The sequence below is a fragment of the Streptopelia decaocto genome (assembly GCF_964273445.1).
Source record: "Streptopelia decaocto genome assembly, chromosome: 14".
In the NCBI taxonomy this organism is placed as follows: domain Eukaryota; kingdom Metazoa; phylum Chordata; class Aves; order Columbiformes; family Columbidae; genus Streptopelia; species Streptopelia decaocto.
In genome coordinates this window covers 1-117500 of record NC_138669.1, presented here as the reverse complement: position 1 = coordinate 117500, position 117500 = coordinate 1, and the positions used below count along the sequence as shown (strand labels likewise).

The 117500-nt window shown below is 47.6% G+C and overlaps 3 protein-coding genes and 1 long non-coding RNA gene across 7 annotated transcripts; 2 read left to right on the top strand and 2 right to left on the bottom strand.

Annotated features, from left to right (window-relative positions):
* Positions 1 to 48866: 48866 nt before the first annotated feature.
* On the bottom strand, positions 48867 to 63901 carry SLC2A10 (solute carrier family 2 member 10). 4 transcript variants are annotated; one of them, XM_082065425.1, is made up of 5 exons: positions 63166 to 63901; positions 60172 to 61548; positions 59040 to 59162; positions 58312 to 58447; positions 48867 to 49587 (listed from the first exon to the last, which is right to left on the bottom strand). In XM_082065425.1, exons 1-5 carry the CDS (start codon positions 63671 to 63673, stop codon positions 49572 to 49574), a joined length of 2160 nt encoding a protein of 719 aa, XP_081921551.1. In that variant the 5' UTR covers positions 63674 to 63901; the 3' UTR covers positions 48867 to 49571. The 4 variants fall into 4 exon arrangements, with proteins under 4 accessions (XP_081921551.1, XP_081921550.1, XP_081921548.1 ...); XM_082065424.1 differs by lacking the exon at positions 48867 to 49587 and adding an exon at positions 56664 to 57164; XM_082065422.1 differs by lacking the exon at positions 48867 to 49587 and adding an exon at positions 57312 to 57696.
* A 4773-nt stretch (positions 63902 to 68674) lies between these two features.
* TP53RK (TP53 regulating kinase) lies at positions 68675 to 70312 on the top strand. Its single transcript, XM_082065482.1, has 2 exons — positions 68675 to 69172; positions 69679 to 70312. The coding sequence occupies exons 1-2, from the start codon at positions 68713 to 68715 to the stop codon at positions 70155 to 70157; spliced, it is 939 nt and encodes a 312-aa protein (XP_081921608.1). The 5' UTR covers positions 68675 to 68712; the 3' UTR covers positions 70158 to 70312.
* A 6717-nt stretch (positions 70313 to 77029) lies between these two features.
* Positions 77030 to 103854, top strand: SLC13A3 (solute carrier family 13 member 3; the record flags this gene model as incomplete). Its single annotated transcript, XM_082065539.1, has 13 exons — positions 77030 to 77140; positions 86573 to 86838; positions 87204 to 87367; positions 93365 to 93431; positions 94139 to 94324; positions 95215 to 95340; positions 97677 to 97772; positions 99568 to 99672; positions 100634 to 100731; positions 101973 to 102085; positions 102444 to 102605; positions 102941 to 103078; positions 103669 to 103854. The coding sequence occupies 13 exons, from the start codon at positions 77030 to 77032 to the stop codon at positions 103852 to 103854; spliced, it is 1818 nt and encodes a 605-aa protein (XP_081921665.1).
* Positions 103855 to 114735: 10881 nt separating this feature from the next.
* LOC309446054 lies at positions 114736 to 117500 on the bottom strand. The gene is made up of 3 exons (XR_014185405.1): positions 117363 to 117500; positions 117020 to 117153; positions 114736 to 115130 (listed from the first exon to the last, which is right to left on the bottom strand). It is a non-coding gene; the product is annotated as an uncharacterized lncRNA (long non-coding RNA).

Sequence of the window (117500 nt, the reverse complement as noted above, 5' to 3'; positions counted from 1 at the left end):
CGGACGGCTGCCCAGCTGCTGTGCCTGCACAAGGAGGTTTTCAAGATGGAACAGACAAGGTCAGGTGCATCCAAACTGATAAATAAAACAACAAGAACTTGCAAAATGACAAGCATAGCAGAAGCAGAAAATCCTCATTTCCAAGCAGCTACATTCAGTATCTGTTTTACTTCAGAAAGATGCATGCAGCTGTCTAACATTTGCTCAAGCCTTCAAGTTTGGGCCCCATTTCAATTCCTTCAGGCTTTCCTAGAACCAGGGTATATCTACGAAGCAGGCTAAATTAAGACTGAAGTTTTGCAAAAACTGTGAGGCTACAGCAAAACCAGCTTATTTTATTAATGTTTTCTTACACGATACAGAGCAAAAGAACACATGGAAATTGTCTTTGACTGAAGGAACCTGTTCACCTCCCAGGGAGGGCACGGAGGGCAAGGGCCGCCGAGCGCGGGCGATGGAGGCGCGCGGGGGGTTAGCGGGGGCGATGGAGGCGCGGGGGGGGTTAGCGGGAGCGCAGGCGGCGGGCGGGAGAGGCGCGGGCTCCCGCGGCTCCGGCTCCCGCGGCTCCCGGCCCGGGTGCGGACGCACCGCAGGAGCCCCGCGGACCGGAGCCAGCGGTGGGCGGGAGCTGTGAAAGGCTAATGAGGTTCTTAATTGCTTCTCGTTGCCAGGCTCTTCATAGGTATTGCAACAGGTGATTTTATTCCTCTGAGGATACTTCTGGCTATCAGATTGCAATAAAACACTCAGTGAGATGTCATTCATATGTGTACAGTAAGTAGTAAAAATACCTCTGTCTTTTATCACAAGAGGAGAGTTCTTTATAAACATAAAGTTGTACTTAACTGAGTCGTTTGCCAGCAGATTACCCACAGGTCCTCCCTATAAATACTGATCTTTTGGAGGTGCTTGTTTCCTAGGTGTGACAAAACCCAGGAAATGGCTGGGATTTTATGCTGGAAGGCAGCCCTGGGTAAGCTGGTTAGAAATTTGGGGAGTCCTCCAGAAATGCCAGCTTTTCTACTATTGTTCAGAAAAGAAGAGAGGCAAGAAAAAAGCGTGTCAGACAAAGGAGGAATCTAACAACATCTGCCTCTTTAAAATCACCTGTAATTGCCTGAGAGAAAGGAAAACCATTCAGAAAGCACTTGTGTGTGTTGCGAGAAGAGATTATTCTGTCTGAGACCGACTATGTCAGTTTTGTTCCGAGTCTCATTACCTCCTGGCACAAAGCTGTAAATATGCAGGAAAGAAAAGATCTTTCCTAAGTCTTTTTCTTCAGAGAAAGCCAGAACTGGGCTGTTTCAACTAGGAAAAACGCAAGAGGTGATAGAAAGTCTGAGTGTGGGCTGTTCGCTGAGCCTCCGGGTTGCAGGGGAAGCTGCTGCGGGGATGGGGCGGCGCCGGCAGACCCGGGCGGTCGGAAGGGCCTGGGATGTAAAAGAAGTTCTGCAGTCAGACCTGGGCCTGTCTCACTGTTCAAAACGAAGGAACCTTCTCTGGTGAGTCCCTTTAACTGGTGATCTGCAGAATAGAGCTGGGATGTTTAATTTCAACAGATAAGCAAGTAGAAAACAATTAAAGAAAAAGACAGTGGAACAGATAGAGCAGAGCACGAAAGCAACAGCAATTAACGTATCCTGAGTTGTACTCCTGAACTGTCCTGCAGCAGCTTGACACGTGCGTCTTGTCTGAGTTCGCTGTGTTTAGTACTGGTGGTTGGCACATGAACAGTCTCCCTGGTCTCTGAAGAGCTCAATCTTCATCAACGTATTTTCTTTTCAAGATCTCCCTGAATAAATACAAAGTTCCCTTTCTGCAAATATTCTTTGACAGATCTTAGTGTGTGGAGACGCCTCTTCCCCTTCCCTCATAAAGACTTTTGGAGTATTTCTTGCTGCTGCGCACAGGTCTGTGGTGAGTATGCAGATAGGTGCCGCGGTCACATCTTCCTCCCTCTGGCTGATGATGAGCATCAGCTGTTTCATCTCAGGAAGGCGGCACGTGCTCCGATTGCTATTGCTGTGAGAGGATTGCTGTTCTGATTACTCCTACTTACTCCCAAGGAGAACTTTGGAAAGAAGACAGTCAACGAAGCTGAAGAAATCTGTTTTAATAATTCAAATAAATATTTTGTATGACTGCCCGAATGCAATGCTTGCTCTGTTCTAAGAATTCAGTAACCGAGTTATGAAGAACTCCTGAAATCTCCAAGTTTTATGCTGTGAATGTTGAGCTGCCAAAGATTCAGAAGCTTGCCTTGGTGTGCACAGATGCTCGGAAGGTGATGCTCTCTTCGGTCTGCAGAGGGAGGGTATAATTTTGTAAGGAAAACTGTTTCTGAGGAGAGTTTCAGGAAAATTTGAAATCATATGTGGATTGCCTGTCATCTGATGTATCAGGTTTTTCCTTTGAGGTGAGGAAAAAAACCTATGGAACGGGTAAAGGGGGAAGGAGGTGAGCAGAAATGCTTCCCATGTGCCACTCGGGTTTTGCATACACTCACTTTTGGCCGTGCACACACAGTTTATCCCAGACTAAGCCTGCAGTGACTCTAGTAGTGTCCACAGGTGCCTTCTCGCCTCCAAACAAGCCTCTCCTCCCGTTTTTGACCTTGTCCTCAGCCACTGCGAGGCTTTGCACTGCAGCTCAGTCAGATCTTCAGCTGCCGCCTGTGCAGCTCCTGGGTACCAGAGCCAAGGTTCACCCCGGCAGCCCTTCCTGGGCTCGTCGCCGCTCTGCTGCTGGCACTGCAGCTGCAGACCGGGCTTTTCCTGGCCATGCCGATAAGGGGTTAGTGCGGCTGGGCCGGCGTGGCACAAGGCAGCTGAGCTGCCGGAGCTCTGCGGCGGACACGCCGGTCCTGGCGAGGGGGTGTCGCAGCTTCCAGGTCCATTACTCCCTGCTGCCCTGCCACTGAAGTGGGACTTGCACAAAGAAGGTTATTTGGGAACCCTGTTCCTTGATGACACTTATTTCAGATATGTGTCCTTCTCTGCCTTCTGTTAGTGGATGTGTTAGGGTATTTCTCAATCTTTGATGGAAAAGGTTTAGAAAAGAGATTTATCTAACGGAGCAGGTCGTCTGAAGATCTATGCCTAGTTCCTGGCACTGTCACAATTTTATTTGGTGATCTTTGGAAACCAAGTAACACTCTTGCCTCAGTTTCTCCAAATATAATATGTAGAAGTCTCCTAGATGTGCTGTGAAACTTACTGGTTGTCAGAAACTTACCTAGAAATGAACAAACTTACCTAGAGAAATCCTTTGCACCCATGGCATCTTTTGAGCCAAAGGTCTCAAACTGCTTTGCACAGGTCACATCACCCCAAAGCCTGGAATTCAGGCAAACAAATTGAATCCAATGGTGGAGGGTGGGACAGGGAGATATCCATCTCAGCGACACCCTCATCTGAACTAGATGTTAATAACCGAGGGCGTGTTGCTGGGCCCTGAGGAGGGAGGGATGGGGGCTGCCGGGTCCTGTCCGCGCGCTCGGACAAAGAGCCCAGAGCAGCATCCCCAGCTTGAGCAGCGTCGCCAGCAAAGCGCTCCTGACTGCGCTGGGAACGGACCACGGCGCATCCAGAGGTTCTCGGTGATCCCCGGAGCCAGCCCTGCGCTCCTGACTGCGCTGGGAACGGACCACGGTGCATCCGGAGGTTCTTGGTGATCCCCAGAGCCAGCCCTGCGCTCCTGACTGCGCTGGGAACGACCACGGCGCGTCCGGAGGTTCTCGGTGATCCCTGGAGCCAGCCCTGCGCTCCTGACTGCGCTGGGAACGACCACGGCGCGTCCGGAGGTTCTCGGTGATCCCTGGAGCCAGCCCTGCGCTCCTGACTGCGCTGGGAACGACCACGGCGCGTCCGGAGGTTCTCGGTGATCCCCGGAGCCAGCCCTGCGCTCCTGACTGCACTGGGAACGACCACGGCGCGTCCAGAGGTTCTCGGTGATCCCCGGAGCCAGCTGCCCTGCGCTCACGTTGGAGAAATAGTTTCTACAAAGCCCTCAGAAACTTTTTGAGTGGAAGCTGAGGTGGCAGAGTAGTCTTTAACATTATTATTCCTTGTTATCATAATGATTGTTTGGAAAGATTTGACTTGCTGTTTTTCAAAGAGATTTTCTACTCGATACCCAGAGAACCGCCCCGAGGGGAAGGAAGAGCCCTTTCCAGTGAAAGGCTCAGAGCAGAGACAAGCCCCTCTTTTATTTTCCTGGTCTACCTGCTTTGCAGGCTGATGACTCCAAAGGATTAGAAACCTCTCTGTCTCTCCATCTCAGAGGTGAAACACTGGGCTTGTTTTCTCACTGTGACCTCCAGGAAGTTTGGCACATTCCTTAAATAAGATTGACCCCAAGTTCCTTTTTCTGGTGTTTTGGATTAAGCTGGACTGGGCATTCACGCGGGCTGTGATACAGTCAGCATTCCTCAACTGTGGCAGTTCGTCACGGGCCAGCACAAGTGGAAGTCTGTTCAGCAGAGGGTCGCGGTGCTGCAGCAGGGTTTCCTGCAGATTAGTCCTGAAATGTGCTAAAGCAAGAGGAGGGGAGCGTGCCTGGGTAGGTTGAAACCCTGTGTGTGCCACAGATCAGCCTTGATGTGCTGTGATACTCAGACACACTCAGAAATGCATTAAAAGCCGGTTTATGAATAGAATATCTGCCCGTCTCCCCGCTGTCCCACGCTAGATTGTGCAAAGTGTGTTTCTGTGGCACAGGCCGATGTTTCCAGAGGTGTTGAGGCCACTTAGACACATCTGCCATTACTCACCTCAGTTCCCAAAATACCAACCATAGCTTCATTGGTAACTGAAACCAAACGGAGCCGGACGTGGGTGCAAACGCAGGCTGGAGCCCTCAGGAGGCTCTGCTGTCCCCTTGAGGGGACATCGGGGGTCCGAGGCCTCACCTCCAGGTGTGCGCTGTGTGAGGTGCCCTGGCTCTGTACTGGAGTCGGTGTGCTGGACCCGGGGCTCTTACAGCATCCTTGGGTAGCGCCTCATTCTGCTTAGGTGTTTGTAAATCTATGTCATAGCACTGATAACTTCACAGCATCCTGCACTCAGCTGATGTGACTGCGATTCTACTAGTTATTGCTGAGTATGGTTGCATCTATGGGTTATTTTTTTTCCTTTTTACAGTTGATTAAGAAGGCTGCAAAAGCATTCTCAGTTTGATTTGTTTTCTATCCATTGATATTTTCAAGCTAATAAACACGAGACAATTGCAGGAACAGGCCTTTATGGCTTGGCTGTCAGACTTGGAAATAAGTATTTATTTGTATGTTTGGAGTACTCGCCGTCCTTACACGTTATCTGAGCAGTGAGGAGTGCTGGATCATTAATAAAGAAATTCTTTCTTCATTCACCACTGAAATTACTGCTGTTTTGAAAATACAGAATATAAAGTTTGGAAATTCTGAATAAAAGTCTAATTAATGATACAGTTTAATCCCCCCTTCAGTGCTGCCTCTTCTTCCTGAACTCTTCCAGCACCCCCCTCCCACAAGCACTTTCAAAGTAGATTCACTAGTGTTGGTGACCACTGGGCTGTGTGGATCTGCTCCGGTCAGCACTGGATTGCAGAAGGTGAAATACTCCCAGAGCTCATTTATTAGTTTCGAGTGTGGTGACCACAGGTGGAAAATATTGAGTCTCTGGCACAGATGCCACAGCCTAATCTGGTTCCTGAGCAAAACCAAAAGCTCTGAACAGAGAGTAAGGAGATGAGAACTGAGTTCCCTTTCCCATGGACTCACTGAGGCTGTGGGCAGGTCTGGCAGCAAGTAAAGCATAATCTCTTCATTGGATGGCTGGAAGGATTTGTGCATTTAAGGGCATGATCTGTACGCTTATACACAGAACTAGGAGGAACCTTGAGCACCTGCTTGCTGTGACCAAAGTTAGAGGTGGCTGTGTCTGGGGGGCCTTCCAGGAGCGATTCCTCTGCAGAGGTCACGGTGCACCACCAGCAGCTCTTGCTGTGGCACGACCATTGCAAGGTGCCTTTCCTGAGCTTCTGCAGAGATTTTATCTTTTTTAAACAGATTTCCAGGATAGACCATATTTCATATGGAAAATAAAACCAAAACCAACAGAGCAAAAGAAGGAATGGAAGCAGTGAAGTGAGAAAAAAGCTCTGAAACTCCGGAGACCTTTCAGTTACGTTTAAGTGTCTTAAGAGGCATTTTAAATAACTATCACACGCCCAATTTTTCACCCTTCATTAGGTATTCCAATCCAGTGGTATTTATTGATAGTTATTCTCTGGCTGAGCAAAACTTCATCATTTATAGTACTTGAGAAATTCAGTGAAAGACTAAATGCAGAGGTGAGCCTGGTAGACGGAGCACAGACCACGGCCAAGAGCTGCATTTCTGGCTCCAAGTAACATTTTCCAGCCCCCTCCATAGTCAGAGACTTGCCAGATCCCCATTTAACTTCTTAAATTATTGTATGTAACACCTGAAATCAAATGTAGACATGACTTTGTCTTTAAGCAGGGAGTCAGGTTTAAAATTATGGCACCTAAGAGCCAAGGGAAATTTTCTAGGTGCTAAATTTGGCTCCGGAGCTGCCATTTCCCAGCACAGTAGAATAATTCACCCCAATCCAAGAGGTCACAGCAAAGCATGAATGAAGGTGTTAATGTAAAACCCCAAATCCACAGACTTCTTGATTTATGGAATTGACTTTGTTTTCTAGGAATGAAGAACAAGATTCATTAGAGAAAAGAATGGAAAAATAGCTTCAAGTTTTTAATGTTGCAAGGATTAGATGTGTCATTTGTTCCCATAACTGATAGTTCAGGACTGTGCAGACAAATTGTGGTTTTGGGCCTCTACGCAGCAAAACTAGGCAACAAAATCCCGTGTGTGTTGACCTCCAGGACTGGTGCCGCGGTCCCCAGCGTCCTCCCGTGCTGCAGAGGCGCAGGAGGTGTCTCTGGCCACGGCAGGAGCCGCGACCGGGATCTCCAGCCTGTGACAAACCTCGGGCACGAATTTGCCGCAAGGGGAGGTCAGTGCAGGGGAAGGAGGGATGTTTAACACCACGGCTTCTCTCCCCTTCTCCCCCATTAACATCATTTATGTGCTGGGTGCTTCATGCTACAGGACGGTACCACTCTAAGGTCTCTCCACACCGTTCCCACTAAAAACATTGTAGTTCCAACCTCTGAAGGCCTTTACCTACTGAAAGGCTCTGCTGAGCCTGAAATAAGACAGAGAAGTGGGATAACACTATAACAAAGCCTGCATTTGGATCACAGCAGAGTAGGTGAACGGGGTATTTGAGCTGCCTGCTGCTGCGCGGGTGGGTTCCTCTGCGTCTCCCGGGGTGGCACCACGGTGCTGTGGAGCTGCTGTGACGGCACAAACTCTGGGGCTCTGACCTCTGCAGCAATCAGAAAACAGTGTCAGCAAGCTTTCCTTCAATAGATCCTCCCCTGCCCCTGGTGTCCGTAAGCTACGGTGGGTGACCGCAGTGTGAAGGTAAACCTTGCATTGACATGGAGAGTGATGAATAGTTTCTATCCTGAAATCTAATCTCTGAAATTGATTGTGCCATCACAGTAAATCCATTACTGGAGCTACCCATATTACCAATACCGCATTTCAATAATTTATTTTAGAATAAAAGGCTTTTTAAAGTATCAGATGAAATTAAGACCAGCTCTTCGATATCTGTAAATACTGGAAGCCCTGCTTCGGATGGAAGTGTCACAGATACTTCCTGAAAGCAAAGTTATATTTAATATAGATAACAGGGCAGAGGAGTGGGGAGGGCCCAGGGGAAGGGGTGGAATCTCATTAAATGTATGCACCTCCCTGTTTGGGGATGGCCAGTTCTGTGGCCTTTATGTAGGCAGAATCCTCAATGACGTGTTTTGAAACTCTGCAGTGTGGTCGTTAATGGATGTGAGACCAGCAGCTCTGCGAGGCACGTTGCTGCACTGCCGTCCGAACGGCCCAGCCTGCTTGTACTCAGAGCTGATGAGGTGCAGATACAAACACCCACAGCTGATCAGGCCATAGCCCACCGAGCCTTGCACCCTGGCTTTACCAAGGGCTGGTAGTGGGAAAATGGGGGACAACAGGAGCAACCTCATGTGTCCTGGCACATCACCTGGCAAGCTAAGCTGGAGGAACGTCCACTGAGGGGCTCGGTACTCCTTGGTGGACTTCTTTATTGCTTTCACATATAGTGCTGTATGGAAATCAGAGTGTTGAATAGTGTTAAGTCACAAAAGAAGACACATTGTTCACAGTAGTTAGCAAGGATAAGAAGTGTTGGTTCGTAACTCTCCCTATTAAGATTTTGACTTCGTAGTTATATATAGGCCTGGTTATTGAGCTCCAGCATTATCTGAGAGTAGCTCTTAGGAGTCTAATAATTTCTCAAGAAAACGTCATCTGTAGGTCCACTAGATTTGCACAGTCCAAAAATTCCTTTCTGGTACTACATGCATGGTTGGTTGTTGACCTGGATGAGTAACACAGTCCACAACAGTGTTGAATGGCATCACGTGAGCCGAGACGTTAGAGACAAAAAGGCTGGACAGTCCATTCTAACCCTGAGTGCAGACTGTCTCCCGTGGTGTCTTCAAGGAGTTTGTGCTTAGGTGATGGATCACTGAGTTACTGCAAACTGAAAGAAGGTAAAAATGATACATTACACTTCATTTATGGGTCACTTTATCTTCCTTTGACCATTTGCAGAAGTAATACTCTCTCTTAGTTGAAGAAATGATGATTAGTAAGTTTTGTGCATTTTCCTGTAGGGCTTATTTTACCTGAGATAACCAGACAATTTGAACGGAGCAGCAGCACCCGTGCACTGACTGCACACACCTCCTGTCCTTGGCGTCTTGAAAACAGGCTCTTGCTTTTGATGAGGCTGTGCTTTATTAACAATTGGTCTCCGGTTATGACGTGACACATTAACCGAATGCTGTGTGTGTAACCACGACCGCTCCGCGCTACGGCCGGACCCTGTGCTGTGACCCCTCCGGGCAGCGCAGCCCTGCCCTGTTGAGACGCAGCCAGTGCTGTTCCAAGGCAGCTGCAGGTCCCACGCTCTCCGTGTGATGCTCTGCAGCTATCGGAGCACTGAGTAATGGGATTTGGGGTTAGGAAGCTGAAAGAAGAGAAAAAGCAAAGCAGGAGTGTATCCCCATATTTAATAAACATGCAACATTTTATCCTCCATCTTCTGCCTGTTTACAATACAAATGAAACGAGCTGCCCTTGGTGTGACATTCCTTGCATTCTTACATCTGCTTAACCCTGGAAAAGCTTAATCCTGGTTTAATAGTCTTTTAATAGAAGTGGTCAGTAGTTTGGTAAATGGTTCAGTGACAGCTTGACAGACGTGGAATTAACATTTTAATCCTGGCTGCAGGCCAAATGGCTACCAAGCTGTTTTTTCTTTAAACCTGAGAGTGGGGCATTTATTTTCAACTCAGCCTCAGGTTAGAAGTGGTGGCTTGGGCAGCAGCGTTTGCGCTGAATGTTTACAGGAGGAGAATGGCAGTTGCACCGGGTTATCAAGTACCTTGTGTGGTGTGAAGTATTTCTACCCCAAACCTTTGACAGGCAATTTCCTTTTCCTCTGCAGCACGCAATAACGTTGTTACAGCTGGGTCTGAATGCGCTGTAGACTGTCCTTCTCTTATATCCTACAGACTTTATAAGTTATCAAGAATTCCAGAAACAAAGTATTAGATGGCAAATTTCTCAGAATGAGCAGGGACTTAAAAATGTAAATACCTGTGTCTCCATGCATCGGGCATTTCACAAAATTAATCTTAGGTTTAAAGCTGAGCTTTTGTGGTAAAGTACGGACTACAGAGCCGATGCTCTTGCAAAGCGGGTGCGATCAGCTCCCTGGGTCCCGCCCGTCCCCGGCCCCGCACCCGCCAGGGGCAGCGCCGCCCGGCCCGGGGCCGAGGGAGAGGGAGCTGGGGAGGGGTGGTGGCTCCGGCTGCCGGGGACCCAGGGCAGCTCTGGAGAGAGCGACAGGCTGGAGTCTCGGAAGTCCCAGATATTGCATCATTCGATTTAATGTATTTCTTATGTTAGTAGTTCTCTGAAAAGGACTGAAATAATTTCTTTTATGTTCCAGACTGTATTTTGCTCAGGTCAATCTGTTAGACAGTAAATTTTGATTTTATGGGAACAGTCTGTCTTCCTTTACAGAGGAGGGGTTTAACAGATTCATTACTTCTACCAGCTCACATGGGAAGCAGGGAGTTAGTAAGAACAGACAGCTTGAATACATTTTTCTAAATTTACACACCATACTTTTAATTATGCTTTATTTTCCCCTTCATTTTGGAATTTAGCCTGCTAAGGTTTTTGCTATGTGTTCAGTGTGTACGTGTATGTTTGAATATATGTCTGTATATAAAGTATATTCAGTTTGGAATGAACAGTTCTCAGGGGGGTAGATTAGGAAAAAGCCTCTCCCAGTGATTGGCAGTTGCACTCAGACCTTGGGGATTATGGGGGATCAATGAGGATTATCTCATTTACTTTCATTAACCCTTGAGTTTGCTTTGCCAGTTCTCTGCCACATGCCACTCAACTGAATGTTAACAGTTTCTTTTAACAGTCAACTTTGCTGACAAAGTCAAAGGCTGGTTTTTAAAGATATATTTTAGTGCTCTAAAGTGGTCAGTGATAAAGACAGATCTTTAATGTTAAATGTCAGTAAGTGTTGATACTCTGCACTGCTGCAAAAAAAACCTGTTTCAGAATGTATCCATTTTATCTAACTAACTCAGCTCAGTGGAAACAGAAATGTAAATTCTATAGGTGTTTTCTTACTAACACCCCACAATTTCTTTGTAGGAACTTTTGAGATAAAATTGATCAGAAAATTTCATCCCCTCCCCTATGGTAAGCAGTTCAACACCTGTCTCCTTAAATTTGCTATTCCATGTATTACACTTTTTAAAACCATCCTGTTAGTGTCTGAGCTACATGTGTAATTCTCGCTGGTGAGAGATACCAGCCTGAGACCTGAGAAGGCAGAAGTTACAGAGGAGATGGTCCTTGGAGGACTCTGCTCTGTCCTCAGCCCTTTGCTGCGGTTGCTGGTAGGTACCTCTTCATACCAGCAAGATGGTAGTTTTCTTTGTGTTGATCTATACTCAGCATCCACAGCAGACAAATCCTCTCTTGTATCGCTGTTGCTAAAACCGGGTCAACCTCTGGCAGTTCCCCAAACGGGGAAGAAGTTCGGTGAAGGAGCCGGTTTTGCATTCACAGCCCTGTTGGCAGGAATTGGTCTTTCACTCAGGCTCAAAGGAGGAAGATTTATCAACACTTTTTTGATTCCAAATGGTGTCTGAATAACCTCCTGCTTCTTTTCCATCCCTTCTCTCCCAAGGCCAAGAACAAAATAAAGATGATACATGACATGTGAAACCTTCTGGTATCTTGGAAGAAATGTGTTTCTCTCCTGATGATGGTGCAGCGCAGGTGCTTATGTGACTGCATATTACCTGTGTAATTCTAATAACGAAACATGGAGAGAAAGCCACTTAATCCCACTTTTGCTCCCTTGTGACTTGTCTGGGGGAATGTCCAGTTTTCAAATATGCGGAACTAAATGCAGAATGGATCTGTATGTCCCTGGAGGCCGAGCTCAGCCCGGAATCCCCTGGATTAAAGGCTGGGTATGATGTTCATTGTTCGTCCTTTGCAGACTGCCTACTGTGCTTCAGATCCTGCGTTACCCACTTGCAGGTCGTGAGCGAGGGACGCGGCGGGCGCCTGCGCGGGTGCTGCCCCGCGCCGTGCCCCGCGCCGCCCCGCGGGAAGGACGCTGTGGCACCCGAGGGGCCGGACGTGGGCTCCTTTCCTGCTGTTTAACAAGCACTATACAATAATTTATATATAAGTGAGCGGGAGCTCAAGGTTAGATTTTGTTGTTGAAATTTACAGAGTTCTAAAATGCTCCTATGAAGTATGACCAACATGTCAGTAATACTAAGGGAAATGTGTATTAAAAATGATATTAATAAGCTATTTTATAAAATTAAAGATTATACTGACTAATCTGAAATGGTAAGGAATATGAACAGTAATTTTTTTAAAAACAATCTTATCAACTAACTTTTTAAGAAGGTCTTTTACAGAACCTCCTTCTATGTGCTCAAGATACGACTGGACTCCCAAGAACGAATTATGAAAAGCAATTCTTACTGTCATGGAAGTTACTGAAGCCAATGAGATGTCTTTACTTGAAGTTAAACAACGTAAGGAAAAGTGTGCAGAATCATGGCACCGGGAAATATTCTGGTAAAATGGAGACCCACCCTCCAGGCACACGTTGCTTCATAGTATTAGGCAGAATTGTTTCTAAAATATGAATATATATAACACGATCCTGTCAAATATACATTAAAAAAGTCATTGGAAAGTTCAGGGTAGCCACTCTGCCGTGCCAGTGCAGAGTCGTGCAGGCAGACATGCGGTTTCCATGTTGTAGGAATTACGGTGCACCATACTACTCTTATTTTTAAAAATCAACTTTCTATTTCCAAATGTCTCTCCAGTCTTCTGATTTTTTTAAAAAAATGGCATTTGAAAGTAATTGCTTCAGTGTTTCAAACACTTCAGTTGGAATTTGCAACTACCTTTATCTAGGAACTCAGCCGCAATCTGCTGGGGCATGTCCCTCGGTTAGACAAACAAACCCGGCGGTGTTCAGGAGTGGAGGAACATCGGATGTCAATGCAGCTTCATGCTCTTGAGAAACTTCTTGCGAGGTCCCTTCAGGTGACTGAAGCAGGAGTGTGTCCGTCACCGGGATGTTTGCAGAAGTCCTAATGAGTGCAGGTGCCTGTGACTCCTCTGTCGTTTGGAAATCACGAAACACAACAAAACCAAACCGTTTTCCTGCCTTAGCAACTAGTCCCAAGTGCAAGCAGTAGAGATTTCCTTCAGGTTACACAGTTCCTTACTCTCCAGTCAACCAATTAGTGCCAGACAAGGTAGTGACATCTGGATTTGGTTAGTAGAGCATTAGCTGCTCATTGGGATGTTTTGACTGGACTCTTCAATGGGATTTATTGTACTTTATAGTTGTTTATTTTCCAATCAGAGTCAGCCTTTAAGTCAAGATTGCTGCTTCAGCCCCTTCTGAGCAAAAAGAAACACAAAGAGTCTCCTCTGACTCTTAGCAGGGAGGGTTTCTCAGCAGTTATGCGCAGGCCTGAACCGCCGCGGGGCAGACACAGGCACCAGGCCTGCCCCGTCCGGGCAGCGGGCGGAGGCGGCGAGGGGACGCATGGTGGCAGCAGGGCAGGTGTGTCTGAAATACCTCTGGTGCTTCTGCTTCATTTAAGAAAGAGAGGTTATTTATGTGAAGCCGGAAAAACACACAAGAATGGGATTTTCTGCATTTTAGCCTTGTCTAACATAAGCAAGAGGAGTGAGTGCTCGCTGCCAGGCTCACAGCCCCCTGACCCGCAGACCGTGCACCTTCGAGAGATGGAGACAAGTATCTGCGAACTGCCCATGTCTCATCTGCTGAGGCGGCTCCCAAGGACGCATGCCCTGCGAGTGACGTGACGTTTCATCATGGGATTGTCTCTTTGGGATTGGAATGAATTATGAAAAGGCATTTTGCTTGCTAAGGTCAGTGAGCATCCAGCACCTGGAAACTGCATGTGGTGCTTACAGACACACGCTAAATTCACTTGACCTGACGGAAAAAGTCTCCCTGTGATTTTTTACCTCTGCCCAGTCCTATGCTGGGTTGTTTGCGATAACAGCATGCAGAGCCAGTGCGTGAAGATGTACCCAATACAGCTTGTGGAAATACTTCTCCAAAGTACCGATGTAGAGAGCAGCCTATTTGTCCCTTGTGCACTGAAGCCCGAGTTTCAGTGACGGTTTTAGGTGCCTAGTGTCAGAGTAGTTTGGGGTAAAAGGGCCATACCTGGGCTCCTAGCCCCGTTAGGAGGTGGGAAGAGAAGAAAGTCTGCAGCTCCTGGCCCTGAGAGAGACCTTGCCCGTGGCGCTCTGCGCTCCTCCTCCTCGCTCCTGCACCGTCACCCTGGAGCGGCTGGCGGCATTTGGCTCCGGCGGCAGCTCGGGCGAGCACTTGTGCTCTCCTGGGGACGCCGGTGGTGGACGGAGGCCCACCCAGCGAGCTGGGCTCGGGGGCCCAAGCACAGGAGACTTTCCCGACCTGGAAATAGGTTCCTCCAACACACACCTGGTATTCCTCAAAATCCCAGACGCACCTCATTGCCTGTCCATAAAATGGCTACGTGTAACCAAGGAGGGATCGCACGGTGTCCTCTGGCTACAAACAGCTGCAGCCCCGGTGCTCCCCAGACGGCGCTGGTGCACAGGTGAGGTGTCCCGCACTGCCAGTGATGGAGCAGCAGACCCTCGGCAGAGCTCCCACCCGCTCGCCGTGGCCGCCCCGTCTCTTTGGCAAACCCAGGGCTGTGCCGGTCCCGCTCGGCGCCTCCGGGGCCCTTCGGCCTCGCTCGTTAAACCTCCAGCCGAAACACGCGCGGTTGCAGACTCACCATGGCTACCTCTTTTATTAGCTGTCTCTACATCATCTAGAAGTTTTTTAATATATTATCTGGACTGAAGTCCAACAAAAGTGCATGTTTCTATGCTGGCTGCATTTCAGTTCCTAATCCTCACTGTTCAGAAAGCTAGGACTGCTTTTTTTTCCCCTCTTAATTTTTTATTTTCTTTATCAGTGTTTCCTTTGGGTCTGCATTAAATATTTTACACTTAACATAATTTCTGCTACATTTTTTCCCATTCATCCTAAGCAGAAGTGTAATTCGCAGAGGAATACATCCTCAAATTGTACTTCAGCAACAGCCTAACTGGACTTAGAAATGAGTCTGTTCTGAAATGGAAATGACTTTGAGCTCACAAATGGAAAAACCCAACAACTTCATCGGAGAGCAGGTATTAAGACTTGACACATTACCAAATGTGTAAAAAAAATCACTGAGGACTGGGAGTTCTGGGGGCATTGCATTGGCACTTGAAATTGGGTAACAGGACGTTTGTTTTTCACTCGCCGCCTCACTGGTAATTGTTGGTTTTATACCACAAATGTGACTGTATGGAGCACACAGAATTTGACCTCCCCTTCCCTTACCTCCAACCACTTGCACATGCTGTTCCAGTGTGTTGGCATTTGGGACTGGTGCTGAGAGAGACCACAGGGAGTGTTTCACATTATAGGCAAGGGAGGTGATCTTAATTAGTTCTGATGTGCTTGTGCTTTCTATGTGTGTCTGTAATGTCATCAAGAGCTTCTGAGGGGAACTGCCGACCTTGCAGCCTGTCGTCTTCAATGGAGAGAAAAACAAGTAAAATCACCTGATTTGCTATGAACATGAAGGGGCAAATTAAAAATGCCTATGTCATCACATTTATCTGGAGGTATTTCCTGACCAAAAAAAGGCCCAACTAATAAAGCGTATTCCAGATTTTCCTGAAATAATGTGGGTTGTTACATAATAAAGTCTCCATCCTCCTGGCCCTGCTAGAATCCATGGGGAAACCTCTATAGCTTGGCTGTTCAGAGATGCAGAAAGTATCTGGGTTTATTAGACCTTCATGCCCGGAGCGGGTGTACGTACGGTGCAAATTTTATAGGTTTGTCTTGGCCAGGCTGTTGCTGTTGCTGTGTCGGCTCGGGGCTTCAGTTTAGAAACCAGCAGTGTCTGTGCTGCAAGGAAAACTTCGGTCCCCCGAATTTCCCCCCTGCTCCCAGTGTATATGCTGAAAGGGGGGAATATGAATGATATTTATATTTGAATCAAATATTTAAATGCTCTGTTATTCAGACAAATGAGAACATGATCTTGGGCCTGAGCTGTGGAATTAATGTCAATACAGTGGAATATTTTAACTGACCTAATGTGTGTTCGTTGGGATTATGCCAATCATCAGGTACGTTTGCACATATGAGGAAATTCTTTGCTTTCACCAGAGCGGCTTGGGAAACTGCGATTCAGACCACTAGAGGCTTTAATTCTGAGGCTCTGATGGGCCGGGGAGCTGACCTGGGGAGACCTGCTTCATTCTCAGTTGGGCTTTGAAAAAGGTGTGGGGGGTTTCCTTTATCATGTCTTCCATACTACTAATAATCAGAGTAAACCCCCCAAAGGTTTTTGTGCTCATTGTGTCATTTATTTTCAGGTTTTTTTCTTAAAAGGCTCAGATTTTATAATTTACATCAAACCATGGCAAAGGTTTCTTTGTGCCTGTGCTACTACACGGTACCTTCCCAGACCTGTGGTGGAAAAAATTACTTTTGAAAATGGGAGGTAGGTTCCAAAACCAGAGGTGCCTTGTAAAAATGCTACCACTGGATGGTTTTTTCCTATTACTTTCATTTCTAGAAAAGACTGTCAGAAATCTGTTTCTCTTGATATATTTAAGGGAAAAGGTATTAGAAAATAGTAATGTGCCTGCATTTATTTTGGATGTCAGCTGCAGATTTCAGATACCTGAACTCGGAGGTAATGGGAAGAGCCAAGAGAGAAGCCAAACTGCCCCTGTGGCAAAAAGGTGCCTAGATTGTCACCTGGGTCCTTCTGCTGAGGTTCAACATGGTTTGGTAACCCTGCAGAAATCCCAGGAGAAAAAGAGTTAAAGAATCAGCTTGGTGCTGAGAACACGTGGAAAACATCAGAGCTCCCAGGGCTTCTTTGAAGCCTTGATTTGGAAGGAGGTTTCCCATGGAGAACCTGAAGGAGAAAGGTCTCCCTGCATTGCCGAGGCGTTACCATTGACTTGGAGGACGGGATGGCTGCAGGAGCAGCCATGTGAAAACGGTGGCTTTTAAGAGGAAGGTCAGGAGGCTGAAATAAAATTTTTGAAAAAGCAAAATGAGATGCTAAAATGGTAAAAAACACAGAAGTTCTCGGTCAGAGATGAGCTGCAGTATCTCTGTGTGTCACCAGGGACTTTGGGCCACAGGGAAGTTCATTCAGGGGCGCTATGCACAGTGTGAGCACTATTGCTAATGGCAACTTCACAGTCGCTGGAGCTCATCCATTACCATCTGTCTTTATTTTGCACAACCTACTCAGTGAGACGCCACAAATCAAAATGACTTGGTGCGTCATCCCTGCTCCTCCAGCCGGGCCGGGCGGTGGGCAGGAGCGGGGGCTCCCCAAAGAGGAGGGAGCTGTATTGTTCCCTCAGCATCAGCTCTGCCACTCTAAAGGTCACGGCGAATTGAGAATAGGAGCCCTAGTGAGCCAAGACAGTTAGACATAATAATCTGGCTGCTCTTGCCCTTTTCTGCTTTCTTCTGTGGTCTGGCGCTGGGCTCCAGGTTGTGAACTTCAGAAAGCGGCTGCAGGTGCGGTGCCAGCGTGTCCCGCAAGCAGCTGGCCAGGACGATCTTCCCCACCAGCCCGGCCGAAAAGATCCTTTCCAGTGAGCGATCTCTGATAGCCGAGGAGGTCTGGCATCATTTTTCCCCTTTGAGAAATAGCTTCTGTGTGTAATGTTTCCAGTGTAAATCCTCTTAGACAGAAATTCTCCCTCTATACATTAATTTCACTGTTCTGCAACATTGCTTTTCTTAAAATAACAAAACAAAATTGTTAAACAGGAGAGGAAAAAAAGCGGCGTGAGGAAGGTAGTAGGTGGTAATTAAGTCAGATGTGGTACTAAACAAAACAAATCCCATGTTTGCTGGATAGTTTGACAATGCTTGATGGCTGTTTGTAGATTTAAAGGAATGATTTGTGGGAGTTCTCACTCATCCCTCCTGCAGCCACTTTGCAGCAGTTGTATCAGGCTGACTTTAATATAGTTGTATATTCTATGTAGCTTTCCAATTGATTTTAACATTTATCTGGGCAAAGGTGATAACAATTCACGTTCTAATAGCCAGGAGGACTGACTGGTGCAGTTGAGCTTAAACCTCTTGCTGATGAAGGCAGGGAAATTCTGCGAATGAGGTTACTGACAATGTGAACCAAACAGATGTATACACGTCCGTGCCACCAGCAGCTCTTTGAGGCCTCAGCTCCCTAGCAGTGCTTTATCTTTTCTCTAAAACATTCATTTAACGAAACATAACAAGGGGAACAAACCCAATTTCTGCACACTAGCCATTTTCCCCCTTTGCAAAATAACAAAAAGACCCCTCAAACTTAGAAGAATTCTTGTCCTGCTTCCTGGTTTCCTCTTTTATGGGCAGCAGAGTGGGAAAAAAGTGCTCTTTCTTTTGTTGAAAACAACATGGAAAGAATAATCAGCAGCCAGGTCCCAACAGGGAAGAGGGAACATGATGTTGATCTCCTGGCTGCAGTGAAATGGCAAATTCCAGTGCAGAAGCCAGGGATGCCAGGCTGGACTGGGGAAAACGTCGAGCTGTGAACAATCCGTGGCCACAGAGCCAGGGAGTACCCGCGGTACCCGCTGCACGGGAATGTTCTGTTGGCAGGAGAAGCAGCCGTGTGCTGCCGGAGCTGCGCCGGTGCCCGCTGCCGGAGCAGGGCAGGGGCGAGCTGCCGGAGCTGCGCCGGTGCCCGCTGCCGGAGCAGGGCAGGGGCGAGCTGCTGGAGCTGTGCTGGTGCCAGCTGCCGGAGCCGTGCCGGTGCCAGCTGCCGGAGCCGTGCTGGTGCCAGCTGCCGGAGCAGCGCCGGTGCCCGCTGCTGGAGCAGGGCAGGGGCGAGCTGCCGGAGCAGCACTAGTGCCAGCTGCCGGAGCAGCGCCGGCGCCCGCTGCCAGAGCAGTGCCGGTGCCAGCTGCTGGAGCAGCGCCGAGTTTGTCACCTGTGTTGGAAGAAAAAATATCCCTTTTGTCTTTGCAATCAATGTTGCTCCATCTGAATGTGCTTGTTCTGCTGTTCATCTTCTGGGGTAGAACAGGGGAGCCAACACCAAGCTGGGGGAACCTCCTGACCCTCACGTCTTCTCCTTCAATCCTCAGGCTCATTTCTTTCCACATACTCTTAGATTCTACGTAAGTAGCAAGATAGCACTGCTGGACAAGACTGCCAAATATTTAGTTCACAAGAAGTGAAAGATTCAGTAAGGCACTTGGGCCATCTTCTGAGGACGGAATGGAGCAGTTCCCTGGGTACGCTCCCTGGGCTGGTCCGTGTGCGTACGTACACATACATGCATGGACACAAGCAGCAAGAAAAAGAAAATGTAAGGACTGGGTCACATTTTCTACTCTTGATGAAAACCGTGTTCAGCTGGAGAAGAGGATCCAGCACTAATGTAAGTGTGTGAGTGTTACAGAATGGAGTTATTCTTCCCAGAAGAGAGATTGCAAACCTGGAGAAGTCAATACTGAAGTCAAAAAGCTTCTGAAAGTGCCTACACAGGGAACAGTACCACAATGCCAGCAAAACCACCTCTGGTTTGAAGTGATGCCATTCAAGGATTATGAATGTAGAGTCAGCTCAAAATAATATTTTTAAGCCAGATTAAATGGCATTGATCCCACAAGCGCATGGGGACGCTCCTGACACTGATGTCCCTGTGTCCTGAGGCTGTACAGCATGAAGCAGGATCACATGGGCCCGTCTTCCTCTGGTTCTTGTGCACAGCTTGTGCAGCTTTGCTGGGGGAGGTTGTGCGACTGTCTGGCCACACGCAGCTCTACATCAGTTGTGGTTTTGCAGTAGGGACCAGTACAAATTGGTAAGTCAAAAGAATCAGGAAAAATGAAGAGCAGCAATAGGCCAGAGGAACACTTTCCTTCCTAAAACCTTCCCTGTCAGAATTTCATGGACCTTCCCACCTGGGTTAGTAACATGCAGGGACCTTGCAGAGGGGTTTATAGGGGTTTTCTCTCTCCATCTCCAGTTTCAGCGTCTTGGGGATATCGCCAGCCTCCGGCACTGGCCTCTCGCGGCAGAAACGTGAACTCCAGATCTGCTACAGCTCTCAGATAGGTAAGTCGAGTACTCGAGTCAACACTTGAAATTTATTGATGTCTTACACAAATATTTATGGGGCCATTTCCTCCCCCAGTGGCAGGCAGAGAGCCAGCAAGCCTGCTAATTTATGGCATGGTAGTTATTGACAGATATGTACAATTATTTCACATTTAAGGAGAAAACTGGGTGTTGTGGCATGGGGAAGGGATGTGTGAGCTCAGTGAGAGAGGGGGAGCCTGAGGGGCTTTGCAGCAGCTTCCTGACACACAGAGCAGGGCCAGGCGTGACGTGCCAGCGCTGGGACTCCGGAGGCACGCGGGTCCCTGGACACTGGGCTCTGCTCCTTCCTCGTCATCCTTCCTCTAGCAAACCTCACTGACTCTGAGGAGACCGAGGAACAATTTCAGGATCCAGTGGCGACCCTGTGAAACTCCGGCCCACATGGCGTGGGTGTATGCCACATGTCCTGCACCTACTGTCCAGGTTATTAGACAGATGCACCAATGTGTCCTGACAGTTGCTGTGTACTGAGTTTCTCAGATTTTGTATTCCCAGCCAACATCTCTCTACATTGAAAACTGATGGCTCTCGGCTCTGGAAATACTTATTTAAAAAACAGAGGGGCTGCATACTTGTAGGCTCCGAGCTCCGCAGTGATGCCAGGGGGTGGTTATCTCCTGTTCCAGCCCACACGGCTGCCACTGGGCTCCTTCCCAGCTCAACCCAGCACAGACTCAGCATTAGCTGGAGTCCCACAGACTGTCCTTGGCCTCCCCATGGGTACATGACTGAACGGGCGAAAAAATGCTGCTAGAACATTTCAGACTCTGGATATATAAACCAAAGGAAGCAAGAAGACTTCTCCAGATGGACGATACAAGCACACTGAGGTTTCCTCCCCGCTTCGGCCCCGGGGTGAGAGGGTGAACATGTGGCTGCGTTTGCTTGGCAAAGCCTCCTCAGAGCCACATCGCTGGCACAGACTGGGGAGCGGAGCAGGGCAGGGGGTGAGCCAGGAGCCTGGCTCGCTCTGCAGGGTTCCAGGAATGCAGATTTGCACCAGGAAGGTGCCAGCCCAGCATCAAGACACGGACAGAGGATGCAAAGGTGGCCAAAAGCCACTTTAACCCATCCCACCCTTTCCCCTTCAATGACTGCTCTCCATGAAACCTGGCACAGAGTCCAATCAAAGTGTTGATTTCTCGTGTGCCTAATCACATGGAAGTAGAAAGTCACCAAAACTCTATGTCCCCTAATTCTATTATAAAAAACGCAATAAACTGAAAGCATCCTTACAATGCCACAGTTGAAGTGGATTTTTTAACTGGTTTTGTCACTGGCATGTAAAAAATAAAATAAAGCAGCACAGGCATTAATTTAAACAGAAACGATATTACAGTAACTGTGTATAGTGAGAGTTTCAATTTTAATTTTAGTTCATTATCTTTTTCCTTATTAAGAAAGGTAAATCTGTTTTGAGTTTTCATTATTTCATTAGCTCAAGAAACCTCATCAGTAACCAGGAAAGCCATCAGCGTAAATAGCATAATTTTCATATGTAAGATGGAATAATTTCCTTAACTACCTATTCAGCAGAGGCTGGAGCTAACAATTAGAGAAAGCAGCGTGATTCGAAAATAAGTTACAATTGATTGTGTTTCAGTGGAAATGAAGTTTGGAATGTGCTAATTGGATTTCACACACACATCTGAGCCACAGTAAGTTGACATGAGACTTGGGAAACCTCACGAAAGAAGACTCTTCTTAGGAAATGTACAAAAAATTGTTTAATATAATATTTAAAACCCAATTAAAGCAACATGCTAATGACACCCTCACTTTCTCAGAACTGACTGATGACTTCTTCTTCTAGGATTTACTCCCAGAAGGAAAATTTAAGAAATGCTCTGCAGGATGAGACATCATGTGCCCTGCAAGTGTTTATGAACTGATTCACTTCAGAGTGTCTTAGGACATTAATGTTTTCAGTACTCTTTTGGCCAAAATGTCCCATTCCAGCAATGATCCTTGTGGCCTAATTAAGGATTAAAGCCAAGAGAGACAGAGTAATGTCTGATAGTCCATACAGTGAACTATACACTACAATCAGTTAAGTCTGATTCTTCAAAGAGCCATAGAGAGAGGAAAGAAAGTTTCAAGAGGCCAGTTCGTCATTTCAGCTGCATTTTTGAGAGCCTTGAGAAAGGCAACATTTCTTTGTGGAAATGCAGAACAACGCTCCTCGGTGTTTCTTTCCCCTGTGTTTTCATCACTAGTGATCCACGTTCACAGACAGAAAAGCCCGGGCTGTATCCAGGTGTGAAGTGGATTTGGGGATGCTGAGTCCACTTGTTGGCCGTGTAGCTGGGGGCATGTGAGGGTCAAATCCTTCTCCCTAACTCCTCCTCCGCAGCTCTCGCAGCAGCTGTGAACCTTCACGGGCAGGCAGCTCCACTTCCTACAGAAGCCTGTCATCTGCTTGATTTTTTAAGCTTTTGCAATATACGTTTCATTACATTCTCTTTAATGTGTAATTATGGTCATAAAAGTGATATGGCACAGCCAGGTCCTGGATCTGGGGATGATCGTCTCTTTATGAGTCAGCCGGAGGTGACCTATTCAAGCCATCACACTATTAGGTAGGAGCTATTAAGCAGCAGTGCTTCCCCGGGGATTAGCAGAGCTTCAGCGCCAAACCCTCGCACTGCCTAGTGATTTTTCGTGGTATACACGTGTCCATGCTGCAGCGACATCAGAGCTGGCCGTGTAATCAAGCAGTTAACCCTGCAGGTGCTGCCAGCGGTCTAGCTAGCACAACAGAGAGCTCAGCGGAGGTGAAGTTACCCTGGGTTTCAGCTTCCCCATCTGCCCCTGCTGAGTGCGGTGCTGGTGGCTGCCGGCCTGGTGCTGAAACCGGAGCTCGCTCGCCCAACGGGAACGGGCATCCCTGCACCGTCCGGCCACCCGCTGCATAGGCACGGCCTGCACGTGCCCTAGACCACGTCAGCTAATCTCTCCTAGTACACCTTTACATCTCAATTGCTCGCAGCCCCTTCCCTGCTCCCAGCCAGAGGAATCAAGGGCAAAAAAATGATTGATGGTTACTGTGCTCCCGGTCACGGTGCTGGTTGTGCATCTTGCTCGCCCTGGCCAGCTGTGCGTTCCCTCAGCCTTTACTGCCTTGCTACCTCTTTTTTTCCCCCTTTTTGAAGGGTGCACGCATGGAGCAGGCTCTGGACTCAGGACCCCAAATTTTCACGTTCTTCTGTGACTACTGTTGCTGCTGGTGGGTCTTTCCTCTCAGAGCCTGGGACCGAGAGTCACTTAATAGCTTCTTTAAAACTGATGCTCTCCTGTGGCTGCAGGTCTTTCCTTTCCCTGGCCTTGTCACTTAAGAGCTCCCAAAAGTTTGCCAAGAAGTGGCATATCCTGAGCCATGCTGCTGTTTGCTTTTTAGTTTCTTCAAAAGTCTGTATTAAACTTAATGTAGACATATGTCACTACTCATCCCTCAACAGTCAGTCAGTATATGGTGTTCTTAAATTACTGGTCTGAACCTGATAGTCATAACACTTGTGAGAAGGCTTTGAGTTAGCACTTTGATTAACACGGTGGGGAAGTCAAACTCCAGATTCCCTACAGGTGTGGGAAAACAAGGGAACACGCTTACCCTCAGGGTGTGGTTCCTTGATGCAATTTCTGCAGGTGCAAATCTGCTTTAAAAGGTTTCTGACCTTCCAGACAGCTTTTTTCTGTCCCCGGTGCTTCTCTCTGTCTTGTGCTTCATGCAACTGTTCCTTGGGCTACATTCCAAACCAGAAGAGCAATGTTGTTCAGGTGAAACTGCGACTGGGAAGTTCAAGGTGATGTGTCGTGGCCTTTTTGAAAGAAACCTTAGACTGAAGAGGCTCTGCACTGTGCCTGCCGTCAAAGCTGGTAAGTCAAGCAGGCAACATTCTACTGGCTGTCTGGGTGTCTCCATACACCAAAGGAGAAGGGGGTTTAGCCACCTTTTCCACCCTACCCTGTTCTGGTTTGGCTTCACCTGGAAGACTTAATGCCCTGTGAGAGCAGAAGGTAGATCAGTTTCTGTTTGTGATGTTATGCTGATAAATGTCTACAAGTAGCTCCATTTTGAATGAAAATGTTACTTGACCTCTCAGACCTGCCTAGCTAGCATTGCACATTCTATGCTGCAAAAATCTATGAATTTCTGATACGTAGGCAGTGACTCCCCTGTGCACTAGTTCTTCTTCATATGCAGAGGCCACTGAGACAAAAACAAGGAGGTGTTTGCTACTAATAGCTATATGTGCACTGTAGAAACCCATCTGCTTACCAGAGGACCTCCCACAGATCATTGTTTTGGACACTTAAACTGTAATTTTCTTTTATACATGTCCTTCAATACAGACTCCACCAGGATTCTGGTCTCTGGCACATACATATGCATTGAGCACACTGACAGAAACCTGATGACTTAAATGGCTCAGCCATTAAGGAAAAGTTTCAGAGGTTTTTAAAGGAGAAGTCCTGAATTGTTTATGGAAACCTCCCTGGATCTCCTTTCCAGGAATGCATTCTTTATTGTGCTGGTACCACAAAGGCTAGGGAAGGCAAATACCGTCAGCAGGAGAGGTTAAGCACTCTGTTGCGTTTGCTGTTGTAACAAAGCGCAAGGGGCTGGTCCTGGTCTTATTCATGCTGTTATAAGTCATGAGCAATATGTGCCATGGACACACATTCTCCTCTTGCTTAAGTGGTGCCGGCACAGAAGCTGGCTGCTCTTTGCTGTCTTCTTGCTACAATTTCCCACCTTGCCAGCCCCCCACCTGTCCCAGTGCCCCACTCCTGGCAATAAGATGACCTGGTTGGGTGCTGTGGGCTACTGTTTCTTTTTGCAGCCCCCCAGTGCCTACTTTCCTCAAGATGTGCACAGAGAAGGAAGCCAGGAGCAAGTACATATCAAACAGGTCTTTATTTTGCCAAGCCAGGAGTGGAGGTTTAATTTAAATAGGAGATGTGGGGTTCAAGCTTCCAAAACAGCTTTGAAAATCATTCTAATTTCAAAAACATGCATACAATAGGGACGTATTTGATGTGCCCACCAGTGCATGATTCTGTTGATGATCCCATCTGTGCATGCAGCGACTCCAGCCAGCTTTTCCCCTTGCTCGCTCTCTGCTGTCTCGTTTCCCCTGTCTTTGGTTGCAGGCAGACGAGTTTTGAACCAACATGGTGCAGGGAGCCTGACTTTTAGAACCGTCTGTGTGTGTTCACCTCCTGGGAGAGGCAACTTGGCCTCAGGAAGGGCACGTAGTTGTAGTAGAACTGACTTGAAGGAGTCGAGTCTTCTCAAGTCCATCCTGGATTTGCTGTGTGACCTGAGAAATGTCTCTTCACCTTTTTCTCAGAGGTGATTGCAAGACATTAGTGTTGGGCTGGTCTGTGATTATAGATCTCTGCTGCAAGCAGGGGTGTGATTTAACACATTTTTAGTCTCGTTTATTCTTTCCAAAGTTTCAGTGCAAGGTGTTTGAGTGGTGTCTAGTGCAAAGAGGGGCATTGGCAGTCTGGATGTGAAATAATACAGTGTAATAGGAATGTTAATAGTAAATACATGAGAGGAGGACAATTCTCAGCTTTATTCTGTTTTATCTGAAATCAGTAGTGTTGTAGTATTATGTGCAATAAGACAAGGTGGGCTTTTAATCCTTATCGGTAAAGGGTTCTTTAGGAGAGAGATGGCCATTTCAGTCATAAGCTCTTTAGTATCCCTGGTCTGTTAAAATGTACGTTCAGAGCGTTTCAGAGCAGGAACGTGCGCAAGGTGGTATCGCTCTCTCCAAACCACCCTCTGGGGGCAGAAATTGAATTTCAGTCTCAGAAACACTGTTGAGGCTATAAACTGGCCTCTTGCTTCATTTCACTGCCTTCTGGCTGCCTGGGTTATAAATTGCCATTATTTCTGCATGAGATTTATATTAAGGGAACTGCAAGGAACTTCAGTCGAGAGGTTTAGGTTGTTTCTTCTGCATTTCTCATCCAGGGACGGGATTTTAGCAGAACGGACAGAAACATTAGCAATGCCTCGCGGTTTATGGGGTGAAGCTGAGCTTGCAGGAAATCCTGCCATCATTCCAGCACGTGCATTCATTAGAACTAAGGTCAGTTTTACGGATGTTGGGATGGAGGAGGTCACCTCGTAACATCTATCACAGGGCATCCTTTTTCAGTGGGTGTAGGTCTAACTTGGCAGAAGGCTGAGATTTAATTAGACTGTGACACTAGAGAGTCATGGAGATTAAAGGGCATTTGACTTCATTTTTTTCACATGGTACTTTGTTTTTAAAATGTCATTACTGAGTACTTTAGGGCCTTGTTTTGTCACTACATTATTTTTATTCTATGCCAGTGTCACCTCATTGATTTCTGGATGTAAGGCTGGAGGGTTCAACGCACCATGGAAATTCTGAAGTTGGCTTTGAAATGAAATCTGGGATTCAGCTCATTTGTCATCCTGGGGAGTTTCCAGGCTGTGGTCACACTGTGTGTGTTCGCGTATGCAGAGAATGAAAATTCTGCCAGTTCGAGGTTTCTTCCTGGACTAATGACAAATATCACTGCTGAGCCGAGGGTCCCGTGGCTCGTCTAATGTCAGGTGCCTCCAGGATTAGCCAGGCCAGATGTGGGTTGTTAGGAGAAATGACTATTTTCATTAATATTACTTTTTAAATTGTTTAGTGAAAAGAACTGCTTTTGGCAGAAAACACATCAAAATAAGAAAAATGGTTTTGAAATTATGGGTTTGGTTCTGGTTTTGGTTGGGGTTGTATCCGTTCTTTCCTGCCATCTTGTTCCTCTACTGTCTCATGTTTTTGTACTGTGGAGGAGAGGGAAGGGTAGAGCACTCAATCATGCTCAGAGTTAAAACTATACATTTCAATTTTGAAACAAGGTTGGTTTGTTTGTTGGATGTTTACTTGTTTGTTTTTAATTAAGGTTATCTAAAATATCAGGAAAATGGCTTTCACAGCAAGAACAGTTTAGAAAACTTCCAGCCAGCTCAGCTTGAAATAAATGCTTGGAAAGCTGACAATACAGCATCACTAGAGTATGCTGGATTGGTATTTCCAGTTTATCACTGAGAACGTAGAGAACCACCAGAAAGTGGAGACTGGTGCTGTGCAGAAGCTTAGGCAGGCGGGGATCATCCCCACGTCGTGAACATGTCTGGGGGCGTCTCGGTTCCGTTCGACTGCCCCCAGCCCCGGGATGGGCAGGTTCTGTGTCCGGGCGCGGTGCTGTCTGGGCTGGCGCGGATCGCCCTGCGCTGCCTCGCCTCCAGCGGCACCGCAAGGCATTGCGTTCTTGTTGTTCTTATGCGCCACAAAGACCTCCAGCAACTGGAAGAGGTAGGAAAGTAAAGACAAACTTCATTATTACTATCTGCTTTGTGATGTGCATGAGAGCAGACCATGGCGACCTCCCATTTAAATCTGGATGGTGTTACTCAGTGGCTGAAATGCCTTACAGCTCTGAGTAAGGGACACTACAACCACTGCTGGGACACTGGAAGTTCCAAGGCCAGGACCAATAAAGAAAAAAGGAAAATAAACCTGTTAGTTTCAAAGATGTTTTGGGGGATATGAACCACATGCCTGCCATATGTCCATGTGCTGTAAGTGCAACCCGGGTGCTTGTATTTAGCAGATGCCTGAGCACTTTCGCACAGGCTGTGAGTGCACAGGTGTTGTACACGTGCTGCTGTCCTGAGCTGGTGCAGTTGTTCATGAGGTTGTGGCGGTGTGCACTGTAACTACATGGTGTAAGTATATGGCTCTCTGTGGCTGCGGTGGGTAGATGGGAATGGCCAATCCTTATGGCTAGAAGGACATAAAAATATTTGCAAAGAATTCTAATAATTCCTCACTTCAGTCTTCATTCTGGCCTCAACCTCTGAATTTGGTTTGGGAGGTTAATCTTCTTAGCATGTAAGGAAGGAAAAGATGTAGTAGCTAATCCATATATACCCGCAGATCTTAAGCAAAGACAAAACATTACTCCTCTTCAGTTCTCCCTGTTATTCATAGGGCATCATTTTAAAGAAGTAGAAGATCTGACATTTTTGTGAGTGATATTCTGAACTATTCCCACGTTTCCTCTGGAAAGCCCCTCAGGAGACCACTGCTACAGGGACACTGGCGATAGACAGTCCTTTTTGTAGCTTCTACATGTTCAAACTGCTTTTCGCATCTTTAAAGCACAGGAAGGGTTTTACACGTCTTCTGAAAATGTCTTGTTGAAAAAAAACGCAAGCTGATGAACTGCTTCCCCCGCCCCAGATACTGAGAACCGCTGTCCGAAGCTTTCTAATAAGCTGATTAAAGGTAAAGGTTCCAAATTCAATTTGAAGTGTCAATATGTAACTTTGTAACAAATGAAACATTTTTCAATTTCTGGTAATATGAAACAAAATAGTGGGAAATAGAAATGGCAATCTTTTTAGGTAACCTGAAGGCCATTTCCAAGAGGCACTGCACATTAACTAAGCAGTGAAATTTTACATCACTATTTTCCCCTGTGCCCATAATAGCATAAAATAAAAAGATTTTAGATAAGATTTCATTCGGTGAATCAATTGCAAAACCACACAGAGCCTTAGTGGGCATTCAGTCCTCAATCTAATGGAAATTTTTACAAGAATATCAATGCTAAGTTGATTCCTATAGCGGAAAGCACATACAAAGGATCCAATTACAGATTGAAACCTTTTGCTTTCTAAGAGACTTTTAACCCCTAAGGCACTGAGTGTGCAAAGGGTTAGTGAAAAGTTTGTTGATGAACTGGGTGATGGTCTGATTGCTGCCTCTCCTATAGCTACTTTTTCCTTCTGTGAACAGAAAATAATACTCTGCAGTTATGGTAATTAACAGTAGTACTGAAGCATGCAGTGAATATATTGGATCCTAGAGAAAAGTCACAAGCTGGTTACATTAACCATAGGCAGCATATTCCAAACAGATTTTAATCCTAAAAAGAGATCATGCCATGAAAATGGTAAGCAAGAAAAAGGCCTTGTTAAATCTTCTGCCAGGGAGTCCTCAATGGTCAGGGAATTTGTAATGCAGGAACAGAATCAGCAGCAGCAAAAAGTCAGGGGGAGAAAGAAGGGTCGTAGCATCACCCCCCCAAACCATTGCCGAAACAGCACGGGGCTCTCAGGGGTCCCCGCGACCCAGCGGCCAGAGCACTGGTGCTCAGCTCAGCATTTCACAGCGGCTCAGCGCCAGGCTGGGGAGCAGGTTCTCCCCTCCACGGTACCTGAGCAGCAGAAAAGCTTTACAGTAGTTTTTAAAGCAATATGTGCGGAGTTGGAGTGTGCAGGTTTGGAGTTCTACTGTTACAAGCCCATAGGCAGCTTCTCTTACTTTATGTTAAAGTGTTTATTATTTCATTGACAAGACAGGGGCATTTCGCCTGGTGAAGTCTCAGATGTGGCTCTTGTCCGCTCTGAGTGATGAGCTGGTTTTTCAGTGAGGGGCTCATGAGTGAGGACAATTTGAGGTGGATGTGTGTAGGCTCGTAGCAGTGGGGTCTGCAGTGTGTGCTGCTCTGATGCTGCTGCTGATCATTTGGCAGAAGAGGCAGATGAATTTCTACATCCACTTTTGAGCACTTTTGTTGAGACTTAGGTCTTTGTCCTGCTTAATTTCACTTTCCCTACCATTGTGCTGCCATGCTTTATTACAGGACTGTGTGCACCACGTACACATATATGAGCCACTGTCCCTAACTGTGTATTTTAACCCAGAAATGAAAAAGTGAAAAGGTATGGCTGGCTATGTGAGTAAAATTTGTTCTATTCCCACTTATGGTCCTATCTAACTTAATAGCAGTAACTCCTGATTCACGGTGGAGTAAGGCAGAAAAAGCCCGTGGCAGAAGTGTTTATGAGCTGAACTCCGAACTGAAACCCTGGAGATGTAAGTCCAACCACAAGCTTCAGATCTGGATCCAGATTTCAAATGCCCCAAAGTTTCAGTGGGTTGGGATCCAGGCTTTTGTTCTGGGCCCGTAAGAGTCCAGCGAAAATTCAAGCGTGGTGTTTGTTCAACACCCGACAGCACTCGCTGTCTGTTCTTCTGAGACTGCAGAGATGAAAAGCAGCGTAACATGCCCTGGACAGCCTGACCAGGCTCCAGGAGGGAGTTTCATTCCCCCAGAAGGGATGAGAAGAGGGCCCGAGCCAGGGCGCTGGACGAGCGCGTGTGCCCGCGGGCGTGCATGGGGACTTCTGGCTTCTTTTCTTGAAATGAAGGGCAAGAAGAATATAGGGTCAAAGTTCTTTTAGTCTCCACTGGTTGTGTTTAGGCTGTGCACATTTGAGACTTGTGGGAATGTCAAAAATGCCTTGTGCAAACCAAGCTTTCTCACTTATCCCTTGTGTATTTTGAAAGACTTTCATCAATGTCCCCCAAGTCCAAACTAGGTCTCAGCTGATGGGTAGTGAAATCAGTTAGTGTTTATTCTCGCAGGGTAAGCTTTGTGGATAACTGTTGGTACTAAAGGATCCCTCTAGCTGTTGGACAAAGATAGACATCCTCTAGGGACAGAAGCTTTAGGTATCTATGTCACTATAGCAGGAAAGTAAGGAAGAGAGGCTACTGGAAAGAAGCATGTTGCTCAGGCCCTGGTTGCCCCAGGCAATGGGACGCTGGGTTTCCCTGGAGGAAGATGGATCAGTCTCCCACTGTGTTGTGACTTCCCAAACTAATAGACATCCTGAGATTTTTCTCATGAATACTCTGGGGTTGACTTTGTCCCCACCACCCACTGCTCTGGGGAGGAAGGGAGGCTCTTGGGGAGCTGATTCGCTTCTGTGGGGACTTGTCTAGATCCTGTTTCCCAGTTCTGCATTTCTTTGCCTTGTCCATCTGGACATTTCAGGCCAGCTTGTGCTCCTGTGATTGAAATGTAAAACAACCTTCAGTGTAGCATGTATCTATGAATCTAGTTTTCCTGTTCAAAATGACTTGATGAGATGTTATATCAAGCCACTTGTCCAACTTTATTTGGGCCAACTAATATGGCCCAACTTTGCTGTTTTAAGCTTAAACAGTTTAAACAGTGCTGTCTTTACTTGGGTGTACCAGCAGCATCAAAGTCTCTGTCAACGCTCAGTAAATAAGGCAGCACACAGGCTGTAACTTCTAATGATAAATACTGCCAGTATCCTGTGATATGCTTTTTTGGGGGGAGTGATGAAGCATATTGCCATTGAATACAAGAAGAGAATATTCTGCAACTAAGAGCAGCTATATTTAGAAGAGGAACAACTGCAGCAGGGAATGGGGAGTGCTGAGGTGGCTGTAACTGATATCCCAAAACGGAGGTCAGTAACGTGACCTTTCTCCTTGGCAGCCAAGCAGCTGAGCCTTGTTGTTTGTCTTTTTGGACAAATTACAAGAGCAGGAGAGCTGCTGCCTGTTCACAAAAGTTCTAATCAAATTGCTATAAATTACAAAAGAACAAACAAACAAAAAGTATTTACGACGAATTTGGTAAGTTCTCACGTGCTAGGCTGGCTTCGGAGCTCGTGCTGAAGGGGCAGGCACAGCCGTGTTTTTCCCTGCAACGTGAAAAGGAGCACAAACATTGAAAACTTTATTGTGGGAAAACAGTAAAACTAGACATTTCTTAGCAAATCTTGTCTTTTGAATGTTCTTCAAATATTCTTTGTAATACCATGAAACAATCTATTTTAATCAGAATGTGTTTTCTGAAGTTAAACTGCTTTTGAATTTTCTGCCCAGCTTTAAATTGAGAGATTGGACGTGTTTGTTAGAATTAGCTTTCCACGTGAAACAACAGTAGTTTTGGGGGTAATACTAATAATTAATACTAGAAAACATCCTCGTAATATGGCCCAGTCCCAAAAGTTCTCAGAGTGATCGGAAGGGTCATCAGGCCCACAACAGGCGCGAAGGGCGGCTGAGTGATCTTAGCGGGCGCCCGGCGGGGGGGCGCCCGGCTGGGGGGCGCCCGGCGGGGGCGCCTGCGGCTGAGCAGCCCAGGCGGCGCCGGGGCCGGGCCGTGCCAGCGGAGCGAGGCGGGACGACGGGCACCCAGCGCTTGGCCCAGTGTGGGTCATTGCTCATTGCGGCAGGATGGTCACTCATTCAGGGTTCTTGCAACAGAGAGGCAGGGATATATCTGAAATAATATTATTTAGCTTTTGTATGCGTCCAGATAACTCTATCGTTGTGGTTTGTGTCATGTAACTTTGAAAGTACTGCTGAAGACCTGTTTTTGAGGACAAGAGGTCCTTATACTCAGCTGTTCCATCTTGCACCATCCCCAGCCTTTAACTAATGTGGTTCAGATACATGGAGACAGGGAAGAAATCACTACTTAGTCAAACATTTGAAAAATAGAGGTGACAGGTGTACAAAACTCACACGTAGATTCTCAGAAGAAACATCTTCTCTGCTTCTGTTGCGTGCCTAATATGTTGACTTTTCACATAAACGCTGCTGCTGGATTTCTATTATTTGCCTTGTCTCTCCTGTGCTTTGAATGACCTTCAGCTCTAATTTCTTACAGTTCTCCTTGTGCTGCAGCTAATGCCACTTCCCTGTCATTAACTGGCTCGTTCATGAGCCCTACATGAGTGTCACTTTGTTGAGCTGCCAAGGCATGTAGGATATAACGCATCTAGCTTGTTTTCTTTTCCTACTCTCCCGGCCCTGAGCCAAAGAAATGCCATCACCTCATCACCTGCAGCTCTCCCTTCTAATATCTCTCATTTTAAATTAGCTCTCACATTTTATTCCTCGGGCATGGCAGGAATTTTACGGTGCTGGCACTTTAAAGAGGTGGCTGTGAGCACACCAGGCCAGGACACGGCTCTCCCTGTGTCAGTGGCCTCTTTTCTTCCCTTCCGCTGGCGGTGCGGTGGGGAACAAGCTGACTCTCCCTGGCTCTTGCGGGGCCAGTGCTGGGCTGGGACACGCCGCGGGCAGCAGGGGCGATGCTGGGCTGGGACACACCGCGGGCAGCAGGGCCAGTGCTGGGCTGGGACACGCCGCGGGCAGCAGGGCCAGTGCTGGGCTGGGACACGCCGCGGGCAGCAGGGGCAATGCTGGGCTGGGACACACCGCGGGCAGCAGGGCCAGTGCTGGGCTGGGACACACCGCGGGCAGCAGGGCCAGTGCTAGGCTGGGACACACCGCGGGCAGCAGGGCCAGTGCTGGGCTGGGACACACCGCGGGCAGCAGGGCCAGTGCTGGGCTGGGACACACCGCGGGCAGCAGGGCCAGTGCTGGGCTGGGACACGCCGCGGGCAGCAGGGCCAGTGCTGGGCTGGGACACGCCGCGGGCAGCAGGGCCAGTGCTGGGCTGGGACACACCGCGGGCAGCAGGGCCAGTGCTGGGCTGGGACACGCCGCGGGCAGCAGGGGCAATGCTGGGCTGGGACACACCGCGGGCAGCAGGGCCAGTGCTGGGCTGGGACACACCGCGGGCAGCAGGGCCAGTGCTGGGCTGGGACACACCGCGGGCAGCAGGGCCAGTGCTGGGCTGGGACACACCGCGGGCAGCAGGGCCAGTGCTGGGCTGGGACACGCCGCGGGCAGCAGGGCCAGTGCTGGGCTGGGACACGCCGCGGGCAGCAGGGCCAGTGCTGGGCTGGGACACACCGCGGGCAGCAGGGCCAGTGCTGGGCTGGGACACGCCGCGGGCAGCAGGGGCAATGCTGGGCTGGGACACACCGCGGGCAGCAGGGCCAGTGCTGGGCTGGGACACGCCGCGGGCAGCAGGGCCAGTGCTGGGCTGGGACACACCGCGGGCAGAGGCTGCACCGGCGCCCCGGCTGGTGTCCAGCTCCTGCGCAGCTGCAGCGTGTTTCCAGTGTGATCTGACAAGCGCTGTTTAAGGAGAACCTCAGGGCATTTTTCTGTGATTCAAGGACTGCTGTAAACCTGGGCTGGGCAGAGCAAGTGCCAGGACTCAGCATTTCTCTCGTATATCCATGCTGGCTACTCTCTGGGCATTTTACCTTCCTTATTGAAAATCCAAAGAAAAGATCTGCAGTGGACTGAAGAGCAGACTATTGGGGGCTGAGTCGTGTTGTTAACATTTCAATGCTGAGATCCAGGACTGGGATAGATTGAACTTGGATTTGGAAAGTTTTTCTGTACCATGCTGGGCAGATATATGTTTGGATTCTCTTCTTGTTTATGTATTTTTCTTGGCCCCCGCAACTGCGTCTGCATTGTGATTAAAAAGTATTTAATTAACATATGAAAATAAAATTAAAAAGTGTAATAGTTATTGTAAAAATAAAACTGTACCAAACCACTCAGGCAAACAGCACCCTGGGGAGCTGGTAAGTTTGGAAAATCTGGAAAAATACAACTACAACTGTAACAACTTCTCCCGAGAGTGGTACAACAGGCTAGAAAAATAAAACCAACCATCTAGTGCAGCCAACAGCCTCCCCGAGGGCACCAAGGCAAGGAGAATAAAATGCACACCCAAAGCTGGAGCAAGAAAAGTACCTTTCCCCATGCTTGCTGGGTTCGTGACCAGCCAGCAAAGCCAACTGGGCTTTTCCTGGGATTGCAGCGCTGGGAGATGCAGAGGTAGAGTTGGGGCCCTTTGAGCTGTGAAACACCAGCCCTCGGAGCCAGCTGCTTCTGTCAACGCTGGGCTGTCCCTGACTTGGTGTCTTGGCAGCAGCTGTTTTTTCTCAGTTCCTCTTGTTTTCAGGTCTAATGCTGCAGCAGTGAGGAGCACTTGGCAGTGACAGCCCTTTTCCCTCCAAGCAGCAAAAACATAATGCCCCAAATTCTTGCAATCTGCCAGCAAATTGTCAGCAGTGTCCGATGATATCGTAAGAGGTGTATGACACTGTGGAAGGCAGCTTAAACTGTTACGGTGTTGACCACATGCTGCAGAGAGGGGTAACATCTCCCCCAAGTACCTGAGGGCAACATGTGGAGTCGAGGTCTCGGGCTCCGAGACCCTCTAAAGTCAGAGCTCACAGCTCTTGCACACCAGCAGCTCTTTCCTCCCTGTGTTCTTGTATTTTCCCTAGCTTTATTTCTAAATAGTAAATTCTTTTCTGTCCCCTTAGTAGGTAAGATTAAAATGCTTGAACAGAATTATCAAGTAAATATGGGAAACAGAGAAGGGCTTAGAGTGGGAAACCCAGGTCAGGGACATGGGCTTTGCAATTAGTCTTGCATGCTGTGAGGCTGGGGGTTGTCATTATCTCTCAAAGACCCTGCCTTTTCTTGAGCCCTTTGAAAGCACTTTCCTTCCTCAGCTTCCCCGTCCTGCGTGTTTCTGTCGGCCAAAAGCTCTTGCTTGTCCCAGGGACCACAACTGCAGTGGGCAAGGGGCCTCCCTGATGCTGAGGGTGGGTGGTGCAAGGGGCTGCTCAAGGGGAGCTGAGGGATCTGAGGTATCTGAGCGTCGCCACGAGGGGCCCCAAACGGTGGCATGAGGGGTGGAAGGGACGTGGTTAGATGCTTAGACAAGGATGCTTTGAACGCGGGATATGATGAGCTGGAGTCCACCATGCAGCCGAGTCAGGAACCACTCCTGTGGGCAGGGCGAGATTCAAGGCACTCTCTGCCCAGAAACTCTTCTGGCATGTAATTTCTTCTGGCTCTTTTGGCTGCCTGAAGGCTCACTAATGCACCAATGCATCTGTCTTAACTGAGGGATTTAAACCTCTCAAAGGCCTGAATACGTAAACTCTTCTAAATTACTGTAGCCACATTTTTACTCCCTTTAAAAAACAAGTGTAAATTCCTCATGGCCAGCCAGTTTTTATGGATCCCTTCAGTGCTTTTGTGAATTGCAAGGTCCTTGGGCCCTAGCCATGAATATCAGGTTTGAAGCAACTGAATTATTTTCATGATTAAAGATAGTAAAGGGTTTACAGGCTGCTTTTTTTCGTAGAAATCTCTCTTGGTTACAGTTGTCCTGAGCTCTGTTGTATTTCACAGAAAATGAGATGGGAATTCATGCCAAAGCAAAAAGTTCACTTCAAAACCACAGTAGAATTGTTAATATAATGGCATAAGATGAGGCTTTGTTTTTCTGCTGGTACCTGTGGAAGCAGAATACTTATCTTCTGCACTCAGGCTCACCTTAACACGAACAATGAGAAGACACCTCTCCTTCCTGCTGCCAAGGGAATTAAAATTAACGTGCCTTTTCCCTACAAAAAGAGATGTCACCTGTCTGTGTCCAGCCCTCTTCTATCCACCATGTGTGCTGGAAATTGTGATAGTTCGCGTGTTCTTTCCCCACAGCCTCTGGACAGACCTAGTTTATTTTACAAACTCTTCTGCAGGATGGGATGGTATTACTGAAAGGCTCAAGGAGGCGGCTGCATGATGGCTGAGTACACAGCAAGTGGGTGAATGAGCCTTGACGAAATGAGAACCATCCTGAACTACTGACCAAGACAAGAATCAGTTGTTTGATGTGACTAAGCCATTTGGGGGTTTATGTTGTCCCTGACATTATTTATTCCTGCAGCCTCAGGCATTACCTGGTGCTGGTCCAGGCTGGAAACTGATGTACCAGGTGCTGGAAAGCTTGTCTAGAAACGGCCAAATTCCTGTTGGCTCTGGGGCTTGACATCACCCTGTGGGGACAGCGCTGGTTCTGGGAAGCTCTTGAAAAGCATCCTTCAGACCACACCGCATCCTTTCCAGACAGGTGCTATATTTGGCTTTCCTACTATATGCTACTAGAAAGCAGAGATTTATGAGCCAGCTCCATGATATATAGCACTCGATCCTAGTCCTGATGGCTTGCAGGATTATGGACCTTGAATTGTTTCTGATCCCTTGGCCCAGCAATGCTGTGCTGGCCTGGCTCCAGGACAGAATTTAGCAAGTTCTGCAGCTCAGGCCAGTAAAACTTTCTAACTACTGACAAACGTGATCTTCCTTTGCTCTTTACCCTTGATTTTCCTCCATTTATTTTCCTGTCACTGAAATCCCTCATTACTCCCAGTTCAAGCTGTTCACAAACCTTGTTGAATTTCTGCAGCCATTTTTTTTTCTTCAGGCTGGAACTTTGGCCTGGCCTTATAATTATAGTATTATTAATGTATTTTTATCATTGTTAATTATTTTTACATGCTGAAATTGATTCAGTATGCCTGGAGCTGCCATGCAGGAACATGCCTTGATTCTCTTCCAAGCTGGAGCCTTGTGCACCAAACGTGGAGAGTTCCAATGGTTTTAAATCACTATAAACCTCATTGAGTGATTTAAGTTATTGGAGCAGATTCAAGTTTTTATAAGCCCTTGAACGTGAACCCTGCTTGGATTCTGGGTATGTACAGTGCAGCAGGATCTAAAATTATTTGAGTGCTCAACATATTTTCTAAGCCCCCAGCTGGCTGGGGAATAATCAGCCTTGTCGGGCAGTGCACTGTGCAGGGACTTTGTATGATGGGAACCATCGCATTTTAAAGATGCTTCTAATTCCTTTAAATTGAAACATTCCTACTTCATTTAAGGGACTTTGGGTAGAGTTTTCTGTGTGGCTTGAAGGATCAGCAGCATGGTGAAGTGAATTTCTTCCTGGGGTTGATGGATTGACTCCTGCTCAAGGTCAGGCTCAAGGGAAGCCATCACCACCCTGTCTCTGGTGACAGCCCATGGGAGCTGTAATCTGTGCCAGGACCCCAGGTGTTGGGTGGGCAAAGGGCTGAGCCCTCCTTGGATCTCTGGATCACATCCCAGGTCCGGCAGTGTCCATCCTGTTCCCTGTTTGGCGATGTCCGTGCACCAGCAGTCCCTTGGGCAGATTTTCTAGTCAGGAGGGCAGCAGGGGTGTCAGGGGCCAGCAACTGGATGTGCTGAAATGTTTCAGCTCCCTTTTATTTCAAAAGGTCCCAGGTCAGCAAAGAGCTGTAGGAATGTAGGCCAGAGGAGGGTGGGAGGAGGTGCCCAGCGTGAGAGAGCGTGGCAGAATTGCCCAGTCTCACTCTGGCTCTCCTCAGTATTGCTCAGCAGTATCTACGCACCACATTAAACCTTCTTGATACCCCATAATGTGGATCAGCACGTGCAGAGTCCGGAGACACCTGATGGACCTTGAATACCTGCCTGAACTCCGCAGGCGCAGCTGCAGCTGCCAGCTGTGCCCGGCGCGTTCTGCGGCGTCCCCGCTCACTCGGGGACACTCAGCTGCGGTTCCAGCAGGCACAAAAGCAAGTGAGAATGTAGAAATCTTCTGAAAGCTAAAAAATGGCTTTGGAGTAGAAGTATCGCAGCACACCTGATAGCTCCGAGGTGCCGACTTCAAGGCCGGGTGGATTGCGGGCAGCAGAGAATCCCCAGTCCTGCAAAATATTTATTAATACTTGTTCCAGATCTCAGTTTTTATGGACAACTGCATAACATCTCTACTTCCTTGATCTTGAAATCAAATAGAAAGCTCTTTTTATACTCAAAAGTGCAGCTGCTGAACATGTTGCTGTAGTCTGGATTTTTGCCCTGATGAATTGTTTGGTTTGGTTTGATATCATTAGGTACGTAGGTGTGTATGTGAACCTGTGCAGTAAAACATCTGAGGTTTGTGCCCAGAAGACTAATTCCTGCTGCTCCTACTCAGTAAATAACAGCAGCCTGGAGACCCGTGAGTGGTGAGGACCTTAGAAAATTCAGATGCTTTTAGTTATGTGCCTATATGGATTTAATGGTCTCAGTTTATTAAAAAGGTAGTTTTTTAATCCTAACGAACTAAATTCTGTCCTGAGTTACTAAAATGTAAACCCAAAGTACCCGAATAAAGCAGAGAAAGCCTGAGGTTTTCCCACCTATCGGTGAGGACAGAATTAGACCCGTTATACTGCTCAAGTCACATTTTAATTGCAAGAGATAGTTTTATTAGTCATCTTAATATTAATGACAGTGCAAACCCCAGACTACTGTACATTTAAGGAACAGGTTCTTATATTTTAAACAACATATAATTCTCCTTAAAACCTCTTTTATTAAAAAGTTTTAAGAATAACATTAAATACATAAACAGCCATGTTAATTAGATTATATAGTTAATGTACATTGGAACTATGACTTACTGCAGAGTTACCGACCCTGAAAGCACATTTTGATCGTTCCAGGCTGTAATCCCTGCTTAATCCATCCCCAGTCCGTCAGTCAGTGGAATACAATCAGGATATTCATGATCACATCAGACCAGAGATCTGGAAGAATTTAGAACTTTGCAGAGCTGGATCCAGAAAATAAGAAAGAAAAGCGGGGGGAAATGTTTCCACTGGCAAAACGAGCTGCTGCCAGGAAAAACACCATTGTTGACTTGGCCCATGTAATTGAATTTTCTACTCAGAAGTAACTTACAAACCAGCAACTAGGAGAAATTATCAATATTGGGAACTCTCATAATAACAAAGCAGAGGAGTTTTACCTGGCACAGTACTTTTAAACATAGTTTTTCTCTTTTTTAACATAGTGCTGTGGTTTTTTCCTCTCCAAGTTTTTGCTATCATGAAATAATTCAAATTGCTAAAGCAGCAGGAAAAAACACCCCTTTCTTGGGCCCCTACCTCCCAACATCCACCACAGCCCCCGTGACGGTGACCGCGCGAGCCGTGTCCCTGCGGACGGGGGGACCCGCACGTGGCGGGCAGCCGGTCCCCTGCCCAGCTCAGGGAAGGCTTACGGGTCTGCGCTACCTTTAAACACCTGATTCGTGTCCTGGGATTTCTGTAAGGGATGTGCAATTTCATAGTAAAGGCACATGTCAGTAGTGAAGGTGCCGTATACGTAAGTGACACCTCTTGTAACCAAAGAGATGTGGGGATGTTTGTCTTTTGGGGACTGCAGTGATTGTCTTATGGGTTATTTCAATACCCTCCAGACTTGAAAGTATTTTCCGTGGAAAGATATAGAGAAACAGAGACCATTAGGAAGAAAGATGTATCACATAGAGGGGAGGAGACCCTGGGAAACTGGGTGATAAACCAACGCTGTTCAGCTTGGGGTGGACGAAACCAAAAGGAGCTTTACAGATAGGGTGTATGCGCACTTGCCACACTTACCGTCAAACGCAGGGTAATCCTCTTGTATCTAGCTGTGATCCTGCCTCTCGGTGACAAGATGTAATAAATAACTTCTGTCAATGGTGTGTTATTCTCTCACTTTCAAATGGCGAGAGAAACTGAGGAAGGAGACCATGCTATCACCTTTGTTGCAGTTGTTTATAGCTAAACATGTGGTGTGATTTTCCTGTCTATTTAGACATCCAAATCTGGTATTTGGTTACTCAAATGAGCATATAACAGCTTGATCTGGCCATTTCTGCCTTAAGTGATGTGAAGCAGTATTATGAAGACACTTGCCTACTGTCTGATGCACAGCTCCTGTGATTGAGCTCAATCAGCAAGTGATGTTTTCCTCTCAAGCCCGAATGAATATAAGCATGTTTCACACTTTATCGTTTGGTTGTGTTTTGGTCCTTTGCCTGGATGGCAAAGGGCTCGATTCCAAAAGAAATGTTTCTTCCATGAGCTCCAGTGCCTGGAGCTGTACTGAGCTTGGACCGGCAGTGCTCTGGGCTTCCCGAGCTCCCGCTGACCTGTTAGAAACTCCCTTTTTTTAGGCTGGAAGGGCCATTGGAGATCGTGCTCAAAGAATGAGCTTGCTGGGCTCTTGATGCTGGCTCCTCCAAGGCATGTTTTTCTCAGCTGCTGCATTATTGCCTCTGTCTTAGAACAGTATCGATAACATTCTCAACATGAGAAGTGGACAGATATCTCTTAGGGTTTTTATTATTATTATTAAAGAGAGAAATACAAAATAGCTAACAGCAGGATAATCAATAGTCTCTGGGGTTCACTGGGATCTATCTGATAGAGGCTCGATCAACACCCTTTTCCTGCTCTGATAGCAATAAAGTCCTTGGAATAGAGCATTGTCACAGCATCAGTCTTCTGCTTGTAAAAGAAATGCCTTAGCAGTTAGTTAGCAGCACGATGTCATGATCTTGTTGACAGTGCTCTCTGTTATTGATACTGTCTCTGCAGCTTCTGTTCAACCACGATTTGTTTTCATTACGCTTTCATCCAAGCTCTCCCTTTTATAAGATATTTTCCTTCATTTTCTTACAGGTGCTACAGTGTCTCTTGATAACAGTGTAAATTAAACCTGCACTGAGGGTGTTTAATTTTATGTGGGCATTAAAAAGGAAAAAAAAGTAACCAGCAGCTCTGGGACCCATTGCCCGCAGTGCAACACGTCTGCTTGCTTGAGAACTTGAAATATGTCAGTGGTAGTTTGTTTCTATCAGAGTAATATGGTAGTTGTATATATGCCACTTTTCCAGGAATGTAAATGCTTCGTTAGTTCTGTCCCTGTCCTGAAAAATCTAATATGGCACAAATAAAGTGCGGCAAATGGTTTCATGGAAAGCAGATGTGAGTGCAAGCCTAGGGTCCTAGCGAAGCTTTAGGGGACTTCAAAGACTGAAAGAAAGAGCTGAACAAAATATTCAACTGTGCCAAATTTTCGCTGTTCTTGATGAAAGAGCAGAAGTGGGGGGGCGGGGGAGGGGGGGGAATCTGGTTCCTTGTTTTAATTTTCTACTAGCCTAGGGCAAGACTTTTAGAAGGAATAAATTACAAGCAAACAAGGAGCGAGACTGAATGGAGCAACTGCTGAACAAAGGGCATTCTTGGAAGGGTCTGGTTTTAGAGAACCTAGAAGCTGTCAGCTCGGTTATCAGGAGCCGTCTCCCCGCGCGGCCGCGTCGGGCGGCTCCGCGGGCTCTCCCCGCGCGGCCGCGTCGGGCGGCTCCGCGGGCTCTCCCCGCGCGGCCGCGTCGGGCGGCTCCGCGGGCTCTCCCCGCGCGGCCGCGTCGGGCGGCTCCGCGGGCTCTCCCCGCGCGGCCCCGTCGGGCGGCTCCGCGGGCCGGCCCTGCGCGGCCGTGGGGGGCGCGCGGGGGGCGCCCTCTGCACGGCGCTTGTGGGACGGCCAAATGGAGGATGCGTTGAAAGTTTGGTGGCAGATGTGAGAGCGACATAAACGATTGCAACCTTTACAGTTGTTTTCCATTTGGGCTGGACTTGGAAATGATGCAGAATATAGATGGTGGTATTCAAGAGGCTAAAATATGCCAACTCTACAAACGAGGATAATTCATTCCTGTTGTTTTGGGTATCGTGTACTACATAAGGATACAAAAAAAAAGTTGCATAGAACAATCAGATTTTTTTTCTTTCTTCCTCAGATGCTGTGTGGGATTAAAGGTTGGGACTTAATGAGAGCTGGTTGGAAAATGGAGGAGAAATATAAGAAAGCAACTAAGCTGTGTCACTTATGGCAGTTTTACAAAACGGTGTTTCATGTGTTCAAGATCTCTCTCGTCTCTCATCTCTTCCCAGCTGCCCTGCAGACTGCAGCCCTGGGGAAGGTTTGGCTGGCCTGGCCTCGCTGGGGGGAGCTGTGAAACTTTGGCCGTCCCCTCCGCCTGCAAACGTCTCTGTTCTGGGTGTAACTTATGTGGGTCAGCTCTGCCTCGGCCTCGCTCCTTGTGGGAATGAGCTGATGAAGGGTCTTTATTGCCATGGCCAAGGAGGTATGATTTGAGCTATGCTATCCGAGACAAATAAAATTCTCCACATTTTTCCTGCTGCCTTGTACTTCCTTCTCCAGCTCCTAAAAGGGAGCTACCTTTTAAGTAATATCAATCTACTTAGCTGCACGATTTAAAGCTTAATTCATATGTTTATTGTGCCTGCACATGACAATGAGCTAATGGTTTGCAGAAATCATCCTGTAGATGGACACGTAGCTGCAAATTAGTTGTGAGACCTCAAGGCACGTTTACCAAATACAATTGTGTTGCTACATCTGAAAATAATTACATTTGCTTGAGTTTGGGCCAGTCTGCCTAAAGATTCTCCACACTGGGATGAGCTGTTGGTGACTTGGCCTCTGGTTTAGGTGTAACTATGGGGAGTTTTAAATTTTGATGGCATTTTTTTGTCGTGGTCACGTAGCACAGGAAAATAAAACAAAGAACGGATTAAAAAAAATAAAATAGGGCAGCTGAAGTGGATGGGCAGTGATAAAGCTGAAGAAAAACCTGGTACTTACCACTCATTTTTCTGCAGTAGCCTGAACACCAGGCTGCATTCGCTTGTCGTGCCTGCTGAAGCCTTCGACCTCAGCCTGCCCTTCGCTCCCTCGGTGCTGACAGTAAGTGAAGAAATGCTGAATTCATTCATCTGCCCGAGACCCCTTTGAAGTTCACCACTAAAAGCTCTATTGTTTTATTAGCTGTTAATGTGGCACGGGGGAATTCGGCTGCGCACAGCAGAGCTGGGGTGCGGGGGGAGCCCTTCCTGGTAATTTGTCACTCTTCAGAAGTATGACACGCTCTGCTCTGCAAACACACTGGCAAGTCAGAGTGCTCGGGGCTGAGGCTGGAGCTGCTCGGTGCAGGGAGCTCCCACCACCATCAGCACGAGTCCTGCGGATGGAGTGCCTGAGGGGTTAGGACAGGCTGAGGTCATATACCTTGATCTTCTCTGCTGGACATTATGCAGGCCAAGGTCAATGCTAAATTAAAGATTGTGGGCTTTTGCAAATAGCCAACTATGCTGGCTACACCTGGATATGGACTGTGGGGAGTTTGCTTGTCAGAGCAGGCGAAGTGGGGGCAGGTTCTCAGAGCGATGGCTGCGGATGCTCAGATCAGGGGTATGTTGCCTCTTCTCTTCCCTGGATTAAGACGGTTTGGTAACAAATGCTTAACCACAGTTAATCTAAATCCCTTTTCTGCTCTTTCTGTGACACATGGCTTGTGTAGTGCTACCGGCACCAGCAGTGCTCAGTGCTGGCATTGTGGGACAGGGAGAGTGATGCAGTGTCTGAACATCACTACTGCTTCCTAATGAAATGCAAGCACATGCTGGGAATGCTGCTAAGCTGCAAAATGAGGCTTTTCTTTCTTCACATGCACCCTGCACAGACAAACGGTCAGTGATCCACAGGTAATTGATAAAGCACCCATTGCTTCCTCCTTTTGGCATTCAGCTCTTTGTACCTCACTTGCCTCCCGAGATGGAGAGAGCTGCAGGAACTTGCTGGACGCAGGTACACTCGGCAGCTGCAGGCTGGCTCCCGTGCGTGATCTGAAAGCCGGGCACAGCACGCTTACATGTTAAGGAAATGAAGAGGGTGTTGCCTCAGGCTGTTTATTGCTCGGCCCTGTTGGCAGGTACAAAAGATGTCTCCCCAGAAACCACCCATCACTGGAGCTGCTGCTCCCTGCAAGCACAATGCAGCTGGTGGCAGGAGCCATGCCCTGATGAACACGAACGGGAAGGCAAGCGCAGCCCAGCCCCGGCTGCCGGCACGCAGCTGCCTCGTTTGCTTTGCTCTGATTGCTTCTCACTGACTCAGCTTGGTCAGTCTATCACCAGAGCCTTTCTTCCCCTTCGTTCTTCCCAGTGCCTTCTGTGGCACTAAAGCTAACCCAATAGAAATGCAAAACTTCTGTCTCGCTTCTTCAGTCTGATGAATCTTGAGAACTTTGCTGAGGTGGCTTGGTGGTTTGCAGAACTGCTTGGCTACACTCAAAGTGTAGCTTCTGTGACGAAGCATGCTCATTAAGAGAAAGTTTTCCTGTGATGCAGCATGCTCATTAATGTAACGTTTTCCTGCGATGTAAGCCCACTGCTGTTTGTTCCTGCGAACAGGGAGAAATGAGCCTCCCAACGTTTTCCCACGGCAGAAAGCTGAGGGGTCAGGAGGAGCTTGTTGGCTAACATCCATAGCATGGGAGCGTGCAATCGATTTGGTCTGCTCTGCCCTCACCCCTGGGCTCGGACGCAGGCAGGCAGGGCAGAACCAGAGCAGAGGGGCCAGGAGCGCGTCAGTGGCGGGATCGGCGTTCATTTTTGGTAGGGTCATCTAAAATTCCTGCATGTGTTCTGCATAAAACATGTCCCTTGCTGCCCAGGAGCCATTGGGTTTGAAATGTATATCTGTGCTGAAGACTTTTTAAGGTTTATCATTACTGATCACAGTTTTGCTGAGAGGTAACCTTGCAAGGTCGTTATTATAGAACTAAACTCAATGCACAGCACACATTAAGCTGCTCTTAAGTAGTTTAAAAAACAGTGGCCTTTATAGGCTTTCTCCTAATATTGCTAGTGGATTTACATTCTTAGCAAAACCTTTGCAAGCACTTTGGTCCAATGTAAGTACTTGTAAACAGCAAAAACTACAATAATAGTGAAACAACTATTCAGCTCTTTATAATGCTATAGAGGCTGGTGGTTTTTTTCTTTTGTATAAAATGATGGTACCAATTAATCAATGAGGTACGTGTGTAACTGCGTTACCAACTTTTGCATGTGCTCGCAGCTCCGGCGTGTGCAGACTCTGGGCAGCTGGCGCAGGCGGGAAAGCACCAACGCGCAGCTGCAGCGGCCCCTGCTGCAAATCCCAGCCCCCTCCGGAGCAGGTAACCGCACGCTGACGGTGAGGGAGACTCATCACTGTTGCTCATTTAGTAATTAATGGCTTCTGAGCTGCTGTGGGGCACCACACACTGTTCCAGTGCACTTCTGGGTTTGTAAAGCAAGCCTGGGATATGCTGTTTTACACCAGGAGGAAAGTGTACCCTCTGCCGATCAAATCTGCTGTACTCTCAAACACCACTTCTTGGCCCAATGGTTAGATGGGAATTGGGGGTGCAGCGTGCTCCCATGATCCACAATTGCTGAATTGGGGAAGCTTTAGGATGCCAACTTCCCCCTTGGAGGCAAGAGGTGTCGGTCAGCTTTGGGAAGATGTTATTCCGGGACAATGCCCTGTGTGCAGCGAGCGGACGCCATCCGGGTGGCCACACTGGGTTTCAGGGCTTCGCTGCAGCAGGGCAATGGATTGCTTCCTCGGCAACCGCTTTCCAGAAGCTTGAGAGAGGTTTGAACCTTATCCCAAATTTCTCTGCTATAGCACTTGGAAAACACATTTAGAGGAGGCATTTACTCAAAATGCTGCTCTATAGAAATGGCTCTTTCATCATGTTCCCATTAACCTTAGAATGCTTTTAAGAACTTTCTGCTCCGTGGGAATGAAACTGGGGAATATTTCCAGCTACTCAACTTTTTATTTCAACTCATGGAAATTGATCAAACCCAAGTTATCAAACAGAGTCCAAACCTGACTGGCCTTTTGTCTTCTGAAAACGCCCTCTGCCCCATTGTTGTCTCTGCTGTTGGAGCACTGTTTCTGAATACAAAGTAGGGGTTTTGTGAAGCTCACCAGCACTTCTAGTGCCATTGCGGTGCACGGTGTCTCCCTGCTGCTTTACAAAGGTAAGCTTGTGCTTACCACATTACTTCAAAACATGATAAGACAGACATTTTTAGAAAGTGGTTTGATCCTTCATGGATCCGGCTTCCAGTGGAAAATTGGTGTAAAGTCCTGGGTGATTTTTATGCCTCCAGAGCCAGGTAAATGCCACGTAAGGTCCTGGCTTTCTCTTAGAAAACAACCAGCGTGTATGCTGGGTTTTTTTCTTTCTCGCTATTTTTTTTCTTTCCCCTCCTCTGTCTGTCTTTAATCTCACAGGTACCGTTTAGGGGTTTTGAAGTAAGTTGAAGGTGGGACCGAAGGGAAGGTTGGGTGTTTTCTGTGTGTAGTTCAAGCTGTAATCGCATCAGAAAGTTCCCTGTCCGGTTTCTCCGCAGACCTCAGCGTCAGTCTGCGTGTTAAAGCAGAAGGTGGAGGCTGGAACCGATTCCAGAGTCCCTGTCGTCTTGCAAAGAATTTGCAGCAAATCAAAGCGTAATGTTAAAAGTGGCATGTGGCTGTATGGGACATGAAGAGGCAGATTTTTGAGAGGTAAAAGCCCAATGCACAAGGCTGGTATTTAGACATGCTTCTCCTAAGTTACTTTTACACTTAAGAAATGGAGATAAGGAGCAAGGAAGTTCATGTTATCAAGTGCTGGCATCCAGCTACGCTGCCTGATGAAGGGCCCGTGCTGCCTCTGTTGTCACTCGAGAGCAGCTCCTTGCACCGGTGCTTTGCTGCGCTGCTGGGAGCCACCTGGCTCCATAGGGGACGGATGGCCGGGACCCATGAGCAGCCTGTCAGGGGTTTGCCAGGGGTTTATATCCACAAAATTCTTCTCTGTTTCAGTGGGAGGTTTGATAAATTCGAGTCAAGTGGAGACTATTCCACCCTTCAGCCGTGAAGCTGGCGCAGTTGCAGCCAGACGTATTTCCAGATGGGTAAAATTCCAGAGAAACAATGATGGATTTGACACATCTCACATGATGACAGCAGAGGTGCTGACTCCCCCTTCAATTCCTTCCCTTAACAGACAAGGTCTCTGGACCTGGCCCACTTCACCAACATGTACAGCATTTGTTTCTCTTTCTCTGCATGTCTGGTTGGCTTTGCCTTCCTCCTGACTCGCAGCTCCCAGCTCCTTTCCTGCGGGAAAGATTAGGAAGGATAGGAAGTCGTCTGTGCAAAAAGCATCCCTGGCCAAAGTAAATACCGGTCACAAGATTAGGCTTCATCAGCACTTTAAGTCTGGCCCAAGCTAAACAAATGAGCTGTCATGCTTTGGTAAAAGCTTCAGGATGAGTGAACTGGCATGACTGCAAAAACGGTAAAGCAGCTAATAGGTTTTGCGATATGGAAGCCTGAAGTTTTGTTTTTAATGCTGCGTTCCTGACAGTCAAGGCTTGCATGGAACTTCAAATGCCATTAGTTTTGTGTGTTGGCCTCGCTCGCTACCACGCAAACATGCTTCCCAAAGCACAGCGACAGCAGCAAGACCGCCCCGGGGCTGGTCTGCCCAGAGCCCTCGGCGCAGAGGAGCAGCGTGGGATGGCGAGAAACACCCTGTCAGCCTGAACCCCGCGTTTCTGGGCTGTCGACACTCAGACGGAATCTTTGAACGAATTACAGATCTGCTTCGGAAAAAACCTCTGGCTGTTCAGAGATCTGATTTTTTTAATGTCCAAATATTTCCATAAATGATGTACACCATAGTGTGTGGTGATTGGGTAGTTGTTCACAAAAAAGTTTAATTGAAGTAGTAAATGGGTGTAATCTTGCAAGTTTCCCTTTAAAAAGTGAGAAGGTAATTGGTACTGAGAAGACGGGCGGTGGGGATAGCAGCAATGGAACCGGCACCGTGCTGGGAAAGCGGTGATGCTGCAAAGCACGCGGAGCTGCGGAGATCCGCAGCGCTCTGTGCACAGTAATTACTGGTCATAATGGTTATAAGGAGAGGAAAAAAAAGAGGGCATTAAAATTCTTTATGGAACAAAAGCCTGGCTTTTAATATTGTTTTAATGTACTTCACAAAGCTGTAGTTTAGAGCTAAGGCCAGCCTCTAAGTGTGCAAGGGTTGAGACCATTTAAAAAACAAAGTATTTCTCCCAGTAGAGACCTTGCAGCTTATCAAGTAACTGCAGGCTGTATTTTGGCCTTTTTTAACTGGGCATTAAAAGTCTCTTTGACACTTGCTTTATTCCCCTACAATAGACCCTAACAGCCCCTCCGAGGCCTTCTTCAGCCTGACGTGTAAAATGTAATGGGGATTGGTTTAAAGAGTGGAATTTGACCTGAGAGAGATGTGAGTATTAGGGGACTACTTAGTCCTCAGTAGCACTTGGGGGCTTTTTGTTTTGTGGGGCACTTTATTACTCATTAGCGCTTGGGGATGCTGTGCTGTACTCGTTAGCGTGCTGTACTCGTTAGCGTGCTGTCCGACGACTTTCTCTGTTTAAGCACTGCTGTGTTGTGGCAAAGGACATTACTCTTCCTCCTACTCTTGGTCTTCCTGCCCATGGAAGGAGCAGCCAGGTCTGGGGCTGCTCAGGAAGATCAGGGTGTCCCCAAGGGTGTTTGTCAGTAGAAAAGGGCTGGGGAGTCCTGTTGGCCACAAATATGACACCCGTGAGTGTGGGGGAGACGCTTGTGTTAACGTGACCATAAATATATGGACAAGAGATCAAAGCACACTCACAGGAAAGCTGTTCATGCTGGTGAGTCTTGCATAATTCCGGTTCAAAGATATTTATCAATGCAAGCGAGAGAGGAATTAATTTCAGCCTTGTCCTTCTGCTTCTCCTCATTTTTGCAGAAAAACCGGGAGCCAAGAGCAAGGTGGCCACCCAAGCCAAGCTCCTCTGCTGCCGAGAGACCCCAGCCCTGCCGCGGGCACCCCAAAAGCAGGAGGGGATGCTGTGAGACTGGCAGGCTCTGTCACTTTCTGTTTCTGTGAAGCTGCCGAGAATCTTGCCCTGCACTGCCGCCTGCCTGCTTTACGGTGTTGGCTGGTGGAGATGTGGTTGTTCATCGTGCTTGACCTCAGCCATCCTCCCAGGCAGGGCCACAAGGTGAAGGGAACGAGGGACTCAGGGATGGTGCCAGTCTTTCACACTTTTACTTTTCCCTTTAGCTTAAATTATTCCCAGACGTGTGGACTCAGCAAACAAGGATGAAGTTTTCTCCGCAAGGCAAGGTTTACTCCAGGCCTGGAATAGTGCCTGAGCTTCCCAGTGGTCAGGAAAAAGCTTGCAGGGAGCAGATGAGTGATTCCTTTTGTATTTTCCATCCATCAGGAAAAGCTGCATCTGAAAAAATAATAGCTGAACTGGAAAATAAAATTAGACAAGTCTGAACAAATATGGAAACCATCCCTGACCTGGTATTGGAAAAGAGTCTCAAATTTTAGAAAGGAGAGAAGCAGTGAGAGGGAATGGATGAGTTTTGGCCTCTGTTTGGTATATGGAAGGAATTATTTCATTCTCTATTTGTTCTCTATATGGCACTCTGTGTGGTTAACCCTCTGTCCTTGTCATAAATATATGTAATAGAAACAAGTTTTTTCAGAGGTCCCAACCAAACCATCTGTGTTGCATCTGTGGCTTTGAATATGTAAATATTGTTATTAGTAGTAGCAAAAGCAATCATAAAGGCAGCAGGAATAGAAACACTATTACTTGTTGCAGGACTGACATTTTTATTTGTATTGCTGCAGGAGGTCGCAACATGCGCTGGGACCCAGCTGAGAGTTTGAGTGAGAAGGAAAGGGTGGCTGTTACCCCCAGGGGCAGCCGGTGAGTACAGGCACTGCCAGGGCTATGGAGCTGGGATGGCTGCGCTGGGACCATGCTGCCCAGCACCACGGTTTCCTCAGGCCCTTGCAGAGGACCTTTCCAAGGGGAAGCAGCTCCTGGCAGCTGCCGGCTCCTTGCAGCTCCTGGCGTCACAACAGGGAGAAAATTATTCCCAGTGGGGTGACCTCAGCTCAGTGGCTCAAAAGTACCTAGAGACAGCTGGAAAAACTCCCCAGAAAAGGTAATGATGCAATTGCTCCTTATCCAGAGGCTGAATTTGTCCCAATAGGCCCAGGGACAGAGCGGTGTTTTCTGCATTGCCCAGTGCTGCACCTGAGGTCTCACTCTCAGCCCATCCCAAAGTATCTTGTCTCCATGCAGCCTTTTCTAGGGGAATGACCTGTCGGGGCAACTCATTGTGCTAGCCATCAGTGTCCTGGTATTTGGGGGACCTAACTTTTCTGTCCCTGCTTTACTCCTATGATTAAAAGAGAGAGCAACTCTCCTTCTGCTACTTTATTAAGCAGAGGGAAGACCTCGGGGCTGGGAGAGCAGAGGCCAGAAGCAGTCGCAAGAAGACCAGGTAGAGCAGGAAGAAACATAGAATAATTTTGGTTGGAAAAGACCTTTAAGATCATCAAGTCCAACTGCTAACCTAACACAGCCAAGTCCACCCCTAAGCCATGTCCCCGAGAAGCTCATCTACGTGTCTTTAAACCCCTACGGGGATGGTGATCCGCCACTTCCCTGGGCAGCCTGTTCTGATGCTTGACAATCCTTCCAGGGAATAAGTTCTTCCCGATATCCAATCTAAGCGTCCCAGGTCAGACACCAAACGTGGGGATTTGGAGGTGCCCATGCTGGAAGGAGCACTTCAGAGAGGACAGGGGACATGCAGCGAGAGGGAACTCTCCACCACACACTGGCCTTGGGTCTGATCCACGCGATGTCTGGAGACACACAGGCTAGCGAAACACATCTCAACATGGCCTTCTCACTCCAGGTTCTCTCCGGGTCGAGGTGGTATTTTTGTTCCTATATGAGGAATGTTTTTTTGTTTGGTTTTGGTTGTTTTGCTGGATCTGTACTGCATTAAGTAGCCCATCTTCTGGTTTGTATTTTTTCCAGTTATCGTATTTTGTGTATCCTGTCTTCTTTCATCCAGCCCTATATCCCCCCGAGCAGACGCTAAGTAGAATCAGCCCTTGAGCTTGCTGCCTTCACGTACACAGGGATAATGTGGAGCCCCTGTCCCCTTGTTTCACTGCTGAGTTGTGGGAGCATTTGCAGCAGGGACTGATGCTTCTTTTTGTTTTCTGTCTGTCACCTAGATCACGTTACCACGGCTGGAGCTTGAGGACTCATTGATGGTACATGGTGCCCCTCAAACTTCACACTGCCTGTGTACAAGTTGGTTTCTGAAGCCAGTCTGGACAAGCAACAACAAGCCAACGTTTGTACTTTTTTCTTACATCATTCAGATTTTGGCTACGGCTCACTACAGGAACACATGTAAGTGTTGAGGGGTGCTTGTTGGCGTTTTTTAAGAGTCTGCTCTTTGACGGTGCTCCATAACTTCACTTAACAACTCCTGCAATCTGGTGCCACGGCAGTGTGAGTGCCCCGACCCTGCCACCTCCCAGCCTGTCCCAGGGAGTGTCTGCAGGCCCTGGGAGATAAAAATGCCTCTCTTGGAAATCTAAGTAGACAGATATTTAAACTAAAGAAAAAAATAATAATATATGATATATGATATCTTAAATATAATCCTATAATGCCCCCACTATCCTCCCTGCCCTCTGACCAAAAGAAGAATTGGAAAGCAGACATAACAGGACAAGGATCATCTACGTAATTGAGTTGCGCATCGCCCCACTTGCTAGATCGCAGTTTTCATGCCAGTGGCAGTGTCTTCCCTGGGCACGAAGGAGGAAATTCAAGCTTTGAACCTCTCCAGGATTAGCATTTTGATGCATCCCAGGTGCCTTCAGGTGTGGTAGCTGCTCAAAAATGTCATTCTTCCTCTGTTGACAAGGCCTGAAGAGCAGGTTTCCATTTGAGCAGGTTGATTTACATGGTCCCCAGCCCCAAGCCCTGTTGCACGATTTCATGCAAGTCACCAAAAGCAACGGTCTTCGCACCCCCCGTACGTCTCTGGCTGTGTGTGCCGAGGAAGGAGGCGCAGCCCAGAGCAGCTCTGTCCACCTGTCCTGCCCGTGCCCCTCCTGCCCACAACCACCTCCCCTGGGGCAGCAGGCTTTGCAGTGCCCTTGTGCCCAGCCCAAATCCTCCTGAAGACTCTTTGCTTCCATTCCCCAGAGGTGCTCCGCTAACCCTGCCCACTTAGGGGAGCAAGTGGTGTCTGCGGGTGGGCTGGGGCTGGCGGAGCTCTCCCAGCCAGCAGCGATTATCCAGCAGCAACCCGAGGAGGGGCAGGGAAGCCACTGCCTGATCCATCCCCAGGCTGGAGGGGCGCCCGGACGCCCCGGCGTGGCTCGGCGCGCTCGCACAACGCGCCCGCGCTGCAGCGCAGCCGTCTGCTCAGACAGCTCAGCACAGGCATCTGCCACCGAAACCTGCCTGCTTGCGGGGCTGTCTGCACAACTGAGGGGAAAGAGGCATGACAGCACAATTAGTGAGAGCAAATGAAAGACTGTTTGAAGAGGAGGAGGGAGGAAAGGGGAGAGCTGCACAAATCCCTGGTGGAGTTTTGGGCTTGACATCAAAACCCCTTAACAGTGTATTACTTCAGCCCCCAATGTGGACAGATGTTGAGCTGTGGCTCAAAGGAAGTCAGAAATCTTTCCTTAGAAAAAAAAATTGGCTAGGAAACTAAAGAAAATATTGTGAAAGAAAAGGAAATAAAGGCCCACTAAAGAAGATTTATCACTGCCTCAAGCATTTCTGTATCCTCTAGTCTTATGAGGTCTCAGCCTCAGGGGAGAGAAGAAGAGAAACAGCCTGTTGCTATGTTAATGGCTCACAAATTTGGAGCAGGGACACGATAGTCCAGTTAGATGACGATGGAGGGAGCGAGTTCATCTGGCCAAGGGCTCCTCCAGTCCAGTCTAACCCCTGATGGCTTTCAGAGCCCTCTGGCACCAGCCGGCGGCTTTCCCTGTCACATCCATCTCAGCTGCCCTTTTTGTCCACTCACTTCTGCAAGGTTCTTCTGGAGCCCTTTGTCAATGGTAAAACATCTTCTTTCCCCAAAGAGCTGAGCATCATCCACAAACCTGGAGATTTTTCCCTTCCCAAAGCCACAAATGAAGGTGTTGAAAAAAACTAGATCTAGTAGAGATTCTTGGGCAACCCCATTGCTGAATTCCACTTGTCCTCAAAAACTGTTAAACCCTGCTCTTCGCTCCCTGCGAGACAGGACTATCTTTGAACTAGGTTTCAATCCATAAAAGGACCTTTGGTTCAACCCCAGGGCAATGTAAATTTTTAAAAATGATTTTGCCAAAATCTTTTTGAAAATGTCCATCTGCTCTGCCCGTTGGGTTCTCCGGTTCTCCCTATCCACGTGCATGCTGATGCTCTTCTAGGCGCCCCGCGCGCTGGCAAGGCGGGCGTTCCCAAGGCAGCCGGCTCTGCTGTCTGTTCCCACCCCCCGTCTGTGTGCCCACTGCTGGCGCAGACCCCGCCACCCCAGCGGGGATGGCGCTGACACTGTCCTCTAGCTCCCACCGTCCCCTTCTGGAGTTTGTTTTGTAGGTGGTAGCTACTTCAGCAATCTGCCAGTCTTCTGGAAGAGCAGCTGCTCATGAAGCCACGTTGATCTGATTTCTCTAACTTACGAGCTACAACCTGGGTGTGAGGATCTCCCAAATACCTGCAGTAATGAAGATAAATACAGAGTTATGCCTTACCCTCCCCAGTGCCCTGTAACACCTTTGTACTGAGAAATGGCTACCTAGCCAGCCGCTTAATTCTGGTATATTTAAAGAAACTTTAGGAAAAAAAAAAATCTTTGCAAGGAATCTTTCAAATAAACCTTCGTGCTCTTTTCTACCTCTTCTAATTTTCTGTCTACACTTTACTCGCTAAGTTTTATGGGTTTTCCTTTTCTCCTCATGTGGGAAACCTTTCTACTTTTAAAGTGCTGACCTTCTCCCTGTGATACCTCCTTAAGTGCAGCAGTGAGTCAGGCAGGGTGTTTTTTAGGACCTCTTAGTTCTTTTTTGAGTTGTGGCACATGTTTTACTTGGGCTTTAATAGAGCATTTTTTAATCACCTCCAGACTGCTTGCAGGCTCCTTTCTTTGTCTGTTCCTTTTCATTTTGTTGTTATTGACTAATCACCTTATTTTTTCATAGTTCCCTTTCTTGAAATTGCAGAGCCACACGCTGGATTTATTTGGTGTGCTCTCTCCCACTACACATTAAATCGGCTGTTCTGCGGTCACTGGCAGAGAACGGCTCTGCCACCAGCACCTTGTGAAGCGGGTCCTGTGCGCCGCTCCCCCCCGACCCGAGCAGCCGCCCCCCTCGCTGCTGCCGGTGCCGCCTGGTCCGGGACACTCGCTGCTCTCCCCAGGCTGTTTTCCTCTCTCTCCCTGGTGGCTCACTGCACCCACCAGCTTCTCTAATCTCACTTTAGATTTGCTGACAATTACCTTTATTGTGATGGGGACAAGTAACATAGTCCTGGCTCCATTTTTCCTCTTGGAATCTGGAATCTCCCATCAAGAAATCTCTGCTGGTACTGGGGTTGTCATACGGAGAGATCAGTGTTATCTTACTTTTTTTTAAGCTTCTGGTATAGCGACAGCACCTCTAAGTTTTGCCCTAGTTTGGTTGTTCCTGTGGGTCTGTTAGTACTCTACACAATCAAACTCACCTTATTTATTGCAGCTGTGCCATTTATTTCCCTGCTGCTCCTTCATTGTGTACTGGCCACATCCTCCTCACAAGGGGTGCAGGTCTGAATTTCTATACCCTCTGACTTTCCTCCAGCTTCTAATTTGAACAATTCTCTATAGCCTTTCACTTTTTTGGTCCCACCAGCCCAGCTCTGCTGCAATGGAGGTGCAGGACCCCGTGATACCAGCTGGCCGGTTCAGAGGGGTGTCCCCAGCAGGAAGCCCTTCCCTGGTGCGTACACCCCCTCATCGCAAGGGCTGCAAGAGTGGAGGTGGGACTCTGCTCTGCAGCACCCCCAGCCTCCTCCAGCACCTCCTCTTGTTCCCTGGCACTCTGTGCAAGCCCAGACACCCAAACCCGCCACGCTCAGTGTGATGAACCGCACAGCCCCTTGCAAGCTCCCCCTGCTTCACGGGCTGAAGCTGTTTGGTTTGGAAAGTTGCATCATGCTTTCCTGAAGAGAACAAGAAAGACAGCCCACTTACCTGGGCTTGTTAAGCCCCTTACCACAAGCTAACAGCTTTCTATTTTGTCACCCACAAGCCCTGGCAATGTCAGTGGCCCTGCTCACTGCCCCCAGAGCTAACTTGCCCCCATCAACCCAACCAGCACTGTTTGCTGCCACAGCAGCCAGTCCTTGACCTGCACCCATCCAGCCTCTCATGAGGCCTGAGGGTCCCCATTCCTTCCCCTTGTCCCCCAGAGCAGCCTCAGCTGCCTGCTCACCCCTATGCGTGGGTGCCCCTAATTTCCCATTCCCATTTCCCCCTTTCTGGGGTCCATCAGGGCCGGGGGCACAGCACGGGGGGGCAACGGGGTGGGGGGTCCCTCTGGCTCAGACGCTGTTTCCGAGGGGTGAGGTGGGCTGAGACTTTGGTGCCGGGGGTGTGTCTGTCCGCCTGTGTCCTCACGGTGGCACACGGCTGTCGCCGCGGCGCAGCTCGGGCCGGGAAGGGCCGGTGCCGTGGTGCCGGGGTGTCCCCTCGCGGCTGAGCCGCCGCGCTGCGCCCTCGGCCGGGCCCGATCCCGGGGGCCGGATCCCGCAGCGCGGCTGGCGCGGGCGGTGGATGGTCACAGCCCGGCAAGACAAACTGCTCTTGAGCTCTGCGGCCCCTTCGCCCTACCCCCTCCAACCATATGTGTGTGTGTATATATATATATATATATACACACGTGTACCTATATATATATACGCACACAGGGGTGCATGCAGGCATCCTGTTGTCCCCATCCCTCGTGGCTGGGAAGCCCCTGGTGAACACACGATCCTGTTCCTAACAGTCATAGTCTGTAGCCATAAGGTGGATGATGACTTTAACTCCTAAGACAGCACTAGTAGTTTTTTATCCCCAGAAAATCAGTTACCCTGATACACAGGGTATTCACAGGGTTTTTTCTGGCAGGAAGAAAACAGTTGTTTTTTGTTTTGCAGGTGTGCTTGTGTGCCTTGAGGTGACAGTGTCAGCAGAGCATGAGTGCCAAATTCCAGCTGCAGCAGAGGTGGAGCGGGGAGGCTGAGGTAGGTGAGGAAGGTCACGGGTGACCCCTATTGCTCAGTAGGAGGAGAAAAGCACTTTCATGGCAGACACCTGACAGCCCTGGGCTGAATTACATTTTCCTGTTTTTCTTGCTTCTCTTTGACATAGAGTTTGAGTGATGTGGCCCCATCTTTTGTGTTTGTCCCTATGGTGCCAACCAGGTGGTTCAGTGTAGCAGTCACTGGTCACCAAGGAGCTGCATTTTCAGTGGAAAACCCCAAGCTTTGGGGCTTAGTTCCTTCAGAGGTTCAAAAGAGGCAAGGCTGGCTGTTCAGCAGGACACCAGCTCCTTCTCTCTCACAAGGTTTGGGGGGGTGAGCGTGGTGTTTGTCAGGTGGGTTTTTATAACTCATATATGTCAGTAGGAGGGGTGAATTAATCAAAGAATGTACAATTGTAAGAGGTGGAAAACATGTAGAAGGTACCAGAATATAGTGTGCATTTTTGTACATGCAGACCATGTTCATGCATGCAAAGCAGCCCTGGCATACAAAAGGCGGCAGCCAAACGCACACATGAGATGTAGTTCTACACGTGTTTAGCATGGGCCTTGGGTAAGGTAGGTGAGATACTGGGTCTTGACACGGACAAATAGCAGCCTGTGAGCCAGCACTCCCTCTGTCTCCTCTGACACAGGGTGTGTATCTGCATGAGCTTCCACCTCAGACTTCAGGCTCCTACGTAGACACTACAAAGGGTGGCAATATTAACGTACGTTGCTGAGTGCTTGACACATTTCTCCTGTACTACTGTCCCCTCTGTAAAACATCAAGTATTTCAAAGAACTAGAAAACCATATACTTTGCTGATAAATGAAGTGCATAGATGGAAAGCATTGTCAGCAAAAGTTGTGCTTTAATTGCTGTGCACAAAACCATTAATCTCTTTAAATGATAGGAGATACAAACCGTGAAAAGTATCAAAGGACACGTTCCCTGCCTGGGACCTACAATCCTCCGAGGACCCAAATGACAGCTACTGGTGTGTCCCACGATCAAAGGCACTGTGGTGAGAACAGTCTCTGAACAGGGGGCACCAGTTAAAGGCCACAGAAAGGCACTGTTCCCATGGCACAGCCTGCTCCTCCTCTCAGGGTGATGCTGCGGGCACGTCACCGGTTTCATGCGCTGCCTGTGCGCCCCACTCTCTGGTACTGGGTATGCGTGCAGCTCGTTTCTCTTCCACGTCTCTGCTTAAACGTGTTTCTTTCCCACAGCCTGCTGGGCAATGGGGAAGGTCAGCTGCCGCAGGGGTTTACAGCCGCTACCCTTCCCGGCCCCCCCACGGGGTGTGTGCTCTGGCGCTTGTCTTGTGCGGCTGCACAACCTCTCTCTGCTGCAGCAATGCTTGCCCTGCCACCTCCTCCGCAATCGGAACTGGACAGACCTCCTGATCTTCCCTTGCCCAGCCAGAATTACAGGCCTTGCATGGAAATTACCAGGTGAGAGCCCATGGCCTGTGCTACTCCAGGAGATGTCTCTGCCTCAGAGGAGATGGATCAGCCCAGGATTACTCTAAGGACCTCACGCCTGCTCTGTGCTCTTGTCCTGCTCTCCTCTTCTCAACCACGAGCCCTGTTTTTCAGCTGCTTTCCTCGCAAACGTCACTCGTGCCCTCCAGCAGCACGTCCGCAAGGCTCAGCGCAGTGACCGGCTGATGGACCGCACCGCAGCTCTCACACCCCATCCCATAGCCCTGCTGCAAGCTCGAGATTTTCTCACCAACACCGACCAGACTTTGCAACAGCCCTGAGCTGCCCAGTGTCACAGACCTCGGGGACTGCTGGTGGGAAGCACCCAAAGCCAGCACTCACGCTGGTACAACAGCATACGTACCTTTTCCTGGAGAACTGCTGGTCTATCTCCTCTAAGGATTGTCCTTTTGTTTCTGGCACAAAAATGTAAATGAATATAACAGCCAACACTCCCATCAGTCCATAGAGAAGAAACATCCAGGAGAAACCAATGGCATCTGCAGAGAGATTCAAGTACGTGAAGGGTCTGTTGGAGGCAGGTCACATCATGGGTTACAAAGGAAGTTGGTTGCTTACTGCAAGGTGGTCATTGGTGCCTGCCTGGGGCATCTGAGTTCAAGAAGCAGCCCTAAAAATGGCAGGGCAGCTCCTTATCTGCAAGGCCTGGACTGGGAATCCACAAGGGAAGAAGGATGGTTCACACCAGGCTTTGCCAGCAGCACCACAGGGAAGGAGAAGGCAGCTGAGCTCCAGGGCCCCGGGACCTGCTGAGAGCCTCAGCCCAGAGCCCTGCTAGGAATAAATGTCCTAAAGCTCCTGGCGTGCAAGCTGCCAGCTCCATGGTTTCCTGATACTGCAGTGCTACGGTACAGCCCAGTGGGCAATGGATCACTTTTACAAAACAGGTGCTGGAGGGGCTCAGACCAGTGTTGCTGGTGCCTGCTTTTCTGTTTTCAGAGGCACCAAGGTCACACCTATTCTGGTGTAAAGTCCCCAGGGTTCAAAATGTCACCTTGTCTCCAAAGTGCTTGTGGTAGCCACATTCTCTAACCAGCTGTGGGAGATGGAGGATGGGGGACGGCCACTTACCAAGGAGGTCCAGGAAGGAGAGGCTGATCAGTAAATTAGCAGCCCAGTTAAAGCTGTTACAGAAGGCAAAGGCTCGTCCTCTGATCCCAGCAGGATAGATCTCACTGAGGACCAGCCAGGTCACTGCATGGATTAGAGAGATCAGAAAGACAGTTGTAGGAGTTCAGCAATTCATTTGAGAAATGGGCACAGAAGATTTCAGCAGGGGATTTAAACTCTGGCTTCACCACCACCCACTGCTGGTGGTGTCAAACATTCATCCAGCTCCGAGTCCGATCACAGCAGCACACTTCAAAACTACAATGTTCAGCGCTCCACAAAGGAATAAAATACGAGTGAACAAGCCCAGGGAGCAAAGGAGAAAGCACGGGGGTTGGTCATTCCGTTCACAGAAGATGGAAAAGATCTGGCACATCTGCTATCAGGACATGCTCTTTGTAAAGAAATGAGAAAGGGCTAGGATTAGAGAGACGATGCTGTGTTTGGGCTAAAGCAATACGTATCTTAAAGCCATCTTTCCTATCCCAGGGTTATTTTACTTGAAATAATTTACAGGGTCACTGTCAAACCCATCATACTTGCTTTGCACTTCTGTTTTCCTTAAGTTAGGTGGAGTTTTCTCCCATCAAAGCATTTAAAGCAATAAATGCCAGAAAACAGCAGAGCTCACATGGAAGCACAAACTAATCGCTGTTCTCATCTGATGAATAAATAACAATTTCAGAAAAAGACCAGCTGATACTGAGAAACTTCCAAGGAGGTTCCACTTCTGCCTCTAGCTTTCTTCATTGCACAGCAGAAGCCCCTCAGCCCATCAACCCTCTATTTTCCTCCTCACCAGGGTGCTATGAAGATTAGGTAGAGCTTGTGTGATGCTCTGATTTTGCAATGAGTGTGACATCAAAGAAAAACGCTACAAGGGTAGTGATAGCATGGAAGAGGAATTATTCTAACGCTGTACCAGCCTTACAGCTGATAGAGCTGCAATGCTAAAAAACTATTCGGTGGGCTGAAAATGATATATTTCCAGTTTGCAGACACTGAGCTGCTTGGTAAAGCAGATACATGATGAACATTTCAAGCAGGCTAGTTTTATTCTCTTAGTGCGAGGGTATATAAACACCATACTTACTTGGTCCAAATCCAATTGAGAAGGCACTCACGAAAGTCATCATGCTCAGTAGCGTAATCCAATTTAAAACCATATGTTCCGTCCAGGGAGCACCACTGAAAGGAGGGCTGGTGCTTCTCGCTGTCTCTTTTTTGGACTGACCTACCAAGTCCCTTTTCTGAGTGAGAGAAGAATCGGAAACAATCTCTCTGCTTTGACTACTAGCAAAAACTTTTGTAAGGCTCCTCACGGCAACAAAACCAGGGCCTGCCTGACTTTTTACAGCATTTAATGCTGGTGGGATGGGTGACACAACAGGCTGGGAGGATAGGGGTGTCAGGGGGTGCTGGGTGAGGCTGTGGGACGCGTTGGGGATCGTGGCTGCCCTGCAGTCCCTGGCCATGGCCAGCGGAGCAATGCGGCTGGTGAGGCCAATGGTGGTGACAGAGATGGCCATCACCACACAGCCAGCCATGAGGAGCACCCTCCTGCCAGCCTTGTCTGCAAAGGCCATCGCGACAAGTGTGGCCACCACCTTTATTGCCCCCAGCCCAACAGAGGCCAGGATTGCTGAGGAGTTGCTCTGGAACCCCACCGAGTGGAAGATTTTGGAAGCATAGCCCAACACGTTGGGCTGCCCAGTGAACTGCTGGAAGAGCACCAGTCCCAGGCCCACCAGAGTCCGCCTTCTCATGCTGTCTTTGGTCCTGAAAAGGTCAAGAAATGAGTAATGCTTCTCCTTATAGGGCTCCTGCTTTGCCATCTCTCTGTCCTCAGTGCTCTGCAATTGAATGAGGACCTTCTGGCAGTCAGAGTCCCATGAGCCTAATTTAACAGGGTTCACAGGGAGAAAGAGGATGCTGAGGAACTGCATGGCCGCGGGGGCAATGGCCAGTCCAAACATGTACCTCCATCCCTCATCGGCGTCCGCAAAGGTGTAATTCAGCGCATAGGACAGGAGGATGCCTACAGTGATGCCCGCTTCGTAGAGAGACACCAGCAACCCTCGCCGATGAGCAGCCACCATTTCCGAGACATAGATGCAGCAGGCCATGGATGAGACAGAGATGGCAAAGCCCACGGTCATGCGCCCAATGACCAGCCCAATAAATGACCTTGCCAATGTGAGAATAAGGTTGCCAACCAACAGGACCAAGTTGCTGACCAGTATTGCTCTCCTCCGTCCATAGACGTCAATGAGGATCCCCCCAACCAGAGAGGCGAGGAGAGCTCCGATAAGGAGGGCGCTCACGAGAATTTCTTGCTTGAAGCAGCTGAGGTGAAAGTCTATCTGTAACTGCAGCAGTGCACCAGAGATAATCCCTAGCTCGTATCCAAATATCAGCCCACCTAGGAGAGAGACTGTTGCAGACAAGAGGAGGACCAGCAATGCACGACCTGCAAAACAAGCAAGCAATGCTAGGTTCAAGCTTCTGACACTAGCAGGCAATCTATCACGAGCTGGAAAAAGCTCTCCTAGGATACCCAAAGTTTTCCATCTATAAAGCCGTGATGCTGAATTTCCCCACAGGTCCCTAGGTCATGTGTAGAGAGGCACATGCAGACAGTCACACAACCCACCAGGCCTGCGCACGCTTCACTAGCGGCAGGGGCAGTCACTTGTGGGGCAGAACTGTGAAAATAGGACTTTGTTTAAAAAGTTAAAACTTGTACTTCAGTGATTAAATGCAACAGTGATTTGTACTGCCTGGAGTTGTACGGGGGATCCTCTGTGGTCTCTTCTCAATTCAAATTACAAAACCTGTTCTGGGCAGCAAGTGCAGCTTCTGCTTTCTGGATCTGCGTTGTTCGGCATTATCATCTTCATGTTTCGGTGCATGTGGCATCCATAAGTGCATTAGTTTAGAGGTCTGTGCTGGTTTCTCACATTGGCTTTGTTTAACTAGAAATACTCGCGGTTTCAGTAGACTATATGTGGAAAGAATGTGGACACAACCACCAGACCATGGAAAGCTTTCCTCACCTTGCCTATGGGCTTTTTTCCCCTCACAAGTTGTCTTTAATAGGAAGTGTCTCTATTCAGCCTTTAATCATAGCTAGGAATAAAGGTTATTTCTCAGTGATGGCTATATTTATATTTATTCTGTAACCTCTGTGTTTCATTTGTGTTACTTATGCCATCCCAGTTACACGCCAGTCCCTCCTGCCATGCTCTGTGACTACCTGCACTGCTTTTATCACTCCTTGTACATGTTATGCAAATAATTAGAAAAAATATTTGCTCACTGAGAACAAAAGGCTTTGCATAAAGTGGACATGACATTAGTTTCAAGCCACAAACTCAATTAGACACAGCCAACTATGCTGTAAACACCACAGCTGATTCCATCAGATTTTGCTGCATTTCTTGCTAACTTGATGAGATGTAATAGTTGATGAACTTTGATTGAAATCCAGCTTTGTGTATAGTCTGTTCTGATTTAGTTGGGGAACTTGAAGGCTCTTCAGATCCTTACATGAATACAGAAAGTCTGGTGAGTCTCGCGAGGAACTGCGCCGGGCGATTCCCTGCCGAGCGCAAAACCCGGTCTGCGTGCCAGGACTGAGCAGTGACCGGTGCTGCTGACCTGGCCGAGGCTGCGCTGACTTTTGGGCTGCTGAAGTCCCTGCTTGCCTACACCCACGCCAACAGGCATGGCAAGAGGCGCTGCTGCCGGCGGCACAGCGGTCGCTGCCCCCCCTGCTCCCCGGGGCTCTGCTCCCCGAGGCAGCCCCTTCCCCGCTGTGCTCCCGGGACGGCCCCAGGGGCTCTGCCCCAGGAAGTTACTTCTCTCTGTTTGCTGTGTTTGCTGCTGGGAGTGCTAAAAAAAAACAGACAGGGGGCTGGTGAGGGTGGAGAATTGCAGTCCCAGCCTTTAGGAAAAGTTAAAAACTTTTTTTTGGAAACTTTTTCCTGGGGCAGGACGCGCCCCTTCCTAACCCGGCTGTCCCGTCCCGAAAGGGGCTCGCTGCCCCCCTTCGGCCATCCCCGCCCCCCGCCCGGCCGGCACTCACCCATGCTGGGGCTGAGCCCCGGCGCTCCGCGGCGGCGGGCGCAGGTCCGGGCGGAGCGGGGTCCGGCGGCGGGAGCGGCGCCGCGCAGCGCCACGTCGCTCTCGCCCTGCCTCCCGGCCGGGCTGCCTGGGGCGTGCAGTCGCCGTGCCCGCCCGTCCGGGAGCCGGGGGTGTCCCGGCAGGGTCGCCCTCGCCGGGCTGTGCTGCTCGGGCGGACACCGCCCCGGGGAGCTGATGCAAAGGGCCGGGAAGACGGAGCGGAAGACCCGGGTGATGAGTGAGTCTGGCTCCGCCGCACCGTAACCCGGGGCTGGGCGTGTGAGCGCTCCGTGCAGTCCGGGTTTGGCCGCGCAGAGTGGCTGGGGACATTTTAGCAGGAGTATGTTGCTAATTGGTCTGGAAACGAGGACATGGCAGGATATGGCTTTGGTTGCTGGAATGGCAGCTCTGTCCCCAGTCTCTAGCTCAGGGAAGGGATCTCTGCTCGCTGACTGCAGACCTTCTCCCATGCAGACCTTCACTCCTCTACACGAGAAAGCTTCTAGAAAGCCCCCAAGAGACTGACAGTTTATTATAGTTCAGGTAGCTCGGCTGGAAAGCCACGGAAGCCAGCTGGGAAAGCAGTGGCCATTTCAAAGCTAAAAGAAAAAAAAATAAAAAGCAGCCTGAGTTTGCACTCTTAACTTTCTCTTGTGTGGAAAAGAAAGGATCAGTCTCTCGAGCTTATCTCCTCCCCCCAGCACAGCGCTCTGCTAGGCAAAGCATTTCAGTATTCAGCTTCCCTTGCAATTCACATTCTTTTTCTGCTCAGTGGAACAGGACCCTTCCTGCTGCCTACTGCACAAAAGACACTGGGACTTGCACTTGGATGCAAGATATGTTTCCGAGTTTGAGACTAAACTCATGTATCTCAAAGTGCAGTTTGTAAAACAAAGATTTTACAAAGCTTGATATGCCTAGAAGTGCTTTCAAAACTCTTTAACAATGCAAACATTCTGTCTCCGTTCTGTTCATGCAAACTGCAATTACTGGTTGGGTTGCAGTGTGGTGAAGTCCCGAAGTTTGCTGTATCACAGCTGGTATGCAGACAGCAGTAGGGAAGATGTGCTGCAACAGGCCTGGGGCTGAGCTTGCACGGCCTTCCCAGGGCCAGGCAACAGGCTCTGCCACAGAAGGGCAGGTGCAAATGACCATAAACCTGCATTGTGAGCTGGTGCAAGACTGCAGGTAATGTTTTATTTAACCGCACAGTTATATCAATACAAGCTCCAGCCCAGTGCCCTGTGGAGCCCGTGCTGGTAAAGCATTTTGCTGCAGTACAGGACCAGGTTGGGGAAGATATGCACCAGTGTGACCACCGTGCCTGTGGTGCGGGCACACCCCTCTGACACGGGCAAAAGTAAACAGGTTGGATGAAGAATGAGGAACACTTGATATTTCTCTGAAAGAGCTTTTTCAGTCATTAATTCAATGGGACATTGAAATATTTGAAGAATCATGATTCTTCTATGCAGGGGAATATCCATCACATCTCTGCTCTGGAGAGAAGTGGTGCCAACTCTTTTTTTTGATGGAACTCATAGTCTTAGGATGCTTGAGATGGACAATACCGGATCATGCATATAACTTCAGCCTTAGTCTGTTGGATACCTGGCCTGCAGCACAGGCAGCAGTTGATAAAAGGTTTTGCTTTTGTTTCTTCTCAAAAGCATAGTGAATATTAAAAGTGTTTCAAGTCATCTGCCTGGTTTCTAGATTAAATTAATGCCTCCTATTCATATGCCCTAATTTCAGTGGAAATACAGTATTTGAAAATAACTTTTCTAAACCCTTGTGTCTGATATCAACACAGCTGTACAGGGATCACCCGCTCAGCGAAGAACAGCTTCAAACACAAACACCAGCCAACAGAAACGGATGGTGTTCATGGAAGGAACTTTTCAATATGATTTGTAATTAATGTTTAAGTAGTTTAGACAGCTCCGAAATCACAACTAGTTCCCATGACACTCCCAGGGAGAAGATGTGACCCACGCGTGGTTCCCCACCACCCCAGCCGCAGAGCCAGAGGGGACCCGTTTACGTGATCTGCGATTTGCCTGAGCAATTCTGCCTTCTCAAGTGATTTCAGAGGGAGAAGGAAGAAATTGTATTTTTCTCCATAGTCACTCAGCATTCATTTATCTGCCATCCTGACATTTTCTGGAGGTTTCCTGTTCTCTGGCAGGGTAATAAATGTTATTAGCACAGACGGAGAGGAGGTGAGGTCCTGGGGAGTATAGGCAGAGCTTTATGGTATGTTTACGAAAGGTGGCCAAAAAGATTACATCAGTACACATAGAAACGCAGCTGCTTGTGTCTGGGGGTTATGGTCCTCTGAAAAAAATGCAAAAACCTGCTATGATGCACAGCAGAGATAATGCTTCCTTTGTGTGTTTTGTTTTGTTTTGTTTTTTTCCTTTGCAGAAAAACATCTTCCTTTGCAGTTTTTAAAGTACATCTCTCTTATCATGCCATTTGTAATTAACGGACATTCTGGGCCTGCTGAAGTCAGCAGTTTTGGTCCTTAAACTCCATGTGAGAAGGTCTGGAGGGGTTGGATCCACCAGGATGTGGCTGGCTGCGTGTTCCCAGCCTCGCTCTTTCCTGCGATGCTTTCCGCCTCCCATTGAGACTGTGTGTCTTGGCAGTGCCGTTTCCCCATCTGATCCTTATCTCGGTTTTGGCTGCTGGACGCGCAGGGCGCCGGGGCACGTTCCTGCTTTGCAGCCGAACAGCACATCTCCAGGGCTGAGCCGCAGGAATGCACTTCCTGAAGAGCTCGGCATCTGGAACGGCAGCCCGCCTTTGGTAACGCGGCCCAGCTGGGACTACTGAAAATGTTACTGGGTACCTCAGGGCTGGGAGAAGCTAAAAGAGGCTCTCAAAATCACAAAGGGAGAGAGGAGGCCGCTGTGGAAAAAGGAAGATGTGGTGTTCAACAACGCTCACCACACAGTCCAGGACATTTTCTCTAATTATAGTTGATGCTTAGGAGGAGATTCAGGGGACCAAACTGACCAACCTCAACTCAGTTATTGATTAAAATTCTAATCCAAGAGCAGGCACCAGTGTTACCGCTGGCTGGGATGGAGCCAGCTCGCCAGGCACCTGCACTTGTTTTGTGTTTGTTTACAGCCCAGAGAGCTTTCTCCTTGTGATGCCAGGCTGCACCCATTTTCTTTTGTGTTACCCTAATCCCGGGGAGTTTATTTGCAATGCTGGCAGCACTGGTGGTCACCCCGTGGCTCCAGTTTTCTGCACGTTTTAGGGTGACCTGGGGCTCCTGCAGCCCTCCTCCCACTGCCCACCCTGCCCGTAGCATCCTCTCGATGGGGGAGTTGGCCAAGATCTGTAATTCTGAGCTGTGACAGGTGTCAGCACTGTGAATTCACACACAGGAGGGTTTATCCCTGTGCCCACACTTTGCAGGTGGAGGACACAACCTCAGAACCAACAAGCACCTTATCTGGACACGAGGAGCCACCTGAGCCCTGATGTAACCCAAATTCGACCCTTTTCTAGTCTGTTGGGCTCAGAGGATGGCAGCCTCCATCCTTAAATAAGCCAGGGTGAGGCAGCTTGCCCAGTGCCAGGGGATCAGGAAGACAGCAGGGAGGAGCCCTTGGATCAGCCTTGGTTTCCATTAGCTTGGTTTGCTGCCCTGCGATTTTTAACTCATTTACATTGTCTGTGAAAGGAGAGTTTATAGATGCTTGTCACCAGGAGAACAAAGTTACATAATTAAACAATTAATCAGAGAGTCTGTGGCTTCAGTGCAATTCTCTGGGATGATTCGATATTCCGATAAAAATACTGGCCGATACCATAAATATTGTAAATGGCTCTAGATGGTTTCCAAGGGCTATGTAAACTGTTTATTGCTTTCAAAGAGAAATTAATAAGTGAAATCACAGGGAAGACAAATTTAAATAAATAAAATAATGGGAAAAATAAAGCAAAAATATTTTCTTTTGTATTTTGAAAACTCTGGAGGATGTTTTTCGCCAGCATGAAAGAAGGCCGTCATATTTACCAGAATAACAAACCAAGGTAATCTGTCTGCACTTGCTTATAGGTTATATATATATGTGTGTGAGGGCTGTGCATGGGTGCTTAGATAAAATCTGCCCTCAACACGGGGAAAACCTCTTTCTTTATCTGATTGATTGTGGTATTTGCAAATTCCAGCCGTGGAGCCCAAGAATGCATCTCTTTCCCTGGCCAAGCCGTGGGGCTTCGGCAGCCCCACTGTGACAAGGGCAGCTAAAGGAGGATGCCGCGAGTGGGCAGAATTGTGGGATGGATTACTCGTGTCATTGAAAACTTGGGAAGGTTGTTTAAAAGTTGTTACTGAAGCAAGATAAATATTTGCCAGGCATGATCCCACCATGCAACAACAAGTAAGCTGTATGGAATGTGTTAATAAAACATAAATATTCTGAAAAGGAAACAAATGTTGTGGATGAGAAAACAAGGACAAAATGGACTTGTGGCACCTCCAAAGGCAACAATTGAAAACATATTTACATGGACTGGCCTGAGCCCCTTGTATCTTCTGAGGAATGTAAATTGCAGGATGTGCAGATCACTCAGTAGAGTAGTGGGTTTTTCAGTGTGCCATGAAAACCCAGATACTGCTCCCAAGATAATGAGGTTTCTCCATCTCTTACTAAGGTGATGTGGGGCTTGGCTGCTTGAGGAACTGGGGACACCTGAATCACCACATGAGCAGCCTATGGGCAGGGGCAGAAGCTTTAGTGCTGTCCAGCTTGGGGACCTGGTGTGACAACAGGCCCTGTTGCAGTCTGGCGATCCCCTGCAGCCTATGGGCAAACCCCTTCTGCTCCCCAACCGTGAACGGGGCAGCTGCAGAGGATCTGCACAGGCTCCAGCCAAGGCTTTTGGCACACAGAGCACCGAGAGCCGGTGCTGAAGCATCTTAGTGGTGATGTCCTGGTGGTGGAGTCCCCACGGTGACGCCCCAGCGCTGGAGTATCCTGGTGGTGCTGCCCCAGTGGTGGTGTCCCAGGGGGGATGCCCTGGCAGGCAGCTCCGAGGTGGTGCTGGGAGCACCTCGGGTGGACCACAAGATCCCTTGGGTGCGCGTCCAACACCGCGCTGGCAGGCCCTGGGGCAGCTGCGGGTTTCACCTTTGCACTGGCAGAACATGGGAAAGCACCCCGGCTGCCCAAGGCTCAGGCACAGGTCCCACCATCCTGCCGCTACCCAGTCTCCCCTAGCACGCCAGAGAGAGTCACCGGGCAGCACAAGTTATGAGGGGGACGCACAAAAAGGACTTTTAGCAGAAGCGGCAGCAGGAAGACCGAGGCGATGTGAGCAAACGACACACCATGGCGAGGTCCCCGAGGGGCGGTACAGGCGGGGAGGGGGCGGAGCTTGGGGAGTTCGGCCGTTTCCGGCGAGGGCTGCCGAAGATCGACGAAAATTACGCAGATTGCCGAGCGGGGAATGACGCGCATGCGCTCTGTGGCGGCGGGCTCCTGTGATGGCGGCGGCCAAAGCTCAGGCGGGCAGCGTGCGCTCTGGCATGGTGGGGACTGTGGGCCCTGCGATGGACGAGGCGGGGGCCGCGGGCCCTGCGATGGACGAGGCGAGGGCCGCGGGCCCTGCGATGGACGAGGCGGGGGCCGCGGGCCCTGCGATGGACGAGGCGGGGGCCGCGGGCCCTGCGATGGACGAGGCGAGGGCCGCGGGCCCTGCGATGGACGAGGCGGGGGCCGCGGGCCCTGCGGAGCCCGAGCCCGAGGTGCCGCCGCCGCCGCCGGGGCTGCAGCTGGTGCGGCAGGGCGCCGAGGCCCACGTGTACCGCGGGCTGTTCCTCGGGCGGGCGGCGGTGGCCAAGCTCCGCGTCCCGAAGCGGTACCGCCACCCGGCGCTGGAGGAGCGGCTGAGCCGGCGGCGGACGGCGCAGGAGGCCCGGTCGCTGCTGCGGTGCCGGCGGGCAGGTGGGCCCGGGGGCGGCGGGCCGGGCCGGTGACCGGCGGGGCTGCTCTGACAGGACGGGCAGCCCCGCGTGCTGGTGTCTCCCTGCTCCCCCGCACCCGCCTGCCCCTCAGAGGGCCCCTCCGAGCAAATAACGGATGCTCTCCCCGTTATCCTGAAGGGTGCAGGTGGTTTCTCCTCATCCCAGGGAGACCTGCGCTGCCTGTAAAATGCAGCTTGCCCTTAGCCAGAAAGCCCCAGTGCATGTTCTGCTGCGGAGTCTCACCCTGGGAGGGGCCGATGCTGTTACTAAGCTTGAGCTGCTCACTAGTTCTAGGGCTGGAGGCTAGTGCAGCATGGGTTTGGAACCAGGGGTTAGGGGGGGCATTCCTAAATGTGGGTTATCATGGCTGGGCATGATGTCAAATGGCATTTGTGCTTGAGGCTTGTATCAGTTGTGTTTTGTTGTTAAAGTTTCAAAATCCTGTAAAGTAACTGCTAGCGTTTCATTTTTTCTTCTTTTAAATAGGGATTTCGGCTCCAGCGGTCTACTTCGTGGATTCTGTCACCAACTCCATATATCTTGAAGATATTGTAGACTCAGTTACTGTTCAAGATCATATCAATTCTGTACAACGGAGTGGTAATTGTACCAGTAGCCTCGTTCCCTTAGCAGAGAAGATTGGTGAGCTGCTGGCAAGAATGCACGATGAAGATCTTATACACGGGGACCTTACAACTTGCAATATACTTCTCCGGCCCCCCACAGAGAAGCTGGACTTGGTGCTGATAGACTTTGGACTCAGTTTTATTTCAGGTCTTCCAGAGGATAAAGGGGTTGATCTGTATGTTCTGGAAAAAGCCTTCCTTAGCACTCATCCAGATACTGAAACTCTGTTTCAAGCTCTGCTAAAGACCTATGCAGCTACATCTAAAAAATCTGGCCCTGTGATCAAAAGGCTGGATGAAGTACGACTAAGGGGAAGGAAGCGATCCATGATTGGGTAGAAGAGAGAGGACTTAGGGATGGAGAAATAGCACTACTTACGTCCTGCAAATATGGTTGTTTATGCCTCCTGTTGGTTTTATTTAACAGATCACTATTTCCATAACTTTGTCTTCAAATAAATAAATTTGAGTTAGTTTTAAGTGTCATAAAGTAACCAAAGTAATTGTAGATGGGAGCACAGAAACAAAAGAAACAACGAAAGGTCGCCTCTTTCCTAAATGTTAAATAGTTATTCAAAAAAGTAGTTTACAGTGTCATTCCACTCGTTTACTTCTTTGTGTGGTTAGAATCATACCCAGTATTCTTTCTGAACCTGTAGACCGTGGATTTGTGGGTGGTAAGAGGGACATGAGGATACCAGAGCACCTACAAAAGGTAATTAAGAAAAGCAAATATGTTACTTTTCTCAGATGATTTACTACAAAACATTTAAATCCATAAGTGACTCTGCACATCCTGAACATTTTTGGGAGGACTGAATTCCAGGACACGGGCAATGTTGAATAGACCGCTAACCATAAGACAGGTTCATTTTCTTCCAAAAGTAATTTTGGCTTTTTTGAACTTTCAGTTGATAGTATTTCCTTAAGCAAATATACAAATGGTTAATCAAGAATGGTTTTCTGTTGAGAAACTTCCACTTTAAGCAAGACATCTGAACACTTACATTTTTGGAGCTTAATAAGAGGGCCTGCTTGTATTGTGATTGGCAGGGGTAGGCAGTAATACTGCTTTTTTGGTAACATTTCCTCTATATTACTAGATTTTCTGGATTACTGTGTCTGATAGTGTCAATGTCAGGTGGCACAGAGGAAAAACTTTTAAAACCCCACAGTAGATGAGTGGGAAATAACCAGTCCTCTGTGTTGTAAGCAGAATGGGATGTGATTTGTGCGCTGAGTGAGTATCTGAACTTTGTCATTTACTTCAGATAATGATTTAAAAGAAACGAGGAACTTCTCCCTGAACGATTTGCCGTGTTGTGCAGCCTCTGTCTGTTGGGGAAGATCCTGTGTTCTGTCACTGGTGCTCCCTCTGAAAATGCTTGTGCAAAAGAGGGAGCAAATGCCGCAGGACCCCCCCGCCCCGTGCACGGCTGCATTCTGCACCACAGCCACGGATGTGTCCTTTCCAGACAGCTCTTTCCATCCAGAGGGGAAAAACAGCAGTGAAGAGCAGCATGGGGGTGCAGCTGCCCTCAGCCTGGCAGGGGAGATAATAGAATCGTTTTGGTTGGAAAAGACCTTAAGACCAACAAGTCCAATCGTTAACCTTGACACAGCCAAGTCCAATGAATGAATTGGAAACTACCTACCAACTGCAACCATTGGAAAGTTTTCAAAGGTAAAACATTTGCATACTGAGACCTCCAGGGATGACTCTTTGGCATGTCACAGTCACCTTTTGCTCCCCCTCAGTGACATCAGCGTAGCAGTATTACTCAGGTTTTGATGGAGTATATTTGATGGAGATGGGGAGGAGTGCGCCTTCCTCCTGGCTTAAAGCAAAGCAACCTGGGCAAAGCTCTGCCTGGAGAGGGGGCAGGCGGGAGCCCTCCCGCGGGGCAGTGGGGCCCCTGCCAGTGCTGGGCACCGGCAGCCCCGCGCAGGGCCGGGAGCTCCGCGCCGGGCTGGGGCTGCGTGGGGTGCGGCGGCGCCGCGAACCACCAGGCGGTGCTGCTGCCGGCTCCTCACTCTGTGCGGTGGCGCCGCTGCAACGCTGCCGCTTTCCGTGAGAAAGGTCCGGGGTTCGAGGGCTGCGCAAGTGTCCTAGCGCGGCGGGCTGCCCGTGCCTGGCGCGCATTCACCTCTTGCCAGAGGAGCCGCCTGGGCGAGTGCCCGGTCCCGACGTGGGCCCCGGGTTCCACCGTCCAGCCACAGCTTTGGCTTGTGGGCCACAAGGAACCCCGCCTTTTGCTGAACCGGTGCCCCTTATGGAGGCATGCTCTTTATTGCCTGGGGGTCCCAGCCGTGCCCACACTGCGTCAAGAATGCTGCAGCCCAGGCTGGGGACAAGAAGAAAGAGCCATGTGTCCATGCCCGGAGCAGCAGGGTTTTAGGAGCTGCTGCTGTGTGCAAATGCAACAGCCTAAGCAGCACACGGTCACTTCAAGCGGTGCTGGAGCAGGGCCTCTTGGCATGGTGGGAGCAGGTGGATATGAGCTAATGAGTCCCCAAATGAGGCCTCATCTGAGCCCCAAATCTCAGACCTGCTGAGGGGAGGCAGCACGCCTAACACCCCTGCCCGCCATCCCCCATCTGTACAAACACTGCTTCTACTGTCTCCTACTGACACCAGCATTGAGTTATGTTTGTAAAGCCCTTCAAAGAGGTCTATTCCTAACTATCATTATGTTTGTTAAAATACAGCTCTCCCTGCGGGACCGCGGAGTAGAAACAAAGCTGATCAACTGCAAGTTTTCAAGGCCAGCGTGGGGCTCTGAGATGAAGCCCCACAGCAGAGCTGGGGTCAGCAGCCTGTGGCCAGCAAAGCTCTCTCGGGGTACTGGTGCCTGGGACTACCTTCTAGCAGAGACTCCTGAATTGGCATCTGCTGCAATCTGCTCTGTGATGGTGCATCAGAACAAAACAGAACATTACTGGGGATGAAAAGCAAAATGTTTTGCTTTTTCACTGCGTGATAAAACTCCTCCTCGTTATTTAAGTGTTATTTTTTGCACATCTGTGTTCCAGCTTGTTGATATTTCCTCTTGATCACCCCCATGTGTCTCTGGATTGTTATGGTGAATGCTGAGCTATTGCTGTTTGAGGGTGGACAAGTCACAGCAGGTGCATGTCCAGCAAAGGGGACACCTTGAACATGCACAGTATCCACCCTGCATCTTCCTGCAGCCTCAGCTGTATTGCTGGAGTTTAAAAGGACAATCAATTAAAAAAAACGTACTCTTTTAAGTGAAATCAAAACCATTATCTTTGGGAAGAGGTAAATAATCTCTTTGGCTAAAAACCCAAACTTATTTTAAACTCAGAGTGATTGTCTTTCTTGTTTTGTATTTCCAGTGCTGGCCAAAGCACCAAGCGGGCAGTCCAACCCTCTTCAGAATGCAGGGTTGAGCACAGTCACAGGCCCGTGTGACACTGGCACCAGCAGTGATGTCCTGCCCTGTTCTCACCAGCCCCAAAGCCTGTGTTGGCCTTTAGCCCCCCAAACCCTCCCATGGGGCACTGAGAGGTGGTGGGGACGTCCAGGGTCATCGCTGCTGTTGCACACAGCCACTGGAGGTCTCTCTGCCACCATCACTAGCACCAGAAAAATCTTTGCGTTTGGGAAAAATGTTATTTCAATAGAAAACACTTATAACTGTGTGCCATTGATCACTCTGCGTCTTTCTACGGCTCATATCTTCCTGCTTTTAAGAAGGAAGTGTTGCTTTAAGGGACCAACTCCAAGCCTGCCAGGAACAGCCTCATTTCCAGGGGCTTTCCGACATCTCATTCTTGCAACACACCTGGGTATCACCCAAAGTGCCACGGACACAGGGAATGTGCAAATCAGCAGCGGAAAGAGGGAACAACTAATGAAACAGGAAGAGAGGAGTTTCATCAGCAGAATTTGCAGCATTAGGATTTCAGAGGGAATCTCTAGTTATTGGTGGAGTTGCCTTTTTTGTTTATTTCAGTGTCTGACCAGCCTCAGTGTTTTCTCTTGTGGAAGTTGGGCACCAGGTTGTGAGCTCAGGGTTCCCAGCCTGACTTTAGTTTACAGTAATAACAATACGTTCTGTTTTGTCCACTGATGCCGTAAGTGCAGAACTGAAATAAGGTTTTTGGAGATAGATGTGAGTTGTAGAGCTAAAGGAGCACTAAGAGTTAAAACAGACGTGAAAGAAAACACATACTAGTATGGCAAGGAACAGGAATGAAAATGCAGTTGTATAATCTGGGTGTGCTGTTACTGTGACTTTTGGACAGTGGCTGCTGTGTGCTGGCAGTTACTGTGTGCATATGTAAAAACTGTGCACACAAGCTATACGGTGTAGCTTTTTCAAGTGAACTTTCCTTAGTCTAGGCCTTGATGTCTGCAGGAAATTGATCTTTTCCAGTTTTGCAAGATGCAAAACACCGATAACCTTTTGCAACCCTCCTCTCCCATCAGTGCTCATAGGAAACCATGTTAGTGCAATAAAAGCATAAAAGCTCATTTGTAACCCAGAGTTCACTCTGTGAGGGTCACTACAGATAAATAAAGCCTCTGCCTGGCCCAGGCACGAGCTGTGTCCCGCAGCGGTTCCTTCGGGCACTACAGCACCTCTTTCTTTTGCACTAAGCTAAACTTACTCTGCGAGTAACGGAGAGTGACGGCGCAGGAGCAGAGCGAGGTCTGATCCCAGGGGTGGCCATGGAGCACAGGGAGGGCACAGCCAGGGCAGCCACGGCTGCTGCTGGCACTGCAAGTGGGGATGCTAGTGATGGAGTTTACAAGGAAACAAATTAATTAAATGTTAATTCCCAGCTGAAGTCCTGGAAGGCCCTGTGAACCAGTATGTAGCCCCTGCACAATAAGCACTGAAGGCTGAGCCCAGCATCCACCCAAGCCAAGCTGGATGGGATCGGAGAAGGGGCTGCCCAGTCAGGGACGTGACTCAGAGGAGGAACGTGCTCCTGTTCCCCTTGCCCTCCTCAGCAGCAGAAGTCTGTATCTTCACAGGAGAAAGAACAGACTGTGGTATTGATGGCTTATTATTCTTTTGAAGCTTTTTTTTAACTCACAAGGTTGACTTAGAGAGAAAAAGCTTTGTGGAGCTCCTTTGGTCCAGCACATGGCACAGACTGATACACATGCACCCGTTCTCTGCCTGATGGGTCTGTTGGGTAAGCTGGACCTGTGTGAAGCAGTTGTGTTGTTTTGATGTCCTGAATTTTGCTTTCAGGTCCTCAGCCGTCCATCTACCCATCCTCTTCATCATGCACCACTACACCAGTGATAAAACAGCTTATGCTACCATAGCGCACCATGGTGGCATTAATGTGGCACAGGAATCTCCTACTTGTTTGGTTGTTTTGGTATTTTTTATCATCATAACTTTTTGTTCATGTTGTTTAGCAGCTAAAGAAAAGCAAGATATAAATCCCAATGTCTTCCTCCCGTCCAGCTCTGTGCTTTCCTCGGGGCCGCAGGAGACGATCACTCGCCAGCGGGGCTGGGCAGCCGTGGGGCTGGCCCAGGCGGCCGCCGCACCGTCGCTGTGCCAGCGGCCCCCGGCTGTGCCTGGCAAAAGCTTTTGTGTCCTTTCTGCTATTTGAAGAGACGCAGTGGTGATGCCGTCACCCTGTAGCCCGAGATGGTGTGGGGATTAACTGATTTGTTACTATTTGAGCAAAATTATATATATGCTATTAAGGAGAGAAGTTGGACCTGGACCCCGAGCAGAGTCCATTCAGAAGGGGTACAGTCTTGTCTCTAATGCTGATTCTATCACCACACTCTTCCTCTCTAATTTCTTGTTTCCTCTGTGCCACTGATTCATGTTTTTTATAAGTTGGAGAGAGCTTTATCCAGTGGGATCTGCTTTTTAATCTGATGTATTTGAGTCCAAATTTGTTGATGCTCTAGCAGTGACCTGCCTGGATGTAGCAATTGTCCAGGGAGCTGATTAATTGTAAAAAGGAAGGGTTTATCTGTTGAACATTACTTCTACACATCTTTCAAATATATGAGGCCAGCTCACCCAGGTTTTGAATGTGTTTTAAAGCACTTGAAGGATGCAGGTGAAGTACTAAGGTGGTTATTTTGCTTCCCCTTTTTTCTCCTTGCTACTCAGCTTCATTTAGCTTCCAGTTCTGAGAATCCGGGCGATGCAAAAGCAGAGAGAAAATCCAGCTCCCTCGACTTTGATCTCTTGCTCATCCTGACAGTGCCGCAGCTCGGTCTCCTGTGATGTGTACCTCTCCCTTGGGCTTCCTGCACTCAGAGACCGCTGAGCTTTACCCTGGTCCAGGGGAGGGGATCCCGTCCTGCCCCGTGTGCCCCTGTTTTCTTTATGATGTTCCTGGTGCAGGGCAGAGCTGGCAGGGAAATCTGCCCTCAGAATTAGAACTGCTTTTCTGTTTTCTTTTTGCCTTGTGACAGAAGCAACCTTGACTGTATGGCTCTGGCGTGATGATGTTGAGGGCAGCCAGGGCACAGTCATATGCTGCTCCCTCACTGGGGCTCACACTTGAGTGAGCCAAGACTGCCTCCTGCTTCTCCGGTATTTCCCGAGGCTCCATCCTGCTCCACACCACTGGCCTTTTGTTTGATTGTGTTCACTTGTTTTTGACAACAACAACAAAGAAGTGTTTCACATGGCATTGCAAACAACTTGTCAAACCTCTGAATCACTGGTTAAATTGAACTGTCAAAAGAAACCACAGCTCCCTGTTTCTCTTGTGCTTTTGAGTTTTTAGTGATGTGCATTTACGGACTGTTTTTGTCCATGGAGGGGAAATGTTTAAGAACTAAACCACATATTTAAACTGCTACATTTGGGTGGTTTTTTTTTTTTCCTAGCAATTACTTGTACTATTTCTTTATATTTAGCCAGTGTTATTAGCACAACCAGACGCTATTTTACGGCCTGCGCTATGCAGATCAAACCAGCCGAGCTCCAGTGCTGCCAGAGTTTTTCAACCAGTTTCCAAACATTGCCACCAACGAACCCCTCCGACTGGGACAGGTGCGGGAAGACGGTGAGATGGGAGGGACGGACGTGGTAGAAGGGGCCGGTGTAGCGGTCAGGGCGGTGTGTAGCGGGCGGGACGGCGGGGCGGGGCGGCCGGGCCCCTCCCCGCGGGCGGGGCGGCCGCGCCGCTCTCCGCTCCCGCGGGATAAAAGGGGTCGCGGCGGCGGGCGCGGCGGCGCTGGGGGCGGGATGGCGGCGCTGGGGGCGCTGGTGAAGAAGCTGTGGAGCGTCCGGCGGTTCGTGGTGCTGCTGGGCGCGCCGCTGGCGCTGGTGCCGGTGCTGCTCAGCCTGCCCCCCAAGGTACCCGCACCTGGTGGGGGGACACTGGTGGAGGGCACGGAACGGAGCCCAGAGGCCGTGGAGTGTGGGCAGGTGCAGACCCTGTGCCCAGGGCTGCAGACTGGGGACACCTGTGCGGGGGCACTGAGCGGGGGCACGCACAGAGGGGCTGCAGACTGGGGACACCTGTGCGGGGGCACTGAGCGGGGGCACGCACAGAGGGGCTGCAGACTGGGGACACCTGTGCGGGGGCACTGAGCAGGGGCACGCACAGAGGGGCTGCAGAATGGGGACACCTGTGCGGGGGCACTGAGCAGGGGCACGCACAGAGGGGCTGCAGCCAGGGATGCAGACTGGGGTGTGCCAACTAGGGCACACTAACTGGGTGACACCAACTGGGACTGTTGACCAGGAGGCACAAGCTGGGGACACTGACTCGGGGCGTGGACCAAGTGTATGGATCAGCGTCTGGGGGCTGGCTGGCCTGGGGGCAGAGCCTCGGTGCCGTGTCCCACTTTGCTCCTCATCTCTTGCCTCACCCCTGGCAGTATTTGGCCCTTATTAGGGTCACCCTGCTACCTGCCAGGGTTTCCCCATGGAGGGAGGGGATCGCTAAAGCCTGTAGTCTGCCACAGCTTCTCACCCTTCTGCAGCCACCTCAGAGTGCAAATGGAGAGGGCATCCTGGGTTATCTTAAATCTTTAGGAGGAAGAAGAGACAGGAAGCATGAAATATATTTCTGCTGTTTGTACAGACATTGGGAGGCACAAGGAATGGTTCAAAATCAGCTCAAACTAAGTAGCACTAACTAGTACTTCTTGCCAATATTGTAGTTTTTGCTGATCGTTGCCTTACTGTAGTTTTTATCAGTAGCCCTCAAAGGAGAGCCAGAGAAACTGAGGCAAAGCAGGTCCATGGCCAGCATCACACAGCGAGCTGTTGGTAGAGCTGGGATGGAAGGCAAATGCCCGGGGCTCTGAGGCTGCCTGGCATTGCTGTCCCATCCCTCTGCTATGGGAACGACACCGGGCAGCGGTGTGGGACGCTGCACAGCTGGACGCGGCCGTGCAGCGGGGCTTGTGGTGCAGGGCTAGAAAGAGCAGGGGAGCCGCGAGTGCTACCTGCATTGCTGCAGGTGATTCTTATCGGAAACCTTTGGTGCTTTGTGTTAAAAGGCTTTGTGAGCAAGGTGTTTATGTTGTTCTGTAGATGTGGAAAACTAGTCTTCTGGTAAGGTTTGGGTTTGGCATATGTGGTAGGCTGTACATTAGGCAATGTGTGGCAAAATTTTGGAGGCTGGAGGATTTTTGCAGCTGTCCCATGTGTGCAGCTCTTGTGCACCAGGAGGTCCAAGCCTCTGGTGGAAGTCCATGGGACAGTGAAGTCACTGGGAAATCTTGTGCCATTGACTTCAGTGTGGGCAGGATTTCACTCTTACATTCTGACTCAGATCCATTTGAGAACGACTTTGTTTACATCAGAAGATAAGTGATGCTCATACTTGGTGATTATAGAATGATTCAGATACTCTAAGGACATGAAGGTGCCATTTACTGTATAGCCTGTATAATGCTTTTCAGGTGAAACCTTTATGTTCAAGATAGCAAATAAATCTCCCAAATAATAATGATAATAATAAAATAGAACGACAGTTGCTTTATTTAATGGCACAATATGTGAAAATTATTTGGATTTAATATCCTTTTTTCTGTTTTGTGTTATTGCTCAAGTTCTTAATAAGAATATACTAAATGTCTGCCTCAAAGAGCAGAAAGCATACTGCGCAACAGTCACTTAATTTCTTTGCAGATTCATAATTAGATAATTATGTTTGTACATTCGTTTATGGTAGTGGAACAAGTGACTTCAATTATATGTAACAGTATCTTGTTTGGCACTTGTAAAATCTTTGTACGGTTAGAGGGTGAGATGTACTGTATGCTCAGCGCGAGTTTGTGCCCGAACTGCACAGCGGTTAAACGTGGCAATAAATCAGAGAGGAGCGCGGTGCTGCGCGGCGGGAAGGTGCTGTCTCCAGGTGCGCTGTGTACGGTGGAAGTGTACAGCGCTACGCAGGCCGTGTAAAGATTTGGGCATTCAGGAAAGGGATTTTTCCATATGCACAGAAAACAAAGTCTCTGCTGGTGTAACGGTGCTGTTCACACCTGCTCCGTTCTTGTGGAGTGGTGTGGTGTGCTCCCGGGTGCAGCCCACAGAGCACCTCATGCATAGTCCAGTCTGATCAACGCTGTTTTATTAATGAAAAACTAGTGATGGCAAAGTGGAAGCGTTTGCGGCTGAGAGCGTGGAGGCGGGGGGGAGAGAGAGCCTGGGGGTGCTGGCTGGCATGCTCATGTTAGCGCTTTGTTCATCTTCCGTGGGCGCTAAACGCATTACGGTTGGTAGCAGGGGGACTGACTGGTACCTGCACTGGTCACTGTCAAAGCTCTGCTTGTGGGGCTGTCAACCAGTGCAACATTGCAAGCAAGCCTAGCTGCAGCTGCACCAAGTTCTCCCCAGTTTGGCATGGGGTGAACCTGGAACTGTGAGCTACCATAGAAAATCGTATCTGTTCATGTTCAGAGGTCAGTGATTCATCTGCTGTTTCAAAACAGAGTTGTCTGAGTCTCACTTCTTCAGCAAGAAAGGAAATTTGCTGTTGCATCAACAAGGGATTATGTTCTGACGTCTGGAGCTTGCTTGAACTGCCCTCACAGCCTGAGCCACGGGGGCTGCAGGAGAGGGAGGGAGAAGGTTACGGTTCTAACCATGGTGTAAAAACACCAAGGGGGGAACAGACAAGGGCTCAGCGGGTGAGGGATCTGGTGTGTGATAGAAAACTTGTGCACTCAGCAGCACTGCTCGGGTCAGATGGTTTCTCCTAACATGGGACTCAAGTCCAGCCTCGTGCTCTCCTGTGCAACCAGGTCACAAGAGCTGCCTCGAGTGTTCAGCAAGCTCCATCTCAGAAGGAATTCAACTGATTGGGATGCTGCTGGAGTTACTGGGAGGCTGTCCCAGGCAGGGCACCCATGGAAAGCAGTCTGGGGCAGGAGAAACTACTGGGTGTATTGCTGTCTGTGTGGCAACATTGATGCTACTAAGTACTCGTACCTCTGGAGCATGGAAGAGTTAGATGGGCTGGAGAACCCCACGTTCCTGCTGGAATGGTTGGTATGCTGCCGCACAGGGTATTCTGTTACAGAAACTGGTAGATGAGCAGCAGCGAGGCTCAGCCCTTGCTCATCTCAGGATAAGGTTTCCCTTGTGAGAAGGCGTCTTACAGGCACCTCTGCAGTGCTTTCCTGCTCTTGGGGTTGCTAAAGTCTGTCCATGCATTATGTCACCATTTACTTTGGCTGCACTGGGATGCTCAGCAACTTTTATCTCCCGAGGGACTGGAGCCATAAGAAGTCACCTGAGCTTTGGCTTAAAGGGAAGCATTTTGCTTGGGTCTGGAGACCAAGAAATAATGACCTGCAGTTGATGTAACAGAGAAGCACAAATAAGATGTGGCTTCTTGGATTGGTGTGTATTTGAGTGATGCCCTGTGGTCTGGGTGCAATGGGTTTTCCAGTGAAAGCTGAACCTTGGTGACATCTCCCTGGAGAGAAAATCCTTTGAGAAAAATCATCTGTCAAGTCTGGCCTTGCTTCTTGCTGCTCAACCCCAGCATCTGTCCCTGCAAGCTGCTATTAAAGCTCTCGTCAGCTCTCACCCTCTCTCACCCTGTGGTCGTTGTTCTCCAGAGCTCTGTGTTGAGTCCCACCATAGAGGAAGAATGTCAGGGCTGGCACTGGTGCTCACATTACATTGATAACCCTTGGTTTTATTTGATGCCCTTTGTAGGTTGCAGTCATGGAGAGGGAGACTTGAATAAGTGGTTTTGTCTGCAATCCCATTTCTTTTAAAAAGAGAAATTAAATTTCTGCTTTGTGGGTGGGTTTGCTGAGACCTCAGAGTGTGGTCCCCAAACTGGAGCTGAAACGGTGACTTGTGTGTGTTGCATAACACAGCAGAAGGAGATGCTCAGTGTGGAACCAATTCCCAGGAACCAGTTCTCTGCACAAGGGTCTCTGTGTCACCTCCCACTCTGGCTGCTGCTGAAATGGCTGAATATTTGCCCCGTGAGTGGAAGGGCTTGTGACACCCTGCTCAGGGGGCTGTGAATGATTGCAAAGGGCTCAGACAGGGCAGGAGGGGCTGGAGGAACTGTTCTGCTAGAAGGGGCATGGGGGGTACTTCTAATGAGCTGTGCAAAGAGCTTGTTCCAACAGCTGCTAATGAACTCAATGTGTACAGTTCCTTGGCTTGGTAACAGCTGAGGCAGCCAAATCTGCTAAAAGGAGCTCTGAGCAGGCAAATAGGGCCCAGTGCCTTCAGAAAATAGACTTGACTTCTTCAGTGGCCATAGAGCAATTTAAAATTAACTTGGATGTAATGAGTCCTCCCGATTAGAACAAGGAGACTTTAAAAACTTCCGGAAGTAAAATGACATTGCTTACACCTGAAAGCAAAGAAGAACTGTCTCCACACAAAGGTGTTGTGGGGGAAAGGGGCGATGCCAGCGCAGGTGAGCGGGGCGGTGGGCTGGGAGTTCAAAGAGGTGCCGGTCAGGAGAGCAGCCGGCAGGTGAAGTGAGTGATTGTAGCCTGATGATACATTTCGTGCACAAAGTCCATCTCTACTATGTTTATGCTTGGTGATTTAGAAAGGCCAGTTCCACAATGCTAGAAGCAATGGTCAGCTAAAAGATGAAAGAACTTCAGTGAGGAAAGAGGGGTGATAACTGGAAACAGGGTGATCATATTTTATCACGTGCACTGCGAGCTTCAGCCTGGAGAAAGGGCAAGCCTGGTGAAGAGGAGGCTGGCACAGAGATGAAGCTAAAGCAGCAATACTTGGGGAAAAGGGAAGTTGACAAGAGTCAATTGGAAGCTAAGAATCACAGAACACATGAAAAGGTATGTGAAAGAACTGAGGGAGAATTCCCTGGGCAGGATGTTGAGAGCAAGGAGCGGTGTTTCAAGTGTGTGGCACAAAAGGAATCTGACCCATGGTGTTCTGTTGCCAGATGGACAATGCAGAAAAAGCCATATTTAATGAAACATTTTTGTTCTGTACTCAGGAAAGTGTTCTTTGTGTAAAGTCAGGTTGATCTGCTGTCCCTCCTAGGAAGCAGATTCTAAAAAAAAGGGTTTGAGATGTCAATTGGTTGAACAAGGCTACCAAACTGACTGCCCTTAGCCAAGAGAGTTAATGTGATATCTGTGCGTATGGGAGATGTCTCAGAATGAGTAAAGGACTGGAAAACAGGCCATGTGATGAAAGGCTGTGGGAGATCAGTATTTTTTTCAAAGAATAAAAAGGCAAGGAATAGCCTGGTTGCTACTTTGAAGGCACATCCATCATGAGCAGAGTTTGGATAAGGGTGGCCCAGGCTAAGAGGAGCACATAGGAAGATGCAGAGGATTGAAGCTGGCAGATTCAGATATCACGACATAATTTTAACAGTGAGATTAATTAATCATAGGAACTGCTTACTAAACTTGTGGGGGGTTCACCATCACAGAAGATGTTTCTTCTAATCAAATGTGTTGGATCTATCTTAACAACAAAACTAAACTCTGATGCTGGAATGCGCAATCAAAAGGGGAGCCCTGTTACCTGGCACAGGGCGTCACATCATCATGCTCTGCTGTTCTTGTTTAATAGTCCATGAATGTTTGAAGTTGTAGGAGGTATTGCTGCTCCGAGAGAAGGCGTGAGCCTCGGCCACTGGCCCGGGGAAGATTTTCTCTAAGATGCTCATTTCAGTTTTGTAATTAGTTTTCTACATGGTTTGGGTCAATTTGCCCACATTCTCTGAGCTTCAGCTGTCCTGTTTGTAAAATAGAGAAATTGATTCTGTTTTTCTGCCAACAACTAAATACTTCAAGAAGTTTCAATAAAAGTGTTTAATAAGCTTTGTCTTTTCAACATAGCTCCAGAGCCAAATACCTTCCCTGCAGCTCTTTCATCTTGTGCCTCTGTGTTACTGGCCCTTCTCTAGCCACTCTGCAAATACCTGGAGGGAGCAAAACAACTCTGTTAAACAGGGCTTGGTTTACATCCAGATTACATAATGTTTGCAGGAGCTGGGTTTAGTAGAAATCAGATTCACACATCCATCCCGTTGGTGAGCAGGCAGTGGGAGTGAGACGGCCGGTAGCACAGTGACAGCGGCGATGTGAAGACAGTTTGTGAGCAAGATGGTAAAAGCCACCGGTACTTTTTGTACTGAGTAGTTCCGAATATCGCAGGTAGGATGTTTTGATGACAGTGTGATAAAAGGGCTTGGAAAGCTCCAGTTCCAGCCAAAATATCTTGGTATTGGGACTGAGGTCCTGGAGGAGCCCTGCCGGCTCTCTGGCACTTGTTTGCCTGGTCATAGGGTGGAGAGGTGATGGGGGAGCCTGCGGAGGGGTGATGAGCAGCTGCCAGCACCTCCTTTCTCTGGGGCGCCTCGTCTGCCCTCCCTCGGGCTCCCCTGCCCACGGGGACCATCCCGTGGCTTGGCTTGCTCTGCTGTAGCTCAGCAGGTTCCCTGGTGTGGAAAATTCCCGGTGCTGTCAGTGCAGCAAAGGCAGGATCTGTGTCTGGAGGGGCAGAGGTTGTTCCCAAGGCTCTTGAGCAACAGACAGGAGAGCTGCTGCAGTTCAGAGCCACCGATTCCCTGGAAATCATTAAATGGGTATAAAATTAACCCAATCACAAGACCCATTTTGAAGTTCATATGTGCCACCATTTCCCCCCCTGAACTTTGATAGACTTTTTTTGGAAAAAAATAAAAACAAAGCTGCAGGGAGGTGAGGGAAGTAGAAGGAGTCTGATGGTGACAGAGCAGAGGGATCGAAGGATAAAGCTCGTGTGAGGGTGATGGTGCTGCACACAATGGCGTGGGCGGTTGTGACCATCTCCCTAAGAAGCCGTTCTGTGACATTTGTTAGCAGTTGCTGTTGGCATACTAGTCAAACTTGCTGGGCACTGGGAGCATTAATTAATTCACATGTGCAAGATGTATTGAAACCAAAAACCTTTCAATTTTATATAGACTTTAGTTCAATTTCATTAATGGTTTTAATTTTTTTTAATATTCTGTGGAATGCTTGTTGCAAATCTAAGTTATGCTGACGTGGTCTTGTTTGTTTTTTTTGTTAAAAGTTTTTCCTATCTTACCTGAAGAACTTGTTTAATATAGGTGCAATTTGGTCTCTCTTGGGGTAGAATACCACACTTTTCTTTTTGAAGTGATTTGCTGTTGATCCATACAGGCTTCAAAATTTTGGGAAAACCATCCACAGAGTAGTTTTTTTGCCCTATTTCAATTTTGCCCCTTGGCTTTTGATCTTGCACTGGAGATCAGTTATTAGAAACATGCTGTGTTTCATTGCAATGCTTTTCAGAATATTTTCCATACACCAGAAAATAAATTTCCCTTGGTTTATAATTAGCTTTTTAAAATCACACTTCTAGTTCATCAAGTGAATTAAAGCCTTCACGGATACACTCTTACATCAAGGTGTTGCTAAATATTTTCAGTTGCTTGACCCCTATATGAGGCAAAGTGGGTTTATTTGAAGTTCATTTTGCTGCAGCTTTCCTGAGAAAACCAAAGAATATTTTGCCAGTGGGAGAAAAAATTATTTATGTGGCCTTTAGAGATTAAAAAGAACAGGGCTTAATGAGAGCAAAGCTATTTCTTTGGTGTATAAAAAGAATCAGAGTAAAGAGAAATTATCAGTTGCCATGGAAAAGAAATCACTAATCTATTGTACAAACATTTTAAACCACAATTCTTTATTTTTGCAAAATTCAGCATGGCCAGGTTGGTTGCTCTGGTCCTGCTGGTTTGGAGGAGGCGAAGCCATGGGGAGCTCATGGGAACTGCCAGGTTCCAGGCTGGCATCCGGATGTAAAGGCTTCACTTCACAGTGTCTTGTGTGTCGTTCCATTGGTATCTAAAATGAGGACTGCAAGTGGTCTGTAAATCCAGATCTTGGGAACTTCACAAGAAGTACTTGCTCTGCTGCAATGAATGTATTAGAAAAATCAGGGCAAATTACTCTCAGTTCTGTGGTATTCACATTTCCATGTGCACTGAAGCTTTACTGGAATTGCTTGTGAAATGCAAAGCTTGAATGCTAGAAGCAAATCAGAAATTCTGTCATTTTTGCTAATTTTCAGGCACACACTACAGATGTATTAAATGATGAATCTGTATTGATTTCAATCCACTTGGCTTTATGCATCCAGAAGGATATTGGTAGATTCTACTCTTCGGCTTTCACAATGACCGTGGTTGTTTTTTATCCACTTTGTGGGTACGTCGCTGAGCAAAAGCTCCAGCAAGCCCAGCCCTGGGTGCAGGGGAGGAGGGTCCAAGCAGAGGGACAAAGGTGCCTTTGAGTAACAATCCAACCTGTTCAACAAGCTGGAAGAGAGTGGTCAAATAAATAGCTCTGTGGCTTCCAAATGACTACCAGCTGTTATTTATAGCATTGCAGGCACTCTGCCCCGTGTTCGCTGCCAGTATCCCCGTTCGGCCCTGCTGCCGTGAGCCCAGCTCGGCGCTGGGCTCCACTTGTCCCCTGGGGCTCTCCTGTCCTGGCTTGGAGCTGCTCTCCTGACTTCTTTCCGTCACTCGTTATTTTGGCTGTGGCTGTCATGACAAATGGCTTTGGTTTAGTTTGTGCCTCCTGGGCAGGTGAATGAATTCACGCCGTGGTGCGGGGGCACTGGGTTCCTGCCAGCCTTGGCTGGGGCGATGCTGGGCATGGGCGAGCTCCGTGCCCTCAGGAAGCGGCGTGACACCAGGGTGCTTCAGTTACTGATGCCCATAGGGACTGGAGTGGGTTGCCGTGGAGTGGTTTCTCACAGATCTCTTGGGAGACTCTGATCCAAGAAAAGCAACCTTCCTCTGTGCCTCCTATTGCAAATGTGAGGACTCAATACATCCATCTTTTAAAGCTGTTTTTTCCATAGTCATGCAAAGCACAGTCTGTGGAAGTTGGAGAGCGAGTATGAACTTTAAGTGTAGCAGGGTCAGATGCTGGGACACCCAAGGGTGTCAGCAGCAGTGCCTGCTGAGGATTAGCACCCTGGGTCAACATGTTGGGACAGTTCCTGCTCTGCAGAGCTTCCCTGGCTGATGCCTCACTGCACTGCCAGCCCGTAGCACATGGGAAGCTCGGGCAGTTGAGGAGAATTTGGGTTTTGCTGTGGTCTCAGAGGATCGGTTTAAGTTCTGAACACAATGTAAGGGGGAAGATGTTGCACTTGATGGAAGTTATTTGGGAGAAATACTGTATCCTTGAAGGAGTAATAGGTGCGCTTTGTTTGTTCAAGTGTCTCCAAGTAAAAAGACATCTCTGTAATGCCATGTCTTACTTTTCCCCTCTCCTCCTTTTGCAGGAAGGAAGATGTCTCTATGTTATCCTGCTGATGGCCCTGTATTGGTGCACGGAGGCGCTGCCCTTGGCCGTGACGGCTCTGCTGCCCATCGTCCTCTTTCCCTTCCTGGGGATTCTACCATCTAACAAAGTTTGCTCCCAGTATTTTTTAGACACCAATTTCCTCTTCCTCAGTGGTTTAATCATGGCCTCAGCCATTGAGGAGTGGAATTTACACCGCAGGATCGCGCTCCGGGTCCTCATGTTGGTGGGAGTCCAGCCAGCCAGGTGACTGCGGTGGCAGCGGGATCTCCATGGGGGATGTGAATTGCATGCGCTTGCAAAGCAGCTCTGCTGTGGTGGGCTGTGATGCCACTGTCTCCCATACCAGGGGGCTGTCCACACCACCTTTTTCCAGCTTGTTGGGTTTATTCAGCTGTTCACCTTTGCTCAGCAGCCAGTGGAGCACAGGAAGAATCATTTGGTTCAGCCCCATAGTTGTGCCCCATCCAGTTACAGGGTAGTCACAGAAGTCCTTTTTCCTATTAGTTTTGTTATCCCTGCATGTGAGCTTTTCTTCCTATAGCTACGATATATCAGACAACTTGCCAAACTGAAGCAATTCAGCTTTTCCTTTTTTCTCTCTCTTCCAGACTAATTCTAGGGATGATGTTGACAACGTCTTTCCTGTCCATGTGGTTAAGTAATACTGCCTCCACTGCTATGATGCTTCCAATTGCAAATGCAATTTTAAAAAGCCTCTTTGGGGAGAAAGACACATCTAAGGATATGGACAGGGAAAATGAAGAAAACGAAGGTAATTGAGACAGGGCAGTAGTACAAGCCAGCTGAGATCTGCCCTGCTGCCATCAAATGTGTCCCATTTTATTGACTTCACTGGCACAAGTACCAGGTTTCTTAGTTGTAACTTGATCTCAGTGCTAGTCCTGTTTTAATATATGCATGGTTACAATGGTGGAAGAGTATTGGCATAAAGCTCGCTTTTATCCTGCCCCTTCCGCATGTCATGCAGGAGGCAAAGCTTTTGAGTTGTCTGGGAAAACCAAGACATGGTGATGCTCAGCCAACCTGCTCCAGAAACCTGCTGCTGGCATCAGCTGAAGTCCAGCCCTGTGGCACAGTAGTGGTGGGGTTCGTACGGATGTCTCACTGCGGGGAAAGCCAGAGCCCGGGCTGTAGATAGTGATACCTGGGCAGGTTAGTGCTACCTAACGGTGTGTTGCTGCAGGGACAGGCAAGGGGCCACCCAGGCAGTGAGAGCAGGACACAGGTGAGGACAATGGCCCTTCCATGGCAGCACACAGGGCTGCTGTGTGTTCATGGACAGCTGGGTTCTTCTCTCATTTTCCTGTTTGTTCCCCCATGAAACTGGAGCCCGAGCTGGAATAGAAACGGAGGGCGGATGGGAAGGCTGTCAGGTTAAATACCTCTTTATAAAGTGCTTTGTGATTTCCCATCTTGATGCTACTGCTGGTGTTGTTCCCAAGCAGGTTGTGGACAGGCTGGATCGGGGTGCAGGGGTGTGCAGTCAGATAAGCTCTTCCTCCAGCCCTCTCTTCACAAGTCATTTATCAGGAGTTTGGGCTTCTGGCAGACAGTGATGAGAAGTAGCAAAACAGAAATGAAGTCATGAAGTCCCCTTTGCAGTTATTACTGATAGCTGGGCCAGTAGTCACAGCTTCTCTTTCTTGTACTAATTAGTCATTCTTCTGCTCTTGTGATTTAAAAGCAACGGCTTTTTGGTTCCCACTGGCTCCACTAAGGCAGAAAAATGAGTCCCCATAAGATGACTCAAACATACGTATACTCTAATAAAGATATAATTAAATGTTCATCACTGTCTAGCAATCATGAGATATTTGCACTCCAGGTTGCTTTATCTCCTTTCCTTTATGAATTTTTGACCAGTCACATCTGTCAAAATCAACCCCACTGACCTTCTTGCTATAGTTTTGTGTCTGTAGAAGCACTGTGTTTTGTCAGTCTGCTTTGAACCTTCTTGACCCCATCTTCTGAAATTATTTGTCTGTGTAGTTGTGACTAGATATAGTAGAGTTTGGGAACACATAAAATCAAGACCCCTGTTGTCCTAAACATTGGCAAGCACAAAAATAATTACTTATCCTTGGTGCCATCTCAAGGCATATCAAGGATAAGAGGGTCATTAGGGGCAGTCAACATGACTTCACCAAGGGGAAGTCACGCTTGACCAACCTCAGACTTTTATGAGAGCATAACCAGGTGGCTGGATGGTGACAAAGCAGTGGTCTATCTTGACTTCAGTAAAGCATTTGACACAGTCTCCACAGTATCCGAGCTGCTAAGTTGAGGAAGTGTGGACTGGATGACCGGGGAGTGAGGTGACTGCGAACTGGCTGAAAGGAAGAAGCCAAAGTCGTGGTCAATGGGCAGAGTCCAGTTGATCCTGTATCCAGTGCAGAGCCTCAGGGGGCAGTGCTGGGGCCGGGGTTATTCAATATATTCATCAATGATTTGGACAAGGGAACAGAGTGACCATCAGCAAGTTTGCTGATGACGCCAAGCTGGGAGCAGTGGTGACACTGGAAGCTGTGCTGCCATCAGAGACCTGGACAGGCTGAGAGTTGGGCAGGGAAAAATGTAATGAAATAGAACAAGGGCAAGTGTAGAGTCTTGAATCTGGGCAGGAACAACCCCAGGTTCCAGTGTAAGTTGGGGAATGACCTATTAGAGAGCAGCACAGGGGAAAGGGAGCTGGGGGTCCTGGGGACAGCAGGGTGACCATGAGCCAGCACTGGGCCCTTGTGGCCAGGAAGCCAATGGGACCTGGGGTGGGTTAGAAGGGGGTGGTCAGTAGGTCAGAGAGGTTCTCCTGCCCCTCTGCTCTGCCCTGGGGAGACCACACCTGGAATCTTGTGTCCAGTTGTGGCCCCTCAGTTCCAGCAGGACAGGGAACTGCTGGAGAGAGTCCAGCGCAGCCACCAAGATGCTGGAGGGAGTGGAGCATCTCCCGTGTGAGGAAAGGCTGAGGGAGCTGGGGCTCTGGAGCTGGACAAGAGGACACTGAGGGGGGACTCATTCATGTTTACAGATGTATAAAGGGGGAGTGTCAGGAGGATGGAGCCAGGCTCTTCTGGGTGACAACCAGTGATAGGACAAGGGGTAACGGGTTCAAACTGGAACACAAGAGGTTCCACTTAAATTTGAGAAGAAACTTGTTTGGGGTGAGGGTGGCAGAGCCTGGCCCAGGCTGCCCAGGGGGGTTGTGGAGTCTCCTTCTCTGCAGACATTCCAACCCCCTGGACACCTTCCTGTGGAACCTCAGCTGGGTGTTCCTGCTCCATGGGGAGATTGCACTGGATGAGCTTTCCAGGGCCCTTCAACCCCTGACACTCTGGGGTTCTGTGATTAATGTCCTTGGCTCACAATGCTTATAGTGGTGAGAGAAACCAGAAAAGACAAAGAGAGAGGCATGCAAATAGAAGAATGAATAAAGTGATGCTTTGCAAATATCATGTGATGACGTGATGATGTATGTTTCTCTTGAGGTAGAGACTTACGAAAGTAATAAATAGAAGTGAAGGAGTCCTCATCTGTAAAATGTACAACACCAAAATGCAGGTTTCCTCATAGACTTTTAATCTGAACTTGAGTCTCCCAAAGTAGACCCGTCCTTTTCTGTAATCTTTCTGAATGGATGAGGAAAAGCTGAGTTCCTTGAAGGAAGCCCTAAAGCTGAAGTCGGTCAAAAGTGACGGATCCAGCGTTACACCCTGGGGCGGGGGTGTGAAGGCGAGCTTTCTACAGGGGCCCTGGCTGTCGGGTGTCATCGGCAGCCAGGGCTGGCTGCACATCTCCGGTGGGTTATTTCTGTGAGTGTTTTCACAGACCTGATGAAGCCTGACTGAATGTAAGGAACACATTTGAGAAAAAGGTATAGTCCACTTCATTTTATAATCTGAATTGTAATCTGCGTGTCAAAAAAGACAGGCAGATTCATTTGTGGACCGCATGTGGAAGCCGACTTTTACAATGGCATATGGTAAGGTCAGTTTGCAAATTTGCTTGGATATACTTTAATGAAACCGTAATAGGGCCAAGCAGGCTAAAAATATTTAACTGTCTAAAATAAAATTTATTTAAAAATATATTAAAGAATATGTAGCATGTAAAGACATTTGATTTTCTGAAGAACTCTCAACAAGTGTCTGAAATCAGCTTTGTGAAGGGCTTTGCTTACACACACATGCCAGGATTAAAGTGATGTGTCTGATCAGCTGGTCACAGTTTTTTGCTGATGAGAGAACCTCAAGATTGCAATCACTTGTGTCTATGTTCCACCATGTGGACAGCATGTTATAGGTCAAAAGCTTTTTTTGACTGCCAGAATTTTCGTTTTGGAGCTGGGTTACAGATTCCCTACAATTCTGTCTGACATCTCCAGCCCTAACCACAAACAGTGTAATAGGCGTGTGGCAAAGGGAAAACTGCTGTGCTAGTGAGCCTGACCATCTCTCCTGTTCTCTGCCCACTAGCCCACCGTTGGCAATGTTTCATTTCTCTGAGCAGCTTAAATATCTACAGGTAAAAATTACAGGAAAATATTTCCGCCCTTTTTTTCCAGTATCTTCTTCAAATTCATGATACACTGCAGGCAGTGCTTGAGGTGTCTTGGTGGGTCATGGACCTGGAAGTGATGTCTCCAAAGGGGCAGGTGGGAAATGAGCATTTTTGGACGTTGCTGCCTGGTTTGGCTGCCAGTGGCCCATGCTGGCACAACATGGCCCCAGCACCGCTGCCTGCACCTTGCTGGGTGAGCATAGTCGTCCTCAGGCCTTTTCAGTTTTTTAGAAACAATTAAAAGGCGATTAAAGCCAAACTTTTCTAGGACAAGCCTCTAAGGTATATGAGTTATTTCTGTGAAATGGCCACTGAATCCTTCTTATGTGGCTCTGTGGGAGGTGTGTACAGCCTCAGTGGTCTGTGGCCTGTTCTGACTTATGGACCTGTAAGAATTTTCAAATCCTTTTTACAAGTTTCATAGGAAAAGTTTGCTCTGCAGAAACTCTGGCTTTCCTTTGCACGGTTATCACAAGCAAGCTCTGCAAAGGGAACTCACAGATGGTCCTGGCAAGGTGGGATGGGAGTTTGGGCCAAGCAGGGAAAAAAAATTGAAAAATGTTAAGAGGTGGAATGAAATCCATCTCTTTGCAGAGCCAGCACTAATGTTGAATGGGACATCAGTGGTAAGAGGCCTTGGGCTAAATGCTTTGGGGCATCAACAGTCAGCCATCGGTTAATGTCTGTCCTTCTAATTACATCCTTGAGCTGTGGCATGGTCGGGATGAAAGCTCAGCATGTGTGCATCCAAGCCAATTAACTCCAATTTGGTAAATTAGCAATGTGTAAAACATGACTTTGCAAAATTCCTTGGTTCACTGAGCTGGAATGAGCTTGGTGTCTCTGGTGTACATGTGAGCAAGTCCAGAGACTTTGACCACTGGCCCTTCCCCATGAACTGCTTTTGGTCTTCAGTGCATATATGGGTAAAAGAGGACGGTGTTTCAGCCTGAGGAGGGGGGGCAAGAAAAACTCGGGGAATGCTGGGGTGGCAGTGGCAGGAAATGGGGTCTACATGCAAAACCTGGGGAGGTACAGGGACCCAAAACCAGGCAAAGAGCCCTAGGAAAGGCAGCAGAGCCAGTAGTGGTGGGGAAGGGCCACCTGGACTGAAGGTGGATAAAGCTCACAAGTTACTCCAGTTCTGAGGAGGAACGTGGAGAAGCTGGGTTTAACGGCACACGTCTACTCCCAGCCTCATGAGGTCAAACCATGAGCCAGACTGCAAATGTCACAAGCCTTAGTGTGAGATCTTGTAAAAAAACGGTGATTGTATTGCATTTCTGTCTTTTGATTTTTGGATTTTTCCTGTATATGTGTGTGGTAGAGTGGTGTGCACCTCCCAGTTTACTGCCAAAGAAAACATTGGTTGTTCTGGTCAAAATGAACCCTTTCCCCAAGTGCTCCTGAGTCCTGCCTGTGTTCCCTGTGGTTGGTGATAAGGACAGTGAGGCAGAGCCCATGTGAGATATGCAGGATGGTCCCTGGAGATGGGGTGTGCAACAGAATCCCTGGGGTGGTCCTAAGCTTGTGCTGGGGACTGGTTGCACAACCTGCAGGCTCTGTCATTTACAGAGGGGATGCTGGGCTTGCGAACAGCCCATGCTGTTGGGGTGGATTTCAGAGGGCCTGGTTTGAAGCCTATTCCCCAAATGTGTCCCAATCTTGTCTTTAAAGAGTCAATTACAGTTTTATGGTGACTTTGCACTAGCTGTCTGCAAGGAGTAGAATTCTCATCCCCTGGGAATGGAGCTCGGTAGCAGGGAGTGTTCCTGCTGTACCTTGGGGAACATGCCTCACAGATACATCAGACCAAACAATTTTGCTTCCCAAGAATAAGCTTAGGCTAAACCTCCCTTAAAAAGCCCACCCCAAACCTGTGACTTGATAAGGGACACCCTGGAACTCCTGGTCACATTAGAAGATCCCGGAGTCCAACCAGTGGCAGTAGTGAAAGGACCGAGTGTCTGGGTATTGAGGAGAAGCTGGGTGCTGCAGGGGGACTGGAGCGGTGGCAAGAAGAGACGGGCTTATTCACCCCGGCCAGGTGCTCCTGTCCCCGCGGCCTGAGCCCACACTTCCATTGCGCGGCCCCTCGTCTGTAAATGGCAGTTTCCTCCGTTCCTCTGTTTGGTTCAAGGAGAATTTTCTAGATGCTTTGAACTGTTTTAAAGTCCTCATCTTTCTTTTTCAGCATCTTTACAGCAGAATAAACTTTACACTGTACCAACTGAGATGCAGTTTCTGGCAAGTACTGAGGAGTAAGTTAACTATAAAGTTTGTATTAGAGAGTTGAGAGAGAATTATCCCCTGAGCTAGACCAAGTTTTAGGAATTTGAAATTCAATAATTGAAATGTTTTGATTATACCAAACATTCCAATCACTAAGCAGCCTGATGATAGAAATCCTCCTCTGTGTGTCTAGCATCCCTCTGCATGTCCAAATTATTGCAGAGATTTGCCAGCCACTCTGAAATGGTAGCCAGAGGTGTCTCCTGCTGCGGAATTGTGCCTTGGTTTTTCTCAGGAACATCAAGTGTGTGAAGCTGGTGATGTAGAAGCCACCAGGATTTACACACCGGTGATGGTCCTGTTTTGATAACAATGATGGGAAAGAAGCATCTTTTCAGGAACAGATGTTTCTCTCCTCTCAGTGCTATATGTATATATTTTTTTTTCCTTTTAGCGGTCCTGTGGACCTCATGCCGAGCGTTACAAGTTGCTGAGGGGCTGGGCAAGGCACACGTGCCCGCAGCTCCACGGACGGGCGCTGACGGCGCTCTGCCCTGTGCAGGGCTGCCGGTCCCAAGGGGCAGTGCACCACGCAGGCCCCTCAGCCGCACTGAGCTGCTCAGGTGTTAGCTTGGATTTCTAAAACTGGGAAATTTCCTTCTGTCAAGGCTCTGAAGTGGTTGCACTGTATTTAAACCAGGGCTTTCACTGGATTCTCTTTTGGACTATTTTAAAGCAAAGATCTGACAGAGGAGAAGGAGGTTACCGGTGATACGCTCTCAGATTTAAAGAAAGAGGAGGAATACAAAACAAATATATGGAAAGGTTTCCTCATCTCAATCCCATATGCAGCCAGCATCGGAGGTACAGCAACGCTGACGGGAACTGCACCAAACCTCATCCTCCTGGGACAGCTGAAGAGGTATGAGAGGCCGTCCTGGAGAGCCCTGTAAATCCTGGAAAAGAGAGAGACGTGTTCGCCATCCCTGTAGGAAATGCCCTTCTGTGCTTAGGGCTAGTTTGTAAAATTTAGACCCTTCTAGAGCATTTTGTGAAACTTTGTGAGCAGATGAAAGCAGAGACAGCCTTAGCTGTAATAAGCAGGTTTCCAGTGCACCCAGTTAGGCTGTCAGCCAAGCCAGTGCATATGTGCTTCACCTTCCTGATGCTCTTAATCCCATCGAATTTAATGGAACTTGATTACACACAATTAATCTGGTAACTGTTTTGATGAAACAGCCTGTGTAGTGTTTAGTGAGCAATTACATCTACCACTGAATGGTAGAAAGAAAAATAAGGAACTCGAAGCTTCTGGCCTGTTTTCATAGTCAGAAAAAATGCCTCCTATGTGCATAGGAGCAGAGATTTGTGCCATCCTAAGTGGCTGTGGGTATTTGTTAACTTTGGCCTCTACAAGCAGAACATTCACTCTCTCCTAGGCGGGTACAGCATCCCCAGGAGGATCATGTTCAGGCTCTCCAGCAGTTATTATAGCAGGGTTTGATCCTGGGTGTTCAGGATTATGATCATATGAAAACACCAGCGCACCTGGAGAGAGGTTTTCAGACCTTCCCGGTGGGCTTGCACAGCGGGGCTTGGTGAGAGGGGGTGGCCGGGGGGGTTGTTCCAACACAACACTCCCCACAGCTTCTAGTACCTGGGTAACAGCTAATGCACAGAGAGGAACAGCTTGTAAGTGCACAGTGGTGAGTTTGTGGGATATTTTGCTGCTGATTTCAGATGTTTGTTTGCCCTTAAATTGAAGGATTGTTTTCCCTTCTTGCGTTAACTTGATTTTCCCCATTTGCTTAGTTATTTTCCAGAATGTGATGTAGTGAACTTTGGTTCCTGGTTTATGTTTGCATTTCCTTTAATGCTGATTTTTCTTCTCCTGGGATGGCTATGGATCTCCATTTTGTATGGAGGAATTAACCTAAGGTATGTCTATATTCTCTATATGTATACATCATCTGGTTGTGCCAGCATCGTAAAATACATGTTCATCACGGTTCTCATATTAAAGCTACTGATTCTGCCCAAGATCATCTAATGGATGGTGGGGGGTTTCGTCACTAACTTCAGGATGCTCATGCTGTAGCAAGTCATCTTTCTTTAAAGCATTCCTGTTGCATAACAGCTTCTTAAAGATCTCTGATAGTGTCATATACTTTATCTGAGATATGTTCGTGTACAGAATATGTATTAGATATTCCTTCCGTTAAACATGCATTTTTTTAAGGTTGCCTGACCTGAGCCTGTAGCAAATTTCATTGACAGAATAAAAGCAGGATCAAACTTTGAAGACCAGTTTGAAATCTTGGTTCCCCTGGAATTAGTAAAAATCTCCTAGAACAGAAAAGAGCTAGGATTTGTTCCTGGGGCAGAAACTTGCTTTTGGAACAGCTTGCTTCATAACAGGGCTTAATTTTACAACAACATATTAATCTGTAACTGAGAGTAACATATTTTTCCGGTAAATCTTTGCTGGATACACGCAGCCCCTAGTGTATGCTATTTAAACAGTTGCGCTTTGCCATTCTTGTTCTTTTAGAGCCCGTTTTCCCTCTGCGCGCTCTCACAAGTCACAGTAACAAACTCGCGGTCCTGCATCCTCCAGGGACCATACAGAATTTCTAGTCTTTACTAAAGTCTTTGTTATTTTGAGTTAAAAATACAAGTAGAGGGGGTAGAGTGTTGGGGAAGAGAACAGGTGTCCAAATATTTACATTGTCTCAGAGACGGGAAAAAATCAATGGGAAAGTTTAAATCCAGAAAATGCCAAACACCGATCCTTAAAGTGCTCCTGGGGCTTTGCGGGAGGATCTGTGTGCTGCTGTGGGGCGCTCTGCTGGGTCGCAGCCACTTAGACCTGTGTTGTTTTGCATTGCTTGCCCAGGGCTTGGGTGTTGTGGAGCCTGAATTAATTCCTGTGTCCTACGGTGACGGTTGGGGCATGACCCTGATGTCCTGCCCATGAAGCCCTGGCTGTGCTGGCCAAAGCCCCTGGTGAAATGCAAAATTGGTCTTGTGCTCAGAGAACGTGATGCTTCTTGTTTTGTTTGGCTCGTCTCTGTCAGCACAAAGCCCAGCTTTATTGGGATAGCTGGGCCAGCGCAGATACCAGAATTCCCCAGTGGCCAAGTGCCTCGGTAGAGACATTGCAAAGCTGGACAAGTGCAACCGAGTGTCTGCAGGAGTTTGTTGGGCTGCTCTGGCTGCAATGACTCGGGGATCGTGACTGGACTTTCTATGTGGACAAGTCCTTGGTGTCTGCAGCACAGTCCAGGCAGATGGACATGGCTGCAATAGTGGGGTGTCTTTGTTTGAATCCAAAAGAAAGTAAAAGACTTAGGTACTGGCTGGCTGAGCTGAGCTGAAGCTGCCGTTTAATAACACCCTGCAAAAAATCAGAAATTGAAGGGCTAGGCATATCTCTTTGAGGTTCAGGACCTTCTGATTGATCAACCATTCATCCACATAGAAGGTTCAGCCAGGATGTCCCTTTGAAAGTGACACGTTAAGGAAGTGCAGGCGCCCTGGGGCTGGGTGGGTGCGCCTGGTACAGGAAGCTGGGGTTTGCTGCTTTAATCAAGGTCACAGTCAGGGTTAGAAACAAGGTTCAGTGGCATGGGATGTGATGGGAGATGGAGTGTGAGATATGAATGTATCATTTGTATGCACATACTGCAATCAGTGTGTGCCATCAGCTTACAGCTAAGAGGCTTAGCCAAGAGCACATTAACATTCCCGGCCAGTTAAAAATTCCTCACATTTTTGTTGATCCTCAGCAGCATCCTGGGATCACTCAGGAAATTGCAAGTGACTCGAGAAGTGAAGAGACGTTAATTTTCTGTGTCCCCCTCTTCCTAGTTCTTCTGCCCAAGTAGGTATCTCCTAGAGATGAGGAAATCCTTCAGTGCTGGGACATTCTTTTGGCAATCACAGCCCATGTTGGAGGAATTGGTTTAGAATATAAATGAAAGGAAACTTCCTAACCTCTGCAGGTCTCCTTTGTATGAATGTAATGAGAAAGAATATATAAAATAGGGCCTTGTGGCCTGTGTCTACAGCAGAGACCTTCATCATCAGTGTTCACAATTTGAAAGTAATGCAAACTGAGCCACCAGAGGTGTGCAGCTCTTTGAACCTTGCAGAACAGACGGACACTGGACAAATATGCAGAGTCATGTGTGTACTGCATTAGAAAATGCAGCATTTACTGTTGTGTCACTTATGTTAGAGGTGTGTAAACATATAATTCTGTTTCTTGTCAGGGGCTGGAGAACAAAAAAGTCCAATGTAAGAGTGGATGCAGAAGCCCGAGCCAGAGAAGTGATAAAGGAGGACTATCAGAAACTGGGTCCAACAAAGTGAGTGATAAAGATGGAACTGAAATGAAAAAGAAATCAAGTGGGTTGGAAATGTCCTGTCTTAAGAGTGGAGACCTAGTGAAAACCGAGTTTTTTTCAGAAGAAAGTGAAATAGATGTTTCCACTCAGTGTTCATAACCTGCTGAAGTTTGCTTTTTGCATGCTTCAGCCTCTCCACCTTCACCTACAGGAATAATTGCAAATAGCAGCTTGTACTCCAGCCTTCTCAAGAATGACGTTCATATTATAGAGTGAATTCATGCGGGGTTGTTTAATTACTGTTTGTAATTTTTTTACTCCGGGGACAAAACCAATCTTGTGTGTGTTACGTACTGACCAACACAGTCTGAATGGTGAAGGTTTGTGCATATCTGTTGTGCAAAGCTGGAAGTATTTGTTAAGAAGGCTGATGAATCCTTTGATAGATATGAATCATATGGATTGTGAATATGCTTTAAGAACACTAATTAGCTGCTCAAAGAAAGTATATGGAAAGAAGTCAGATCCATGTCACGGAATACATTATTTTTTCTGAATAACTTCTTCAGCTGTATTAGGTGAAGAAAGAACAAGACACTTGTAGCTTCTTATTGTAGTTTCTCGAAGGTCTTGTCTTCTGGAAACAGCTTGGTGCGAATTGCAGTAATGGGGATCATATTTTGGAGAAGGAACCAGCAGAAAGAAACATGAGTTTTAGACTTATGAGAAATGCCAAAAAAAGGGGGAACAGGAGAAGCTGCGTGTCTCCAAGAATCAAACCCTCGGTGTGTCCGGCCACCAATATTCTGGGCAATCAGGGCTAGTGAAGGATTTTGAAACTCTAAGTCTTAGCCTTAAATGGTCTGTGTGTCTCCATCTGTAAAATAATATTTTCATACTCACAGCGATGCTGTGAAGATTCAGTGATGTTTGTGTCTTGCTATCAACATTGTAATTATTGCTGTTGAGTGGAAAATGGAGTGGTTCTTCAAAGACAATTGTCTGTGCCTGTGCTGTAAATGAAAGAAATTGGTTTACTTGTTCCATTCAGTACATTATCAAGCAGCCTGCAAAATGTCTCTGAAAGAATCAAAGTCCCACTTTGAGGTCTAGGAGTGAGAAAGTCCATTAAGCTGTGCTCTACCAATTTGATTAGCAAACCCATAACTTAAAATCAATGCGAGTGGCCTCTTCCCAGTAGCTTAAATGCTCTTCCTTGTGCTTCGGGAGATTTTAAACAGTGTTTTGAGTTGTTGCTTTGGTTAAATCTTGGCTGACTGCAGTCAAGCCTGATATTAAGTGAATGATATTGCCATTTCCCCTGCTGTTTGTCATGTACCTAAGAGATGCTGTTTAGGTTTTGACCTTGAAGTTTGTTCCTGCTGTCTCATATGAACTGAATCTCAGCCAATCCTTTTACGTTTCTTGAACTGCAGTGGATCCGTCCCTGGCCGGCCGTGCCCTGGGCACGTCCCAGAGGGCAGTGCCGAGAGGAGCGGCCGCGAGCAGCCGCTGGGCCCTCCCTCTGCCGTACCCAGAGGGGCAGCCTCGCGTACGCGTGTTGTGACATCTGGTCTGTACGTTCCTGATGCCTGCCTTGCCTCTTCTTAATGCCTTCCAATAAGAGATAATTGCTGGCTAGTATCAATATTTGCAAAGAGATTTACAAGCTATTCCAATATTTCACTGTAGTTATTTTAAGAAAACCAGCCTAACTTCTCACCTAATCTGCTGCAGCCTCAGCTCAATACTTGTCCTAGGTTGGATCGACCCCTTTAGCCCAGCAGCACTTTAACTGCATTTCTTTCCATTTTAGGTTTGCAGAACAGGCAATTTTCTTCTTTTTCTGCATCTTTGCAATCATGCTCTTCTCCAGGGATCCCAAATTCATTCCAGGTTGGGCAAGCTTGTTCGCACCAGGGTAAGACTTTATTTTCATTGCACTGTCATATTTTTCAATAGACTTTCCAAGTCATTGAGATTCTGGGGTTTCTCATTGTATCGCTTAACACTATTGCTCAGGTTTCCTGAAATAAATTAAGCTGAGCTTTGAGAAGCAGAGCCAGCTTTATTGTTTCTTTCTCTTGGAGGAGGTACATGAAACCCAGTGGGAAGTTGTCACGTGTGTATCTGAGGCCATCCCTAGGGTTTTAATGTTGAGAATGCTGTTTATAGGTACATTTGCAGTGAAATACTGAACTCTTTATGCACTGGAGGTCTGGAGGCTGAAGATGGATGGCAAGAGCTCATCCCTTGTGCTATCCTGTCTGTTTGATGAGTTTGTCTCCCTTGTGGCATCCATACCTTGGGAGGATGAGTGGATATAGGAGTTGGTGTGAGAGAGGGTGGTGTTATTTCTTAATGGAAGAGACCTTCATTTTATTTTTCAATAAAACCTAGCTTAATAAATGATTCCTTAATACAGCAAAGTAATTATAGACTTTTTCCTCATCAGTTAATAGTTCCTTACAATCAAAAACATACTTAAGCTCTTTACTGTATGGAGCTTGCCTTTCACCGTACAGTGATCATTTTGCGAAGAGGTCTGGGCTCTGCATCCCTTCTTCCTTGCAATGAGCTGGGGAAATTTGTCCTCGCAACCCGTCATGGACTGACCACAATTCCACAAGCAAAACAGCCAGAGCATCAGTGTGGTGGGGATTAGATCTTGGTGTTTACATTTGCAGAGCAGTTTTCTAGGGGTTTCAAAGCCCATCTTAGAAATGCAGCTCGACAGGGAATTAAAAAGAAAAGAACTGTGAACAATGAACCTTGTTCAAACCTGATGGAAACTTGTAATCTTCTTTTGTAAATCCCTGTTCTCATAAACTTTGTTGTTTTACAGGCTTTTTCTTACCAGTGTTTCTGCTGTTTTTGGACAGGTTTGTCTCAGATGCGGTTACTGGAATCACCATTGTGATTATTTTGTTCTTCTTCCCTTCGCAAAAACCTTCCTTCAGGTGGTGGTTTGACCTGAAAGGTGAGTGGGGGACCCCTCCGGGCGGGACTCTGCCCTCACCTGTGCGCTGGCGGGGCGGCACAAAGCCGGAGCCAATGCTGCCCCACCTCGGGCCCGCACGAGCCCGCGCAGCCGCGCCGGCCGGCTGCAGCACCGTGGTTTGGAGGTGCGGTTGCACAGAGGGTCTTTTCCTGAAGTGCCAGCAGAGGTTCAGGAGTCGCCGCCCTGCTGCTGGTTGCAGGAGTGACTCAGATGCTCACACAGCTGTCAGAGAGAACGCTCTGGTGGGTTGAAGAAAACTGAAATCAGTGTTGCTTTACTGACTGTGAAGCAGAGGTTTGGTTGCTGACTCCCAAACAGCTCCTGTCCCTCAGGTGGGAGCAGGAACCTCCCAGAGGGCAGAGCTGGGCGAGTTGTCCATATTCAGAAATAATGGCCCTTCCTCAGTCCCTAGAATGACTCAGAATTTAAACTCATAAAGCCCAAACTCACCAGCAGGTCTGGTACCAGGAGTCTTCTTTTGTGGTCTTGAGTTTCTCTTTTCGAGTAGCGATGAGATACAAATTGTAATTCATAAGCCACTTGGTGTTAATGTGGAGATGCAGCTGATGAAGGCCCTTCATGGATGGTGCAGCTCTGCCCAGGGTCTGTGGGAACAAAATACCAGTTACTGCTGTTGCTCTGATTCATGCACACTTGTGTTGTTCATATGCAGGAAGATGTTGAATCAGCTCCTCTGGGTAAAAGAGGTGTGCCCTTGTTCAGCAGAAAATTGCAGTCCCATTAGTGCATCCTTCCATATGACAGCACTCACTTCACCATGAATTAAGAGATGGCCTTTAAGGGAGATGAGCTCTTTGCTATAAACTTGCTGGCTATTGAACAGCAAGTGGAGAATTAATAATATCTTCATAATTCAAATGTTAGAAAATTTCCTCCTTCCACAGACTACCATCTGTTGAAGATAATGTTTATGTCTGTTACAGAGAAAAAATTAACCTGATATTAAATGTTCCCTCAAGAAAGCCTCAAAGAAATCTTGAAGTTCTAGAATTTTTTTTTTTTTTTTTAAGATTTGATGTTAACTTAAATGGTCTCTTGATTGTCTGCCTTAAGAGCTTCCATATGTATATTTTATCAGCAACTCATGTTTAGTAAGCTCCAGCCCTGGTGTCAGGTCCATGAGCTCGTTGTATCAGATGATGACTGACGTGGTCCTCTTTGGATGGGTGTTTGACGTGAGGGCTTTTTTCTTCATTTAGCACCAAACACAGAGATGCAGCCCTTGCTGACTTGGAGGAAGGCCCAAGAGACGGTGCCCTGGAACATCATCTTGCTGCTCGGAGGAGGCTTTGCCATGGCCAAGGGCTGTGAGGTGAGACCTGCTGCAGACACCACGTTGCAGTCATCCTGTCTGACGGAGTTGGATCTTATCAGGGTGTCACTTGGGTTCTTGTTGGCTCTGGGAGATTTGCATCTACAGGGTCACAACTCCTGAAGGATGTGTTTTGCAGCTCCAAGTCATGATGATATGGAGCAGATAACTAAGGAGGTTAAGACATCTTGCAGCTCCTTTCAAACTGCTTGTTGTTACACACCCTGAGGACACTTCCCACAGGTGCATGTGTGGGTCAGTGAAGGTCGTGTGTAATTTGCAGTTCTAGGAGGGATCCATTTATGTTCAGGGAGGCGAGAGCTTTGCTCTCCAGCTTGTTTGTTTTCCCTTTCTGCAGGAGTCTGGTTTGTCTGTCTGGATAGGAGGCCGCCTGCATCCCTTGGAGGGAGTACCACCGCCTGTGGCTGTCATCCTCATCACAATTGTCATCGCCTTGTTCACGGAGTTTGCCAGCAACACGGCCACCATTATCATCTTTCTGCCTGTCTTGGCAGAGCTGGTAAGGTAGTCCCCTGGCAAGACCAGCTGTTGCCCTGCTCTGTCCTTGCCCTGCTCCTTGCATGGGCAGGTTTTGTTGTGTCTGTGCTGGGACAAGTGCCATATGGTTCTCCTGTTCCTGGGCTTCAGGCACTTTGAAATTCTGGAGAGTACCTGTAGCATAACGTGAACACAGAAGGATAATAATCCTTCAGATGTTGGAGAGATATGTGATTATTTATCGCAGAGTGTGGGGTAGGGCTTTGCATAGTGTAGGAGCTGTTTGCATTCCTTTATCTATCTGCCTATGACTCCAAATCTGCAAGGTACATTTTCTGTTCCCTTCTGTTTTTCAAGGCCATTCGTCTGAAAGTAAATCCCCTCTATTTAATGATACCAGGAACTATAGGATGCTCCTATGCATTCATGCTGCCAGTCTCAACACCTCCTAACTCAATTGCATTTTCTTCTGGACACTTGATGGTCAAGGATATGGTAAGTTCTTTTAGATACCGAAAATGCTGAAAACAATCAGCCTGAGTGTTAAAAACGGTAATTTTCAGAAGTGTTACCAGTTCAACTTGTGCTAAAGTGAAAAGGCTGAAGTCTAATGCCGTTCTCGGCAGTATTTGAAGGCACAGGTATGCAGAAAGAGCCTGTATAAAGTCTGGCCCTTTGAAATTTGGAGCCACTGTGGCTCCAAATGGTGACAAAGCTGGTCTTGAATGTGCTCAGCATCTCCCAGACCCTGCTCCTGTTCCTGCCAGTGGCAGCAGCTCAGCTCTCATAGGTTTCTAGATGCAGGAAAAGTTCCCCAGCGCAGAGAAATCTTACGAGTAAAATTAGGCTCAGTCCCAGTTCCTGCTCACATTCCTGAGGCTAAACAGATGGTAATGTTTTTGATGGATCAAAGCTTGGTAAGCATCTGCAGAATGGCCTTTGGCTTAAGAAAGCCCACTTAAAATGTTGCTAAAATTAGCGGCAATTAAGCCTTCAGCTTTTAAAATGTTTATATTCAAATACCTTCATGCTTGACGGGCTGTAGATGTCCAGTCTAAACAGTTGTCTTTGTGTTTCTTTTGTAGGCAAGAACTGGGTTGCTCATGAATCTTATGGGAGTTCTGCTTCTTAGCTTGGCTATGAACACATGGGCCAAGAGCATCTTCCAGCTGGGGACCTTCCCTGTATGGGCCAATATCCATGCACAAAACGACACCTCACTCTCGACAGCTGTAGAAAATGTCACTTTAAGTGCACTAAATAAAATATGAACAAAGCCATCCCTGGGGAAGGACTCACTCACTTAGGATTCGGGCACTGGAATCGTCAGAGTATGCACAGGAGGAAAGCCATGTGCCTGCTCACACTGTATGGGACCCCTGGTTTCATTTTATTTTTAGAAATACTGGTCAGTGTCACGACATCCATTTGCTATTTTCTCTGAAGATTTTTCTCTACCTTCCACAGGTACCAATCAGACTCTCCCAGAGTCGATCTGCCGTGGGTGGTTGTTAACTGGACAGCCCTGTAAGCGTCAGGCACCTTTGGGTAGATGCCTCTGCCCCATGAGAGCTAGTGAGCTTTGCTGCTCTAGCTTCTGATACCCTGCTCATTTTGGAGCGGGGAGACAACTGGATTCGTTATGTGCAACCCAGTGTGAGTGAGTGTATCGGAACCTGGCCAGGCAGTGCGGTCGGGTGCTTCTGACAGGATGTGGAGGTTGGGGTCTCCTTACCATCTCATGAGTAATTTTCTCATGAAGGGATGATTCAGGAGATGTGTTGGTAGGACTCAGTGCATTACTCCATGCTCGGGAAACAGGAAGGCAACAGTTTGTTTCCAAACTCGTTCCATGTTTTGAAAACCTGGGACAGTAATTGCTACCTGGTTCTTTGCGCTGAGTACACAGACGGGTGTTTGAGACCATATTAATTTCTGATGTAACTTTGGACGTGGCCAGTGTTTCACCGTTGGTGAATGAGGCCTGTCAGGTTTGTGAGATTGACTCACTTGTGAGTCACAGGTCAGTGGACAACTTGCCTTGGAATAACATTGGCATATCCGAAAAACAGGCTTTGATTCTTAACATCTTTCAAAATCACATTGCTAGGGTACTTTCAATGAAAGCATTGCACATAGACTGTGATTTTAATCACCACTTTATCTGATTGATATTATTTCCTGTAAGAATCTAAAATATTTAAAGATCAGTCATTTGAAATAGATGGATTGAATGATAAAGGGTCTGATTCTTGGTTTAGGGAAGGTGTATGACTGGATCCCTGTGCTGGGAGAGATTTCACTGACAATGTAAACCGACGGAACTGGCAAGACAGACTGTCCGGGGCAGGGACCCAGCACATCTCCCGTAGAGCAGCTGGGAGCGCAGGCAGGGCGATGCTCACCAGCCGCAGGTGCTGCTGCGGGGATTACCCTCGGGAGGTGGAGACTTGTGGCGTTTGAACTGAAACCACCAAAACCAATTGAATGTGGAACTTCTATCAGTCAAGTTTAAAAAATAAAATAAAATCCTAATGTTCAACAAAATCCTCAACGATTGTGGAAAACATACAATAAAGCACAGTTGTTAGCATGTCACATCGTCCTGTTTGCCCTGTAGGCTGAGAGGAGAAAAGCAGAGCCCAAGCCTCCCCCGCCCTTAGCTTCACCCCCTGATGTGGGCAGTGGTTCCCCGGGAGGAGCGGGGCGGCAGCGGGGTCTCCCTCCCAGTCTGAGCCAAAACGGAGCCTTGTTAAGCAGAGGAGTAACAAGACTGGAAAGGCTCCCAGCCCGGTGTCCCAGGGGTGCCGTGCTAAAGAGGTGCGGCCCCGGCAGCTGGCTTTGCTGGGGACACCCCGTCTCACTCCGGCCGCACTCGGCTCACCGCCTTGCCTCGTTTTTTTTCGGCCGGGCTCGGCTCGCTCCGGCCGCGCTCGGCTCGCTCCGGTCTGCCTCGTTTTTTTCCGGCCTGGCTCGGTTCGCTTCGGCCGGGCTCGGCTCGCTCCGGCGCGTTCGGCTCGCTCCGGCCGCGCTCGGCTCGCTCCGGCCTGCCTCGTTTTTTTCCGGCCCGGCTCGGCTGGCTCCGGCCCGGCTCGGTTAGCTTCGGCCGGGCTCGGTTCTCTCCGGCCGCGCTCGGTTCGCTCCGGCCGGGCTCGGCTCGTTCCGGTCGGGCTCGGTTCGTTCCGGTCGGGCTCGGTTCTTTCCGGCCGGCCTCGGTTCTCTCCGGCCGGCCTCGGTTCTCTCCGGTCGCGCTCGGCTCTCTCCGGCCGCGCTCGGCTCGCTCCGGCCGGGTTCGGTTCTTTCCGATCCTACTCGGCTCTCTCCGGCCGGGCTCGGTTCTCTCCGGCCGCGCTCGGCTCACTCCGGCCTACCTCGTTTTTTTCCGGCCCGGCTCGGCTCGGCTCGCTCCGCCCAGGCTCGGTTCTTTCCGTTATCTCTCGGTTCTCTCCGGCACCGATCGGTTATTTCCCGTCCGCTCGGTGCTTTCCGGGCCGCCCGGGTGAGTAGCTGGGCGGATGCGGGTGCGCTCCGGTCCCGCGCGGCGGAGGGTGCGTGTGAATCTCTCGTTTTGCATTTATTCTTTTTCTTTCTCTTTCTGCTGTTTCGTTGAACTGCTCTTATCCCAACAGGCAACTTTTGCCTTTTGTTTCTTAATTCCGCTCTCCCGCGCGGCCGGGCGCGGCCCGCAGGTGCTTTTAGTTGCCGGCTGTGGGGTTGGGGCAAAACTACGACACCCGGAGAAATACTTGCATTTGGCTTGCTAATTTAAATTTTTTGTCTTGTCCAAAAGGCTTTTCATGTGTTCACTTATCCTAGTAACTCTACACTGAACCTGTTCTAATTCATAATTCTTGCTCAGGAAAGATAAACTGAAAGAAAATTCCAAATGAGATCTTGTCATTTGGACAATGTACAATGGCAGTAAGATTTAAATTTGAGTAACTCGTGCACTTTCACAGTTTAAGATTGCATTTGCCTTTTTCAGGGCCATTACCCTTTGTTTCTCGTTCTTTGATTAACGAGTATTGGCACGTTCTTCATGATTTCCAGCTGGTAAGTTTGCCACTGAAATTATTGTTGCTTCTCCCTAAACATATGGTCTTGTATTATTATATCTTATCCTTTCTCTAGTCTCTAAGATCAGCCAGTTATTTCTGTGTGGTATCCCAGCACATCTGCGTACGGACGACGCTGCTTCATGTCAGCATGTCGAAGTCAGTAATGAACCATCAGAGTGTTTTTTTCAAATGACTCTTAAGGCTCCACTAGTGGATTTTCTCCAGCTCAGTGCTTTTCCTTTTATCTTTAGTCCACTGTTCCTTTGTAAGTAGTTCTTTGCTGATATTACAGTTTATGGATTAATTCCAGTCTTTTGTAGCTTAATGAGTAAGGTCCCATGTGGAGCTGCATCTACAGACCAGATCTGCCATTTAGCCTTTGCTGAGAAAATAATTTTTCTATTTTCCTTCTGCTCTGACACTTAGTATAGCAGTAACAAGCCCTCAGATTTAACCTGTTCATGTTTGTCAGCATCAGGGAGCTATTCCGCTCTGCGAATCTGATTCAGCAGCACCCTCCTTTGAGGATGCTTCCTTTTGTCTGGCAGTGGTCATTGCATCAGCTGATAAATCTGGAGGGCTCTTTTGCAAAATCATTATTTTTAAACTGGAAGGTGCAGCTTAATTTTTCTCTGTTTTCATCTGAGAACAAGTTGCCTGGTCTCATGAGTACAACTGCTACTCCAGCGTTCCAGTCCAAGAGCTGTCAGATATTTCAGTCCCTGCAGTGTAGTTTCCATCAGTTACACCTCAGGTGATCTTTCAGGAGGTTTTGGGAAGGGTTTTCCCTCAGGACTATCTATGCAGAGATAGTCTGAGTTTTCTGGACATGCTTCTGTAATTCCTGTTTTCTGAGACAGCCTGAGCTAATTAGCAGCTTTTTTTTTGTCTTGGTTCCTGAGATGTTTGTTAGTGGCCCTTGACTAATGTATGGTCACAGAAGAAAACAGTGGATTGTTTTGGTTACTTTTCTTTCATAAGCTGTTTAGTCACTTGGCTGGCTAAGAGCTCCCTTAACTCTGGAGTGGTATATTTTAAGGCTAATCTAGGTTTACGGATATTGCTTACTTGCACAATCTGTGCTTAGGAAATAGCATTTCTCCTGCAACGTGCCAAGGCTGCGAAAATAAAAAATGGAGATGCCCTTTTTCACCCCATGGTGAAAGATAAGGGAAATGCCCACTAGGCCTCCATCAGTTTTTATTAAGTTGAGCTGTTGTCTGCAGTTAACATCTACAAGAGTGGTCTTGCTTTGATTTAGGTGTGTCGAGGGTTTAGATTGGAGGGTGACAATAAAACCCTGGCAGATGTATTGTTAACCTCCTCTCCCCTCCCTTCCCCCTCTTGCCTCTCCTTCTCCCCACTTCCCACTCAGGACAGGCAATTTGGAGGGAAGAAAGGACAGAGAGAAGAGAGTTGGAAAAATTAAAAATATTTTACTAATGCTACTAATAAGAATAGAGAAAATAATACAAAATATACAAAACCAATCTTGAATGTCTCAGCAACTGCAGAGCCGGCACCCGAAGTCCTGGACTGGACTCTGCAGCCAACCGGAGCTGGATTCAGTCTCTCACTAGGCCTCAGTTCGCAGGGACGACTAGCAAGGTCCTCTGCTAATGTCACCATAAGCAGAAGGGACGAAAAAGGGACGAGATCCACATGATCTCCCACTTCTATGTGGAGTATTCATGTGAATGGGATGCTATATACAGTTGGTCAGTTTCTTGGTCACCTGTTTCTCGTTGTCCCTCTCACGAGAGGTGCATCCATGCTTATCAATAACCTCGCATTCCTTTGCTATGTTCACCAAAACATGTATCTGGTTCTCCAGGAAAATGCAGCTATTATGAAGCTTTAGCTGACAGGCAAATTCAATAAAAGAGAAACTGTTTTTTTTAACAAAACCAGGACAGGGTGTAAGTCAAGGACATTACTGTATGCTTGCTTCATGTTCTGAGAAGTACTTGCACTTATCTGTCAGCCCTTGTCTACAGAAAAAAGTGATCTGCTCAGTCTTGAAGAAAGTCTGTGATATTACCCCATATAGCACATTTTGTTAGGATAAAAGAGGGGTGGGAGCAGCAGTGGCAGCAGCTTTTTAATGTAATAAAACCAGACCTCTGAGGAGATAGCCAAGATTGCTGCTGGTGACCCAAAGAGAGGTAGCTTGAGGGAGTAAGCTCACTGTGCAGATAGGAAAGCAAATAGGTCAGTTACGTTCAAGAGTGAAGGTGTTGGTACCTGCCTGGGCACCATGGATGAAACAAACTGCCCCAAGAATCTGGAGAAGATCTGGTTCCCTCAGGTTACCTGGAGGATGAGATTGTGTCATCCGATGACAGCGTTGGCTGGGCTGCATATTGTAAAGTAGCTGGACTCGGAGGGTCCTTGGGTAGCGCTCCAGCCACTTGCCCCCACCCCAGAGAGGTTAAATACAGCTCTCGTACGATGGGATTCTGAGGGGGATGTCCTGCCAGAAAGAAGAGGTAATTGCTTTCCATTCCAGAGCATGGTTTTGATATTAACCTCACACTTAATGACCACATTAAGGGAGGAAGCGTTAAAAATACATGAAGAAAAATTTTGTCTCTAAATAGAATAACGTGAGAAGTACAAGGGATAAAGAATACAACTCTATGGGAATGTGGATTAAGCTGAGAGGGAGCGTTACCTATTTCGGTGACAAATGCCAGGCTCTCTCCAGTCTGCTCTGGTCTGTTGAAGTACAGGGTAATAGTGAAAGCCTGTCCTCGCCTCACAGTCAGCTTGGTGCTGGTATAGCTGTCAGTATGGTGTGTGCCTGCGTTTACCGATGGTTGCCAGCTGATACGTGTTGGTGTCAAATCTGTAAAACAGAACAAAAGACATGAGGAAGCAGCCAGCATGGAAAGAAGTAATTTGCTGTTAAGTGGCATGATGAGGTTCCTAAGAGCAGTTACCTTTTGGCAGAGGAAGGACAACTAAAAAGCAGGTACCCCATTAAATTGATTAAGTCTAGTGATCAATGGTAGAAATATTTGCTTGCCTTTTTTTGCAGGGCTGTCATACACTGAGGACTTACATATTTCCTATACAATGCTGGATGCTGTTTTATCACTGGACAGGTGCAAATCAGTGTCATTTAATTGTCAGCACCAAATAAAGTGGCCTGTAGCCCCTCTACATTTTCAACATACATATTTTTTAGTATCCCAGAAATGGCTATTAAGACATCTTACTTTTCCTGCTTACCTCCTGATGCCATTTGGCCTAGAGTAGGGAAAGATGCTTAGTGAGAGATCATCCGTCTTACATAAATGAACAAGAGGTATTTCAGGACATCAGTTGGAGCTTCTGGCAAAGAAATCAGTCTGACTGAATTTAGCTTGATTGAAAGTGACAACTGGACCACTGGGACTCCTGTTCTAGTGGGCACTACCTTCATGTCATAGAAGAATTCTGATGACTTACAGTGTGCTTGGAGTTCTCTGATGTCAAGTGACCTCCTGCACACATACTGTTATTATGGTCTGAGGTTTAAAACCTGTAAAGCGGCTCTTGCCACCTTAAGTGCTAAACTACCTTTTTAGCAAGCAAATGTGTATGTGACCTTTGCAAGACTGAAGATTGGTTTTCCCTTCTGTAGTTTGTGTTTATCACCACACTTGAACTTGAGCAATTACACTGTCTTTGGGAGCTCTGAGAGGCCCTGTCCTGTGCGGTTGTATCTGCCGAGGAGACTCCACAGAGAATAACCTGAGCGTTGCAGCCCAAGTTTTGGCAAATGCTCAGGGCAAGTATGTTGGTGAAGATTCTTCCAAGTCACTTTCATTAATGCTGGTATCATAAATACAATTAGACTGGGGAAAGTGCGGGACAGGATTGGGGGACGTGACCACCACCATTAATGGTAATTTGAAAGAAAACAACAACAACAAAAAAGAGTGGGATGGAAAAGGTGGACGAAGGCCTATGACACCATGCACTGTTATAGAATGGATCTTCAGACAAGCTTCCGTATAGCATAGCAATAAAATACTAAGTCAGATCTGAAACAGTACAGCTGCATATTAAACTATTTTTTACATATAACCTTTGGAGAAGAAACAAAAGTAAAATATAACTTACACAAAAAGGTGCCATAATTAAATTCCAGGAAGAAGAAATTGTTTGATTGTAGTTTAAGACCACAAAGAAGTAATGTAAGCAAGCACTGATGGGCTGGATGAAAGAGAATCTTTAGCATGAATACGGGACAGCAGCGAACCACAGTAGGCTGCTGCTTTCCCTGCTAAGCAACATTTTAAGAACTGATTTGAAAGTGTTTGTTTCATCACTAAATGAGAGAGAACCCTGCTTTGCAATTTCCCACTTCAATAATCATCTTAATTTTAAACTTCAAAATGCAGAGATATTGCCATTACTGTTTTCCTTTGGTAGGGTTTTAATGCGTCTTTGAATTCCCATCTATAGGCTCCATGCTCACAGCTCCGTTAGGATGGATTACATTAATTTTGTTAATGCAAAGCATAACACATCTCTGAAATAGCGTTTTAAAAGTTTTTAACAAGGGTTCAGGTGGACTTCTGCATGGTGCCTTCTGAAGCCATGGGAATTTTGCTTTTTCTCTCTCCCCCCTCTCCAAGTGTCCTCTGCTGTGCTCAGAAGTTAATCTTAAACAGGTCTTAATAATGACAACAATAAATCTTCAAAAATGAAGTGCAAGAACAAACTACAATATAAACTTTCCTTCAGATATGAAATCTGAGCAGATAACTACAGGGCATGTATCTTAAGGCAACAGTCCTGAATAAAGTGCCTGCTGAAGGGAAGCAAATGACATGCAGAACTCACCTGCCATTCCCTCAGCTTCTAAGAACTGTATACACCTCCTACTTTGCTCTTCAGGGATGTCCAGGTCACATTAATCACAGAAAGAAAAAACCCAGCGATCCTTTTGTGCTGTCAGCTGAAATTTGAAAGAAGGGAGAGGTAGTTAGCAGTTGTTATTAATACCCATAGACTTGTCAAATGAATTAACTAGTTCCTATAATGTATAATGTCTAATGCCAATGTTCCTACTCAGTGTGGGTGTAATTATGGGAGGAGATACCAAAATTACTTACTCAGAGGAAATGGGTTCTCTTGAATCCCAAGAGAACAAGAACTTCCTACAAAGGAAAACAGGTGTGCCACGAATAACTTATCTTTAAGTATGAGGAAGTGGGGAGTGTGGCAGGATGTAAAAGCCTTATGAAGGAAAAGGGAGCATTTCCTGATTGCTTAACTTCCAGATTGGTCAATGTCACTTCAGGTTTTGTTTAACAACTGTGAGTTGGTTTTATCTCCAATGTCTCCGACTTATGTGAAACTATAAACTCCCACCAGAAACAAGTATCCGTTTACCTGTTCTGTTAGCAGCTCCATACTCCTATGTCAGCAAAAGTTTTATTTAAAAAAAAAACAACCAAACTGTTAACCATGAGTAGTTTTTATCAGGGCAAACTCCAAGCCAGTCTACAACTGATCATGTTTTAACACTCAGTAAAGACTTAAGAAAAAATTAGTCTGAATTTTAAGTTACAAAGAAAAATAAAAACTGAAAAAGGAGAAATTACACTCCAACAGCTGTTTCTAAGGTAGATGCCCCATCCCTGGAGACATCCCAGGCCAGGCTGGATGGGGCTCTGAGCAACCTGGTCTGGGTGAAGATGTCCCTGCCCATGGCAGGGGCTGGATGGCTTTTAAAGGTCCCTTCCAACCCACACTGTTCCATGATTTTACAAAAAATAACCCAAACCAACGCTTCTTGCACCATTTTTAGAAACTTTGTTTTGATACCACAAAGACTAAGAGAGTGCTTACATGACATTCATGCTAGCCCTGTCCTGAAAGAGAAACACTAGAACTTTTCATGCTTGGCTGCAGTATATCTGGTATGGTATGTCTCCACTTACATTGTAATTCAAAGGTCCTTCCTCCTCTTGGAAGTTTCCAGGATGTTCAGGCTGTCAAAACTTGTTCTGGGAATCGCCTCAAATGGATTTGGTTGCTGTTCAGAGCTGCTTTAGTTGGTCTTTTTCTCTTTTCCTTAAATCATATTCCTTGGAAACCATAAGAGCCACAAGCCTCTGATGTTACCTGATCTTCACACACAACCCTAGTGACAAACCGCATCAACCACATCTCAAGTTCAGCCATTCAGTACTTACAGTGATTGCTTCAGGCGTTACACGTTGCTCCCTCTGGAGCATGACTATTTCTTTTCTTCTTCCTTGCTACTCACATAAGTAAATAAATCTCAGAACATTTTTCTGTGTCGGCTGCAGTCACCTCCTTTACCTATGTGTATCACATCCACAGTGGTGCTCACCAAGCCACCAGAACCTCTCAGACTGGCCTACGTCCTAAACTGGCACCCGCCAGTCCATCCCTTCACCACGGTCAAGCGTCAGCAGCTGCTTTTGTAACCCCTCTGGAATGAAGCAGTTATGGTTCCTAAGTGACTAATGACTTCATATTGTCGTGGGTGTTTGTCCAAAATGATTCAAAATATTTTGTTCCTCCTTTTCCCTTGCTTCAGAGACTTGTAGTGCTGGTTGCTAACTTTCAGAGGAAAACATACTTTTATTTCATTCATCTGCTTAATAATTTTGCCTGTTGTTCAAGTATTGCACTGTCCTGTCCTCAGGGTAACCCTGTTGCACTTTGCACTTTGCTGCTGCTCTTTGCTAGAAAGAGATCAGTGTAACTTCCACAAAAAATGTTGCAGAATTCCTTTTGTGAGTCTATTTCCAAGTAGGGACACATTTAATTAGACACCCTAACTTCCTGCGCTGTGAAGTGTTGCAGGGGAAGGGTGTTGCGGTCTTTTTAGTTCCCCTAGAGGTGCAATTTACAAGCTTCTCTCATTTCTGTTCCTGCAATTCGCTTGACTTTAGTGTAGTCTTGGTTGTTGTCACGCATACATGAGATGTAAAAGCGAGTCATTAGGGGCATATCCACATTCTAAATCCAAGGCTATGCTTGAGCTTCTGTTGTTTGGTCTCCGTGATAAGAGCTTTTGGCTTTTGTGACCCTTGAGGAACATCAGAAGAAAAAGAGAGGGTTCCACTGTGGGCTACTTGTGTGGCCTGTCTGTAGCTCATCTCGTCGTATGTCCGGTAAGGTCTCGTACTGCGACACCATGTGACTGGCAGTGGAAAACTAGGTGGCTGCGAGCGCCCTCCTAAAGCGATTTTGCACACTATGAAGACAAAAGGAGTTTATAGCCCCTGAGCTTGGGCTGCTTGTGTAACAGTGAGGAGTCCCTGGGCAAGTCACAGGTACCCTGTGCTGGAAGCGGGGGCACAGATTGGACTCCGGGCACTCGTTAAGATTTTAATGTCTTCCTGGCCCAGCAGTCCAAAGTTCAGTAGATCAGTAGCTGACTTTCCAGTCACTTCATCTACACTGATCATTTTCAGTCAGAGATTGACCTACTGCTGTACAAGTATTGGCCATAAACCAAGTCACTCACTGGACTACACCTAGTTCACTTGTTCCTGGAACTCAGCTTTTGGCCTGTACCTATCCCCCTGTAAAGGGTTTAAGTAAGATTTACTAAATTTGAACTCTGAAAGATGATTCCTGACATAAAATCTATAGTGAGGAATTCCTAACTCTTCTCAAGTTAAAATACCCTTAGAGTTGAGATTACCCTCACTTCGATTCCCAAAGACGACTTTCAGCAAGTGCAAAGTACCAGCATGGAAAAATACAATATCTGTTGAGCTGGGCAGTTATCCCAGCGCATTTGTCAAATGGCTCTCAAACGGGACACTACTAAAATTCCCTTTGGAAGTTTCGTATGTCTCATTTGTTCACTGTGATTTACTAAAAGAGAAAAATGTCAGGACAGACTTTGCAGCAAAAAAGACAAAGTTAAATTCTATAAATCGTGCAACTCATCCTGGCAGCTTTCTAGTATATATGGTTGTGTAACAAGAAACACCGCTTTGAAAGTCTGCTGTATAAGGCTTCGATGTGTAAAAATCAGTTCATGAATGTTTGTGTAGAGACATCTGGAGCCAGAAAGAAAGATTTCCAAAGAAAACCAGACGAAAGTCAGTCTCTGAATAGAAGGTAAGATGCTCTTTTTAATAACATGGACATGCACAACAGTAAATGAAGAATCAACTATTCCTCAGTTTGTTTAAAATTAAAACGTAAAACGTTAATGATATGATGTTGATAACCCCTTATTACAGGAAGTGAGGATTTTGTTTTGCTGATTTTCTCATTGTCTTCCTATACAAGATTTCTTACGACGATTTGTTCAATTTATACATGCACAGAACAGTAATTGTATATCTTCCTGTTAGTCAATCACGTTTACCATCTTAAAGGCCTTGATATCTGCAAATTTATCACAGGAGAAATTAACAAGTAGATGTTTGGGACCCGTCTCAAAAGGGATGAGTTTAAACTTCATACTGGATTTCTCACTGGCTTTCAGCGGTGGCACGCTAAAAATAGGAAACAAAAGGAAAAACACAGGCTGAAAACATGTTTACGCATCATGCTTGAGTTTCACTAACCATCTCCCATCTTAAGGAAGAATTCTTATCAGCTCAGTGTAGGATGACCATGAAAAGACCATACAGGACTTGGCTATCTGCTAGGTATTTACTCAAACCCGTGCGTTGAGATCCCTTATAAATACATTGTGCAGTGATCCAGATAAGCACACAAAATGGGACACACTAGTGTCATACAAGGTAAGACTTCATGCAGAACAAATGGTGTAAAACACATCACTGAATTATTAAAAAAGAATAATCTGAGACCATGAAGAATGTTAATACATACTTCTGAATTACAATAGATTATAGCACCATTAAAACCAATGTTTACACAGCAGGAAATACCAAATGGAAATGAAAATATTTTATATCAGTATATTTTGTAATTCTTGGAAACTCATATTTATGGTTTTCCCAAACAGCCTTACCCTGTCATATTGTCTTGTCTTGCCTGAGGATAAAGTTGTAAGCAATAGACAGCATGGGGTTGCTAAATTCTCTCAGGAGGGCCTATGAATTATGGCGCAGATCATTCCTAGTTGCTCAAGTGCAAACAGCAATGTTAAGTTGCTGTGTATGTTTCTCTGTGTGTATGCATTCAGTTAAAGAGCACACTCCCATATCCAGAAATAACGGCATATGTCGAAATTCGTGTGCAATTTTGTATATGTACAAAGTAGGGGACAGCCTGAAAATATAAGCTTTCTGTTTCACTTGTGAAATGCTGAAGGAAAAATAGCAAGATAAGATACAATATCATCAAAGCATAAAAATAGGAACCTGGGTTTGTAGTGAAAGGAACCTGCTTTATTCCAGTCTTCCCATTCACCAGCTCAATACCTTCTAATGCTTTTTTGACTCTGTTTATTAATCTCATAATTATTTTGTAGACTTCTGAAAGTAGAGCTTGAAAATCAGTGGGCTTGTAGGTTGTTGTTTGTTTTTGTGTTTTTTTTTTTTTTAATTAAAAAAATCAAACCAAACCAAGCTTTTACTGTAATATTCACCATTTTTCCTGTTCTCTTTCTGCCTCCCTCATGGATTTCAGCTCTGTTCAAGTTCCAGGCCTTAGTAAGGTAAATTCAGTCGTCTAAGCAGTAGCTGTTGGTCATGGTTTAGTCTGTTCTTTAAAAGCTATCCTCCTTAGTCGTGCTTTACTGTGTCTGGAATAGCTATGCATGGAGCATACTTGGGATTGTACTTCTCAGAGGTACCACCCTTTGAGATCACAACCTGTGTCTAAACGGTCTGTGTTCATTTTTGTTCCCAAAGCTGGGACACTGGTACATCTTCTTTTTACATTTATCTCTGTCCGTTTGATGTAAACGCAAATTGTTTGGAAAGCTGAACATCCAGATTGGTACCCGCAGTCCATTGAATAAAGTGAAAAAAAAAAATCCCAGTTAATATATGCTATAATTCGGGAATAGTATGGACAGAAACAGTCATGTATCCTATTGTTACCCCTGTGATTAGAACAAGAAGGTTCAACCCATCTGGCAGCATAGACAGCCTCAGCAAAATTTACTGCATGGGTAAGCATATATTTTTTGCTGGAACTGTGGGCTCCTGCTAGATAGGCAGGAAAACAGGTTCTGTCCAATTATAACAGCAACTATTTACCCTCCCAAACTATGGAGCCAAAGCCTAGGTTAGATGAAAAGCTGTTTCAAAGCTGTGTGCTTCATTGTGAGATGTTACATTGACTGGCTTCCCAAGCTACAGCAAGAAGAAAATGCTCTCTTATGCCGCTCTTTGGTTCCGGGTCATCCATGCCTACATTCTTGCTCATGTATCTTTAATAGCAGGAAGGAGACATTTCTTGTACTTACTCTATCTCAAGGATTCCTCTGAGCAAGTCATTGCCTTCTACCTGCAGCACACAGTCCGTCACTTCCATTTCAATAGGATTGGTAAATATCACTTCTACATCTACTTCTTTATTCACTTTTGCTTCACCAAGTACCTGTGCAAAGAAAATGCTTGAAAGGTCAGGTTCTCCATATTCTTTTCTATCCAAGCCTTCTCAGTAATCAGAACAGGAGATTTTATGAGATGCTATGATGGATCATGGCAGGATATGAACAGAACATCTTTCAGGGAAGAAAGTGCTTATAAGAGCTCATTTTCCTCTTTCTCTGCCACTGCAGTTAGAGCAAAGAGACAGCAATTTACCTGTATATCAATGGCAGGGTTGTCCAGGATGATGTCTCTTTGTACTAGCACTTGAATTCCACCTTCTACGTGACATAAAGCTGTTACCTGGATCGTGTTGTCTGTAGTTAACTGCTGTTGATATTCAGTATATGGTAT

What these genes read in the sequence shown, in the direction of transcription:
- SLC2A10 (XM_082065422.1), bottom strand. Translation starts at nt 63,673, where the DNA reads ATGGGAGAAGGTCTGCAGTCAGCGAGCAGAGATCCCTTCCCTGAGCTA. An exon ending in CTCCTTCCTGGACCTCCTTG is followed by an intron (nt 58,448 to 59,039) that starts GTAAGTGGCCGT and finishes ATCTCTCTGCAG; the next exon opens with ATGCCATTGGTTTCTCCTGG. An exon ending in CAGCAGTTCTCCAGGAAAAG is followed by an intron (nt 57,697 to 58,311) that starts GTACGTATGCTG and finishes CCCATTGCCCAG; the next exon opens with CAGGCTGTGGGAAAGAAACA.
- TP53RK (XM_082065482.1), top strand. Translation starts at nt 68,713, where the DNA reads ATGGCGGCGGCCAAAGCTCAGGCGGGCAGCGTGCGCTCTGGCATGGTG. An exon ending in GCTGCGGTGCCGGCGGGCAG is followed by an intron (nt 69,173 to 69,678) that starts GTGGGCCCGGGG and finishes TCTTTTAAATAG; the next exon opens with GGATTTCGGCTCCAGCGGTC.